Genomic DNA, 119409 nt, shown 5'->3' on the forward strand with positions numbered 1-119409 from the left:
TCATTAAAATGTCATCCAAAATACAACAGCATATAGGGGCATTTCTGCACAGTCTTGTAATCATTCATAATCATTTCTCTCAAACACTGCCAATTGAATAGGTGGAAAATGTCATTGTCACATTTATTTGGTAATGACGGCAATCTGTAGAATTTTTAGCAAAGAAAAATATTATTATATTCATATGTAAGAAAGAAAACAAAGCTAGGGAGACAGCATAATCGTTATGCAAAAGTCTTTCATAGAAGGTAGGTGATATAATGGTTGTGCAAAGTGACTCTCAGGGCCAGGCGGAGGTGCACAAGGTTAAGCGCTCACATTACAGGGCACAAGGGCCCATGTTCAAGCCCCTGGCCCCCACCTGCAGAGGGAAAGTTTCATGAGTGGTGAAGCAGAGCTGCAGGTCTCTCTCTGTCTCTGTCTCTCTCTGTCTCTCTCTCCTTTCCTCTCCTCTCTTCTCTCCCACCCTCCCCCTGCCCTCTCAATTTCTCTCTATCCAGTAATAAATAAATAAATTTTTAAAAATAATAAAGTGGTTACCATGCCTAAGGCTCCAAAGTCCCAGGTTCAATCCCTGCACACCAACATAAGCTAAAACTGAGTAGTGCTCCAGTACAAAAGAAAGAAGAAGGAGAAGAAGAAAATAATATCCTCAAGATATCAAATAAATTTTGGGGGCCAGGTTGAGTGTACATGTTACAATGCACAAGCGACTGGGTTCTATTCCCCTGGACCCCACCTGCAAGGGGAAAGCTTTGCAAGTGGTGATGTATTCTGCAGATGTCTGTCTCTCTCCCTCTCTTATCACCCCTTCCCTCTCATTTCAGGCTTTTTCTATCCAATAAATAAAGATAATAATAAAAATGAATATCCTTAATTTTAAAAAAAAAGACTTTAATGTCAAAGCTCTGGAGTCCCACATTAAATCCCCAGCACCACTGTAAGCCAGAGATGAGCATACTCTGGTCTGTCTCTGTCTCTTTCTGCATCTCTATGATTTAAATAAACAAATATTTTTTGGAGTAGGGCACCAAAGTAAAAATCTCTGAGTTGAGGGGATGAGACACAGTCTTTTGGTGGTGGGAATGGTGTTTATGTACACTCCTATTAATTTGTAGTCATACAAATCACTATTTAATTAATATGAGAGGTGAAAATTGATTGTCTCAAACTTTTTAATGCACAAACCATAGGCTGAGTCTTTGATATGTTGACTCTCTTAAAAGCTTAGACCAGGGAGAACAGAAGCAACTGGTGGCACAGCTATATACAAATAATGTCAAAGGACATAAATTATGGTGATGTTGTATATGATACAGCAAATCCTAACAAAGGGATTTTTCAAAGTTAACCCAATTGCCAACTAATCTGATAATAGCAATAATTATCTATTACCTTCTTAAACCCTAAGATAGCAGGAACCTCCCGCTTCCTCTATAGAGCCTATTATTCCCCCCAGTCCTGGAACCTATAGGGTGGGGCTCACTTTCCTGCATGCCTCTCTCAATTCATACCAAATAATATTGCATCTACTGATCCCAACCTAGGCAATGCAACAAGTACCACCTCAGCATGCTTCACTTCAAACTGTGTCCAGAGACGTCAGGTGTGGAATGTTAACCCTTCAGTCTCATTATTCGGGTGAGACTTGTCCTTTCATAGGATTCTCTAATTCTATTCCAGATGGTTCATTTCCAAACAAAGTCCCCAAACCTAGATATAGACCAGGTCTTGTGAGATAGAGCATATGTTCACATGTATCCATAAATTAGAGAAAAATATATACCTGAAAGCAAAAGTACACAGTAGTCTGTAGTGAGTGAGTATAAAGTTCATCATGAAATAGTGTCTACTTAGACTACTTAGATACCCTTCTCACCTACTTCCTATTACACTCCCTCACTCACTCCAAAGCTAACCTTATCAAAGCAGGGACTGCAAAAGCTGAATAAGGGCAAGAGACTGGCAGCTAGCTACAAAATGGAGACCCCCCCCCAACTCTTCATCTGCACTATTCCAACCTTTAGGTTCATGATTAGTTAACAACTTGTTTGGTTTTTATATGTTAATTCTCTTTTCAGCCACCAGGTTCCAGATGCTACCATGATTCCAACCAGACTTCCCTGGACAGACAACCCCAACAATGTGTCCTGGAGCCCCACTTCCCCAGAACCCTGCCCCACTAGGGAAAGAGAGACACAGTATGGATCGACCTGTCAATACCCATGTTCAACGGAGAAGCAATTACAGAAGCCAGACCTTCCACTTTCTGCACCCCGTAATGACCCTGGGTCCATACTTCCAGAGGGATAAAGATTAGGAAAGCTATCAGGGGAGGGGATGGGATACGGAGTTCTAATAGTGGGAACTGTGTGGAGTTTTATCTCTCTTATCCTATGGTTTTGTGTTTCCTTTTTATAAATAAAAAATAAAAAACTTAGCACACTTAAAAAATAAAATATTTTAAAATAAAAAGTGTGGAGTAGGAACTGATTAAAGGAATGGAAAGCAGATTACTGAGACAGTCTGTTGGAGAAGTGAGGAATCTGTGGAACTGCAAAGGAAAAGAAAGCTATGCATTCAATGAGATATAGGAAACAGAATCTATAGAATCTATGGGCAAAATCTCTTTATGTAGAAAATAACAGAGGTCCATCAGTCTGGCATGACTTATGTTCCTACTTTGGGTGACTGTCAGGGCAGAGAACACAGGAGGAAAAGTTTTGGGGAAGTAGATGAAGAGTTCAGACATTGGGACACATTAAGGGTAAGGAACCTTGAGAAATTCAAGTGACCATATAATGTTAGCATTAAAAGAAGAGGTTTAAGCAGAACATTTAGTTTTAGAATTGCATCCACATTCTCTCATATTTCAAAATCTTTAGGAATATTACACTCGATTGTATCTCATTTAGCAATGGCTACCTTAGAACTAAGAATTAAGTTAACAACATCTTATAACTTGTGCTGTTCTTTTTTTAAAACTTACTATCTTTATTTATTTATTTATTTATTTATTTATTTATTTATTTATTGGATAGAGATAGTCAGAAATGGAGAGGGGAGAGAGATAGACACCTGCAGTCCTGCTTCCCCCATTTGGGAAGCTTTCCCCCTGCAGGTGGGGACTGGGGGCTCGAATCAGGGTCCTTGGGCACTATAACGTGCGCTCAACCAGGTGCACCACCACCCGGCCCTGTGCTGTTCTTTATTTAATGAAAAACAGTGTAAATTGTAGGCTTAACATGACAAGTTTTAGTTGGAGTTTATTAGTAGTGCCAACTACAAAGGAAGATTCCCAGATAGGAGTGTTGAAGGAAAGAAAGAGAAATTTTACAGTCTTCCTTCTTGGTTTGAAGCAATTTATACTTATCAGGGGCTGGACAATGGAGCAACGGGTTGAGGGTTGAGCACACAAGTTATCATGAGGAAGAATCCAGATTCAGGCCCCCGGCTTCCATCTGCAGGGGGGAAGTTTCATTAGCAGTGAAGCAGCACTTGAGGTGTCTCTCTTTCACTCTCCCCTTTTAACTCCCCCCTCCTTGTCCCCACCTGTGGGAGTAAATAGCATAATGGTTATGCAAAGAAACTCTCATGACTGAGGCTCAAAAGTCCCAGGTTCAATTCACCACACCACCATAAACCAGAGCTGAGCAGTGCTCTGGTAAAAATAAGTAAATAGGGAGTCGGTTGGTAGCGCAGCGGGTTAAGCACATGTGGCGCAAAGCGCAAGGACCTGTGTAAGGATCCTGGTTCAAGCCCCCGGCTCCCCACCTGCAGGGGAGTTGCTTCACAAGCAGTGAAGCAGGTCTGCAGGTGTCTTATCTTTCTCTCCTCCTCTCTGTCTTCCCCTCCTCTCTCCATTTCTCTCTGTCCTATCCAACAACGACAACAACAATAAAATAACAAGGGCAACAAAAGGGAATAAATATTTTTTTTAAATCTTTAAAAAAAAAAGTAAATAAACATTCAGGATTTATGTGAGAAAGTAAAACTTGTTTCTCAACTAGGCTATACTTCCATCTTATGTTAAGCCAGTTGTTATTTACCTTTCAAGTAAAAATCATCCCAGTCAGCCTGGATAGATTCTGGTACTTAGATAAATCATAAAGGCAATGGTGGGGGTAGAAGATTGCTGTAATATTTCAAGGACTTATTTAGTGGTATAATGTTGGATGAGCACTGAAATTTGTGGGATGCTTCAAAATAAATACAGGTACTTCTGTTATGGGTAACAGAAGTTCTGCATTAATCATAGCTTCTACCTAGAACATTCTTAAGTATATGTACAGGTGGTCTGGGAGATAGTGCAGTAGATAAAGCACTGGACTCTTAAGCATGAGGTCTTGAGTTCAATCCTTGGCAGTACATGTACCAGAGTGATATCTGGCTCTTTCTCCTATCCTTCTCATCAATAAATAAAATCTTTAAAAAGATTTAAATATGCATATATATATATATGGTTCAATAGTATATATAAAGTTTCCTAGGTTCTAATATTTAGGCAAGATTGAGAACCAATTATAGTACAAGACTGGGAGTGTCCCCTTAATTATTTTGTTTATTTATTAATGAGGAAGATAGGAGGAGAAAGAGAAAGAACCAGGCATGGTAAAATGAGTGGGACGAAGTTTGAGGAGCAATCGAATTTGTATAGCTTCCTTCTTCCCTATAGGGAAAAGAAAGTAGTTTTACAGTGAGGAAGCCTGGAAGAACCATCTAATCAAGGCAGAGGGGAACCTCGCCAGCATGCTGCATCAGTGACACAATGCACCACTACCTGTGATCTTCAACCCAATTATGAGAAGACTTAGGTGGACTAACCTAAAGGGTATTTAACAGAATAGCTGATCAATACTCTTTCAGGCTATCAAAGTTATAAAAAGTAAGAAAAGACAGGGCTGGTGAGACTGTGTAGTGGTTATGCAAATTACTTTTATGCTTGAAGCTCTGAGCTCCCAGGTACAATGCCCTGAACTACCCTAAACCAGCGCTGAGCAGTGCTCTGATTAAAAGAAAAGACTGAATAGACCTAGGGTTTAAGTGGGATCTAAGTTAATCTTAAGTTTTACTGCATTTTACTTGTTTGATGATTATAATAGTTGTCACAGGAAACAATCATTGTCTTTTAGTGGATATGTATACTTTTGCCAATATATATCTTGGCCAAGTGTATACAGTATTTCTATAAAGATTATCAAAGTATCTTCTTTAGTTCTTTCTACTTGCATGCTGAGCTTATTAAGTCTCCATAACTTGAGTCCAGATCCCATAAGCCTAATACCAGTTTGATTCATTCTTTTTTTTAATATTTATTTATTCCCTTTTGTTGCCCTTGTTGTTTTATTGTTGTAGTTATTATTGATGCCATGGAGGGGAAAACAGAGACGGGGAGAGAAGGATAGACACCTGCAGACCTGCTTCATGGCCTGTGAAGCAACTCCCTTGCAAGTGGGGAGCCAGGGGCTCAAACTGGGATCCTTACACTGGCCCTTGCGCTTTGCACCACATTCACTTAACCCACTGTGCCCAACTCCCCTAATAGCAGTTTGAATACAACAAGTGACACTCCATCATTTAACAACTGGGAGAAAGTTTAACCTCATCAGATAAAGAAAGGACTTACATAAGCTGGATATAGGCAAGAGATTGGCTCACTTTATGGTGGCCTCTGTGGTCAATACCAAGCCACCCAAATACCAGACAAAAATTACTAAAGTCATGGAACATACCTAAAATAGACTTCCTAGCTTCTTCCCACCTGAATATCCCTAATTTCATCTGCTCTATTCCTAATTTATGGTTCCTGTTTATTAAGCATTTTGTCATAATTCTTACTGCCTTTCAGCCACCAAGTTGCAGATACTACTAAGATGCCTTCCTGACTTCCCTGAGCAGATGACCTTACCAATGTGTCTTCAAGTCTCACCTCTCCAGAGTCCTACCCCATTAGGGAAAGATAGAAACAGACTAGGGATATGGATGAACCTACCAATGTCCATGTCCAGTGGAGAAGCAATTACAGGAGCCAGACCTCCTCCCTTCCCCACCACCCCCACCCAAAAAAGAATTTTGGTCCACATTCCCAGGACGACAAATAGGAAAGTTTGTAATGGAGGGAATGGGACATGGAACTCTGATGGTGGGAACTGTATGGAATTATACCTATGTTATCTTACAATCTTGTTCATCATTATGAAATCACTAATAATTTAAAAAGAGATAAGACTGCAAGAAACTAAGGATAAATAACTTAACACAATGTGGGATCCTGGACAAGATCTTGGAATAAGCAAAAGACATTAGAGAGAAAACTGGTGAGATTCAAAATGTCTTTAAGTTAATGCTATTCTACCAATGGTAATTTTTTTGTTCTGATAATTATACTATGGTTATATAAGCTGGTAACATTAGGGGGATAGAGAAAGATATATGGAAATGCTAGAGACTATTTTTGTGACTTTTCTGTACACCTAAAATTAATTCAAGATGAAAAGTTTTTAAAAAGGATATTAACTTTTCCTTCACCACTTCTTGTCATTAAGATGACTCACTCAAATTAGATGTACATTTTGAGCAACACTCCAGATCAGTGCCTAATAATAGAAAGGGACAATAGAGCTTTTGTCCATGTAAGTCACATTCTAGCACTTTCTCCTAACGGTTACTGGGGCCACGGAGGAGATAAAAAAGTGGAAATAGGGTGAAGGGCAGATAGCATAATGGTTATGCAAGCAGACTCTCATACCTGAGGCTCCAGAGTCCCAGGTTCAATCTGCCACACCATCATAAGCCAGAGCTGAACAGTGCTCTGGTTAAAAAATAATAAATAAATAAATAAATAAATGAATAAAAAGTGGAAATGGATCTACTTTTTTTTTTTTTCCTCCTCCAGGGTTATTGCTGGGCTCGGTGCCTGCACCATGAATCCACCGCTCCTGGAGGCCATTTTTTCCCCCTTTTGTTGCCCTTGTAGCTTCGTTGTGGTTATTATTATTGCCCTTGTTGACACAATTCGTTGTTGGATAGGACAGAGAGAAATGGAGAGAGGAGGGGAAGACAGAAAAGGGGAGAGAAAGATAGACACCTGCAGACCTGCTTCACTGCCTGTGAAGCGACTCCCCTGCAGGTGGGGAGCCGGGGACTCGAACCGGGATCCTTACGCCGGTCCCTGTGTTTTGCGCTACATGCGCTTAACCCACTGTGCCACCGCCTGACCCCCATGGATATACTTTCTTGCTGTACTTTTTTTTTTTCCTCCAGGGTTATTGCTGGGGTTTATTGGGGGCCACCGGGGGCTCAACCAGGATCCTCAACGCCAGTCCTTGTGCTTTGCGCCACCTGCACTTAACCCACTGCACTACCACCCGACCCCCAACTTGCTGTACTTTTTGAGTCACTGCTTATTATTGTGCCCTTTTACTTTAAGGTATGTATTTTCCCCTAACTTATTAATACATGTTCACATGTCCCCTATCAGATGGGCCTTGGTCTATATCTAGGTTCTGTATCTTAGTTAGAAAGTGAGCCACCCTGGTCATCTCCATTAGGAACAATATAATGGATTCCTCTGTGGGCCCATGTAGGACCTTGCCCTTAATGTGGATCAACAATGGTAGGGAATGTTCCATTCTTCGAAGGGAGGTTGAACAACATACTCTACCTACTATCCGAGGAAGATGGGTCCTGAAATCAGTGCAGCCTGGAATGTTCCTAGCCATGACCACAGAATGTGAGCTCAGACCTACAGGAATGAAGAGCTTACATAGGCTCCTGTGCTGAATATGGGCCCCAGATCAAATCGATGGGGTTTATAATTAACAATATTTATATACTTTCCCCATATTTGGGGGCTACTCTCTACCCTGATGCAGCTTTCTAGTCCTTTTTCCAACTATGACACCATCTCCCCAGACAATAACTTGAGTCCACCTGCATATTAGATGTCAAGTGAAGGCAAAAACTAGTAAAGTCATGGGCCCCTTGGAATATACCTAAAATAGATCTCCTAGCTTTTTCCAAAATGGAGACCCTAAATCTTCATCTGCAATATTCTTGCCTTTAGGTTCAGGATTAATCAACAGTTTGTTCTGCTTTATACCTTAACTCTTTTTCAGCCACCAGGTTCCAGATGACACCATGATGCCAACCAGACTTCCCTGGGCAGAAGACCCCATCATGTGCCCTGGAGCCCCACCTCCCCAGATCTCTGCCCCACTAGGGAAAGACAGAGATAGGTTGGGAGTATGGATCGACCTGCCAATGCCCACGTTTAGTGGGGAAGCAGTTACAGAAGAAAGACCTTCCACCTTCTGTACTCCACAATGACCCTGGGTCTATATTCCCGGAGGGATAAAGAGTACAGAAACCATCAAGGGAAGGTATTGGATACAGAGTTCTGGGGGTGGGAATTATGTGGAAATATACCCCTCTTATCCTATGGTCTTGTCAATATTTCTATTTTATAAATTAAAACTAAAAGAAAGAAAAGAAAGTGTGTCACCCAAAATGGAACTAAGGAGCCCTATGAACTAGGAAAGGTCTCATCAAAGTACTGGAGCTGAAAGGTTGACATCTCAGGCCTGGAGTCTCTAGACACAGTCGAAAGTGAAACATGTCGAGGTGGCAGTGGTTACGTTGATTTGGTTGAGATCAGCAGATGCAGTATCAGACACCATAAAGTACTTAATCAAATATTTTATACTTAGATCTAGATACTCTTCTCATCTACTGCCTATTTCACTTTCTTCAATCACTCTAAGTCTAACCCTGTCAAATAAAAGACTACAAAAACTGGATAAAGGCAAGAGACTGGCACACTCTAATAATGGCCCTTTTGGTCACTACCAGGCCACCCCATCATCTGGAGCCACAGTCAGGGAATCCTGGGATTCCCACATAGCTATGATGGGCCTAGACCTCTAACAGATCCCTCTCTCCACCATCACTGGTCATGTCCATCAGAAACAACATCATAAACTCTCTTGTGGGCCGCTACAGGACCTTGCCCTCAATGCAGAACAACAATGGCAGGGACTGCTCCAGTCTCTGAAGGGAGGCTGGGTCAACATACTCTGTCGTTCAAGGAAGACAGGTCCTGAAATGAGTGCATCCTAGAATGTTTCTAGCTATAACCATGGAATGAGAGCTCTGACTGACAGAGATGCAGAGGTTACAGGGGCTCCTGTGCTAAATATGAATAGACATGGGTCCTAGGTCAGATAGAGAGGCTTTACAGTTAATGGTGTTTATATACTCTTCCCATATTTGGAAGCTACTGTTTGCCCTGATCCAGCATTCTAGTCCTATTCCCAACTCTTGACACCACCTTCCCAGACAATACTTTTAGCTCACCTGCATATTAGATGTGGGGCTCAGGCAAAAACTAGTAAAGTCATGGGCCCCTTGGAATATACCTAAAATAGATTTCCTAGCTTCTTCCAACATGAAGATCCCAACTCTCATCTGCTATATTCTTACATTTTGGCTCCTGATTATTAAGTAATTTGTCCGGCTTTGTACTTAATGCTTTTCAGCTACCAAGTTGCAGATGCTACCAAGAGATGACCTCACCAATGTGTCTTGGAACCTCACCTCTCCAGAGCCTTACCCCACTAGGGAAAGAGAGAAATGGGCTGGGGGTATGGACTGACTTGTCATCAACCATGTCCAGCGGAGATGCAATTACAGAAACCTGACCTTCCACCTTCTGCACCCTATAAAGATCTTTGGTCTGGGAGTTGGACGGTAGCGCAGCGGGTTAAGCACACATGATGCAAAGCACAAGGATTGGCATAAGGATACCAGTTTGGGCCCCCAGTTCCCCATCTGCAGGGGAGTTGCTTCACAGGCGGTGAAGCAGGTCTGCAGGTGTCTTTCTCTCCCCCTCTCTGTCTTCCCCTCCTCTCTCCATTTCTCTCTGTCCTAACAATGACAACATCAACAACAACAATAACTACAACAACAATAAAAAAAAACAAGGGCAACAAAAGGGAAATATATATATATATATATATATATATAAAATCTTTGTCCATACTTCAGAGCTATAAAGAATAGCGAACCTTCCAATGAAGGGAATGGGATATGGAATTCTGGTGGTGGAAATTATGTGGATTTGTACCCCTCTTATCTCACAATTTTGCTGATCATTTTAAATCACTAATAAAAAATAAATTTTAAAAAAGAAGTGGAAACAAAGCAGTGGGAAGTGGAAGAGCTAGTCTTAATCTGGATTTTGTAAACAAGAATTACCAGTTCTGGGCTCAACATATAGAATCTAGAAACTTTTTGGAGACTTTTCCTATAGCTCAGGAGCTTGGTGTAAGTAGTTTCTTTCTTTTTTTTTTTTTTAAGTAATAAACATATTTATTGCAGAAATACTCATTCAAATAGCACACATCCAAATCAATAAACCTAGTTATAGGAAATCAATGCTTATATGTATAAAAACTTATAAGTGACAGCAAAAATTCACAAAATTCCAAACATTTATTTTTGAATCAACTATACTCAATGACTATAAAGTTAGAATTTAATTTATGATTAAAAATAAGTGATGCATTCCTTATAAATACTGAAAAAGAAATTAAGGAACAATTCTATTAACAATATGCTAAAAATTAAATTAAGAGTAAATTTAACAGAGAAAGCATACTATTGTTAATATTTTCATTCATTATTAATAGCTCATTAGAAGATTCTAAGATTACAATGTATGCTTCCACACCACGCTCACCAACAAAGTTCCAGGTCCACACTCCCACACCTTCCAAAGATAATCACTATCGTTCTCACAAGTCTTACAGGTTTCTTGCTTATGATTTGTTTGGATTTTTTTTTCTTTTTTGCCAAGTTCATGTAAATCGTATGTCTAGATTCCACATATGAGTGAAACCATCTGGTAGTTGTATTTCCTCTCTTTGCTTATTTTGATATGCATAATCATCTCTAGTTCAATCCATTTTGTCCCAAAGGACACAGTGTCATCTTTTTTGGTTGAAGAGTAGTATTTTATAATATGTATCACATAAATTATTTAGCCAGTCATCTGCTGGTGGGTATTTAGGTTGATTCCACTATTTGGTAATTGTGAATAATGCTGCTATAAGCATAGGGCTGTATATGTCCCTTAGAATTAGTGTTTTCCCACTGGATAAATGTCCAAGAGTGGTGTTACTGGATCATAAGGTAATTTCATTGTTATTTAAGGACTTCCCATACAGTCTTCCAAAGTGGTTGCACCAGGCGGAGTAAGTAGTTTCATGGCATGAGGTCTGTACTGTCAGAAGACCACGCTAGGACTTACCATCTGCTAGTCCCATCTTAAAGTTCTTAATAATTTTTAAACTTTTTTCCCCACCTGCTGGCCTGGAAATCTCACTTACGCCTTTTCAGAACTCTGCTTATGGTGGTACTGAGAACTGAGCCTAAGAACTCAGGGCCTCAGGCATGAAAGTCATTTTATAATCAGTATGCTATCTCCTCAACATCTTAAAATAAATTGTAAATCCGCAGTCTCAAGCATGATGTCCCAGGTTCCATCCCCAGCAGTACATCTACCAGAGTGATGTCTTGTTTTCTCTCTCTCTCTCCTCCTCCTCTCATATTAATAAACAGAATTCTTGGGAGTTGGGCAGTTAATAGCAGGTTAAGCACACATGGCGTGAAGCAACAATTGGTGCAAGTGATCCCAGTTCGAGCCCCCGGCTCCTCACCTGCTGGAGAGTCACTTCACAAGCGGTGAAGCAGGTCTGCAGGTGTCTTTCTTTCTCTCCCCGTTTTCCCCCTTTCTCTCCATTTCTCTCTGTCCTATCCAACAACCACAACAATAATAACTACAACAATAAAACAACAAGGGCAACAAAAGGGAATAAATCAATAAATATTTTTAAAAATTAAAAAAAAACCTTAAAAAATAAATAGAACCTTTTAAAATATATTTTTTTCAAACCAGAGCACTGCTCAGCTTTGATTTATGGTGGTGCAGGGGATTTTTGAACCTGGGAATTCTGAGTCCTAGGCATGACATTTTTTTGCATAGCCACTTTGTTATCACCCCACTCTTTAGAATTTTTTAACAAGAGCCCTGCATTTCCATATTGCACAAAGCCATGCAGAATTCAGAGTTCCTTCAATCTGCTTCCACTCATCCATCACAAGAAATAGAAGTCCCATTCCCTCAGTGCACCCTATCCTCTGGCTGTGCTGAACTGCTGTGTGTTAGGTCCAAGGTTCACTAGGCCCCTTTCCAGGAACCTGGGAAAGTGGCCTCCATAGTGTGGCAGCCACTGGAAAGAACAGATAGGAAGCTATTGAATCCTAATGTCTAGAATCCATTCTAATCAACATCAGGTTAAATGATACTGTAGAACTTCAGAAACTAGTCAAAAAACAACTCTTTCTGCATTTGTTTTGTTCTGGAGAATATGTTCTTTCTGGCAAATATCCCCGAGCTTTTATAAACCTTGTCAAACTTTCCAGGAGACAACTGCCCCAGTAGAGTACACATCTTACTATGTATGAGGACCTGGGTGCAGGAGGTCTCTTAACCAGACCACTTTCAGCCCTGGGTTATGGTGTTGCAGGGGTGGGGGTTGGGGGTGAGACTGAACCTCGGACTTGTGGAGCCTCAAGCATGAGAGTCTCTTTAAATAACCATTATACTATCTATCCCTGTCACAGATTTCTTTTTCTTTCCTTGTCTCTTTTTTTTTTTCCTTGGTGGGTTGTTTGTTCATTTGTTTTTGCCTCCAGGTTATCACTGAGGCTCAATGCTGCACCACCAATCCACTGCTTTTGGAGGCCATTTTTCCCTCATTTTTTTGTTGTTATTGCTGTTGGATAGGACAGAGAGAAATTGAGAGAGGAGGGGAAGACAGAGATGGGGAGAGAAGGATAGACACCTGCGGACCTGCTTCGCTGCTTGCGGAGCGACCCTCCTATAGGTGGGGAGCAGAGGGCTGCGGGATCCTTATTACCAGTGCCTGTACTTCCTGCCATTTGTGCTTAACCCTGTGCACTACCACTCAGACCACTCTCTGTCTTAAAAGGAGAAAAAGGGTCCACCAAGAGCGGTGAACTGTGTTGGTACAAAAGCTCCCTGATTTTGTTTCTGTTGTTGTTGGTGGTGGTGGTGGTTACGAGAGAAAACTCAGGCAAAATTTTTTTAAATAAAGTTTTGGTTTATTTAGTGTATATGAGAGAGTTTCATATGAGATAAAGTGAAAAACAAGCCAAAGTACACATCTGGTTCAGGGGCCAGGAACCTAACAAGGAACCTGAGGCCTACTTTCTTTTTCTATAATTGGATTCATCTAGGTATAGTTTCTGGTTATTTAGGAGCTGAGGTGTCATTCGTCTTATTGGGACTCCCCAAGATTCCTGGATCTGTGGTTTGATGTTTGACATTTATTTTGAGGAAATTCCCAGTCATTATGACTTCAAGTGTTTCTCTTGTTCTTTTTCCTTTCCGTTCTGGTCTTCCCATTACCCATGTTACACTTTTGTAGCTACCTCCCAGGCCTTTGGATATTCTGTTTGTGCACTGCCCTCTCCTGGCAGAATGTGTATTGCATGCAAACAACAAGCACTTACAGAACAGTCAAGTAAAACAAAACAAAGGCCCCTTCTGACAGACATTGGTGACTACAATGCATGGGGCTCTGCTGGCCGAGGGCTGCCATGGTGCCAGTGCCTGTGAAACACTGCTAAGCAAGAAAACTGGAACAGCAGGACGAATGGAAGTAAAAATTCATGTCTTCCATTTGCAGAGAGGCGTGTAGATCACACCCAGGCTTGTGTGTACTTTTGCTATGCTGCACATTTATGCTGAGAAACTGAAGGAAAGGGTGTGAAATCAGAAAAGCCTCTAAAACACAAAAACTGCTAAAACAAACAAACACCCTACTCTGTTCGCCCTTTCTCTGCTGGTTTATGCAATTCTTTTGCCTCACCCTCTAGCTGGGGATGTAAAGCATCCAAAGCCCAAGAGCCGCCTTCCTCACTGTGGAAGACACTATGAACAAGAAGCAGTTTTATCAACTGCTTTTAAGACAAACTGAAGGTCATCAGCAGAGGTCCCAGTGGACAGAGGAAAGAACAGAGAGGCAAGGGAAAAGAGGGCCACACAAATGCCACCTACAATATTAATGTGATCTTTATTACACAGCACACATGGCATCTCTGCATCCCAACATGTACACAGAATACTCTATAAAACCAAACTGACCGTCCACAATTACACTGAAGACTTAGCCCATATTGTGTTGCTTTAAAATATACACACAGGTAACAAAGGATCTGTGGTGACAATCTTATAGAAAAAAAGCCAGGAAGCACAAAGAGGGAGAGTGTAAGGATGTTAAGTTTGGGCCAAAGTATTTTTTTCTTGTTATTGCACTTTTATTCTACACATTCAGTACATTAGATTTTTAACACGGTAATAAAGATAAATTTTTTTTAACAAACAATATTACATAAAGACAAAAGACTTAAAAAGCTGTCCAGACCAGTTTTCTTCTCAATCCGAGGGTGAGGTGAGTTCCCTAATGCCAGGTGTTCAGTCTCTGCAAACACAAATGGACTGGATGCTAAGAAAGCAGATACAGTTTAACAATAAAGCCTTTTTAACAACAGTAGTGCTGCCTTAAACCTGAGGGAGTTTGCCATACAGCAAGTTCTCCGTGTCATGAGCAGGTTCTTAGAAACTGCAACTATAAGCAAAAGCAAGTCCTCAGATAATACTGTTTCATTCTACATCAACTGGATTTGTTTCTTCTCTGCAGCGGAAGACCTTACCTACTGCCAAAATTTCTCATGGTTACTCTCTCCTCACCCTCTTTCACTTCACACTGGTCTGAATCAAATCCACCTCTACATTTAGAACAATAATTCTGTTTTAAAGGTGAGTTGTTTGACCTAGCAAGCAAGTACTCTCTTGGCAGCAGACCCTTGAGGGCTGTTTGTCCTGCTCTGCAGGACAGACTTGGAGTTCTCTGACGAGCTAGCTGGGATGGCAAAGGTGCCACTTCTCCAAAGCAAGACCACTGGGGCCTCTTCTCCCAAAAGTGCTACTGTCATCACCAGGCCCCTTGGTGTCTCCGTGCTAAACAGTAAGCCAAGAAATAAAGTGTCATTCTGTGCAGTCACCACTCTGCAGCCCTGCTCCCTTAGACTATGCTTTCCAGCAGGAAGACAGCTTTTCCAGCCTCTCTTTGGCAGGTCAAGGAAAGAAACCAGAAAACGCATTCAAGAGCTGACAGCCACCAGCTGAAAGTTCCGTCCATCCCCTATTTGTCCCGCAATAGTGATGCATCCTTTCCTCCACTGCTTCCTTGAATTTAGTGTTAAAAACTAGGGGAGATGCTACTGCTTAGGCTCTGTCAACTTCAAGTTGATGGAGTCACACATGACTCTCTTTGGTCTGGGAAAAGCCAGTGTAGGTCTCCTTACTACAGAAGTGAAAGACCTACTTAATCAATGAGCCCGTCTTTGCAAAGGACTATGGGAACTAGATGTGTTGTGGAAACCACACCAGAGTACTGTATTCAGCACTGTATAAGCATTCCTTAGCCCACGCCTGACTGGGCACAGGTCACAGCTGCAGGACCCCACACTCCACTGAGGTCCCCTGATTGCTCTGCAGGAGGGTCCATCACCATCAGTGCTGAAGCAAAATCAACTTCAAGTACATTAAAAATGACCAGGTCATTATTTTCCAGTTGGGGTGGGTTGTCCTAGCGGACTATCTGGATGACTACAGTAAGTAAGGGTAATTCTTTCAGTTCATCCTTCTTTCCCCAGACACTATTTGACCTCACCATTTGGAAGCACATATTACCAAAGCTCAAAGGTAAACTCTTCGGGACTTTGGTGACATTAGCCCTCTGTGGCCCAAGTGCTATCAAACAGCTGTGGCTGCCTAGTGTCTTCACAAATACTATACAATACAGTACATTGTTGTGGCATTCCATCACTTTAATAATGGGTGCCGAGGAACAAAGAATTCAACATTAGCTAATAATGTTACAAAAAGCAAAGTATACACACTTTATACACACATATTCCTGCACTCAGCCTGCTGAGTGTTTAAATAATACCTCCAAATATCTTCATGTGGACTTTGGCTGGCCTATAAACTTTCAGGAATATTTTGCACCTTTTCTCAGAATACTTTTTTTGTAAAAAATAAACTGTAATACAACTACTCGATTTAGGATTAGCCTCACAACTTCCACCCTAGTCACAAAGGCAAAAATTGTGGGGAATCTGCTAGAAAACTGGTATCTGAAAGTAGTCACTGGAAATAAATTGAAAAAGAGGTCTGAAAGCATCACAGGTGTGGATGGGTGTCTAACCTAAGGCTTCCCAAAAATGTTAGGAATGTCGTCTCCACCATAGGAGCAGAGACCTTCTTACAATGAAAGTTAAAAGAAGACAATCTGGAAAAGACACTTAGATGTAACCTTTTTTGAAGTTTCATAAAGAATAAACTTATTCTTTTACTGTTGAATGTAAAAATTAATTCCCCAATAAAGAAATAAAAAAAAGAATAAACTTATTCTGGTTGGCCTCTCTTTCCTCTTCCTATCTGTCTGTCTGTCTCTCCTTCCCACTCCCACCCCTCTCTTTTTTCTCTAAACTTATAGCCTGGCCCTTGGGAAGCACCATCACAGCCCCCAGAAGGTCAAGGAATCAATCAATGCTATTATTACTAGAGTGGTTTGAAGTATATAGATAAGTTTTAGACGTTTTAAGAGATATACTAAACCTTCCACCAAAATAAGGCTGGAGCTTATAGAACTGACACTGGGTTTGTCATTTTATCATTTCTAAGTAAAAAGGACTGTAGCATTATATGGAGCTTCAGCACTACGAGTCACAAGTCTTAGGGGCCTACTACATTCAAATTTATCATAAACAGACCCCAGGACAGCGAAAGTATTAAGGACAATTTGAAAAATTTTATCTAATAAATCCCATCTATACCCTGACAAAATTTTCTTCACGTCATATATATATATATATATATATATATATATATATATATATATATACTTTTATATATTATCATAATTACCAGTGCACTGTTCAGCTCTGACTTAGTGTGGTGTAGGGCTTGAATGTGGACTTGTGGACTTTTGGAGCCTCAGGCAAGAGAGTCTGTCTGTATAACCATTACGCTATCTATCCTCTACCTACTTCTCTTTTTAAAAAAATTTTAATTTATAAAAAGGAAACACTGACAAACACCATAGTATAAGAGGGGTACAACTCCACACACTACCCACCACCAGAACTCTCTATCCCATGCCCTCCCGATAGCTTTCCTATTCTTTATCCTCCTTCTCTCTGCTTTTAACCTGAGCACTGCTCAGCTTTGGTTTATTTATTGCTCTGGTGCTGGGAATGGGAGCCTCAGACATAAAAGTCTTTTTGCGTAACCATTATGCTGATTCTCCCACCCAATGTCCTGTCAGTATACCCATAATCTTAACTAGTTACTCAAGGAGCTACCTCACATACTTGGGGGAGGCACAAGCACAGATGACAGGGCTTAAGGATTAAGAGGGATGGAGACTACTCACACTTCTAGAAACTAGTCTTTCACCTGACTGTTTTTCTCAAACAGGACCACCTGGCTTGAAGGAGGTCTGAAGTCAAGATCGAAGACATACCCCTGTGCAACCTGTTCCCTTTCTTTGCCTGAAAGAAGAATTCCTCTCAAGTACAATTCATTACACACACACACACACACACACACACACACACACACTCTCTCTCTCTCTCTCTCTCTCTCTTCTCCCTCTCTCATAAAAATACCATCACTCCACTTCCCAGTTGCATGAAAGAGAAACTTTTCCAGATACTAACACACAGAGGTGAGGTACACACTCAATCTAGATTGTTTCACTTGGCTGGCTCTACCCCCACTTTTCTTTTCCCTCTTCAGAAAGTATATTTAAAATAAAGTAAAAAAAAAAAAAAAAAAAAAAAGACAAATCACAGAAGAAACCTTGATTTAAAAAGCTTACCAATCAAGCTTTTAAATGTCAGTGTGTTAGATTTAAACATAAAGAGTTTCTAGTTTTTTAGAAAAAGACAAAAACAAAAAAAGAGCTGATACCCATCTGGTGGGTTTGCCTAGGTGCCCATAATCTCAATAGTCTCCATTTCTCTTGTCTCGCTGACTAAGTTCACACTGGGTCAATTTTACTCAGACACATACTCCAAAGTACCAGCACTTCCACATCTTGAGACCAAAAACAAACAAGCAAGCAACAGATATAAGACCCAAGGATAAAAGAACAGATTCTCGTCTGAGTTAGCAGTAACTCAAAACCCAACAGCACAAGTTTGTACACATACACCTTTTCTTTTTGTGGCTTCTTTTTGGACATAATGGTGAAACCTTCCTTAGAAATCAGGGATATTCACCCTTTAAGTGCAAGGAAAAGATAAATACCTTTGTTTCTAGCCCTTCCTTGGGTGGGTCTCTGGCTATTGCAACCTGCAATCTCTGGTTGTGGAGAGCCAGGACCAGGCAGCCACTAGTGAATATTTTGTTCTTATGTTTTAACAATCCCAGAACTAAGTTTAATTTTCCCAAGGTTTCTGATGATTGAATAGAACCAAACTACTCCTATCTAGAGTCAAAATTATAGCTTTTAATACTACTGTCACTGTAGTGTCCCTGCCTGTCTCAGAAACATACAGTTAACAGACTGTGATAACATTTGCCTCCTCCTCAGCTCTGAGGCCAGAGCACTACATACTCTAGTCCTAGACAAGCTTTTGCTAAAGGGATAGCTTGGGGCATCAGTGAGCTGCTGGACATGCTCAAGCAGCCATCCATGAGCCATCTCTGCAGGGGGGTAGGGGGGGGGAGGTGTCTCAAGTTGCCCAGCAAGCATGGAGTCCCTTGGAAGCACTCTGTAATGAATAAATGCCAAATTATCCTCATGGCCAAAACATCATGGGGAAGAAAGAAAAAAGAGAATGGAAGAAAAAGGACTTCAGTTTCAGGTAGAATCACCGAGTCCTCTGTTTGGCCGCTCAGAATTTGACTTGCATAACCGGTCCATGATGCCCTGGAGCATGGGCTGGACAATGCCCAAGAGAGGTCTCTGAGAGGGGTCACCATCCCAGCAGGCTTCCATCAACTGCCAGCACTCCTCATCAAACACAGGAAGGCGTTCTGGGCGAGCCCCTGGAGATAGAGACCAGGCAATCAGATCAGAGTCAGTGAGAGAGGAACCAATATGAGGAAGAGGTATGTCAACTGCACACAGGCTGAGTCCCAGTTGGGAATCAAGATACTCTAATTTTTTACTTTGACTGCAAACATCAAGATTAGAGCCTAACAATAATGATAAAAAAAATCAGAAAACAAGTTGAAGGGACTTGAAAAACGAATCTGGGAGGGGTGGGGGGACTTTATTCCATTGCTCCCAAACTAACTTTCTCATTCTATTTACTTCAGGTAGAGAAGGGGACATAGAGAGGAGAGACACTACATATCACTCCACCATCTATGAAGTGTTCCCATGTAACATCTTTTGTGCTCCAATGTGGCTCCAGGGCTCAACCCCAGACCCTCAAACTCAGTAAGATATGCATTCTACTGGGTGAGCTGTTTCTTGGTCCATGAAATATAAATTCTAAAGAAAAAATAAATACAGACACAGTTTTTTAAGTATCCTCTCCTTTTTTTCTTTTTAGATTTTTTTTTAACTTTACTTGTTTATAATTTGATAGGCTAGGATAGAAAGAAACTGAGAGGGAAGGGGGATAGAGAGGGAGAACGAGTCAGAGAGATACCTGCAGCACTGTTTAACTGCTTGTGAAGCTTTCTTCCTGCAGGTGGGGACCAGGAGCTTGAACCTGGGTCTTTGCACATGGTAATATGTACACTTAATAAGGTGTGCCACTACCTTGTCCCCAGTGAAAAATAAACTTTTTGAGATAGTTGTGTACAATTTTTTTCCTAGGAAAGGTTTGTCTTAAGTATCTTTTTGGGGTTGGGGAGACAGCATAATGGTTATGAAAAAGACTTTCATGCCTGAGGCTCCAAGGTCCCAGGTTCAATCCCCAGCACCATCATAAACCAGAGCTCAACAGTGAGTGCTCTGGTATTTCTGTGTCATTCTCTCTGTATCTCTCTATCTCTCTTATTGAAAGAAATATTTATAATAAATGAATAAATAAATAGCTTTTTTGTTCCATAATATTTAAATGGATATGGGGTTCAGCTGTGAGCTGGCTGGAGAGGAAGCTGGAGGCCCCTGCAGTGGCTGGTCATATCTACTCTCACAGGGACAAAGTAGGGCTTGTGGCTCTTACCTTTCCTCACATTGTTCCAGAGATGGTCTTTGCTGGCACATCTCTCAAATGCCTCGGGGAGCTTGACAGAGCCTGAGCAGATGTACCAGAAAAGAATGCCGAAAGCATAGACATCCACGGAGTTATCATACTTCCCTACAGTGAAAAGAGATAACAAATAGTGATCCAAGGAGAGAGATGAGCAGCATCACCACCAATGCCATGGCACTCTGCAGTGCATCTACAGAGGTCCTCACATACTGTTTTTTATTCTACAGCTTTTAGCATCCATCCCCTTCCATAACAACCTGTCAGGCAAGACACATTTATAATACATTCTAAATCCCATTTACAGAACAATAAATGACGTGAGGGAGGTCAAACTGACATTAAAAGAGGCAAGACTAGAACGTGACAAAGGAGAAAGGAAAGGCTTTTCATTTTAATGGGACCGGCAAACGAGATTAACACCAGAAAATCATGCCAGGAAAATATAAGTAGGTAGTCGGAAGTTATAAAGACTTTTAAAGTCACACAGAAGAGTCTGGATTCAGCAGGCAGCAGGAGGTCAGCTATATTTGAAAACAAGAAATGACCTGGGGGAAAAAAAAATTTTAAAAAGATGAATCTGACAGCAGTAATATGTACTGTATAAGAATCACCAAAGAATTTGAAATATAAAGTAGTCAACATAAATAATAGCAGTGGAAATAGAATTTTTTTTTAATTTAGAGAGCAAAAATGATGACAGTCTACTTTGTTCCAATGTGGTAGGAGGGATAACAGCTCTCCAGTTAACTCCTACCCCTCACGCCTATCACCTGGTGAAGAGCCAAGAAAAGGCTTGTGTATGAGACTAATTAGAAAAATCCAAATTTACTGTTAATTTTAACTCATACCAATACTAGTAAGTCTTCTCATTTTCCCTAGCAATGATACAACCATTTCTCATCCACTAAGGCTCAAAACCTTAGAATCATCTTTCAGCCCTACCCATATGATGTTAATAACAAAGTATTTTAAAAATATTTTTCAACTATTTAATTTTGACAAGACACAGAAAGAAACTGAGAGGGAAAAAGAATAGAGAAGGAAAGAGAGACAGAGAGATACCTATAGCCCTGCTCCACTGCTAATAACAAAGTCTCACCCACTTTTTCTCTGAATTGATCTCAAATCTACCTTGTTGGTATGTTTTAGCACCTAGTCCTGGAGATAGCCACCACTGGTCTGCCTGCTTTAGATCTTGCCACTTACACCTCCTCTGTTCCTAGATTAATCTTCCGTAAACAGGTTCTTCTCATCCTTCACCTGCTCAAAGGCTGAATAGCTTCTTAACTTCTTCCACATCAGCCTTGCCTCTTATGCATGCATTTTAAGTTCATGGTGCTTATGTCTGACCTTGCTTGCTACTATTCCCTGAGTAGAGTTCTTTCCTTCCAAGCTTACATATTCTGTGGAAGTTCTCATATCCTCTCTTCCCCAGTCTCCAGAGTTTCCTATCTTTCACAACACATGATTACCTCTAAAACAGAAAGACCAAGATTGCAATCCAGCTCAGTTTTGGAGTAGAATCCTTGTTTGGCCTTGACATAACTTTATCCATGATAATGGGCATAAAAATATGTCAGCATCACCATGGAATTGTTGTGAGGCCTAAAAGTAACAAAGTCTATGAAAAAAATACCCATGCTACCTATTTAATAATATTTGTGGTGGTTCTGGAGGTGGTGCAGTGGATAAAGTGTTGGACTCTCAAGCATAAGGTCCTGAGTCTGATCCCCAGCAGCACATGTACCACAGTGATGTCTGTTTTTTCTGTCTCCCCTCCTATCCTTGTTATCAATAAATAAAATAATAAAATGTTTGTAAAGGCCAAGTGGTGGTACACTGGTTAAGCGCATATATTACCATTAGCAAGGACCAGGGTTTGAGCTCTGGCTCCTCACCTGCAGGGGGATACTTCATGAGTGGTGGATCAGGTCTGCAGGTCTGTTTTTCTCTCTCCCAATCTCTCTCTCCCTTCTCAATTTGTCTCTGTCCTATTCAATAGAAGGAAGGGAGGGAAGGAGGGAAGAAGGAAATGATTGTTTCCTCCCCAACTACCATTTTTTTTTCAAGATCTGATTCTACCTGAAATCACAGCTCCACCTCAAAAATCTTGAACACTTCAACCTTCACTTATCCCTTCTCTGAACACTAATATACACCATGCAGCATTTAATTGAGCACTTAATCACATGCTGTCTTATACTGCTTCTTAATTATTTACCACTGCTATTGACAGAGGGTAAGTCCTACTACATAGGAGTTATTCAGTCAATACTTTATGACTAAACAATTGGCTAGTTATGGCAGTTAAAGGACTAATAGCCCAAAAAGACATCCAAAAGAATAGCTATTTGTACTTTTCTTTCTTTCCATCTACCTCCCCAGTCTGTCTTGGGTTTCCCCTGCCAGTGCTAGGTCTATCAGAACTTGTGGATATTAATTGGTTTGTGGGTTCCCTATACTCAGGGTTAAAGTACAGAGCCCTTCCCAAGCCCACTGCTCGCCACTCAGCTCACCTGTGAAAAGTTCAGGGGCCATATGGATTGGTGTTCCCACAATGCTGCCTGACATCATGGCCTCTGGCTTGCAGAATCCTAAGTCAGTGATCTTGGCACGGTTCTGCTTGTCCAGCTGCCATCAAAGCAGGGTTAGAGTTATCCTGGGTCTGTTCTTGCATACAGTACTCAAAAGTAGGTGTCTATCTCAAAGCAGTATTGAATTAACCTCCTCCAACCTCCCCATCTCCAGATTCATTCCCATTACTGTCTCCTCAGACAGCTGGCAGTCTGAAGGTAGTGTTTATCCATTTTGTATCCCCAGCACTTAGAAAGTTAGGAGCTTAACAAAGCTTGAAAAAAAATGAATAAGTGAAGGATACCACAGGAAGTATTTCAGTTCTTCATACTTTTTCTCTGAATTTTAGACCACAGAGCAGAAAAGTTGGTAAGTAGAGGGGAGGGGAGATAGCTCAGCTGATAGGCTGCATAAGTAAGGCCAATGTCATATAAGAAAAAAAGACGTGAGTACTAATCTATATTACAGGAGGCTAAAGAAGCATGACCACAGAATGCATTATATAAATCCTTTGTTTGGAGCCTAGATCAAAGAAATCAACCAGATTTAGGAAAATTGGACATACTTAGAACAACCAGGAAATATTAATACAGATTCTATATTAATTAATAGCAATGTATCAATATTAACATTTTTACATGTGATGTTACTATATTAATTACCTAGAAGAATGCCCTTTTTAAGAAAAGTATGTATTTATGTGGAGATATAAAAAGTGGGGGCAGGGGTAAATAGCATAATGGTTATACAAAGAGACTTTCATGCCTGAGGCTCACAGTCCCAAATTCAATTCCACCATAAGACAGAGTTGAGCAGTGCTCTGTTAAAATAATAATAATAATAATTATTATTATTAATAGTAAAAAATATATATTTTAAATAATTTCTTTTTTAAAATATTTTATTTTATTTATTCCCTTTTGTTGCCCTTGTTGTTTTATTGTTGTAGTTATTATTGTTGTTGTCGTTGTTGTTGGATAGGACAGAGAGAAATGGAGAGAGGAGGGGAAGACAGAGAGGAGGAGAGAAAGACAGACACCTGCAGACCTGCTTCACCGCCTGTGAAGTGACTCCCCTGCAGGTGGGGAGCCAGAGTTCGAACCGGGATCCTTATGCCGGTCCTTGTGCTTTGTGCCACCTGCGCTTAACCCGCTGCGCTACAGCCCGACTCCCTAAAACATATATTTTAAAAAGGGGGGAGACACACTAGAACATCAACTGGATGGCTTCACCATATAGATGACTAAAGCAAATGAGCTTGGACAAAGAGTATAAACCAGAAGGGTATATGGAATTCTACTGTACCACTCTTCTAACATTTTGTAATTTCAAACTTTTCAATAGTGATGGGAGAAAAAAACCTCGAGCAATGTAAGATAACTCTACTATGCAACCCTCACTCCCCAAGAGTTATATCCAGGATATCATCCATCTTCTCTGCTTAATTAGTTAATTCTACTCCTTTCCCATCACGCTTTTCCTGTGACTAAACTTACATATAACACCACCGAGACAGGGTGTTATCTTGGGAAAACAGCTCTTACTTACCAGCACATTTTTTAGTTTGATATCACGGTGGACAAGTCCCTGGCTGTGCAGGAAACGGATTCCTTCCACCACATCTAGTGCTATCTGCAAACGTTTCTCCAGGGTCAGCCCAGCCTTGGGGAGACAAAGAATTTACTTGTTACTGACAAGGCAACTCTTCAATTGAACTTGCTTAAACCAACTAAAGAGTTCCTTCAGGAGCCAGGCAGTAGCGCAACGGGTTAAGCGCTGGTGGTACAAAGCACAAGGACTGGCATAAGTATCCTAGTTCGAGACCCTAGTTCCCCACCTGCAGGGGAGTTGCTTCATAAGCAATGAAGCAAGTCTGTGTCTTTCTCTCTCCCCCTCTGTTTTCTCCTCCTCTCTCCATTCCTCGCAGGTAGAAAAGGAGGAGAAGAAAGAGGAGGAGGAGGAAGGGTAGGGGTAAATATCATAATGGTTATGCAAAGAGACTCTCATGCCTGAGGCTCCAAAGTCCCAGGTTCAATTCCCCTGCATGGTCACCATAAGCCAGATCTGAGCAGTGCTCTGGTAAAAATAAATAAATAAACAAACAAACAAGAAGAAGTAGAGGAAAGCAATTAAGAGAGGGAGGCAGAGGAAGCCAAGCTATGAAGGTCTCATAAAAAATCCTGTGGAGGCTCTTCATAAGCCACTTAGACAATCCCCAAATGTGATTGGAGGTATAAATTCATTTCTGCCCCTGAAGAAATTGTGGAACAGCCCTTGAGACAGTTTCTTAGTCCTTTAGAAAGGTTTACCTTGGGGCTTGTGCAGTGGTATACCTGGTTGAGCGCACATTACAGTGCCCAAGGATCCAGGCTCAAGCCCCCAGTCCTCCACCTGCAGGGGGAAAGCTTTGCAAGTGGTAAAGCAGTGTTGCAGATGTCTCTCTCTTTCTCTCTATCTCCCTACCCTCTCAGTTTCTGACTATCTATATACAAATAAATAAATAAAGATAATAAAAAATATATTTAAAAAGGAAAGGTTAGGAGTCAGGTGGTAGCACAGCGGGTTAAGCGCACGTGGCGCAAAGCGCAAGGACCAGCTTAAGGATCCTGGTTCGAGTCCCCGGCTCCCCACCTGCAAGGGAGTCACTTCACAGGTGGTGAAGCAGGTCTGCAGGTGTCTCTCTCTCTCCCCCCGTCTTCCCCTCCTCTCTCCATTTCTCTCTGTCCTATCCAACAATGACAGCAATAAAAAACAATAATAATAACTACAACAATGATAAAACAACCAGGGCAACAAAAGGGGAAAAAAATAGCCTCCAGGAGCAGTGGATTCATGGTGCAGGCACTGAGCCCCAGCAATAACCCTGGAGGCAAAAAAAAAAAAAAAAAAAAAAGGAAACGTTTACCTCTATTGCTCTTCGGTCTGGTTAGCCCAGTTTGGTTACATGGATTAAACACCAAAGTTACTAATCTTACTTCTATCCAATTTCCCATTTAGGGTCTTGAATTCTGAAGTATATTATATTATTCAAAAGCTGAAGTATGGCTTTCCAGTTAACTTGTGGGAAAAAATCAGAAAGCACTGAGCTTCACTCTTCTGGAATGAGAAGGGAAAGCTACTTGGAGAATCATTTTCCTTACCATGTTTCCTTATCATGACTCCTATAAGCATTCCTAAGATTTCCCGTTTTACTTCTGAAAGTTTCCATTTAAACTAGTACAAGAGGAGTCCGTGAGAAGGAATCCGTCCAGATACTTTGAGATTAGTTTCCCACACTCCCTTTTACTAAGTTCCAACTCAACAGACAAAAGAAATCTCTTCACTTTCCTTTTAGTGGTTGTTTTAGATGTAAGAAATATAATACCAACTGAGGGTACTTTATCTTTATTCACATAAAACATTTTTAGCTCTATAATGGAATTTGAATCCTATGTACGTTCTTAGCATTTTTGGCCTTTCATAATTTTTCCCCTAACATTTCCTCATACAGTAACTTCCTCCATTCTTAGAATGATCCAACTGATCTAATGTGTTGGTATCTTATTAGCCTTCAGATATCTGGGTGTTGCCTTTGTCATTCTTCTTGTTACAGTCTCTCTCCCCCTCTCTCTCCCTCTCTTACCCAACTCTCTCTTAACCTTTTATTTATCTAATTATTAAACAGAGAAAGAGAGGAAAGGTAGAGAGACAGAGAGAGACCTCCAGCGCTGCTTCATCACTTATTAAGTTTCCCCCACTGAAGAAGGGGACTGGGGGCTTGAACCTAGGTCCTTGTGCACTGTCATGTATGTTCAACCAAGTGTGCCACCACCTAGTCCTCCAGTCTTTTAATTCTAACTGCCCAAATTTTAACTATCAAGTATTTTATCAAATATCAAATTTGGGGAAATATTTACTTACAATAATTTTCTTAAAAGCTTCTGGAAATTGTACATTTTTATATATTCTTATGACCCCTTATACAAGGTATTATACCAAATAGTCACTAATAAATGTTTCTTGACTGAATGACAAAAATTGGCTTTATCCACTGAGAACAGAGAAGAGAAAAATACATGAAGTAAAACTTTCTGCTCTTATGAGTAGTTTGGAATTTTACAGTCACCATCAGAAGTAAAAGTAATGAATCAATATTCTGGATAGAAAGAGAAATAAAGGCAAGAGACAGGCACACTTTAATGATGACTCTTTAGTCCCTATCAGGCCAACCCATTACCTGGGGCCCCAGTCAGGGAGTCCTGGGATTCCCACACAGATATGATGAGACTACACCTCTAACAGATCCCTCTCTCCAGTCACTGGTCATCTCTATCAGAAACAACATGGTGGACCCCTCTGGGGTCCCCTATAGGACCTTGCCCTCAATGTGGATCAACAACTGTAGGAGGGAGGTTGAACAACATACTCTACCTACTATCCGAGGAAGATGGGTCCTGAAACTAGTACAGCCTGTAATGTTCCTAGCCATGACCACAGAATGTGAGCTCAGACCTACAGGAATGAAGAGCTTACATAGGCTCCTGTGCTGAATATGGGCCCCAGATCAAATCGATGGGGTTTATAATTAACAATATTTATATACTTTCCCCATATTTGGGGGCTACTCTCTACCCTGATGCAGCTTTCTAGTCCTTTTTCCAACTATGACACCATCTCCCCAGACAATAACTTGAGTCCACCTGCATATTAGATGTCAAGTGAAGGCAAAAACTAGTAAAGTCATGGGCCCCTTGGAATATACCTAAAATAGATCTCCTAGCTTTTTCCAAAATGGAGACCCTAAATCTTCATCTGCAATATTCTTGCCTTTAGGTTCAGGATTAATCAACAGTTTGTTCTGCTTTATATCTTAACTCTTTTTCAGCCACCAGGTTCCACATGATACCATGATGCCAACATGACTTTCCTGGGCAGAGAACTCATGTGCCCTGGAGCCCCACTTTCCCAGATCACTGCCCCACTAGGGAAAGAGAGAGACAGGCTGGAAGTATGGATCGACCTGACAATGCCCATGTTCAGTGGGGAAGCAATTACAGAAGTTAGACCTTCCACCTTTTGCACCCCACAATGATCCCAGGTCCATATTCCCAGAGGGATAAAGAATAAGGAAGTGTGGTCCAGGAGATGGTGCAGTGGATGAAGCATTGGATTCTCAAGCATGAGGTCCTGAGTTCAGTCTGGTACATGGCAGCACATGTACCAGAGTGATGTCTGTTTCTTTCTCTCTCCCCCTATCTTTTTCATTAATAAAATTCTTTAAAAAAAAATAGAGAAGCTATCAAGGGAGGGAATTGGATACAGAGTTCTGGGGGTGGGAATTGTGTGGAAATGTACCCCTCTTATCCTATGGTCTTGTCAAAATTTTCATTTTCTGATTAAATAATAACAAATAATAAAATAAAATAAAATAAAACAAAGTGAAATAAATACAGGTGGTGGCACAACTGCTTGAGCATACATGTTACCATGTACAAGGACCCAGGTTCAAGCTCCTGGTCCCTGCCTGCAGGGACCAGGAGCTTCATGAGTGGTGAAGTAGTGCTGCAGGTGTTCCTCTCTATCTTCCCTTTCCCACTCAATTTCTTTGTCCCTATCCAATAAAACAAAATAGAAATTAAATATTAAAAAATATATATTCTGAGGAATTTTGAAAGCTTTCAGTAAAGGCAGTAAAAATTGATTTCCCAGAATGACTTCTGAAGTAAAGAAGAGTTCTGGATAAACAACAGATGAGAGGCCTGAAAGGAGCCTTGAGTCTGGTGGCCAGCTGGGTCTCCTGCCTTTTGCCTCACCTTCAGCCCCGTGTAGAGGTCCCGGTGCAGCCGCTCCATAATGAGCAGCACAGCAATGCTGGAGCCACCGCCATAGTTGTAGTCAATGACTGAACCATGGAGATCCACTAACCGTTCATGCTTCGGCAGAGACCTGTGAGAAGCAGAGAGGGTTGGGCTACATTGCTCTACCTCTGATCTGCAGGGCATGTGCAAAGAAATAGCCTGGAGATCACACTTGTTCCAGATCCAGAAGTAACAGCCCTCAGTGCAGAGAGAGGTTTCTCTTACAAGAACAAAGAATCATGCGATCTCAAAAGTGATAGATCTCAAAGACCAAGGTAGAAAGTTAACTGAAAGGAATGGTTTTAAGAAGTAAGATGGTGGGGAAAGAAAAGTAAGGGCTTTGAACAAAGCACATTTCTGGGTCAGAAACAGAAATGCTAGTCTATAACACTAAGACCTAGGTTAGGAGAGGAGACATGTTATAACTCTCGATTAAAACATTTTGATCAGTATTTTGACTTCTCTGGATCTTTTCCCATAGAGATAAATAGAAAACAACCTACCTCATGTAGTGAAACTCCAAAGCCAGGTCATTCCAGTGCTTCTCATCTGGAGGGACAACCGATTTGAGGGCACAAGGGAAGCGTCCCCCCCAGTTGTCACACAGGTACACCACACCATATTGGCCCCGGCCCAGTTCCTGTCCCAGTTTAGGTTTGTCTACAAAATACAGAAAGAGAACAAGAGGGATAAAAATTTTGTGGGCAACGTTCCCAAGATTCCTTTAAAAACTGATACTTATTTTATGAGAGAGAGAGAGAAACAGAGCTCTACTGTGACATATATGGTGTTGGAGCTTGAAGCTGAAGCCTCATACATACAGGTCCTGAACACTAACCACTAAGCCACTTCCCAGCCACTGTAAGATTCTTAGGTGTGGACCTGCCTAAAAGCAGGAAACTGTAAATTACACTAGAGGAAGAAATGTTGGCATTGTTCTAAACAGCTGAAAGTAACCTAACTAGTTTGATTTAAATAAACTTTAGTCATGCTATTTGAACTATAGCAGGACCAGAAAGACTTCAGGAGATAAGAAACATACCAGTGGGTACCCAGGCAGCTTCCTATGGAAGCAGCTTTAGGCACTGGGATTCTCCAGGGCTGGGCATGGGGGTGTGAGATATCCAGAACCCTCCTCCAGATGACTAGGAAAAAAACAACTCACGATGCAGCAAGACATCCTGTAAAGAGCGGCTTTCCAGAGAAAGGCGGGCCAGGCGTGGAGCATGGTCCTTCCGAACTCTCAGCCACAGATCTTCAGTTTTCTCCAGTCGGCCTGAGTGGCCAGCTTCCAACTGGGTGGGACACAAAGAAAAGAGATATGGCCTACCAATTCCCGTCTGTTGCTTTCCTCACCTGCTATATAGGGAGAATTCTACCTACCTCTTGAAGATAATTATACAAGAGGTAGGTAGAATTATCAAATAGATAATAGGTAGATAATTATACAAATAAACTGTCCAAACATATTCAACAGAAAGTCTAAAAACAACAATGGCAACAAAAGGGAATAAATAAATATCTATAAAAAAAAAAAAAGTCTGCCACACAGTGGGCTCTGAGTAAGTACTCATTTTGGCTCCTAGATACATAATACCACAGACACAGGCACACCCAAAGAGGTAAGTTGAGGCCATATACTTGCCAACTTGCAAGGAAGTTACAAAATCATACCTTTCTATAACTCATTCCTAAAAAGCTACATCAAATCTTTTAAAGAAATCTACCTACCTCTCAATTCCATTCCTACTTAGTAAAATGAGGAGAAATTAACCAAGTTCCTTCCACTCTCCCCACAATTAGAAAAACAGACATGTAAGGCTGGGCAATAGCTCACTTGGTAGAACACACACCTTACTATGTACAAGGGCCTGGGTTCAAGCCCCGGACCATCACAGGTGGCAAAGTAGTGCTGTGGCATCTCTCTGTTTCTCTCTCTCCCCCCCCTTCTCTCACCTTTTTTTTTTTTCTACCAGGGATATTCTGGGGTCCCATGCCCTGCTTTCTGGACTCTTAGAGGATGAGAAACAGAGACAGAGAAGAGAGATACCATAGCACTAAGGACTGCTCCACCATTCGTGAAGCTCTCCCTGACTCCATGTGGTAGCTGGTGGTTTGAGCCTGGATTCTTGTACATGGTAAAGTGTGTATTTTACTGGGTAAGGTCCCTTTTCACCCCCTAGCTTAAAAAAAGGAAGAAAAGAGAGAGAGTGAGAGAGTGAGAGAAAAAGGTCACTGGAAGTAGTGGAATCATATAGGTAAGTTCTACTGAAAATTCTGGTAGCAAAAATGAATAAATAAAAAGAGCCATGTAAAACTTACAAAGCTTCCTATAACGTTATATTATTGTTTAAGAGAAGAGAAAGAAACACAATGATCTCCACATGATATGGAACAGAGAGCAAAACATTTTCCAGTGGGTGAGTCTGTCTGTGTGGTCCAGCTGTGACTCTGTCCCTACGTACCCACCTGCCGCAAAGAGGCTGCAAAAGCCTCATGAGAACTATTGAGCCGAGTCCGGAACTGGCTGCAAATGCTCTTGGCCAGCTTGGAGGCACTGAGGCTCTCAATGGCTTCCTGGGCTACCTTCCTCTTCCATTCTCTGGTGATGGCAGGTGGGCTCACCCATGTGATGCGCTGTATGATCTGTCAGGATAAGACAGTGAGAATGTTGAGGGATTACAGACAGGAATCACCAGAAAGACCCACACCCTTTTACCTCTCGGTTACCCACTCATTAGGAACAGACAGAAGTCATTTCAAGATTCTTCTCCAATGCCATTACCTCAAAACCAGGAGTCACCTTAAAGGAAAGCATTGTTCCTTAAAGAACAACATGCCTAGATTATATGTTTAAAAACTTGGGGCCTGGCTATGGTACACCTGGTTAAATGCACACATAATAGTGTGCAAAGACTCAGGTTCAAGTCCCTGGTCCACATCTGCAGGGGGAAAGCTTCGTTAAGTGGTAAGCAGTACCGCAGGTATCTCTGTCTCTCTCTCCCCTCCCCTCTCAATTTCTGTCTCTATCCAATAATAAAATAAATATATTTAAAAAATTAAAATCCTAAGAACATGATATTCAGTGCCAGGGTGTGTCAGATAAAGTCAGCAAACAGGGTTAATAGATAGCATAATGGTTATGTGAAAGACTCATATCTGAAACTCTAAGGCTCTAGGTTCAATCCATAGCACAACCACAAGCCAGAGCTGAGCAGTGCTCTGATCTCTCTTTTTCTTTCTCTCATTAAAATAAAATAAAATGAGAGTCAGGCAGTAGCGCAGCGGGTTAAGTGCACGTGGCGCAAAGCGCAAGGACCGGCTAAGGATCCCGGTTCAAGCCCCTGGCTCCCCACCTACAGGGGCATCGCTTCACAGGCGGTGAAGCAGGTCTGTAGGTGTCTATCTTTATCTCCCTCTCTCTGTCTTCCCCTCCTCTCTGAATTTCTCTCTGTCCTATCCAACAATGACGACAACAATAATAACTACAACAATAAAAAAACAACTAGGGCAACAAAAGGGAATAAATATTAAATAAATAAATATTTAAAATAAAATAAAGGCCAGTAAGTATCCTGACTTCCCTGGGCAGACGACCTCACCACTGTGTTCCGGAACCTCACCTCTCCAGAGCCATACCCCACTAGGGAAAGACAGAAACAGACTGGGGTATGGATCAACCTGCCAATGTCCATGTGCAATAGAGAAACAATTACAGAAACCAGACCTTCTAACTTCTGCACTCCAAAAAGAATTTGGGTCCACACTCCCAGAGGGATAAAGAACAGGGAAGCTTCCAATGGAGGGGATGGGACATGGAACTCTGGTGGTAGGAACTATGTGAAATTGTACCCGCCTGTTATCTTACAATCTTGTTAATCATTATTAAATTATTATTAAAATTTTTTTAAATGTTATTTATTAATTTTACCAGAGAACTGCTCAGCTATGGTTTATGGTGGTGCTGGGGATTGAACCTGGGACTTTGGAGCCTCAGGCATGACAGTCTCTTTGTATAACCATTATGCTATTTACCTCCGCCCTTAAAAGTATAATAAAATAAAATAGGGGTCAGGTGGTGGCACAACTGGTTGAGTGCACATGTTACAATGCTCAAGGACCTGGGTTCAAACCCCCAGTCCCCACCTGCAGGAGGAAGGCTTCACACGAGTGGTGAGGCAGGGCTGCAGGTGTCTCTCTCCCTCTCTATATGCCTTTCCCTCTCAATTTCTGGCTGTCTCTTATCAAATTCTTAAATACATAAAATAAAAATAAATATTAAAAAATAAAGTTAGTAAATAACTCTACCTAAGCACCAGACTGAATTCCAGAAAAGAAACCACATTCGGGAGTTGGGTGGTAGCGCAGCGGGTTAAGTGCATGTGGCGCAAAGCACAAGGACTGGTGTAAGGATCCCAGTTAGAGACCCAGCTCCCCACCTGCAGAGGAGTTGCTTCACAAGCGGTGAAGCAGGTTGTAGATTTCTATCTTTCTCTCCCCCTCTGTCTTCCCCTCCTCTCTCCAGTTCTCTCTGTTCTATCCAACAACAACAATATCAATAACAACAAAAATAATAACTACAACAATAAAACAAGGGCAACAAAAGGGAATAAATAAATAAATATTTTAAAAAGAGAGAGAGAAAGAAACCACATTCATGGCCTATGGCAACAAAGGATAATTCTGTAAAAAAGAATATAGATTGAGGGAAATAAATATGAAGAAGCCAGAGAAACTGATATTTTTTTAAAGCTTTTCTTTTTTTAAAAAAAATATTTATTTATTTATTCCCTTTTGTTGCCCTTGTTGTTTTATTGTTGTAATTATTATTGTTGTCGTTGTTGGATAGGACAGAGAGAAATGGAGAGAGGAGGGGAAGACAGAGAGGAGGAGAGAAAGATAGACACCTGCAGACCTGCTTCACCGCCTGTGAAGCGACTCCCCTGCAGGTGGGGAGCCGGGGTTCGAACCGGGATCCTTATGCCGGTCCTTGTGCTTTGCGCCACCTGCGCTTAACCCGCTGCGCTACAGCCTGACTCCCAGAAATTGATTTTTTTAAAGATTTTATTTATTAGTGAAAAAGATAGGAAGAGAGAGAAAAAGAAAGAATCAGACATCACTTTGGTACATGTGCTGTCAGGGATTGAACTTGGTACCTCATGCTTGAGAGTCTAATGCTTTGTCCACTGTGCCACCTCCCAGACCATGAGAAGTGAAGTTTTATAAGTGTATAAAATCATTTAAACACATATCAATTACGGGGGAAGTTAGAGAGCTAGTTCGCCAGCTAGGGTGCATGGTCCAGGTTGGAGCTTGAACCCACGTAGCCATGCCCATAGATAGCATCAGGGGAAGTTCTATAATGTTTCTATTTCTCTATCTAAATGACAGAGATAGTTTGGAAGTTTGGGAATAATAAAATTGTCAAGTGCAAGGCTACAACTTCTTTTTTTTTTTTAGAAAAAAAAAGAGCTAAAGGGGCAGGAGCTGAGAAGGTGACTACTAGTATAGCACAAGCCTTGCTGGTGAGGTCCCCAGAAATGCCATTAAAAGGGAAAAAAATAGGGTGGTCCCAGAGGTGGTGCAGTGGACGTTGGAGGAATATTCACAAGACTATGGTCTTGGTCTCTTTCTCTCCTCCCCCATTCCATGAAAGTAAAAACGAATAAAAAAGTTGACCAAGGAGTAGTGGAATCATAAAGTACAAAATCCAAGGACCAGTGCTAACCCACTGTATCACCTCCCAGACCACAGGACTATAATTTTTCTTTAAGCAATCTTTACCTGTTTGATTTGCTCCCACAGCATCCTAGTAACCGAGGACCCTGAGTGAAATGTGACTTCAACATGATAGGCAGCATTTAAAATCTGAAAGAAAAAACAGAAATCAGTAAGCTCTGAGAAGAGTGGTTATTATTTTTCTTTTTTTTTTAATTGTGGAATTAATGATTTATAGTCAGTGGTGAATACTGCAGTTGATACATGTGTAATATTTCTCAGCTTTCTGCATTTCACTCTAACCCTCTCACCTAGTCCTCCTCCACTACCATGTTCCAGTACCCAAGCCCTTCCCAACACTCTATCACAGCTTTCCCTCTTGATTTCTGGTTCTCTCTATCTAATAAATAAAGATAATTATAAAAAAATTTTAAGAGGGAAACAGAAGCAGAGAGAAAGACCATAGCCCTAGCATCAAAGCTTTCTCCAGTATGGTGAGGGCGAGGTTACAACCTGTGTTGTATGCACATAACAAAACAAGCACACTACCCAGGTGAACTATCTTGCTGTACATGGCCCTCTGTTTCATCTTCATCCTCTTGTTCATTTACTTACCTATAATTTCATAGTGAATCCCACTGGTAGTGGTCATGTTCTAGAAAAATAAAATTCAAACTGGACTAGCCTAAAGCTGAAAGGGAAATTCTTGGCTAGCCTTAAGTTCAGTGTGTGTGTGGAATCTGTCTCACGTTATACGAGTGACATGGTGCCTTAACAACTATGTGCTGGTGGCTGGGGAAATAGCTCAACTGACAGAGTGCAGGACTTGTATACCAGAGACTCCTGGTTTGATCTCCAGTATTGCTTACATTGGTATGGTACTCATGTCAAGTTTAAGAACTCATAGGACAAAAATAAAAATATTTGTTTAAAAACCCAGTAATTCTTTGTACCTGCTTGAGATAATTACTGGTGATGTGAACTGAGACATCTTGGGACTTCTCCAGGCTCTGCAGACAACGCTCCAGGGTTCCAACAAAGCTCTCACGCAGGTAATCCACTGAACTGATGAGCTTGTTAGCCACTGCCTGGTTTAGCTGGGAGATGATAAGCTCCTGGATCTGTCTGATGCAGCATTTGATCTCTCTAGTGCCCACTGATTCTCCATTCTCAGGGACAATGACATCTAAGGAGACAACAAAATTAGCTGTGAGGGGTGGGGGCAGGCACACTAAACAAAATTATCTCCAAGGTCAGAAGCCAGGAAAATTACAATTACTACAAAAACACAGGGCTGCCTGATGATCTCTGACCCTTAGCAAAATGACAGGCAATGTAACCCTCAACTCTGTAAGACAGCTACGAATCCCAAGAAGCAGCAATTGTGTCTAGAATGGGTCTGTGGATTAGTAGCTTTGTCACATTTATAAGAGGAAAGAACACTTGAAAGGCGCTATAATAAATATTTTACTTAAGTAACCTAATCTGATCCCCACATTGTCAAGTGGGCATATTGGTTATATTTTATAGGTCTGGAAAGAGCCTCAAAGAGAAGACACAGTGAACACAGGAGAAAGGATAGTACAGTTAGGAAGTAATATCACCAGCACTGAATGCAGAGCTCTTGAATTACAATGCCTTCAGCATGTATAGTATTTCACACTGCTGAGCATATTGATGACAAAAAATCCAAGAGTCAGGAACTCAAATCTAATCCATTATGAGACCAATAAAAAACAAAATCTGATTGTTGTCCCCACCATGCCACTACCTTTCAGGGTTAGGAACTTTGTTTTGCAATCAGAGAACACAATGAGGAAACAAGTGACCTGGAAAATGGTCTGCTTTTTTTCCCCTAAAAAGCCATTTCTCATATCTACTGATAGAAATGTAAGTTGGTGCCATGTCCTTGGAGGAAATCTGGCAATATCTATATTAAAAAGTCTAAACCAACCAACAAAAGGAAAAAAAAAACCCTGCATATCCTGTGACCTATTCTTCCAGACATTCATTTTTACAAATATACCCTTACAAGTCGATGATGTATGCAGCACAGTTTTAATAGAAAAAAAAGGGGGGGAGGAGGAGAAGGAGGTAGGTCACATTAGAAATTCTGATCACCCGGAATCATTTTTTATTTTTATTGCCACCAGGGTTATTGCTGGGGCTCAGTGTCAACACTACAAATCCACTGATTCTGGCAGCCATTTTTTTTTTCCTTTTTATTTTATTTGACAGGACAGATGAGGGGGGAGGTGAGACAGAGAGGGAGAGAGGAAGACAGACACCTGCAGACATGCTTCACTGTTGGTGAAGTGTTCCCCATGCAGGTGGGGCGCACTTGGTGATATGTGTGCCACTGCTGGCCCCCCAGAATAGTCTTTATTGGTATTGAGTACTTATGTTTTCAAAAAGTCTCCAATGTGAGCTGGATATAGAGACATGATTGAGAATCTAAAGAGTAACCTGTAAACCATATCACTTTACTGAGTGGAGCTAATATTCACACAAGGAGGTTTATATAGTAGTCAATGTGTGATGTCAGCAGTGACCAAAGATTGACTGATTCATTCATGCATTCATTCATTCATTCATTGAGAGAAAGATCAGAGTGTCCCAGGAAACAAAACTAGGTCCCCACTCATGTAAGGAATGTGTTCTATCTGCTGAGCTACCTCAATATCATATGTTCTAGAGGGATGCTCAGGTGCTCTCACTCTCCTTTCTCTGTGTATCATAAATAAATAAATAAGCACTACTTGGGAAAACCTTCCTGAGTTAAATAAAACATGAGCTGGAAAAGAAGAACCAGTGAAGAATCAAGGGTCATGCTGACAGACCAAAGTTAAAGCATGACTTAGAAACACTTCTTTTTTTTAAAATTTTTTAAAAACGTTTTTATTTATTTTCCTTTTTTTGTTGCCCTTGTTGTTTTTATCATTGTTGTGGTTATTATTATTGTTATTATTGATGTTGCTGTTGCAGATAGTACAGAGAGAAATGGAGAAAGGAGGGGAAGACAGAGATGGGGAGAAAAAGATAGACACCTGCAGACCTGCTTCACCGCTTGTGAAGTGACACCCCTTCCCCCCCGCAGGTGGGTTAGAAACACTTCTTTCCACCAGAGCACCACTCAGTTCTGGCTACTGGTGGTGCCAGGAAGTAAGCCTGGGACCTTCTGCATTCAAGTCTTGTGCATTACTCCCGCACTCTCTCCCAAGCATTTGTAATATTCTTCAAATAGCTCTTCTCCAGTTCCTTCAGATTCAAGAACCAGACACTAACTATATGACCAGGCAGTGGCACACCTGTTGGGTGAAGGAGGACCCGGGTTCAAGCCCCTGGTCCCCACCTGAAGGAGGAAGCTTTATGAGTGGTAAAGCAGTGCTGCAGGTGTCTCTCTTTCTCTCTCCCTATTTCCCCTTTCCTTCTCAGTTTCTCTCTGTGTGCCTCTATATAGCAAACAGATACATAAAATATTTTAAAAACCAGACACTACAAGTGAAAGAGTGCTATTTGGATGCATTTGCCAAAAGTTAAGCTACCAGTCCTGGGAAGAAATTATAATGGGAATATTCCAGTAAGATCTCTTAGATGTATCACCTTGGCTAAATGATGGAGGGCAGACTCCTGCTACTGACAGTGGGGTTGATGAGGTTAGCTTGAGGTTCCTATGGCCTTAAGAATTAATGTATTCAGGGCTGGGAAGATAGTTCAGTGGGAGAATACAACCCCAGTATGTGTGAAGCCCTGGGTGCAATCCCCATGATCTTCTATTTATTGATAATTTAAAGAGGAATTTTTTTTTGCCTCCAGGGTTATTGCTGGGCTCAGTGCCTGCACCACAAATCAACTGCTCCTGGAGGCCCCCCCCCTTTTGTTGCCCTTTGTTTTTTTATCATTTGTTATGGTTATTATTATTGCCGTCATTGATGTCATTATTGTTAGATAGGACAGAGAGAAATGGAAAGAGGAGGGGAAGATAGAGAGGGGGAGAGAAAGATAGACACCTGCGGGGGTGGGGGGATCATGAATCAGGATCCTTAATGCTGGTCCTTGAGCTTTGTACGCCATGTGCGCTTAACCCACTGCACTACCGTCTAACCTCCCTAAAGAGGAGATTTTAACAGAGAAGAATCAAGGCATCCAATTTTCAGCTGAACAAAGGATCGGGTGCTCCTTGCACAACACTCAGCTCTCCAAGGCCTACCTTTAAACTCCATGTTGGCAGCGTCATCTAGAAGTTCCTCCTTCATAGTGTTAAGAGTCTCAACAATCATGTCCTTCATTTCTTCCTGCTTTCGGTTGGCAATGTTCATCAGTGATTCATACAGCTCATTCTCCTTTTTCCTCGTGTATTCCAGGCGTTTGGGAGTGATCTGCAAGTCCCGTTGCATGTCAAAGGCCTGGTTAATAAAGATGTCCAGGCAGCGGCAGTGCACCAGATTCAGTGCCCTGGCTGCCTCTACCAGGCGAGTCTGTAGCACCTGGTGAGAGAAAGTACTCAAGTGCCTCAGCTTCTCACTCTGCTCCACCAGCATGCTCTGAGCCTTGGAGTCTTGGCCTAGGGTCCCACAGTTACAATGGCTGCTGCTCAGATAGCCCAGGCCAGTCAACTGATGATGCAGTGGTGATCTTTCATTCTCTAGTCTTCTGGGGGAGGAATCAATGATATCCGAGCCTCTCTTTGGCACTTTGAAAAAGAATATGGGCAAGGAGAAATACTTTCGGATTTCCCGCAGCTCTTGTTCATCCCTCTTAGAGAGTTCGTCTTTGTGGAGTGCATAGGTTATCACAGGTAAGAATTCACTCACCAAGTCACCCAGAACCTCCACCGTGGGCCGGAGACTTTGGCATGGTGCTACCACAATGTCCACTTCCTGGAAGGAGAAGAGGGTCATGTCAATACTAGAAGGTCAGAACTAATTCTTGCCTCCCCAAATCCTCTCACTGAGACTAAAATTCAGGTCCAGGCTGAGGTAACTGGACCACGGTCTGCCCCAAGCATTGGCCTGCTTCCATGTTTGGCTACCAGCACGCCTTGGGGTGACCTATGCAGGCAGACATTCATCTAGAGAGTGAAAGGACACTTAAGTAGAAAGGATGATAGTTCCTTTTTGATTTCTCAGATACAAAAGAATATTTAGTTCCTATCTTCCCTTGTTGCTTGCAGAAGCCCGATGATTCCTTCTCATGCAGAAATAAAACACATGGAAGAAGATAGAACTATTATGGAAAATATCAGACTAGGAGTGAGTCTGCCTAGAAATAGTCCTTCCACTCTTGTGTTTGTCTCACACCTAATCCCCATTCCCCACACTCGCCTTCTTTTCTTAATTTTAATTGTATTTATTTGGATAGAGACAGACATTGAGAGGAGAGGGGATGATAAAGAGGGAGAGAGAGAGAGACGTATTTGCAGCACCGCTCTACCACTTGTGAAGCTTCCCTTTTGCAGGTGGAGACTAGGGGATTGAACCCAGCTCCTTATGTATGATAATGTGTGTTCAGCTAGATGTACCACTGCCCACCCACCCCCATACACACCTTTGATCCTGGGTAACTTCTAAACACCCTTTAATCTCATGCTGTCTTACACCCTTATGGGATTTTTTTCCTATTTCCACAAGCACTGGTATCTTTTTCTTAATATTCAACATATTTATAGTATGTCTATTTAAAATCTATTTAATTTTTGTTTTTTATTATTTACCAGAGTACTGAGCAGCTCTGGCTTATGGTAGAGCAGGGGACTGAATCTGGGACTTCAGAGCCTCAGGTATGAGTGTTTTTTCATAACCATTATGCTATCTACCCCTGCCCAAATCTATTTTTGTTATTAACCTGTAAACTCTTTGAGGGCAGGGAAAATGTCCATCTTCTTCACTATTCTAGTGACTAGTACATAGTAGGTTTGTCAAACATTATGAGTGTCCTATTCTAACACTTTGCAGGTATTTCAAAATGTTAGTTACATGTGCCTTAGTGATACTTTTACTTTTTTACTTTATTTTTTATATTCATTTTAATTTTTTTATATTTATTTACTTATTTTCTTTTGTTGCCCTCATTTTTCATTGTTGTTTTTATTGATGTCATCGTTGTTAGATAGGACAGAGAGAAATGGAGAGAGGAGGGGAAGACAGAGAGGGAGAGAAAGATAGACACCTGCAGACCTGCTTCACCACCTGTGAAGCGACTCCCCTGCAGGTGGGGAGCTGGGGCTCAAACCAGGATCCTTATGTCAGTCCTTGCGCTTCGCGCCATGAGTGCTTAACCCACTGTGCTACCGCCCAACTCCCCTTTTTTATATTTATTTTCCCTTTTGTTGCCCTTTTTTTTTTGTTGTTGTTGTTGTTATTGATGTCATTGTTGTTAGATAGGACAGAGAGAAATGGAGAAAGGAGGGGAAGACAGAGAGGGGAAGAGAAAGACAGACACCTGCAGACCTGCTTCACTGCCTGTGAAGTGACTCCCCTGCAGGTGGGGAGCCGGGGGCTCGAACCAGGATCCTTACTCCGGTCCTTGAGCTTCATGCCACATGCACTTAACCCGCTGTGCTACCACCTGACTCCCTTAGTGCTACTTTTATTCTTAGGATCATTTGGTCTGGCAGAGACTAAGATATACCTAGCCAATTTTATTGGGGAAACAAGGTTCTTTTCAGATAGGGCCTGCTGATTCTGATTCTGCACCCCATAATGATCCTGGGTCCATACTCCCAGTTGGACAAAGAATAGGAAATATTTCAAGGGGAAGGATTGAATGCAGAGTTCTGGTGGTAGTAATTATATGAAATTGTACCCCTCTTATCCTATGGTTTTGTCAATACTTCTATTTTATAAATAAATATTTTTTTTAAAAAAAGGTAGAGTTTCTAGGAACACTCATTTTAGGGACTTAGTTTCTATTGGGAAATAAATCCTTTTGTCTCCTTCCTAATTTTTTTTTAAAGTGGAGTAGGGGAATGAACTCAGGGATGTGGAATATGCATTCCCCCACCCCAGACCAGACCTCTCCTTTTTTTTTTTTTTTTTTAATTTCTTTATTGGGGAATTAATGTTTTACATTCAACAGTGAATACAATAGTTTGTACATGCATAACATTTCTCAGTTTTCCATATAACACTACAACCCCCACTGGGTCTTTTGTCATCCTTCATGGACCTGTATTCTCCCTCCCCCACCCACCCCAGAGTCTTTTACTTTGGTGCAATACGCCTCTCCTTTCTTGACTGGAACACAGAGAGACAGCTAGATTAGAAGTGGCCCTAAAGCAAATCTCAGTGTAGAAGCCTACACTAAGGATGATGAAGAAAAGATAACACGATTTGTAAACCAATGAATTTTTGTCTTAAATAAAAGTAGAAAGCATAGGTTCCTGATGGCCATCTAGCTTCATAACCAGCTCTCTATTACATAGCTTCAGACTTCTTTTATTTGAATGGGAAAATTTAACCTCCGTTTTATTAGGTAGGCCTCTTGTTTTTCGTTTTTCAGATTATCTGTTACAAATGAGTGAACCCAATCCTATCAGATAAACCCAAGTTGCTAGCAAGTTTCAAGAATGATCTCTGGTTTAGAAACAAGCCTTCTGTAAGTCCTTTCTTAGCTAGCAGTTTCCTTGTTCTACTTCCTTCCTGAGGGTCACCAAGTACTTAATAAGAGCATATATTTCTACCAACTATGTAGGTTGTTCCTCTGTGCCTCTGAACTGTCACTTCTGGCAGTCAGAAGTAAAATACTCCTCTGGGGACTCACGTCTATATCATCATAGAAATATCAATCCCAAATGTCTTCAGGAGTTGAAAAACCAAAAAACATTCCTTTGAAGGATTGTAACACATTTTACAGTTCTAGAAAAAACTCAACAGGCTCTATGAGATGGTGCACCCAGTAGAGAGCACACTTGACCATTTACAAGGACCTGAATTCAAGCCCCTGGCCACCACACTGGGGTAGTTTCACAAGCAATCATGTTGTAGTGTCTCTTCTCTTTCTTTTCCTTCTCTGTCTTTCACCCTCTATCTGAAAAAAAAAAAAAGGAAAAGGAAAAAGAAAGTCTTCCTGGCACAAGAAATCTTGTAGGCATGCAGCCCTGGTGAAGCCCTAGTGGCAAAAAATAAAATAAAATAAAATAAATAATGGAACTCAAAACAAATCTGCTCAACTTCTTACCTGTTGAAGGTTTTCAGATACTGAAACTTTATTTAACCAGAGCACTGCTCAACCCTGGCTTATGGTGGTATAGGGAATTGAACCTGAGACTCTGGAGCCTCAGACAAGAGAGTCTGCTTACACAACCATTATGCTATCTACTCCCGCCCCAGATAATGAAACTTTACTTGAAGCTAAAATATGTGCAGTATGTTTTTATTCTTTCAGACTAATATTCCATTTTAATTCTTTTCCTTATCTAACAGTTGTTTAAAAGATGTTTTTAAAAGCAAAATCTGGAAATTTTCCCTATCAGATCTTGTTTAGATAAGGACTAGAAAATACCTGCCTCGGGCATATGCATGCACGTATACATGTGTACACTTTACTACTGGCGACACAACACAGAGGTCTCATTTCCTCCCACAAAGAGCTAAGCTTTATTCTCAGGTGAGCCACATAACTTTCATTTGACTGAGCACCTTGAGCTCCCTAAAGCTAACAAGTGCTTTTAAGCATCTCTCCACTTTCATTTGAGCCCACCTATTCCCCACCCGAGCCTAGTTCAAGAAGAAATTCTCTGCTTCCTGTGGGTCTCAAATTGCATGAAATGTCTTTTGGTTGGAAGACCAATCTGACACCGACACTCATACTGCTGGCAAAAAGTGAGCCCTTGACTTTCTCGACCCTGAGTCAGCTAGCTGGAGTGTGAATCACTTCAGTAAGGCATATTTGAAAGTTTGGTAGCTAAGAATTTTTTTTAAGCTTTGAAGCAGAATATACAATTGCATAAATGTTGTCTTTATAATGCGTATAACAATTGAAAAAGGTCAGAAGAAAACCCCATGAAATGAGAAATTATTGGACTGGCAAAATAGTTCACTTGGAGAGTGTATTTACTTTGTCATGGGCATGATTCAGGTTTGAGCCTGGCTACCTACCACTGCACTGAAGAAAGCTTTAATGCTATAGCATCTTCCTGTCTCTATCTTGCTATTTGAAAAAGTCAGCCTAGAAGAGTGAAGCCCCAGTGATGCCCCAAATTAAATATAAATTTTAAAAAAAGAAAGGAAAATATTATAGCCAAGTAGAGAATTAAATGCAAAAATATGTTTTTAGTGTTCATTTTAGTCTAAGGGTATAGTGTTCATGTGTAGTTTGATGGCTCTAGAACATGTGCTCTGCATTTGTGAGACGCTGGAGTCAATCCCTGGCAAGGTCCAAATTTTCATTTTAAAGATGCAAAAGCATCTCCCAATCCAAACCAAATAATATTGCATCCGCCGATCACAACCTAACCAAAGCAACGATTGCCATCTCAACATGCTTCACCTCAGACTGTATCCAGAGACTTCACGTGTGGAATGACAACCCTTCAGCTTCATTACTCGGGTGAGACCTTTCCTTTAATAGTACACTCTAATTTCATCTCAGGTAGTTCACTTTCTAACAAAGTCCCATAACCTAGATATACACCAGTTTCTGTGAGAGAGAGCTTATGTGCACACGTATCCATAAACTACTGCAAAATATATACCTAAAAGCAGGATTACACTAGAGTTTGCAGTGAGTACCTCCCTAACACTTCCTCTCCACTATTCCAAGCTTGGGATCCATGATTGCTCAACAAATTGTTTGGCTTCATATGTTAACTCTCTTTTCAATCACCAGGTTCCAGATGCCACCAGGATGCTGGCTAGGCTTCCCTGGATTGAAGACCCCACCAATGTGTCCTGGAGCTCAGCTTCCCCAGAGACACACCCTACTAGGGAAAGAGAGAGGCAGACTGGGGGTATGGACCGACCAGTCAACGCCCATGTTCAGCGGGGAAGCAAATACAGAAGCCAAACCTTCTACCTTCTGCAACCCTCAACGACCCTGGGTCCATGCTCCCAGAGGGATAGAGAATGGGAAAGCTACCATGGAAGGGGGTGGGTTATGGGGATTGGGTGGTGGGAATTGTGTGGAGTTGTACCCCTCCTACCTTATGCTTTTGTTCACTAATCCTTTCTTAAATAAAAAATTTAAAAATAAAAAAAAATACACAAAAAAAAAAAATAAAAAAATAAAGATGCAAAAATGTCCTATATTTTACATTTTTAGAAGATGGAACTCAATTTTATTATTGAAATTTCATGGGAAGGAATTCTAAGGATTCAAAACAAAAGTAAATTGTTTAGAAAATTTTAGGGAAGAATTCTACTTATTTGATGAATTTTCTCAAATTCTAAAATTTCCAGGTATTTCATTTTGTGTATGCAATGGAACCACCAGCCACAGCTACTAAACTCACTTATAAGATCAGAGACAGTTGACTTGGGGTTTGCTAGTGGCTTACCCAGTAGAGCCCACACATTAACCACACGAGGACCAGGACCTGAACTCGGGCAGCCAGAGGAATGCTTGCTGTGGGGAAGCTTCACGTGCAGTGGAGTGGTACTAGCTACAGTGTCTCTCTTTCTCTCTCTCCCTATCTCTTGCTCATTCTCTCTCTCTTTTTTTTTCTTTAGTGATGCCGAGATTTTTGTTTTCATTTTTTTAATTTGTGATTAATTGTAGCTTACAAGAGAGAACAGTAGAGTTGGGCAGATACAGATACATATTCCTGATGGCAATTGACATGATTTACTTTTAGGTGCAAATTCTTTTTTTTTTTTAAGTTAGTTCCAGGTTTTCAAGTGGCAGGTATGACCCAATATGCATTGGCCCTCCAGAAGTTATCCACTCTACATACATCCTGAACAAAATGAAAATAGAGAACAAACAAGTACCAGGCTTTCTTTTTTTTCACTCCCCAGTTAATTTACTGTGTGGCTGGTGTCACTGTTCTGACTCTCACAACAGAGCACATGCAAGAAGAGCTGCTAGCTGAGACCCTGGCAGAAGTACAATAGACTGCAGTGTGATTCTGCAACTCTTACTGTGCCTAAGGCTGACTCACGTCTGACAGTTACAAACAAAAGGGGAAGTTAGCACAGTCTCTTGGAGACAGGGTGTGAAAAAATAATAAAAATCAGTATAGAGAAGATGACCCAGAGCAGTTCTGGACCCTATTGTGGCCAAAGGAGAGAGAAGTCTAACCCTAGACTGTCACAGAGGCCTGTACGAGCCTCCACCACTTCTAGCCATCTACAATACCTGGCACTGGTTAGCATTCAATACACCTGGAAGGAACAAATGACTAAATGATGTCTTACTACTTGCTTCAAACTACTTTCAACCAGCATACATAAAATGTTTCCTTTCAACCCCATGCATTCACCTAGAACTGCTGTTTACCTCTACTCCAAGAACGAAGTAGCAAGCAAGCATTTTGTGTCTATCTCATTCAAAGAAAAAGAATCTCAGGGAATCATGATAGTATCTTACAACTCCCATTTTGAATGACAGTGAATTCCTGAAGAGACTTCTCTTATAAAATACATTCTGCAGAAATCTATGGAATCTAGAGAAGTTAGGTTTGTTTTTTTTTTTTTTAAACAAGAATACTGATCAGCTCTGGTTTACGGTGGTGTAAGAGATTGAACCTGGGACTTCAAGCCTCAGGCATGACTGTCTGTTTGCATAACCATTATGCTACCTACTCCTGCCCAAGAACCTGGTGTTTCCATCAGTTTTCCTGGCAGGATTAAGATAACACAATAGAAAGATTATTATTCTGCGAACATTGAATTCACATTATTTGTTTTGTTTTTGATATATGAAGGCACTATTTTAAATGCCAAGAAGCAATCATTCAATCACTGAAGAGACCTCAATCTCCTCTTATTATTTATTTTTTAAGATTTATTTATTTATTTTTGAGAAAGGAGGAGAGAAAGAACCAGGCATCACTCTGGTACATGTGCTGCTGGGGATTGAACTTGGGACCTCATGCTGGAGAGTCCAATGCCACCTCCCAGACCACTTATTTTTCCTTTATTATTTGACAGGACAGAGAGAATTTAAGAGGAAAGGGGGCTATAGAGAGGGAAAGTTTTCCCCCAGCAAGTGGGGACCAGGGGCTTGAACATGGGCCTTTGCACATGGTAACATGTGTTCTCTCCCAGGTGTGCCACTACCTGGCTCTCTCTTTTCTTTTCCTTTTCTCTTCTTTTTTAACAGAACACAGCTTTATGGTGGTGCCGGGGATTGAATATGGGAACTAAGAGCCTCAGGCATTAAAGTATTTTTGCATAGCCATTATACTGTCTTCCCAGTATCTGATCTGCCTAAGAATACTCATATAGGTGAAGACTCTTTATTATGGATTAATGATACATTACTAAAACTCAGTAATAACTAATGGTTAAAACAGAGGACATAGGTTCAAGGCCCTGGCCACCACATGGGAGCACTCACTTGTACAGGGGAAGTTTCATGAGCAATAGAGCAGTGCTATCGTGTCTCTACATCTCTTTCCCCTTTGACATTCACCCTTTATGGTAACACTACGTTAGAGGAAAGATGAGAAAGGTTTGTTTTATTTATTTATTTATTTATTCATTCATTCATTCCAGAGTACTGTGCTCAGCTCTGGCTTATAGTGGTGTGAGGGACTGACCTTGGGACTTTGGAGCCCCAGACATGAGAAAAAGAGAAAAAATTTAAAATCAAAGGATGTAGAGCTATTACCTAGAAGGAATTTATAACTTAGCATTTGCCTGAATTTCCCATATTCTTTTATGTTTAAGTAAGGAAGACCAAAACACTGCTCCGCCATTTATGATACTCTACTTGGTTTTGTCTTCAGTTTTTGTTTTTCCCCAGTATTGTTAATTATAAGAGAGAACAGAGCATCACCCCAGAATATGTAGTACTAGGGATCAAACTCAGCACACTATCTGTATATGCAAGACCTGTGTTCCACATTCTAAACCACCTTGCTAGCCATGTGTTTTTTGTTTTTATGATGCCAGAGATTAACCCAGGCCCTCAAGCATGCAATGTACAAGCCACCTCTCCAGTCACTTTGTCCTATATCCATTTTCTTTTTTATAGATACACAGTGACAGAAAGGCAGAGAGACCACCATACCAAACCCTTTTCAGTATGATGAGGGACAGGTTTGAACCCAGTCCGTACACATGGCAAAGAAGTACACTGTCCATGTAAACTATTTACCTCCTGCCCTCATTTGAGTCTTATAAATAGGGCTGGGGAACCAGCATAATGATTATGCAAAAGACTTTCATGCCTGAGGCTCCAAAGTCCCTGGTTCAATTCCCTTTACCACTAATAACAAGAGCTGAGCATTGCTTTGGTCTTTCTCTCTGTATTTCTGTATTTCTATATCTCTCTTTTTAAAATAAAGATCAATCAATCAATCAATCATGGGACATATATTCAATGGAGAGTTGCTACTCAGCAGTTAAGTGATGGAGTGAAGGACAACTATGGGGTGATTTCACTAATACGTGGAATATAGAGAATTAAAACACATGAGCTTGAAAAAAGAAGAACATATATATAGTCAGCCATAGCTATGACCATGGGAGAACTATGGTGGTTACCACTGGAGGAGGTAATTATACCTCTACAATCTTATAATTTTTTAAATTATTATTAAATCAATAATATAAATATAATAAATAAAATTTTGGTTAAAGCTTCCCCTCCTTCTGATAGAGAGTGAGACAGAGAAAGATAGAAAAGGGGACAGAGAGAGTGAGAGATACCTGTGGCACTGCCCCACCTCCCAGGAAGCTTCCCCCCATAGGTGGGGACTAGAAACTTGAACCAAGGTCCTTGCACATGAGAATTTATACACTCTAGCAGGTGTACCACCATCTGGACCCTGAAAGTGGATAATTTTCATCAAAAGCTATAAATTAAGGATTATAAACAGAAAACTTTACGACTGAAAATAGAGTTAAGAAATAGTTAAAAACAATTAATTTGCAAGTAATTAGACCTTGCTTGGAAACATCAATCCACTTCAGTTCCCTGAAATATACCCTATCAGACATCACCAGGAGCCATCACCCATGTCAGTGAGAGGCATTCTAGTGGCCAGACAACAAATACATTGTCCAAGACTTCCAAAGGCAGGGCTACAGAGTAGCAGCAGCTGCATTTCTCTCCTTTCCTCTCCTCTCTCTCTGGTCAACTCCTAATAGCAAAGAAGATCACCTGAGACTGCAACAAGATAGGACTAGAACTACTTTGGGAACCCACCAAATCACTGGTGAGTGCAAACACGTGTGGCTCATGGACAGAGAGGAGCCTAAGGAGAGATTCCCGAGCAGCTGGTAAGAGTCTGGCAGTTTGCCAGTGAGGTGCCAACTTCAGTCTGTTTTACCAACAAAAAGACTGCTGAAGGAAGGAGAGGACTTGTCTAAGGATCACCAAATGCAACTGTGAGACTCCACTGCTACTGCCCCTCAGAGGCTGGAACAGCAGGGGGGAGGCTCCGTGCTGACATGGTGGGGGTACAGAACTGGCTGGGAAACTCAGGAGATCTACACCTCAGTGGACTAGTGGTGGAGCTGTATAGTGGAAGACTTTCTACACTGTTCTCCTGAAGAATTAGGAGACACAGTGAATAACTGTCACAGAACCCATAGAGTATAGATGGGATTTGTTTGGAAACTCACAGAGCCAGGTAGTGATGCCCACACTGGCTCTGGCTACTGGCAGAGCAGCTTAATTGAGCTTGGGGCTTTGGATCCTCAGGGGGTGGGATTCTCTTTGCATAACCACTGTGCTATCTTTCCCTCACCCTGATTTATCTCTTGGTCAGGAGTGAGTGAATAAGTTAAAAAGCCTACTTATAATTAACAAGACCTTATGCTTCCATAGCCTAGAGGGAAGAAAAAGAATAAAACAGGCTTTAACAGCCACTGTGCTTCAACTCAGGGATTAAGATAACACTGAAACAACTGTTCATTTCCACAATTGTGAACTCTTTAAGGACCTTACTTAGATACAAGTCAATCCAGGCAAAAGTGATGAGTAGATTGAAAAGTGCTGAGAGAGGGACCTCATAACACACTATAGTAATAGTTAAACCAAGAAGAAATATTGAATAAATGAACCAAAACAAAATCCTAGATAAAAGCCCCCCAAAGGTAGAAGCACATAAGAATGAGGTCAACATCCAAACACTAATTTAGACATTCATTACAGGAGTGAGGAAAGAGTTTGAAAGAAATGTTATCAAAATGGGGAAACAAAAAATGAGACTCTGAAAGAAAACACTATCTCAAGGTAATTAGAGAGCTGAAAGCTGAAATAGCTGAGCTAAAAGCACAACTAGCTGAACAAGCTAATACAGCATCAGAACAGGATAACGAAAGAGCTGAGCTACAGAAAACAACAGAGGGGAGAGAGAATAAAATAAATGAAGCAGAAAATAGAATAAGCAAGATCAAGCATGAATTAGACAAAACTAAGAAAGAAGAGATTTCAAAAAGAGATTACAATATATTGAAAACAACAACAGAGACATGTAGAATGACTTTCAAAAGAAATAATATACACATTATTGGCTTACCAGAGGAATAAACAGAGGGAGAGGAAGAAAGCATTCTAGAGGACCTAATAGATGAGAACTTTGCTAGTCTATCTAGACAACATAAAAGATATAAAAGTTCAAGAAGCCCAGAGGATCCCAAACAGAATTAACTCATATTTAAAGACACCAAGACACATCATATTTAGAATGCAAAGGAATAAGGGTAAAGAAGGCAAACGCTAGAAGAAGAAGAAGGGTAAAGAAAGGATCATAAAGGCTGCAAGAGAAAAACAAAGAGTCACCTAAAGAGGAAAACCCATAAGATTAACAGCAGACTTTTCCACACAAACACTATAGGCCAGAAGAGAATGGCAAGATATCTATCAAGTGCTCAATGAGAAAGGCTTTCAACCAAGACTACTGTATCCTCCTAGACTGTCATTCAGACTAGATAGAGGCATAAAATCCTTCCAAGACAAACAACAGTTGATGGAATCAACTATCACCAAGCCTGCCCTGAAAGAAGTTCTGAAAGGCCGCTTATAAAACATCAGATCACCATAAATCTGCCATATATCAGAATAAAATATAAAAATCTAAAATAATGACATTAAAATATCTTCAATCTATACTATCAATAAATGTCACTGGCCTGAATTCACCTATTAAAGGACACAGAGTAGGAAGATGGATCAGAAAACACAACACAACCATATGCTATCTGCAGGAATCATACCTAACTCAACAAGAGAAACACAGATTTCAACAAGGGCAACAAAATGGGAAAAAACTATCATACGAGCCAATGGGCCACAAAAAAAGGGCAAGAACAGCTATTCTCTTATCTGACATGATAGGCCTTAAAATAAATAAAATTTTAAATGATAGGGATGGACATTACTTAATGCTCAGATGATTAGTCAGTCAGGAGGATTTATCAATTATTAATGAGAGGCCATCTAAATACACCGAACATCTACTTGAAAAACTACAGCAATATGTTAACAGCAACATAGTAATAGTAGGGGACTTCAACACCCCACTCTCTCAACTTGACAGATCATCTAGGCATAAAAATCAATAAAGAAATGAGGGAGCTAAATGAAGAGATAAACTAGAACTATTGGACATTTTCAGAGTCATTCACTCCAAGAAACTAGAATACACATTCTATTCAAGTCCACATGGGTCAGTCTCAAGGACAGACCATATTTTAGACCACAAAACCATCAGTAAATTCAAGAGCATTGAAATCATCCCAAGCATCTTCTCAGACCACAGTGGAATTAAATTAACACAATAAACAAAAAATTAGTAAAAGTCCCAAAATATAGAAACTCAACAACTACTGGGTCAAAGAGGAAATTAGGGAAGAAATAAAAATGTTTTGAGAGTTCAATGAAAATGAAGACACAAGCTATCAAAATATTTGGGACACAGCTAAGGCAGTACTGAGAGGGAAATTCACAGCCATACAAGCACATATTAGGAAACAAAAAAAAGCTCAAATAAGCAACCTGATTGCATACCTTAAATACTTAGAAAAAGAAGAACAAAAGAACCCTAAAGCAACCAGAAGAAATAAAATAACTAAAGTTAGGACAGAAATAACACTAAAACTAAGAAAACCATACAAAAAAAATCAACCCAACTGAATGTTGGTACTTCAAAACAGTAAACAAAATCGACAAACCTTTAGCCAGATCACAAAACAAAGAAGGGAGAAGACCAAAATAAATCAGATTGTAAATGAAAGAGCAGATATCACAACAGACACCACAGAAATTCAACATATCATGCAAGGCTTCTATGAACAACTATGTGCCACCAAGCTAAAGAACCTGGAAGAAAGGGACAAGTTCCTAGATACCTATAAACTTCCAAAATTAAATAAAGAGAAACTAGAAAATATGAACAGGCCAGTAACAGCCAACAAAATTGAAACAGTTATTAAACACCTTCCCAAGAATAAAAGTCCTGGACCAGATGGTTTTACAAGTGAATTCTATAAAACCTTGAAGGAACCTCTACTTTTAAAACTTTTCCAAAAGATTGAAGACATAGGAATACTCCTGTCCAGCTTCTATGAAGCCAACATCACTCTGATACTAAAAGCAGACAGGGACAAAACAATAAAAAAAAAAAAAAAAGAAAACTACAGACCAATATCTATGATGAACATAAATGCTAAAATAGTGAACAAAATTCTAGCCAACTGGATACAACAGTATATGAAAAAGACTGTTCATCATGACTAAATGGGGTTTATCCAAAGGAAGCAAAGGCAGTTTAGTATATGTAAATTAATCAACATGATCCACTACATCAATAAAAGAAATACCAAACACCACATGGTTATATCAACAGATGCAGAGAAAGCCTTTGACAAAATTCAACACCCCTTTATGATCAAAATGCTACAAAAAATGGGAATAGATGGAAAATTCCTCAAGATAATGCAGTCCATATATGGCAAACCTACAGCCAACATCATACTCACTGGTGAAAAACTGGAAGCATTTTCCCTCAGATCAGGTACTTGACAGGGCTGCCCTCTATCACCATTACTATTCAACATAGTGTGAGAAGTTCTTGCCAAAGCAATCAGGCAGGAGCAAGGAATTAAAGGGATATAGACTGGATGAGAAGAAGTCAAACTCTCCCTATTTGCAGATAATGGAAGTATACATAGAAAAACCTAAAGAATCCAGCAGGAAGCTTTAGGATGACAGAGGACCTAGGGGGGATTGTACTGTTATGTGGAAAACTGAGAAATGTTACGCATGTACAAACTATTATATTTACTGTTGACTATAAAACATTAATCCCCCAATAAAGAAACTTAAATAAATAAATAAAGTTGTGAATTCACTGTTTTCATCCCATCTTGGATGGAGCTTGAAGAAATCAAGTTAAATAAGTCAAAAACAAAAGGATGGATATGGGATAATCTCACTCACAGACAGAAGTTGAAAAACAAGATCAGAAGAGAAAACACTAAGCAGAACTTGGACTGGAGCTGGTGTATTGCCCCAGAATAAAAGGCTCTGGGGTGAAGGATGGGGAGGGTTCAGGTCCTGGAACATGATGGCAGAGGACCTAGTGGGGGTTGAATTGTTATGTGGGAAACTGGGAAATGTTGTGCATATACAAACTATTGTATTTATTGTCGACTGTAAAACATTAATCCCCCTAATAAAAAATAAACTAAAAAAAGAGAAAAATTAAAAAGTACATTGTCCAAGGGCTACTGATAAAAGCACAACAGCTGGGAGTATGGACCTGTCACACTCAATGGCACATCACTGCTAGGGTGCAGGAATCCTCTCTCCTCCAGCTGAGGAAGTTTAAGCCTGCCTCATTTGACTCCTTTTCCTACAAGTACTCATAAGGAAAACATCACATGCACACATCTAAGATAACTTGGAGGGAACCAACTGTGTTTACTGGACTTGAAAGAAGCAGCAGCAGCAGCAAAAGAAGAAAGGTGGTATAGGTGGGTGGTAGTGCACTTTGTTGAGTGCACATGTTACAATGCACAAGGACCTGGGTTCAAGCCCCCATTCTCTACTTGTGGAGGGGAGGGAGTTTCACAAGTGGTGAAGCAGACTACAGTGTCTTTCTCTCTCTCTCTCTCTTTCTCTCTCTCTCTCTCTCTATCTCCCCCTTCCTCTCAATTTCTGGCTGTCTATATTGAATAAGTAAATAAAGATAACAACAACAACAAAACACTGGGGCCAGGAGGTGGCGCACCTGGTTGAGTGCATGTGTTACAATGCACAAGGACCCAGGTTTGAGCCCCCATCCCCACTTGCAGAGTGAAAGCTTTACAAGTGGTGAAACAGTGCTGTGTGTAACTCTCTTTCCCTTTCTATCTCTCCTTCCCTCTCAATTTCTGGCTGTCTCCATCCAATAACTAAATAAAGATAATAATAAAAAGAAAATAACTACTATGTTGTCACCCCAGCCCCTTTTCAAATAAAAGCTAAAGAAAGAAAGAAAGAAAGGAGTTGGTGCCAGAAAGAGGAGCAAGGGTAGAGATGAGAAAGTACATATGTATATGACAGAACTAGTAAATATGGTGAATGGTGACATGCATTATCAGTTGGGAAATAGCTTCAGAAACTAACAGGCTTAACAGTGCTCCTCCATTGTTGAACATCTCAGGGGACCCAGAGCTAATAATTTAGTTTGGACCCATACTAATTACTATGGGTCCAAACTAAAAATGGAAAATTTATGAGGACTTTACAGTCACATATTAAAAGAATGCCCATTGTATAGAATGGGGCAGGGGGTTGGACTCTGCTTTGATAATCTGACAGTTGAAAATGAACCTCTCATTTCCCCTAATTCAATCCTGGTTTCCTTCAGCTGAATGCTTCCTTTCTTCACCACTCCCTTTATAAGCCAAATTGAAGAGCTATCTAGTGCTAACTCACTGCTCCTAAATATAGCCAGAGCTAAACAAAAAGATCATTCTCACAAGCACGGAAAATCTTCAAGGTAGCTGTGAAATGTTTCCAGCAGTGAGCTGGGCATCAGTGATGTATTTAATGGAGACATGAGTTTGACTACAGTGACAAAGCAGTAGCTGAGCTTCACAAAGGTTGCTAAGGCCTTTAGAGGCTTGGCTTCAAGAGGTTCTAAACTTAGAACTACTGCGGTTTGCTACTATTTCTACATCAAAACCAATCAAGAATAAAAACAGATCCGGGTAAACACTGGCTGAGGAAGACTTAGAAACCACATGAATCAGAACTCAAGAGGCTAGAAAATTCCTCAAAAAAAAGAGAATATTTTTCCAGAAGGAAAATATCTATTTCAACCATGCTGAGAGAAAGCTTACTTGGTACCTCAATTTTGTCAATAGTTACCTCCATTTGAGGGCTTAGCACATGTGAAAAGCAGGCACCAAAATCTCACTAGTAATGGGATTCACAAGATGGAAGTAAATAAGCATTCGAAATTTTAAAATGACATGAAGGGATACAGAAAAAAAAATCTATTTAATAGTTTACCTCACTGGCAGATGGCTTTGTTCACATTGGTTTTTAAAAATATTTTATCTATTTATTTACTGGGTAGAAAAAGAAAAATTAAGAGGGAAGGTGAAGATAGCTGAGGTTCAGAGCCCACAGTATGTACGTACTGCCAACTCACTTTCTGAGAAAGACCAAACATAAGAAAAGCTGGGAGGAGTAAGTGAATTAATCAGTGTGCGTGTGTGTGTGTGTGTGTGTGTGAGAGAGAGAGAGAGAGAGAGAGAGGGAGAGAAAGAGAGGGAGAGAGAGAGACACTACTGAGACTGAGACCGAAACAGACTGAGACTGGTACCTGTAAGAGAGTGTGGTGCATCGTCACCTCCAGTTCAGCTAAAACATGAGCAGCATCCTCACTGTCCTCCTGGACTTCCAGGTCCTCCTCAGGGATGGTCTCCCAGTTGCCCTGGTGAGCAACCAGTGTGTGAACTAGTTCATACTGGCCGGGGAGCGCCAGACTGAGCCGGGTCTCGGGTCCATAGGTGAAGCGGAGGCGCCGGAGCTTACAGCTCTCCTCGCTGCCCAGCTTGGTGGTGGGAAGCACCTGCACCCCCAGAATCAGGTTCAACAGCTGGCACTTGACATTACAGTTCTGGCCGAGGATGATGAGGCAGGGAGGGCAGTCCACAATCTGCTGGAGGTACTTCTCTTCCTTAGGTGGGAAAGAAATGCAGCTCAGCTGGCCTAGTTGGGGAAGGGTAGGGTAGAGAAGGAGACAAGAGTAGAGAGAGAAGAGTGAGGTGCAGTAAGAAAAGATGCACAAAGATCTTATTAGGGTATCAAAGTCCTAGAGAAGATATTTCTTGGAAGCTTTTGGTTGATGGAGATATCAGGAAAGTATCCCAGTTAAAAAAAAAAAAAGTTCCTCAGCTAGCTACAGAATTCCCTTCCCTGGCTCACCCACAGATCAGATCAGCTGGTTTTTCCTATGCAGGGGACGGTGACCTCATCTACTACCTTCTCTGCTCCTTTTTCATGCAGTGGATGGTTAGCATGGGAAACTGACAAGGATCCCATCACACATACTCACACACGATCAAAGCCAAAAGACTGCATTAACTAACAATGATACATTTTTTTAGATTTATTTATAAAAAGAAAACACTGACAAAACCATAGGATAAGAGGGGTACAACTCCACATGTGGAGCTGTACCCCTCTTATCCAATAATGATACATTTTTAAAAAGCTATACTGAGATGTGAGTCCAAGGAGAAATGCCCAGATATGCAAAAACAAATCTTCCTTGATTTAATGGAAGACCTACGACTTCAACATCTAAGGCTCTTTTAAATATCTCTGCCATATGTAGCTTTAACAGATTATTTGAATTTATGACATATTTTGTAACTGAATATATGAGCTAACCTTAAAATATACACATAGTGAAATATGTTAGTTTTCATAAACTTCAGAATCTATTTTGGATCCTCTCTCTGATAGGTGGCAACAGCATTCCAGCTGCCAAGTCATTTGTTTTCTCAAAACACTGCATGCTCAGTTATGATCAACATTTCCTAAGCAAATCACACTCCTTCAATTTATGGATGACAAGACTCTGAGTAATACAAAGGGAGAAAACAGCCCACTGGGATAAAAACCCAGGCAAATTCAGGAAAAGATGTAATCTATTTCAAGAATGTTCTTTTTTACCACTCATCTAAGTAGCTAACCTCCACGAACAGAACAAATGTTATTTAAGAGAGAACAAATGGGGCTACTAAATTATGAGAGCCTCTGTTTGAGAAAAGGAGCCAGAAATTATTGACCAGAACTCTGAGATTCTGAGCCTGATCATCCCTCCCCATCCCCCCCCCCACCCAATACCAGTGCTTATGCTTGCCCATGATTCAGACCTTTGTGTTTGTGCAGAAAAACACAAGCACACAGTCCCCAAGCTATACAAAGGCCGACATGAAGGGCCAGATACATACATCTTTACTAAAAAGTCTAAGTGCCAACAACTGTTGAACAGTATTTGTTAGTCACCAAGGGTTACATTAAGCCGTTCATAGACTGTTTATTTTGTGTAACTGAAGCGAGAAAGGTCCAATATATTATCAAAGGTTGTTCTACTTAGACAGTATCTACCTTGCTACAAATCTATTTCAGATACTCAAGACTTTCCCCAGATGGCACAGCCCCCCCCCAAAAAAAAAGGCGACTACTATTATTTGTTAATAATTATCAAAAGCAGGAAGAACAACCATATTTCTCTGCACAACTGACTCATGACAATGACTAGTTACATGCCTGTTAGCTCTTTGTTAAGAATCTAATTACGAGGAGTCCTGTGGTAGTGCAGCGAGTTAAACACACGTGGTGCAAAGCACAAGGACCGGCATTAAGGATCCCAGTTCAAGCCCCCCGCTCCCCACCTGCAGGGGAGTTGCTTCACAGATGGTGAAGCAGGTCTTCAGGTGTCTGTCTTTCTCTCCCCCTCTGTCTCCCCTCCTCTCTCGATTTCTCTCTGTCCTATCCAATGACAGCAACAGCAACAACAATAATAATAACCATAACAATGATAAAACAACAAGGGCAACAAAAGGGGAAAAAATGGTCTCCAAGAGCAGTGGATTCGTGGTGCAAGCACCGAGCCCTGGCAGTAACCCTGCAGGCAAAAAAAAAAAAAAAAAAAAAAAAGAAAGAAAGAAAGAAAGAAAGAAAGAAAGAAAGAAAGAAAAAGAAAAATACTAATTACTATAGAGGATTGTCTACAGAAAGCCATAAGAGATTCCACTAAGTACTTAGGGAAGCCTGGTGCTATGATCAATAGCAGAAACAACTGTCATTCCAAAAAGAAGTCTCCTCCTCAGTTTGGAAAGCAGGTGTAGCCAACAGAATAGAACCTCCTCACTTGCTTTTCAGAATGCAAACACCAGGGCTTGGGCAGTAGTGCACCAGCTTAAATGCATAGGTTGCAATTCACAAGGACCTGAGTTTGAGCCTTCATTCCCCACCAGCAAGCTGGACGCTTCACAAGCAGTTTCTATCTCTTCCCCCCTCTGTTTTCCTCCTCAACCTCTCAATTTCTTCTGTCCTATCAAATAAAGAAAAAAATAAAAATTATAATAAGGAAAAAAAATGGTTGGTGAGAGCTACGAAGTCATCGTATTGGCAGAGTCCCAGACATAATCCTGGTGGCAATAAAAAAAAAAAATCACCACCACAGTCCCTATCTAAGAAAGGAGAAGTCCAGTTGGGCTTTCTTCACTTTCATCCATATTTTCCTTCCACTGTTCATAGTTTGATTCTCAGAGAAGAATCTTAAATTCACAGCACAACATTCCTAACTTTTATATCCAAAGTTGTTACATAATGAAAACCAACTTAAATGAGCTTGCTGCTATTAGGAAAGTAGAACCAAGCCCAACTAATCATTTTTCAGGACCAAAGGGAGACCCCACATATCTGAGAAAGAGTGTCACCTACAGGAAAGTCAACAAAGTGTGCTGAGTAGCCCAAATCACTACAGAAACACCCCATCACTTTTATCTGACCCAAATTATCATAACCCTTCAGCTCTTCTACAAAACCAGTAAGTGTAAGTAAACCTACAGGGGCAAAACAACCTTAGGCCAGTGCAACAGGTAAGGGGACTGTAGTTTCAGTCTGTACTTAAAATGAAATTTTAAGTCAATTAATCTGGTTTTTCTAGTCAGCCACAGTGAGGTAAACTGCATGATACAACAAGGGCGTATGCCTGAAATAAATTTTCCCATATACTTTCTGACTATGAAAATGTTCACTTGTATAACTTCCGCACCTTCCTATTTGCTAGATGGAATAGATATCAAATCATGATTCACTAAAAAAAAAAAAAAGTCAAGTGCATCTTCAAATTTCTTCTGATAAACCATATATATATATATATACTGGAAACACTGACAAGACCATAGGATAAGACGGGTACGCACAATTCCACACAATTCCCACCACCAGAACTCTGTATACCATCCCCTCCCCTGATAGTTTTTCTATTCTTTAACCCTCTGGGAATATGGACCCAGGGTCATTATATATTTTCCCCAGTCCTGGAACCTCTAGGGTGGGGTTCACTTTCCTGCATGCTTCTCTCAATTCATACCAACTGATACCGCATCTGTAGGTCCCAACCTAATCAATGCAATGAGTATCACCTCGGCATGCTTCACTTCAGACTGTGTCCAGAGACATCAGGCATGGTCAACCCTTCAGCCTCATTATTTGGGTGAGACCCTTCCTTTCTCATAGGACTCCTTAATTCCATTTTGGGTGGTTCACCTCCTAACAAAGTCCCAAAACCTAGATACAGACCAGGTCCCATGAGATAGGGCATATGTACACATGTATCCATAAATTAGGGATAAATATATACCTGAAAGCAAGAGTGCACAATAGTTTTCAGTCAATCAATAAATGAAGCAAGCAAGTAGAAAGACATAAAAAGAGACCATAAAGTACCTAATAAAATAATTTCTACTTAGATATAGATACCCTCCTCACCTACTTCCTATTACACTTCCCTCAGTCACTCCAAAGCTAACCTTATCAAAGTAAGGACTACAAAAGCTGAATAAGAGCAAAAGACTGGCATACTTTAACGATGACTCTTTAGTCACTATCAGGCCACCCCATCTGCTGGGGCCCTAGCCGGGGAGTCCTGAGATTCCCACACAGACAAAGATGGGCCTAGACCTCTCAATTATTACTGGTCATCTCTATCGGGAACATCTCCATCAGGAACAACCCCTTGGTGGGCCCCCATAGGATAGGACCTTGCCCTCAATGTGGATCAATAATGGTAGAGAATGTTCCATCTTCTGAAGGGAGGTTGGATAACATAAATCTTTTTTTTTTTAATGTTTATTTTATTTATTTATTCCCTTTTGTTGCCCTTGTTGTTTTATTGCTGTCGTTGTGGTTGGATAGGACAGAAAGAAATGGAGAGAGGAGGGGAAAACAGAGAGGGGGATAGAAAGATAGACACCTGCAGACCTGCTTCACCGCCTGTAAAGTGACTCTCCTGCAGGTGGGGAGCCAGGGCTCGAACCAGGATCCTTGCGCCAGTCCTTGCACTTTGCGCCACTTAACCCACTGCGCTACAGCCCAACTCCCAAATCTTTTTTTTAAAACAGAGTTTCTTGATGTTTCCATTCACTTTTGAATGTCATTACCTGAATCTTTAATTCTCTCACTAATGTTTTATTTATAAGAGTTAACTTTTTTTTATCAAATAGAACAGAGAGAAATTGAGAGGGAGGGAGGAGATACAGAGGGAAAGACAGAGAGACACTTACAGTCCTGCTTCACCATTTGTGAAGTCCCCCCCTGCAGGTGGGGACCAGGGCTTTGAAACTGGGTTCATGCACACTATAATGTGTACACTTAACCAGGTGCACCACCACATGGCCATTCTCACTAATCTCCATTAGTTTTTATCCATCTCCAACAGTGTCTAGAAGATTTGAAACAAAAGTTTTGAAATAGTGGTGCCAAAGGGACAGAGCTCTCTAACTTGCCTCTAGAAGACCTGAAATTGATACACTGAGTAAGACAAAAATAATAGGTCCCAGGCACTGGGTGGGCCTAGCACACATGTTACATGGGACCTAGTTACAATTCCCTGGACATCACCTACAGGGAGGAAGCTTCACTTTACAAGCAGTGGAGCAGTGCTGCAGGTGTCTTTTCTTCCCTATCTCTCACCTTCTCTTTCTCTATCACCCTTTATCAAAGAAAACGGAGGGGAGAAAGGCTATCAGGAGTAATTGTGTCATCTTAAAGTCATCAGACCCCAGTGACAACCCTGGTGACAAATAATAATAATAACAATAATGCCAATCCCCAATGGTCTGCTTACAGGATCTGTATTGCAAGTTAACAGTTAATATGTTAAAAATGAATTTGGAAACAAAGGAACATGACCAGAGACTCACTTTCCCCACCCATTCCTGGTCACCTCACCCCTTCAAAAGTATCCCAAAGAATATTCAATACCTATTGTGAGCTTTGTTTTAGAAGAACATTCACAGAAGATCCATCATGATCAAGAAACAGTGATCCAGCAGATGTTAAGACCTGATAGTCTCAGACCCCATCCTGTGTGCTCCAGGCCTACCTCCTGATTTTCTAAATACCCCTCCCCCATGTATGTTTCCTAAAAGAAAGGAATGGGGAGGTTGGTTTGAGCATCACTTCTCACTCTACTGTGTGTTCAAATGGCTATAAGCAAGTATTTCTCTTTCATGCAAAAGCTGGTGTGATGCTTAACACTTTGAGGCCACATTGGGCTCCAGTCTGGAGAGAAACAAAGCTGGAAATAGCTGGTTTCACTGCTTGCTCCTCTCAGCAAACTGCTGAGGAGTACAGCTTCAAAATGGGAAGGATCCTATTTAGAAAGAAGGGAAGATTCAGGCTTCACTACTGACTAGCTATGAGACTGCCTTCTTTTTCTCAGTCTTGGATTTCTCATTTGTAAACTGAGGAACTGGATCCTTATCATGCTTTCTGGTTCTAAAATTTCAGACAGGTAGTAATGATTGAAAGAGAACCTGTGTCCCTGTGTGTTGGCGGGGGGAGGGGTTTGTTTTATTTTAAATTATATTTAAATTTAATTATGCAAGGTCTCTCTAGACTACTATAACTACAGATCAAAAAGCTGACTGAACTAGCCAGGGACTCTGAGGATCTACTCAATAGTTTCATCAGTTCTATAAAGAAGAGATTAAAAACTGTGAACTGACAGCAGGAGGGGAGAAGGCCTGCTTTGGAGCTGGAGCAGCTGCCTCACTGACAGTTAAAGGACTTTGGAGTTAATCAGGTTTTCTTTTGTAATTAATATAACAGCATCTGCATATGGAGCTGCCAGAAGGGAACAGCTTGGCTTCTCAGCTGGTGCACATTAACCCTGCCAACGTTGGCTGCAGGCAAATGCAAATCCAACAGTCTTAAGTGTAAACCATGACTTTTTTTTTTCTCTTGATGGTTAGTTAGCCTTAAAAGCAGGTTATCTTGGTTAGGGTTACTTCTAAGGAGCAATTTCAAACTAGAAGATTGACTAAAGCAGCAACCAATTTTGTATATGCTTTAGTTAACATTTCCTGCATCCTTTCTAAGTAGATCACTTTATTTACCTCCTCTCAATTAATGCTCCCAATTCTACCAACAATGACTATTATTATCTCCATTTACAGATAAGCAAACAGTAGTTTATAAAAAACAAAACAAGTGTTTGATGTATTTAGATGGGCCCAACAACTTGTTTGGCTTTATATGTTAACTCTCTTTTCAGCCACCAGGTTCCAGATGCTACCATGATGCCAACCAGACTTCCCTAGACAGACAACCCCAACAAAGTGTCCTGGAGCCCTGCTTTCCAGAGCCCTTCTCCACTAGGGAAAGAGAGAGACAGGATGAGAGTATGGATCAACCTATCAACGCCTATGTTCAGCGGGAAAGCAATTACAGAAGCCAGACTTTCCATCTTCTGCATCCCACAATGACCTTGGGTCCATGCTCCCAGAGGGATAAAGAATAGGAGAGCTATCAGGGGAGGGGATGGGATACAGAGTTCTGATGGTGGGAACTGTGTGGAGTTTTATCTCTTTTATCCTACGGTTTTGTCAATGTTTCCTTTTTATAAATAAAAAAAAACTTGAGTCCAGCTTTCTGCATTCATCTAATCAGATAAACAGTGAAACACAGAACTTGCAGGAGCTGTATCTAGGTCTCAGGATCAATACCCCGTGATACACACACCCCTACAGGGCTGTAGGATATGCCATTCCTAGAGGCACCACTTTGACATAAGGATTATTTTAGGTCAAAGGCACTTGAAAGACAGCAGCTACAAGAAGGGCACTCCCATTTCCCACTATTTCTTTCTAAAAGCAGGAGACAGTGGCTGGGAAAATAAAACAGTTCAACTGGGGGAGAAGAGAACTTTCATGTCCAAGGTTCCCTATCCTCAGCACCAGACGCAACAGAGAGGTGCTCTGGCTTCTCTCCCCCTCTTGCACTTTCTCTGCCTATGTGAAAATCTCTTTCGTATATAATAAATAAATCTTTTTTAAAAAAACAGAAGTATTCCTCTATGCAAACACTAAGTTAAAAGGAATTGAAATCTGGAAATCAATTCCTTTTACTGTAGCAACAAATCTAATAAAATATCTAGGAATAAACCTAACCAAAGAAGTGAAAGACTTGTATACTGAAAATTATGAGTCACTACTCAATTGAAAAAGACACAAAGAAGTGGAAAGATATTCCATGTTCATGGGTTGGTAGAATTAACATCATCAAAATGAATATATTACCCAGAGCCATATACAAATTTAATGCTATCCCCATCAAGATCTCAAGCACATTTTTTAGGAGAATAGAACAAATGCTACAAATGTTTATCTGGAACCAGAAAAGACCTAGAATTGCCAAAACAACCTTGAGAAAAAGGAACAGAACCGGAAGCATCACACTCCCAGATCTCAAATTGTACTATAAGGCCACTGTCATCAAAACTGCTTGATAATGGAACATGAATAGACATACTGACCAGTGGAATAGAACTGAGAGCCCAGAAGTAAGCCCCCACACCTATGGACATCTAATCTTTGAAAAAGGTGCCCAGACTATTAAAAAGCAGAGTCTCTTCAACAAATGGTGTTGGAAACAATGGGTTGAAACATGCAGAAGAATGAAACTGAACCACTACCTTTCACCAAATACAAAACTAAATTCCAAGGACTTGGATGTTAGAACACAAACTATCAGATACTTAGAGGAAAATATTGGCAGAACTCTTTTCTGCATCAATTTTAAAGACATCTTCAATGAAATGAATCCAATTACAAAGAAGACTAAGACAAGCATAAACCTACGGGACTACATCAAATTAGAAAGCTTCTTCACAGCTAAAGAAACTACTACCCAAACCAAGAGACCCCTCACAGAATAGAAGATCTTTACATGCCATACATCAGACAAGAGGCTAATAACCAGAATATATAAAGAGCTTGCCAAACTCAACAACAAGAAAACAAATAACCCCATCCAAAAATGGGGGGAGGACATGGACAGAATAGTCACTACAGAAGAGATCCAAAAGACCAAGAAACAAATGAAAAAATGGTCCAAGACTCTGACTGTCAGAGAAATGCAAATAAGGGTAACAGCAGCAAATACCGGAGAGGTTGTGGGGTCAAAGGAAGCCTCCTGCACTGCTGGTGGGAATCAAAATTAGTTCAATCCCTTGGAAGAGCAGTCTGGAGAACTCTCAGAAGGCTAGAAATGGACCTACCCTATGATCCTGCAATTCCCCTCCTGGGGATATATCCTAAGGAACCCAACACACCCATCCAAAAAGATCTGTGTACACATATGTTCTTGGCAGCACAATTTGTAATAGCCAAAACCTGGAAGAAACCCAGGTGTCTGTTGTTACAGATGAGTGGCTGAGCAAGTTGTGGTATATATACACAATGAAATACTACTCAGCTATAAAAAAAAAATGGTGACTTCACCGTTTTCAGCCAATCTTGGATGGACCTTGAAAAATTCATGTTGAGTGAAATACGTCAGAAAAAGAAGGATGAATATGGGATGATCTCACTCTCAGGCAGAAGTTGAAAAATAAGATCAGGAGAGAAAACACAAGTAGAACCTGAACTGGAATTGGCATATTGCACCAAAGTAAAAGACTCTGGGTGGGTGGGTGAGGACAATACAGATCCAAGAAGGATGACAGAGAACCTAGTGGGGGTTGTATTGTTATATGGAAAACTGGGAAATGTTATGCATGTACAAACTATTATATTTACTGTTGAACGTAAAACATTAATTCCCCAATAAAGAAATTAAAAAAAAGAAACAGAAGTAAAGAGTTGGGTGGTAGCGCGGCAGGTTAAGCGCACGTGGCACAAAGCTCAAGGACCGGCATAAGGATCCCGATTCGAGCCCCTGGCTCCCCACCTGCAGGAGGGTCGCTTCACAGGCGGTGAAGCAGGTCTGCAGGTGTCTATCTTTCTCTCCCCCTCTGTCTTCTGCTCCTCTCTCCATTTGTCTCTGTCCTATCCAACTACAACAAGGGCAACAAAAGGGAATAAATAAATAAATAAATAAATATTAAAAAACAGAAGTAAAAAGAATAACATGAAAAAAAAGAATAACATGAAGTAAAACCCTGATCTGGAATATATCCTCCCAATACCAGTACAGCAACATTCTTATCATCTGAGACTGAAAATTTGTGCAAATAAATCTTGTTAAACTATTCCTAGTTACTTTGCACCAGTAACTACCCTAATTCAAGCTCTTTCGTCTTACCACATTATCATAATTTACTATTTGTCCAATTTAGTGTTAATACCCCTTCTTTGGGTCTTCTTTCTATATCACCAAACCAAACCAAAATGGAGTCACTTATGTCAAAGACGATATGGAGATGATCAACACAGGTGCACAAAGGAAACCTAATCTAACTTTACAGGAACTTAAAAATTCTTTTCAGAAATCAGCAAAAAAATAACAGCGAACCCTAAAACCCACTGGCAGTGTTCATGACACTTCTGTAGCGCCTTATTCATTTGACTCAACCTGATTCAAAGAAAGAAAGAGGGTCAACAGGCAACCAATCTGCTGAAAATATCAAATAACTTCCTTATTTGTGCCATAAAAATCCATTTGTCTGGGCGCTGGGTGCAGCGGGTTAAGCACATATGGCACTAAGCACAAGGACCAGTGTAAAGATCCTGGTTTGAGCCCCTGGATCCCCACCTACAGAGGGGTTGCTTCATAAGCAGTGAAGCAGGTCTTCAGGTGTCTACCTTTCTCCCTCTCTGTCTTCCCCCTCCTCTCTCCATTTCTCTCTGAACTATACAACAATAACAATAGCAATAACAACAAGGGCAACAAAATGGGAAAAAATGGCCTCCAGGAACAGTGGGTTTATAGTGTAGGTGCCAAGCCCTAATGATAACCCTGGAGGCAAAAAAAAAAAGAAAGAAAGAATCCATTAGTCTATGAACAACTCAGAATTCATTGCTCCCATGACCTTGAATTTTCCCACTTGCAAGTCAAAAGCATTACTATAAACTCGCCTTTCTGTCTTGTATTCAGTATGCAAAATCTGATTTTTTTTTTTCCCCAATGTCTTCATGTCAGAAGTGGGATCCAAAGCAGCCTCCACAGTAACTTCCCTATGGATGCTGAACATGAGTACTGCAAGCCCTTTCGTCTCCTCTGTTCCTAGGTGGACCAGGAGTGGCCAGAGACAAGTCCTCTCAGATTCCGGGCTGTTTCTTTGCCTTGATGCTCCTCCAAATATCACTGCAAGTTTGTTTATGCCCAGTACATTCTATCATCATGGGGTCTAGCTAATCCAAACGGACTGAAGTTCTCTCCAGAGCTCTTCTTCATGCTTCTTTTTTTTGTTTAGAGAAGTTATCTAGGAAAAGATAGTTTAGAAAAATATCAACTACTTTTGGGATCTTTTAATCTTAGTAAATTAGTTTTTCTGTGAAGTACATTTGAATTATCAGGACCCAAAATTACATAACTGCACTGAGAACTGCTTGGTGCTATACACACCAGCCTTCTTTCAGCCCACCTGCAGTGTTATCTCTGAGTAATGGCTGGTGTCTACAGTTCCATTTCCTTCATTACTGATGGAATCTGTTAATGTGCACATGAGGTAAATGCTACTGCTAACTGGAACCCCAGAAGCCTAAGCTGCAAAATTGGTAGGAATGGGCTGTTTTTAAAAAAGTTAGAGCATTTGACACCTTACTCTAAGGTTCTCCTACTAGAAACTGGCCACAAGATGGGTTAGATGAACATTAGATCACCCACCAATCACAAGAGTATTTCCATGCAACACGGTTCAATGTCAAGCACCACACAACCCAAACCCAGGAGGACTTTCCTCATTGTTATTAATTTGGTTCCAGGCAACCCAAGATTTTGCTAAAGAAACAAGACCCTTAACTTTCAATGAACTGGGCACACACCATCTTCCTGCACAACTGCTTATTTTATGCCCCAAAGCTGGGGTCCCAGGAGTTATAGAGTACATATAAAACATTACTTTGATAATTTAGCATTACAATGTCTTTACTACAAGCATTCCAATTAGACAAGATCATTCAAGACATGCACTTAATAGCTAGAGTTGCCAAGTCAAAAGAACAGAATACCTAATTTCATTAGCAAGCAGAGACCTCTGAAAAACTAGAAAATATCAAAACAGTTTCATTGAAATATACATTGCAGTACTCTCTGTGGCCATAACAATCCTGTAAATAAACATTTCCTCAATAAGATGATATAAGTAAATGATGAATAAGTAAATGCAATCATACTCATTGCCAAAGGTTAGTGAAAAATCAAATGCACAAGTGGTACCTAAAACAACACAACACATTGGTGAGGTTGTCTGCCCAAGGAAGTCAGGTTGGCGTCATAGTAGCATCTGCAACTTGGTGGCTGAAAAGGCATTAAGATATAAAACAGAACAAATTGTTTAATAATCAGGAACCTAAAAGTAAGAATATAGCAGATGAGATTTGGGGGTCTCCATTTTGGAAGAAGCTAGGAAGTCTATTTTAGGTATATTCCAAGGGGCCCATGACTTTATTCATTTTTACCTAAGTCTGACACCTAACATGTAGGTGGGCTAAAGGTATTGTCTGAGGAGATGGTGTCTGAGTTGGAAATAGGATTAGAAAGGTAGATCAGGGCAGAGATGGGAAAAGTATATAAATATCGTTAACTGTAAACCCTATCGACCTGATCTGGAGCCCTTCCCAGGGCTCATGGTACTGAGAGGATTTCTGGTGAACCAGTTATCTCCTTAAACAGCCAACAGGAAGCTAAAATTAATGCAAAACCTTGCCAAATTCTGGCAGATAATGAAGCAATACTTTCTACTTTAAGCTCCACTCTGGCAGCCCTGGAGGTGGTACAGTGGATAAAGCATTAGCTTCTCAGACAGGAGGCCCTAAGTTCAATGTCTTGAATTACAGGTACCAGAGCAATGTTCTGGTTTTCTCATTAATAAATAAGTAAATCTAAAATCCAAAATAAAACTCCACTTAAGAGATCCTGGAAAAATAGGCAAAAACGATCTATGAATGAGAACTCTCACCAGAGTTTTTTCCAAGATTTATCTGTAATGTCAGCTGAGAGAGAAAAATAAAATTTCTTTGTTGTCCCTTCCTTTCTGTATCTAGGCCCATTGGTCACTAATCCTTTTTCTCCCAAGGTTAACTGCTGCCTTTTTGTCTCTTCCTTGTGTCCTGAAAACCTGGCTTGGCATCTATCATCTTGGAGCCTCAAAATATGGTTGGATATAAATGTGGGTTAAATTCCTTTTGTGATGCAGTTCTATCAACTACTGCCAGGCATCAGGGAAGCTGTCTAAGTTTGTCTTTTGCAGTAACTCTGAATCTTGGAAGGATGTTATCTTTTGTACCCTCTTTGGTGATGCAACTTGCAAAAGGGGGTTGTTCAAAACTGCCAGTAATATTTACTGTTTGTCCTATCTCAAACTTATAAATATTGCTATAAAAATAGTTCTGTTCAGAGCCTAGAGTTTTCTAGTTTTCTCCCCCCCAAAAAAGTTTTTTGTTGTTGTTGTTGTTGTTGTTTTTGTTTTTAACCAGAGCACTGCTAAACTCTGGCTTGTGTTGACAGGATTAAACCAGAAACCTCGGACCCTAAGGCATCAGAGTCTTTTTGCATAACCATTATGCCACCTCCACCACCCTGAAAGAAACTATTCTTATCTTACACAAATCTTTGAAAACCATGACCAGAAGGGGAGATGGTTCAGTAGCAGGGCCAGGTCTCCAATTTGATCCCTGGCACCACACATGGTAGAATGATGCCCTAACCCTCTCTCAGTCTCTAATTAAAGTAAACAAATACATATTTTTTAAAATACTGATTTATTTTCCCTTTTGTTGCCCTTGTTATTTTTTATTGTTGTTGTTATAATTATTATTGTTGTTCTTATTGATGTTTACATTGTTGGATAGAACAGAGAGAAATGGAGAGAGGAGGGGAAGACAGAGAGGGGGAGAGAAAGATAAGACACCTGCAGACCTGGGAAGCGACTCCCCTGCAGGTGGGGAGCTGGGGGCTTGAAACAGGATCCTTACTCCAGTCCTTGCACTTTGCACCACCTGTGTTTAACCCACTGCATTACCACCCAACTCCCTACAAATACATATTTTAAAACATCTTTGAAAACCAGAAAGGAAGCTCCAGACATAATTCAAAGTCCACTTGTCCTTTTGCCAGTCTTCAAATCTATTCATCTCAAAAAGCTTATATGAAACAAATTCTTCCTGGAGGAAATCATACAAACACTCCAATGTTGAGATAAAAAGGTCTTCTCCAAGAACTCTTATCTAAGCCATCTCAGAAATGCAGATCTCTGGAAAAATAATGCTTATCCAAAGGAAAAGTGGGTGGGTGGTGGTGGATGGATGATTTGGAATACAGGTGAATGAAAAATCCTGCATCTTCTCCACAGATATTAGTAAGATATTCAGTCATCTGCCATGTGAACAGGTAAACTTAACATAATGTGCCACCTGTCAGAAACACAATTTGGACCCAACTTTGCATTATTATCATACCCATGCCATGGCTAAAAATTTTAAAGCAAAGTTATATGAACTTCATTTGCATATATGTAGTTTATGTATGTATGTTATAAACATGTGATTTTTTCTTATTATTTATATGGATGTTACTGCTTAAATTTATTTGTAAGGAATTCTTACAGACTTATTAACTAAACTCCCAGAAATATAGAAGCTACCCCAAATATTCTGCACTTTGTGTGATCCAGGATAATCTTTGGCGTTAAAAAAAAAAAAGTTAGTTTGTTGGAGTAACATTCTAAAATTAGACATGTCTTTACAGTTCTCAGTATTAGACACAGTGCAAACATAAAAATTTTATTCTACCTAGGCTCATTACAAATCAGATAAGCTCCAATTATAGAATGAGACAGCAAGACAGCTTAAGATGGTGGTCAGCTATTTATGTTTATCAGTAATGTAAACATAACTGTCAAGGACAAGTAACATGGATGTAAGTAATAAAAAAGTCTATAACTTAACTTCTCAACAAAAAGTTATGTCTTATCGGAAATTTGCTTTAAAATGATTTCCTTGGAGATCTGGGAGATGACTCAGCAAATACAGGGCATACTAGCACTAACAAGAGCACCATGGACAGTACCAAGAAACTCCACAGGTGATGGAATAGTACTTTGTCACTCTTTCTCTAAGTGCAAAATGAAAATTGGGCTGGGGAGGTGGCTCACAGGTATTATGCATACCTGAAGTCCTGGGTTCATTCTCTTGACAGTGCATTAAAAAAATTTTTTTCGGGGGTCAGGCAGTGGTCCAGCGGGTTAAGCGCATGTGGCGCAAAGTGCAGGGACCGGCGTAGGGATCCCCACCTGCAGGGGAGTCGCTTCACAAGCAGTGAAGCAGGTCTCCCTCCAGGTGTCTATCTTTCTCTCCCCCTCTGTCTTCCCCTCCTCTCTCGATTTCTCTCTGTCTTATCCAACAACGAATGACATCATCAACAACAACAATAACCACAACAAGGCTACAAGGCTACAACAACAAGGGCAACAAAAGAGGGGAAAAAAATGGCCTCCAGGAGCAGTGGATTCATGGTGCAGGCACTAAGCCCCAGCAATAACCCTGGAGACAAAAAAAAAAAAAAATTCCCCAAAAACTTTGTTTTAGTACTTTAAACCTTTAAAGTTATACCATGAAACTACATTAAATGGTGGATATGCATTAGATATACAGATTATTCCAGGTAAGACATGGTAATGAAATATTACTTACTAAACATAGGTTTAACTGTTTCAGGCCTATTACTAAAAACTAATAGACTATTTGGATCTATCAGTAAACAAGCTTTGTGCCACACTGAAAAGCTTACCATGAAGAATATACTTTTAAAAAATTATTAAACACATCTGTAAGTTTGTAACCCACAGAATACTAGTCTCATACTCCATGGACTACTTTACTAGAAATGAGGTATTTTAAGGGTTTAGAATTCTAATAAAATAGACAATCGAAACTATTCATGGGGGTAAAGAGGTGGCTCAGGGGTAGAGCCTGTGTTCTGCATGTATGAGGTCATTTCTGGCACTACATAAAATGGCAGAACGGTAATCTTTGTACACTCTCTGAAAACAAAAAGTGTTCAGAAATAATAAGGGTGAAAGAAAACAAGTGGGTATAAAAACTACATAAGGAAATTAAAATGATTGTTTCAAAACAAGAAAGAGGAAAATCAGAATACTGTAGAAGATTAGGAGAGATTTTCATGTGTGAATAAGATGATCATATTGGAATGTACATAAATTTAAAAATAAATAAAGATTTAACATCTAAAGTACACTGACACAAAACTGAACATGGTTATCTCTGTTAAAAGACAAAGTTTCTCTGGACTTTTGGTCCATTTCTGATAATAGATTGTGAAAGTTTATTTACCTGTTAAGTAGTCTTTGCTTGGTAAGCAAAAAGTTTGTGTTTTACCAAAAGAAACTTATGCTTTTCACTGTCTTTACCAGGTTATTAGTTATAAAAACCTACTTTACTAATTTAAAATAAATGTGGGGCTGGTGAGATAACATAAAGGCTATGCAAAAGGTTCACAAGCTTGAAGTTCCAAGATGCTAAGTTCAAGCCCCAGCACCCCCATAAGCGAGAGCTGAGCAGTGCTCTGGCCTCTGTCTCCTTCCCTCTTTTTCTTTCATTTAAATAAAATATATGCTTTTTCAAGAAGCTAAATGTGTTCACAGGGTGGGTGTAGACAGCATAATGGTTATGCAAAGAGATTCTCATACCTGAGGCTCCAAAGTCCCCGGTTCAATCCCTCGCACCATCATAAGCCAGAGCTGAGGAGTGCTCTAGCAAAAAAAAAAAAAAGAAAGAAAAAAGAATAAACAAATGTGTTAACAAATTATATAGTCTCCTGTATATTACTTCACTCTGAAGGTCTATTTCTATGTCTCTGGTTACCCTGGCCCAGGACCAGGTGGTATTACCAAAATTTCAAAAAGGAACTATTACCTATAGTCCTCGACATATTCAAGAAAGTTGAAAAGATGGAACTACTCCCTAAAATTTTCTTTTTTATTATTATTTTATTTTTTGACAGAGGAGGAGAGAAATAGAGAGGGAGAGACACCTGCACAACTGCTCCAGCACTTGTGAAGCTTCACTTCTGCAGGCAGAGACTAACGGCTTGAATTCAGTTCCTCGTGCATCTTAACATGTGTGTTCTACCAGGTGCAGCACTGCCTGGTCCCTTTTGAACACCTTCTATGAAGCCAATACCACTCTGATAACAAAAACTGGCAGAGATACAACAAAAACCCAAGCTATACACTAGTATCCCTGATGAACATTAATGTTAACATCCTGAGCAAAATCTTAGCAAACAGGATGCAACACCACATTAAAAATACTGTACATAGACTGGCAAAATAGTTTACTTGGGACAGTAAGCCTGCTCTGCTCTGAGCAAAACCCAGGTTTGAGTATGAATCCTATTGCATTAGAGGAAGCTTTGGTGCTATGGTATCTTTCTCCTGCTCTCTGTCTGTCTCTTTCTATATACCCTAGGCAGATGGCCTCACTGATGCTTCTTAGAGCCTCACCTCTTCAGATCCCTACCCCAGTAGGGAAAGATAGAAACAGGTTGGGGGTATAGATTGACCTGCCCATATCCAGCAGAGAAGCAACTAAAGAAGCCAGAACTCCCACCTATTATACCCCAAAAAGAATAGAGGTAAAGGGTAGGGGAAGAAAACCAGAGGGTTCTGTACCCCAATTCCACAGGACCCAAAGCATTGGTCACTAGGAATCTTGTTTTTACACCCAAACTCTACAAATAAACAGACATAAAGTAAGCAGAATAAAATTGCCTGTGTGAACTACAGGCCCTTACATTACATTCTAGGGTCCAAGGATTCAAATGGAATCATTCTAGGATGGCATTCATGTTTCAGAATTTGATTCTAGGAGCCAGGCAGTGGTGTACCCAGTGAAGTATACATTACCATGTGCAAGGACTCAGTTTCCACCTACAAGGAGCCCTCACAAGCAGTGATGCAGTGCTCCAACTGTCTCTTTCTCTCCCTGTTTCTCTCCTCTCTCAATTTCTGTCCCTATTGAGGGGGGAGAAAGTCACTGATTTATACTGTAGGCACTGAGCTCTAGAGCAGTTAATCAAATTAATAATCTGATTAACTTGATTCTGGAGTCAGGAAAGTGGCTTAGCAGATAGAGCAAGTGTCATACATGATGAGGTCCCAGGTTCAGTCCCTGGCAAGGCACGTGATGGCAAGGTGCTCCAGTCTATCAATCTCTCTCTCTATAAAATGTGGGTTCTGAGATATGGCCTAACAAGTAAAGTAGTGTCTCCTCCTCCTCCTCCTCCTCCTTCTTCTTCTTCTCCTTCTTCTTTTTCTTCTTCTTCCTCCTCCTCCTTCTTTAATATTTATTTTTTTAATTTATTTTCCCTTTTGTTGCCCTTGTTGTTTTATTGTTGTACTTATTATTGTTGTTGTTATTGCTATGATCATTGTTGGATAGGACAGAGAGAAATGGAGAGAGGAGGGGAAGACAAAGAGGGGGAGAGAAAGACAGACACCTGCAGACCTGCTTCACTGCCTGTGAAGCGACTCCCCTGCAGGTGGGGAGCCGGGGGCTCCAACGGGGATCCTTATGCCGGTCCTTGTGCTTTGCGCCACGTGTGCTTAACCTGCTGCGCTACCGCCCGACTCCCTCTTCTTCTCCTTCTCCTTTTTTTAAATTGTCACCAGGATTCTTGCTAGGGCTCAGGGCCAGCACTACAAATCCTCTGCTCCTGTTGGCTGTTTGTTGTTGTTTTCTTTCATTTTATTGGATACGACAGAGAGAAATTGAGAGAGGAGGGGGTGATAGGGAGAGAGAAAGAGAGAGACTTGCAGACCTGCCTTGCCACTTGTGTCTTCTCCTCCTCCCCCTTTTCTCTCACCACAGAATGAAAAGTGGGGTCAACGCAGCTCAGGAGATGGCACAGTAGATAAAATGTTAGAGTCACTGGTATGTGGTACTGAGTTTGATCTTGGGCTTTACATGTACCAGAGCAATGCTCTGATTCTCTATTTCTTATTAATAATAAATAATTTTTTTAAAATTGAATGACACCAGGTGGTGGGGCATCTTGGTGAGCATATATGTTACACTGCACAAAGACTCTGGCTCAAGTCCCTGGTCTCCACCTGCAAGGGGGAGGCTTCACAAGAGGTGAAGCAGTGCTGCAAGTGTCTATCTTTCTGCCTCCCTTTGTGCTCAATTTCTTGTTGTCTCTATTCAAAATTAATTAATTAATTAAAAAATGAGCCAGGGAAGCAGGTCTGCAGTGTCATGAATGCAGTAGGCCCTAGGTTCACTCCCAGATATGATATAAAAAGAAACTGCTAAAAATGTTTTTATTTTTTTATTTAATATGTTTTCTCTTTTAACTTGCTTCCATTTGTAGACCACTACTAGATTGGCTGGGAGTAAAGACAACAAAGGCTGTGACTGGAAATCTGTCCATTACTAACCCTTGGATAAGTCACAAGTTCACCACTAAAGTAACTGCTGCCTAACAAAAAACCCTAAACTCTAGAGTCAGGGTCGTTCTCGTTAATCAAGAAGCTGTGGTGTAAAAGGGGGTATCTGAGCCAGTGCCACCACCAATTAAAGCACCTGAATGAACTTTTCTGGGGAAGTTGAAACTCAGTTACATAAAATATGAGAACAAATCCAATCTTATCTTGGAATGTTGATCATTCAGTGGTTACCAACAGAATGGGCTCCTTGGTTAGAGCTTTCTATTCTCTTGTTATTTTGTGACTTACTCAGTCACTGTATATGGCTGCACGTCTTATTTCGTATGCAGCATTCAGGTGTTTGTTTAATTCTATTGTGGGGACTTGCATGTACATGTAAAAAGTTTATAATATGCATTGTTTCCTTCTGTCAGTCTTGTGTCAATTTTATTTCATTTTATCAGAACACTGCACAGCTCTGGCTTATGATAGTGTGGGTGTTGAACCTGGGACCTCAGGGCCACAGGTAGGAGAGTATTTTTGCATAACCACTATGCTATCTCTCCTGCCCTATCTTATGTCAATTTAACTGTTAGACCCAGCCAGAGGCCCTAAGAAAAACTGTCCCCTCTGTATATTCTCTTGCACATTTTCCCCCTCTCAATCTGGAACTAAACAAAACTTGACATTATAATTGTAAGTCTCAGATATAAAGCAGACTGACAGAATCTCTGTGAAATTACCCAAGATCATTGGGGCCTGGAGGTGACATACCTGGAGAAACAAAATTGCAGGTGTCTCTTTCTCTCTTCCCCTCTTTATCTTCTCTCCTCCTCTCAGTTCCTGCCTGTCTTAATATATATCTATATATCTATATTTCTTTATATCTCTCTCTATCTCTAGACAGAGAGAGATGTAGATGAAGAAAATTACCCAAAGTCATGAGGAATAAAACTTAGGGGAGAAATAATATTCCCACTGGCAGGTGCATGCCTTTTATTTTTAAGATTTATTGTATGTAGGAGAGAGAGAGAGAGAGAGATAAGAAATTCTGAAAATAAAAAGAAAGAAAAAAACTCTGGTATATGCAGTGCTAAGGACTGAACCCAGGTCCTCCAGCACTTATATTCTGCACTCTGCCCACGGAGTTACCTCCCCTGCTGTGATGGTGCATGCTTTAAAACAAAAAATTATTGATATTCTACCCATGATTTCTAGCTAGAGTCCCTTTTCTAAAAGAAATCGTCTTTTATTGAAATTGTGATAACATCAATTTACAATACTACATGGGTATAGTCTCACAAACTGTAAAGATCACACCATATCAACCACTAACTACTTGCCCCCTCCTCCCCAATGCCACTGCCAGAGTGTAAGTGAGGGCTTCTGTTTTATTTTGAAGAGACAAAGGGAAAGTTACCAAAGTCCATAAGGTTTGAGTTATTTTGGTCTTGGGTGCTTTCATGTGGTAGCAGGGATTAAACCCAATCCCTTACACAAGAAAGGCATGTGTTCTACCACCAAGCAACCTCCTTAATCCTTGTTTTTGTTTTGCTTCATTTCCACAAATAAGTGGAATTTTACAATATTCATCTCCATCCTTTATTTCTCTTAGTATAATCCTCTCAAGGTTCATCGTGTGTGTGTGTGTGTGTGTGTGTGTGTGTGTGTGTGTGTGTGACATTTTATCTAATCATTGTCTTCAGATGCTTGAGTTATTCCTGTATGTTGGCTATGGTGACAGTGATGAAGTCAGTAGTCAGTAATCAAGAGGGGAGGGAGAAATAAAAAGGAAGAGAGACACAGAAACACCCACAGCACTGCTTCATCACATGCATAGCTTTCCCCCTGCAAGTAGGGATGGGTACTCAAACCTAGGTCTTTGTGCACTGTAACGTGCACTCAACCAGGTGCACCATCACCTACCCCCCACCTACCCCCAACTGTTTCTTACTGCTCTGCTCCACCATCAGGCACTGTGTATTACCCTTTGGGATTGGCATTGAGACTGTTCTAAAAAGGGAGAAGTGAAAAGGAGTGGCCATTTTGTTTCTCTGGTGACTCATCAGGACAGATATGTTGTTTTTTAGAATAATGGTTATGGATTTGTATCAACACCTCCTCTTTCTTGTCTGTTTTTTACCCCAAACCAATAATCTAGACTAAAGGGGTGAGTGAAGGCCAGGATGCGGCAGTCTGTGGCACTATACAGAGTAAGTGAAGTGGAACTCTACAACTTCCTCCACTATCCTACTACAACTCAAAAGGTTGACAGGAGCTTTCGAATAATTCATGTCTTAATAGTTACTATTGCGTACCTTGTTCTCTGTGTCCAAGTGACTCGCTCTTCCTTCCTTCCTTCCTTCCTCCTTTCTTTCTTTCTTTCCTTCCTTCCTTCTTGCCACCAGGGTTATTGATATACAAGAAATACACTGCTCCCAATGGCCATTTTTTCTTTTTTTCTTTCTTTCTTTCCTTTTTTTTTATTTTCCTTTTATTTGATAAGACAGTAAGAAATTGAAAGAGGAGGCTAAAATAGAGGAGAGATATAGATACATGTAGTACTTGCTTTACTACTAGTGAAGCTTCCCCTCTTTAGATGGGGAGGTGGAGCTCGAACCCAAGTCCATGTACACTGTAATGTGTGAACTCAGTTGGGTGAGCCAATATCCAGCCCTCAGTACCCAAGGGTTTCTATCATTGGGTTTTTACTTCACTCTTAACACTTAACTCTACAAGTGAATATTTTCTTCAAATACATGGTAATGTTTTAGTTCTTTTATTTATACATATACATGTATTTGTTCATAAATATGTTTGTATTACGAGAGAGACAAGAGTACCACTCCATCATATGCAGTGTTAGGGGTCAAACCTAAGGTCTCATACTTGCAAGGACTGTGCTTTACCCACTGAGCCACTTATTTTTATATGTGGAAGGAGCAGAGAAAAGGACAAATCCTGAACTGAGAAGTGAATATTACGCAGCATTTCCACTACAGTCTGTTCTATTAAAAGAGTCTAAAATTGAACTACAAAAATCCCAGGAACTAAGAGAGAAATAATTCTGGCCAAGATGCATTAACCTTTCCCAAGCAGGCTCTCTGACCTTCAAGGACTCAGAATTATAGCAGAGGCATTCCCATGTAAGGAAAAACATATGCTTAGGGAGTCTGGGTTTCAAAATCTTTCAGGAACAAGTAGTATAAGGTATTTTTGTTGATGGTGATTAACATTTAAGATTAGAGATTAAAATGTTCTCAAGTAGCCAAAGCTTTTGTTCACAGCTGAAAAGTTAGGCTGCCAGACATGTCACTAAAAGTATTCTACCTGGTGGCCATGTTAAGATTCCTATCAATTCTTAAAAAGTGAATTACACCAGCATCTGGGAAGAGGGAGATAACCACCACCACCCCCCCAAACCTTATACTTCCTGGAGTCATAGAAAAAGAAAAAAAAAAAGTATTCAGCCTGCTAACAAGTTCTCAGGGGGGGGGGGGCAACCTGCTCCTTAGCCTGACTGCTGATCGCACTGCAGATGGAACACAAAAGCAGCTGGCAGGTGAGGGTGTAATTTATGGGGTGCAAAGATGGTGACAGTTCCTTGAAGGAAGCCGACCCACTGCTTCACAGAAGACTAAGTGTCATTCAAAAGGCAACAACACTTCATAGCTAAGAATCATTAAGAATAACCCAATGACAAGAATGTTTCAAAAATACATAGCAACCAGCTCCAAGGGAGGTTCAATGATAAAATAAGGATGATTTAAGGATGATTTTTTAAAAACAACAGTAAAAGATTATAAACCATGAAAAACTCACAAGTTCACAGTACTATACATAAACAAAAGGAAAGGAAGTTCTTCTAGAATATGAAAACTACTCCTGAGGCAAGTGGGAGAGGTCAGAGTAGGTCCAGTACAAAAGCAGCACACTGCCTCCATTTCTCTCCATGGGAAAGAGCTGAGAAGGTCAACTGTTTAATCAAGAAAAATCAAAACAGGTTTTGTTATTCCCTTCTTGAATATAAGTAAGACTGACTTCTCTCCAGCTAGCCACCCCCTCCCACCTCCTTGTACCTAGATAGCTCCATAGATAAAGCCAAGTCTTGAGTATGTTGCGAAGAGGATTGTTATAAACTATTCCAGGTTGGGGAGACAGCATACTGCCTACGGAAAAAGACATTCATGCCTGAAGGTCAAAGTCCCAGGTTTCAGTCTCCAGTACCAACATAAGCCAGAGCTGAGCAGTGCTGTGGTTGGAGTCTGTATCAGATCTATCTTTGTTTCTGTCTGTCTATATATCTTTCTCTATGTATCTCATTCTTTAGTAGTAAGATTTAAAAAAAAAAATCCTGAGAAGTTTAATTCTTGTGGTCTGGGAGGTGGTGCAGTGGATAAAGCATTGGATTCTCAACCATGAGGTCCTGAGTTCGATCCCCAGCAGCACTTGTACCAGAGTGATGGCTGGTTCTTTCTCTCCTCTTATCTTTCTCATGAATTAATTAATTAATTTTAAAAAAAGAAGTTTAATTCTTTCCCCTATTATGTAGATTAGAAAAAAAGTTAAAAACACTAACCTCGTGGTCCAGGAGGTGGCGCAGTAGATAAAACTCTCAAGCATGAGGTTCTGAGTTCAATCCCCGGCAGCACACGTACCAGAGTGATATATGGTTCTTTCTCTCTGTCTCTCCTCCTATCTTTCTCACTAATAAATAAATATTTTAAAAAAAACACTGACCTCAAGTCTGACATAAACAAGGCACTATATCTCTTAATCTCATTAAGCTAAAGCTAGACTTTTTTTTTTTTTACAGCTGAGTAGAAGAAAAAGGAGTAGAAGTATTTTTTTAAAAGAAGGGCAAGTTTTTTTTTAAATCAAAGGCTTTTATGAATACATAACTTATCATTCTTTGGGGTAGCTTTGATACATTATTAGACAAGTGAAAAGCAAAACAATCCTCAAGTCCTATTTCACATCTTCCTGCCCAAAGAATACCACCCCAGGGGAACGGAAGCACATAATAAAGTCCAACTCCAAAGAGAGTTGTGGTTAAAAGGTTCCCACAGCCACATGGCACAAGGCTGAGGAACATATCTAAACCATTCACACTGTCCACTAAAGGCAGAAAATGCAAAGCACATGACAAGCATTTCAACAGGGCCCTCTGGGAATACAGATGAGTCCCCACGCTCCAACCAACTTTCCTTCAGTGAACTTTGGTTTAGACTTTGGAGGAACATTCCATATAGAAAGGGGCTTTCTCAGAAAAGCTGACATGCATGTAGCTCTAACAAGCAGATGTATCTATCACAACCACCCACCATTACTTCTATTCTCCTCTGTTGAGTCAAATTCTAGGACCCCCAAATGGCAAAGAATTGAATCAGCCTTCAAGCATGGGGATGGCCTAAACTTAGACTGGAAACCTACAGGGACTTCAGTCAGGTCTTTGAGAAGACAGAAAAATAGCCTCTTCCTCAAGGGAGGTGTTCAGAGGTTGAGCAGAGGCCTTACACACCTGAGGCCCCAGTCTTCCACTTGGGTTCACCCTCTAAACTCTTATTATAAATGACACCATTGTGATTCCCTGGACCCTGTAAGAAAGTCAAGAGTGTCATCCCTGGACATGAGCAATTTTCCTACAAAAAAAAAAAAAAAAAAGTAAGAAGCAACCATCAAGTCTTAAAACAACCAGGGGAGAAACCACACAGATGCACACACTTGATACTCTTCATACCAGCTTCTCTGTGAGTAACCTCTGAGGAAGACATGGAGATGAAAGGCTTTCTGGCAATAATCTTCATGAACCATACAAACAAAATGTTTCTAACTACTTCATCAAAGACAGAACAGAGCTCCTTTTCTGTAATCTGTCAGAAAACTAGTAAAGCACCTCAGTTCCTTTTTATCAATGCCATTTATTTAATTATTCATTTATTTTGCAGAGTCAAGACCTCTTATATGCACGATTTCACACTCAATGCTGTTTTCCATTCAGACAGAGAAACAGAGACAGAGAGAGTGAAGAGACACTTGAGCTTCTCCCATCCAAGTACTATCCAGGCCTGACTCTTTTTAGCTTCCAAGATAAGATGAGATTGGGCGTGTTCAGGGTGAACACTTGAGCTTCTTTTTTTTTTTTCCCTTTTGTTGCCCTTGTTGCTTAACATTGATGTGGTTATTGAGTTCGTCGTTGTTGGATAGGACAGAGAGAAATGGAGAGAGAAGGGGAAGACACAGAGGGAGTAGAGAAAGACAGACACCTGCAGACCTGCTTCACCATTTGTGAAGCGACTCCCCTACAGGTGGGGCGCCAGGGGCTCGAACCGGGATCCTTATGCTGGTCCTTGCGCTTTGTGCCATGTGTGCTTAACCCACTGCACCACCGCCTGACTCCCAGAACACTTGAGCTTCTAACATCATAGCGCAGGGCTCCAAGTTGATCATGTGCATGGCATGGCAGGTACCCTACCTAGTGAGCGAGCTCTCTGGTCTGATTCCATTTAATCTTCTAGCTTTCTATATGATCCTCAAAGACAGCTAGTGTTTAAGTAGGTAACCAATTTGTAGAAAATTCTCTGGTGAAAACATGATGAGATATAATCCTTCTTTCTTTCATTACATCAACCTGGGATTAATCTCGCTAAATTGGACAGTAGTTCATCACTGTGATGTGCCCAGCACAGTCATACTTAATAAAGATCTGTGGAGAGGGTGAATCTTCAGGATTTATTTTCCGTATTATTATGGTGAAACTATGGTATACTGGCACTCACTGTATGCAACTCATTCTTTGGGGATGAAAATAATCCTTTGGGATACTGGCACAGTATGTCACTCCAACCTAAATAGTGATCTGTCAAATGTATATTATTGTACTTTTGGAAAGGGTCAGAGAGTAAAATGTACACAAATCTGCAAAATCTATGCCTTCTAATGGTTTTTTAAAAAAATAACACTTCTGAAGTGGAAGTTGAACTGAATTTAATTTCAAAATACCATCAGGCTGTCTACCAGTTTAGAAATCACTCAATAGCTACTTAGTTGTCTGTCGGGTACCTAGCACTATGGCAGGCACTGCAGAGGGTATAGGGAGAGTGAGCAAGTCTCTACGATTAGGGGCTCAGAATCAGGAAAAAAGACAGACAGATCTACACCTATCCTGTCGAGCCTACAAGAAGTGAGCAATAGCTACTAGGTGAAATCTGTATATTTTTTTATTTTTCCTTTCAAAACACTGTTTCTGAGAAGTCATTTATTGTAGGAAGATTCTTTGTTTCCTTAACCTAGTAAAACAGAGGACAGAATATGAAGGAAGGGAAAAAGGAAATTCGGGGAAAGTGGACAAGAGGAAAACAAAGAAAAACAAACAAAAAAAAAATCAAGATCAGATTTTATTTCTTCAAACACTACTTGCAAGGCTGAAGACTATATTGAAATCTGTGAGGATTGAAGCTGGGTGGGGGCACACCTGGTTGAGAGTACAAGTTACAATATGCAATGTCCTGGGTTCAAGCCCCACCCCCCACTCCCAGGGAGAAAGCTTGTGAGCCCTGCAGCAACACTGCAGGTGTCTCTCTGTCTCTCTCCCTTTCTATCTTCCCCTTCAGTCTCGATTTCTATTTGTCCAGTTAATTAATTAAAAAGAAATCAGTGAAGACTTTGAAAGCTCAACTAAATAATTTGCTGCAAACAATAAGGTTAATGATCATGCTTTCTGTTTTAAGAGCAGGCAGAAGTAACCAAACGCTCTTAATAATGGCCTGACCTGTGCCAGGGGAAAGAGATAATACAAAGGAATTATATAAAAGGAAAACTAGGAAGTGCGAAGAAAGTTGCAGAGAAAAAAAGTGCAAAGAGCCCTTGTACTTGAGGAGGCTGTTTTGTCCCAGAGTTCCTCCCTCAAAGATAGAGGGAGCAAGATTAGCAGAGAGGAAGCTGCCTGGTGTCCCAAATGTTGACACTGGAAATTGGAATACATGGCCGAGTAGGTAGGAACCCATTACACCTGGCCCCCTACAAGTCCTCTGCAACAAACTCTCTCTACCATCAGAGAGCATTTTACATTCCCAGGGCCTCCTGAGAAAAGAGCAAGGTAGGAATCATAATTGCAGAGCGGCACTGGCTCAGCTCAGAATGAATGTCCCATATCCCAACTTGCTGTTTCTCTAGTGCCTCAGGCATGCATGAAAGTAAAGTCTTTTTGCATAACCATTATCTCCACTACCTTGCTGTTTCTTTTCCTTTTTTTTTTTTTTTTTTTTTTACCTCCAGGGTTATTGCTGGGGCTTGGTGCCTGCACTATGAATCCACTGCTTCTGGAGGCTATTTTCCCCTCTTTTGTTTATCATTGTTATTATTGTTGTTAGATAGGGCAGAGAGAAATAAGAGGAGGGGAAGACAGAGGGGGAGAGAAAGACAGACACCTGCAGACTTGCTTCAGGGCTTGTGAAGCGACTCCCCTGCAGGTGGGGAGACGGGGCTCAAACCGAAATCCTTATGCCAGTCCTTTAGCTTTGCGCCATGCACGCTTAACCCGCTGCGCTACCGCCCGACTCCCTACCTTGCTGTTTCTTATTCATGTCCTAACACACAACGCTTCTGTTCCTAAGTTCATGTTTATGAACCATGCACATACCTGCATTTATTTAGCACTAGCTATATTTCCGTCCTAAGTACTTTACATCTCTAAATGTCACAACTTTGAGAGGTAGATATTTCACTCCCATTTCATTTACTGGTAGACTGAGAGAGGTCACAAGCATAAAGTTCACTTTTTACAACACACAATTCAGTGGATTTTAGTATATTCACAAAAACATGCAATGGGGAGTTGGGCAGTAGCGCAGCAGGTTAAGCACAGGTGGTGCAAAGTGCAAGGACTGGCATAAGGATCCCGGTTCAAGCCCCCGTATCCCCACCTGCAGGGGAGTCTCTTCACAAGCGGTGAAGCAGCTCTACAAATGTCTATCTTTTTCTCCCCCTCTCTGTCTTCCCCTCCTCTCTCCATTTCTCTCTATCCTATCCAACAACAATAACTACAACAATAAAACAAAAACATGCAATATTATCTAGTTCCAAAATATTTTCTTTTTTCTTTAATTTCAGAATATTTTCTCTCTCCTGTTCTCTGTCTCTCTCTCTCTCTCTCTCTCACACACACACACCTTCTACCTCAAAGATAAATCCTATAACTGTTAGCAATCATTCCTCTTTTCTCTCTTTCTATCTCCTAGCAACCACAATTCTGCTTCTATCTTAAAAACAGCCTATTCTGATTCATACAGATGGAGTCATGTGGCATTTTGTATCACTCCCATCTTATACAAGAAACCAAGACTCTAAGAGGTTAAGTCAGTTGTCCCAAGTCACGCATGCTTATGAAGAGGCTGAACTAGAGACCAGGAACCAGTGTCTACCTCAAGTACCTGTGGCTTCCACATAAGAGGAAAAGTGACCATGTGAAAGTTTTAGATATATGGGAAAAAACAGCATTTTGCTTTTTTTTTTTTTTCTAAAGCCATAAACTATGATTCACTACTACAGCACTACCTCTTGTAAACTTCTGTTGAAATACACAAGCAAACTACCAGAAAGGACATGCATCCCAGCCCTGGTGCCACTGTGTTCCACCCCCCCACCCCCCAATGCAACGAGTGAGGATGGCAGTTATATGAAACCAGCTGTAAAGTATCGTCTCTTGGGGCCAGGTGGTGGCATACCTGGTTGTGCCCACATGTTACAATGTGCAAGGACCTGGGTTCAAGCCCCCTGTCCCCACCCGCAGGGGGAAAGCTTCATGAATGGTAAAACAGGGCTGCAGGTGTCTCTCTGTTTCCTCTCCCACTCTACCTCCCCCTTCCCGCTTGATTTTTTAAATTTTTTAAATTTTCCCTCTTGTTGCCCTTGTTTTTTATTGTTTTTGTAGTTATTATTATTGTTGTTATTGATGTCATCCTTGTTGGATAGGACAGAGAGAAATGGAGAGAAGAGAGGAAGACAGAGAAGGGGAGAGAAAGACACCTGTAGATGTGCTTCACCGCCTGTGAAGCGATGCCCCTGAAGGTGGGGAGCCAGGGGCTCCAACCAGGATCACATACACTTAACCCGCTGTGCTATCACCCAACCCTCCCCCTTTTTTTTTTGGCTCTATCCAACAGTAAATAAAGATAATGAGGTGGTAGACAGCATAATGGTTATACAAAGAGGATCTAGTGCCTGAGGCTCCAAAGTCTCAGGTTCAATCCCTCGCACCACCATAAGCCAGAGCTGAGCAGTGCTTTGGTTAAAAATAATAATAGGTGATCTGGGAGGTGGCACAGTGGTAAAGCTTTGGACTTTCAAGCATGAGGTCCTGAGTTCGATCCCCAGCAGTACATGTATCAGAGTGATGTCTGGTTCTTTCTCTCTCCTTCTATCTTTATCATAAATAAATAAAATCTTTAAAAAAATTAAAATAATAATAATAAATATAATTTAAAAAAATTTTTTTTAAAGAATCGCCTTTCTCCCCACTTTCTGTCTCTTCCCCAAATGTAACTCAACTACCTTAATTTTAAAACTCATGGGTGAAGGGTAGATAGTATAATGGTTATGCAAACAGACTCTCATGCCTGAGGCTCCAGAGTCCCAGGTTCAATCCTCCATACCACCATAAGCCAGAGCTGAACAGTGCTCTGGTAAAAAAAAAGAAAAGAAAAAAAAAAACTCATACAAATGTCAGTCTAAAAATAAACAAAAAGATGACAAACACTAGAGTTAACAATGTGAGATAATCAAAGGCAAAGAGTTATAAAAACCTAAGCAGTACAGCATACATAAAATTGCTGTGTTCTGGGGGCCGGACGGTAGTGCAGCAGGTTAAGTGCAGGTGGCGCGAAGCACAAAGACCAGCACAAGGATGCTGGTTCATGCCCCCGCCTCCCACTTGTAGGGTCTCTTCATGAGTGGTGAAGCAGGTCTGCAGGTGTCTATCTTTCTCTACCCCCTCTGTCTTCTCCTCCTCTCTCCATTTCTCTCTGTTCTAGCCAACAACAAGGACATCAATAACAACAATAACAACCACAACAACGATAAAACAACAAGGGCGACAAAATGGAGGGAAAAAAAAGAAAAACAAAATTGCTGTGTTCTAGTCGTGCTTTAATTTTCTGTCGTCTTTTCTGCTTTCTGCATACATAAATGGGGGGACAGTGGAGATTAAATCATCTTTCAGATCTTCCTTGTCCCTTTTCTCCCACAGACAGTGATGTTTTTCCCTTAGGAGAAAAATTGAGAAGAGAAAGACTGATGTCAGCTAGCCTAAGGCCAATGCTTTTACATGACTCTTTCTCCCCCATATCAAGCACGCAAATGCTTACTGAGTAAGTTAGTATACATACATATACTAACTTTCACAACGTTGGAGTAGGAAATACTATTATTATTTCCCACTCCAGATAAGGGAACTGTGCCACAGACTATAACATTCCAACTAGACAAACTTGAGTTCTTCCCATTTCTTCTTAAAATATATGAGGATTATGGTACGAGTTGATAAAATAAGAAACATACTTTTCCTTCTACTATTCTATAATACACTACATGCATCCCTTTAACCAGTGCACTGCTCAGCTTTGGCTGATGTTGATAGTACAAGGGATTGAACCTGGTATCTTAGAGCTTCAGGCATTTGAGTCGGTGCATAATCATTATGCTATTTCCCTGACCCTCCCTGTAATTATTCAAAGCCTTTAACTCATTACTTTGAAACCCTCTGACAGGAAACCAGTAGATAGAGGGAGTTCTCTATAAATAGACAGTGATTTTAGTAGCAGAGAAGAAATTGAATCAAGGGTTCACTTCTAATTCAACTTTCTTTGTACAGGCCAAGCTACTCTCACTTCACATTTATCCCACCTACATTTTAACTTCTAAACATCGTAACATTCTATGCTTTGCCCCAGTAAATACTATCAGTATTAAGAGGTATTATTTAAAGATGGCCTTTCCCATTTTCTCTGTGGTTATAGGTGAGCTGATACAAAATCAGAGTAAGCCCTTGATATTTGAGTGCTCAAATACCATACTACAACCAATCTATCACATTTCCATCCTGAAATGATTAAAAACTCCTAGAAGCATATCAGGTTAATCACTGTCCCCAGTCCTATCATCTGCATTCCCTCTCCCTGGCAGCTTTTATTTCAACTAAACAGATTCTAGATGGTTAAAAAAAACCCAACAAGATTAGCGCCTGATGCACTCAACTTGAAAAGCCAAGGAGATAAAATACAAAGGTGTATTTGTCTTTAACTTGGTTTTTAAAGAATAAAAACAAGAGCCAATAAACCGAGGTGAAATCTATTCTTTTTTTTCCCCCTGGAACTTTTGTTTTCTCAGAAGTCATTCTAAAATAAGCAGTTTTTAAAATAACAGTAATGGAGAAGTTGTTTTTTTTTTTGTTTTTCTTTTGTTGTTTTTTTTAAAGAAAAAATTCTGAGCAGGGAAAGTATGGCGAAGTGAGAGGGTGAAAGTCCACATTCTGGAGATCTCTGAAAACATCAACCTTCTCAGTTGTTTTTGTTGTTGTTGTTTTTTGACAGCCTCACAGAAATCTGTTCCCTCAGTAGGTCCATTTCCAGAGCTGCAAATCTCTGAAGATGTCAAGGTGACAATTTCAGAAAAGCTAGCCATCCCCCCTCCCATTTAGCCCATGAAATTAAATAGATATAAATATAATTTATATCCAGGTCAACTGAATGAAATTAAACTTGGGATATGAAAACATGCCACTTGGGGGATGCAGGGCCCAAACTCAGAAGAGTTAAAGAATTCTTTAGGTTGGACCCAATTGTTAAAGTTCACCATCAAAAGAATTAACAGAAAAAAAAAAAAAAAAAAAAAAAGGCCAGGTGGTGGTGCACCTGGTTCGAGCCACACTGGAGGAGGAAAGCTCCACCTGGAGGAGGAAAGCTCCACAAGTGGTGAAGTGCTGAGTGGTGCTGCAGTTGTCTGTCTCTGTCCTCCTCTATCACCCCTTTCCCTCTCCGTTCTGGCTGTGTCTAGCCAATAAATACATAAAGATAATTTAAAAAATATTTAAAATTAGGGATAGAACTGTTATGTGGTTAAACAGAAATGTTACGCATGTACAAACGATTGTATTTTACTGGTGACTGTAAACCATTAATTCCCCAATAAAGAAATTTTAAAAAAAAAGTTCACCATCCGTTCTTACATGTTTAGTTTCTGCGTCTGTTCGCATCAGCATCCTCAGGGGCTGCGGAGAGACCCCCGCCCCCACCCCACTCCATCCATGGCGCGGAATCTGGAGATGTTACTTTGGTTTAGGTGCGCTCCTGAATCTGAGGATCCTAAGTCAAGTGAAACCCACTGACTTCTTCGCCTCTGTCCCTGGTGTCGCTTATTTGCGTGGGACTCCAGTCCTCCTCCCTCACCAGCTAAGGGATTTGTTTCCTCTGAGACCCAGCAGTAGGCAAACCCTCTAGCAAGACTCAGAAAAGATTCACGGCCCTGCCGTCCCGCGCTCGGTCTTGTCCCAGCGCCTAGCTCCCTGGCCGCCGCGCCCCGCAGCTGTCACGGCCCGGGACCCCGCGCCCCTCCGAGTCGCCAGGGCCAGGCGGGGACTCCACTCGGGCTCCGAGCGTCTTCGCCCAGCATCCCGAGCCGCCGGGGGCTCGGACCCCACTGTCCGTCTCGCACTGGCAGGTTACCCCGCCGCAGCCGCCCCTCCACCCCCGCAACCTGCTCGGGAGTTGCAGCCTCCGGGCCCTCGCGCAGGTCGGCCGCCCCGGCCGCGAACCCGCGCCCCCTCCCCGGCGCTCCGGGGCGAAGCCTCCCACGACATTCCGGGTCCCTCCGGCCCAGGCCCGGCCAGGCCCGCGCCCGCTCTCCGCCCCGCGCGGCTCCCCGGCTCCCCCGCAGGGCCCGGAGCGTCCAGCTCCGCCGGCCGCCGTCCTTACCCGCCCGCAGTCCGATCTCCGCGACGTCGCCGGCAGGCCCGCGCTCGGCCCCACAGCCGTCCGCGGGGAAGGAGGGACCGCCGGGGCCGTGTGAGCTCTGCAGGTCGCGGAAGAACTTTTGGGTTTCGCGCAGGTTCTGCCGCAGCCGGCTTAGGTAGCGACGGTAGCGGCCGAAGCCCCGGCAAAGCTCGCGGCTCATGCCGCCGCCCCCGGGGCCGGGGCCGGGGCCCGAAAGGGGCTCGCCCCCCCACGGCACCCCGTCGCCTTCCATCGCCTCAGCCGGCTCGGTCTTCTCCGCTGCGTCCCTCACCCCGCCGGCCCAGCTTCCCTCCTCCCCGCCCCCCCCCCCCCCGAGTTTAGGGAGGAAGAATCCGAATTCGCCTCCAGACGCCCCCGCCAGCAGTCGGGGACTCCCAACCTCCCTCACCGCCTTTGAAAACAAACCAGCCCTCAAAGTTCTGCAAACGGAACCCTTTTCTCCACTCTCCAAAAGAATGAGGGAAGGGTGACTGGGTGCGCCTTCGCCGCGGGGGTTTCTGGGACTTGTAGTCTGGACTGGAGCTGAGCGCCAAAGCCCTCAGGTTGTTCTTGGGACTGACTCCACTTCGGTAAATGCTGCACACTCTCCTTATTTAAAAATATGTTTCTTGGGAGTCAGGCGGTAGCGCAGGGGGTTAAGCGCACGAGGCACAAAGCGCAGGGACCGGCATAAGGATCCCAGTTCGAGCCCCTGGCTCCCCCACCTGCAGGGGAGTCGCTTCACAGGCGGTGAAGCAGGTCTGCAGGTGTGTCTTTCTCTCCCCCTCTCTGTCTTCCCCTCCCCTCTCCATTTATTTCTCTCTGTCCTATCCAACAACAACGACATCAATAATAACTACAACAATAAAACAAGGGCAACAAATGGAAATAAATAACATACATACATATTTATATGTTTCTTGGGGGCCTAATGGTGGCTCACCCAGTTGAATGCACATGTTATAATGAGCATGGACCTAGGTTCAAGCTCCCGGCCCCCACCTGCATAGGAGAAGCTTCACAAGCAGTGAAGCAGTACTGCAGGTGTCTCTCTCAGTCTCTAGTCCCTCCCCCCTCCGCCCTTGATTTCTCTCTGTATGAAATTAATTAATTAAAAATAAAAATGTGTTTCCCCTCCCATTCTGTAGGTCGGAATACAAACTGGTGTAACCACCATGAAAAACAACATGTAATGCAAACTGGTGCAATCACCATAGAAAACATCTTGGAGATCCTTCAAGAAACTAGGTCCAGAAACTAGGACCCGGCGGTGGCACACATGGTTGAGCACATGTTACAATGTTCAAGGACCAGATTCAAGTCCCATTCCCCACCTGTGGTGAGGAATCTTCTCAAGAGGTGAAGCAGTGCTTCAGGTGTCACTTCCCCTTTCGATTCCTCTCTATCAAATAAAAAATGAAATTTAGGGAGTAGGGCGGTAGCGCAGCGGGTTAAGCGCAAGTGGCGCAAAACACCAGGACCGGGTAAGGATCACGGTTCCAGCCCCCCGGGTCCCCACCTTCAGGGGAGTCGCTTCACAAGCAGTGAAGCAGGTCTGGAGGTGTCTTTCTCTCCCCCTCTCTGACTTCCCCTCCTCTTTCCATTTCTCTCTGTCCTATCCAACAACAATGACATCAATAACTACAACAATGAAACAACAAGGGCAACAAAAGGGAATAAATAAAAAATATTTTTTAAAAATGAAATTAAAAAAATTAAAAACGATTAGCTATGCAAAGAGATGCTCATACTTGAAGCTCTGAGCTCGTGTTTTCCCACCCCCAACTCCGCCCCAGTGCTCTGGTTAAAAAAAAAAGAAATTGTATTAACATTTTCAAAAAAAGGCGGGGGGGGGGGGGGGGAGGGGAGGGTTAGGTACGGAAGTGCCAAGTGAACCAGTGATTCCACCTTTATATATTTACCATTAATTCTAAAAGTTGTGGGCCATAAGAAATGGCATAGCAATTTAAGAAGCAGACTTTTAAGCCTGAAGTACTGGAGATCCCAGGTTCAATCCCCAGTACCAACATAAGCCAGAGTAGAGCAGTGCTCTGGTGAAAACATTAAGAATAATGGCAGGGAATCAGGCGGTAGCACAGGGGTTTAACTCAAGTGGCTCAAAGCGCAGGACCAGTGTAAGGATCTCAGTTAGAGCCCCCTGCTCCCCACCTGCAGGGGAGTCGCTTCACAGGTGGTGAAGCAGGTCTGCAGGTGCTTGTCTTTCTCTCCCCCTCTTTGTCTTCCCCTCCTCTCTCCATTTCTCTCTGTCCTATCCAACAATGATGACAACAATAACTACAACAATAAACAACAAGGACAACAAAAGGGAATACACAATTGAATAAATATAAAAAAGGATAATGATGACAATGATAAGCATTAGGTATCCTTATGTTCATTATAGTATTATTCAATAGCCAAGGTTTGGAACAAAGTAAATACTAATCAATATATGAATGGATGAAGTCAGGGTGTATCTTTGAGTTTGGATACAATGGAATTCTCATTTATTTTTTAAAAAGATGAAGTCTTTTCTTGACAATAAGAATGAACCTGGACAGTATCATACCAATTGAAATAAAACATATAGAAAAGTACCATGTTATTCCATTCATGTGTGTGATGATCACACAAATAAAACACTCTTAGATTACAAGAACAAAATATGATTGTCAAAAAATGGTGGGCAGTGGACAAAACTAGTAAAGGTTGTCAATTACATGATGATGGGTGCAAACTAGACTTCTGGTGGTGAGCATGATGGTGCATAGATGGAGAAAGAGAATGCTGCACACCTAAAAATTACATAATATTATAAACCAGTTATGCCCAGTAAAATATTATCTATTTAATTCAAATTAAGCAAGCAAAAATGTGCTCCTGCTCCCTAGATAAATGTTGCTTAGAAGAGAAGCTGCAGAATCCTAAAGCCAGGAGAAAAGAGGTGCCTTACTGAAATCAGAGCAAAAGATTTTAATAGCAATGAGAAGGAAGGAAACAAGTTGGAGGCCAGTGTTATCTCCATGGTTACTTTAAATGGCTCTTTCTTTTGGCGGGAGCCATGGCTGGAAATACCCTGAAAAAAGAGAACTCGCTCAGGTTTGTATTGTTTTTCCAGTCCCGCTTTCTTTCTCCAAGTGTAGAAGACGTGGGTGTGAAAGGGCTGCTGAAGAGCTTTACACTGGAGTACAGCTGGTTTCTTAAAGTAGAGGGATAAGCTTGGTAAGCGGAAGTTGAGGTTTGCAGTCTTCCAAATCAATTCTGGTCATCTCAACTGGGCTTCTGCTAATAGGAAGGGTTTATTTTATTTTATCTTATTTTTAATTTTTTTTTTTTTAATCAGAGCACTGCTCAGCCCTAGTTTATGGTGGTGTGGGGGTATTGAAACTGGGACTTTGGAGCCTCAGGCATGAGAGTCTCTTTGCACTGTTCATAAAGCTTCCCCTTTGCAGGTGGGAAGTGGTGGTCCTGAGCCTGGGTTCTCAGCATGTTAATGATGTGCTTAACTGATTGGACCACCTCCCAGTCCCCACCTCCTGCTTTCTTTGCCCTCTTATCTAGATACAGAGCCATTCTGTCTTTAATACCATGGAAATATCTCATCTTCTAGACCCCTACTCCCACAGCTAAAAGTTGCATTTGAATCTGAACTCTCTCAGTACTTTGCCTTGGAACCTGTGAATTAATGGTTTGAACTGCTTGATCTTTCTATAATTTAGTGACTCTTACTTCAAAAATGGTTGCTTCAGGGTCAGAGTGATAGTTCAAGGGCAGGGCATTTGCCTTGCATGTGTATGGCCCAGGTTTAACTGCTGGCACCGCATCAGATGTGCTATGGCACTGAGAAAGTTTTGGTTCTGTAATGCCCCTCGCTCTCTCTGAATGTCTAATTGAAAAGAAAAAGTCGTGAGGTCTAATTCCTCCTCCACCCCCTCCACCCCAAAATTGGTTGATTCAGTCTCCCTAAGTGTGAGTACTCTTAGCTAAGTGATACCATGGTAATTGGATTAATTTACTGTAAATGTGAAGATTTCCTTTGCAAGAGTTTCTGGTAGTCTAACTAACTCAAATTTCTATCTCCTTGGGAAATATGTGTGAAGGTTGTCCATTGGGATAGGGGAATAGAGCTTCCCAATGAACAACCTTCACTTGGCTCAGTAAGTATCTCAAGGAGCTAGAACAATACTAACAGATTCCAAAGATCAAAGTAGTAATAAATGGTAGAGAGTTTAATAGACAATAAGAAAATACTAATGAAATAAGAGCTGTGCTTTAAAAAGATAAACACTGACAAAGCTTTAGCTAGTCTCACAAATGAGAGAGAGGGAGGGGTGGAGGGTGGGAAGGGGACTCAAAAAAAATCAAAAGTGAAGATGTTATAGCTAATGATACAGAATACAAAAAGTCAAAAGATAATAATATTATGAATAAGTATATACCAACAAATGAGACAACCTATAAGAGGTAAATTGCTAGAAGCATATAATCCTTAGGACTGAATTATAATAATTAAGATTTATTTATATATTTATTTATTTTTACCAGAGTACTGTTCAACTCTGGCTTATGGTGGTGCTGGGGATTGAACCTGGGACCTTTGGTACCTCAAGCAGGAAAGCCTTTTTGCATAACCATTGTGCTATGCAAGAACTAAAATTTATTTATTTTGCCACTAGGGTTATTGCTGGGGTTCAGCATCTGCATGGCTTCACCATCCCTGACAGTTAATTAATCTCTGTTTCTTTCCTTCTTCCTTCCTTCCTTTCTTTCTTTCTTTCTTTCTTTCTTTCTTTCTTTCTTTCTTTCTTTCTGTCTAATAGAGGTGAGAGACAGCAGGAAAGAGAAACATTTGCAGCACTATTTCACCATTCATGAAGCTTCCCCCCACAGGTGGGGACCAGGGGTTTGAACCCAGGTCCTTATACATAGTAATGTATGTACTCTACTAGATAAGTCACCATCTAGCCTCCCAAAAATTAAATAAATAAATAACAGATTGGTTGGTAGCAAGGATATTGAATCAGCAATGAAAAATCTTCCAACAAATAAATGTCCAGATAGCTTCACTGGTAAATTCTATCAAACATTTAAAGAATTAATACTGGGAGTCGTGCAGTAGCAATGGGTTAAGCGCATGTGGCATAAAGCGCAAGGACCTGCTTAAGGATCCCGGTTTGAGCACCCAGCTCCCCACCTGCAGGGGAGTCGCTTCACAGGCAGTAAAGCAGGTCTGTAGGTGTCTATCTTTCTCTTCCCCTCTCTGTCTTCCCCTCCTCTCTCCATTTCTCTCTGTCCTATCTAACAACGATGACATCAATAACAACAACAACAATAACTACTACAACAATAAAAAACAGCAAGGGCAGCAAAAGGAAAAAAAATATTTAAAAATTTTTAAATTTTTTATTTATAAAAAGGAAACATTGACATGACTACAAATTAATAGGAGTTTATATAAACACCATTAATTTTTTATATTTATTTATTTATTTTCCCTTTTGTTGCCCTTGTTGTTTTTTATTGGTGTTGTAGTTATTGTTGTTGTTATTGATGTCATCGTTATTAAATAGGATAGTGAGAAATAGAGAGAGGAGGGGAAGACAGAGAGGGGAAGAGAAAGACAGATACCTGCAGACCTGCAGACCTGCTTCACTGACTGTGAAGTGACTCCCCTGCAGGTGGGGAGCCGGGGGCTCGAACCGGGATCCTTATGCCAGTTCTTGTGCTTTGCGCCACTGTGCGCTTAACCTGCTGCACTACTGCCTGACTCCCATAAAAAAAATTTTTTTTAAGAATTAATACTAAGTCCTCTTTTATTCTTCTAAATGATAAGAGGAGGGGCATTTCCATGTTTATTTTATGAAACCAGTATCATCTCAATGCCAAAATTGAACAAGGATCCCACAAGGAGAGAGGATATGAGTCTAAGTGATAACTCAAACATTACAGCTCATGTTTTGATATGCATGAGACACTGAGTTTGAGCCCTGGTAACTCATGGGAGCATCTCCATGGCAGTGGGGGAGCTCCATGGGTGGTGGAACAGTGCTTTGGTGTCTCTTCTTTCCATTCCCCCCTCCTTCCCTCCTTCCCTCTCTGTCTCTTAAGAAGAAGTAAAATAATTGAAAAGTCAATTCAGGAAGGTTAAGCAATAGCATCATGCATGCATGAGGCCCTGGGTTTATTCCCTGACACCATTTTAAAACAAAAAAAGAAAATTAAATTACAGGCTAATATACCTGGTAAACATAGACACAAAAATCTCCAGTAAAATATTAGCAATTAGAACAAGTAATGATTTACTAAAAAGATCATAGACCATGATCAAGTGGGATTTATTTCAGGGATACATGAATTGGTTCAACATTCACAAGTCAATCTAATACATCATATTGAGAAATTGAAGCATCTGGGCATGGCTCACCAGGTAGAGTATACAATTTACTATACACAAGCACCTGGGCTTGAGACCCTAGAGACCACATGAAAGTACCTGCACCAGAGAAGCTTCAAAAGTGGTAGAGTAGTGCTGTGATGTCTATCCTCCCCTCTGCATTTCTACCTCCCTTTCTGTCTCTCCTTCTCTATCTAAAAAAGAAAAAAGTCTGCTGGAAGTAGAGGAGTGGTGCAGGCATGGAGCCCCAGCAATAATCCTGATGATAAGAAGGAGGAGGAGGAGGAGGAGGAGGAGGAGGAGGAGGAGGAGGAGGAGAAATGAACAAAGATCATATGATCATGTTAGTGGTGCAGTTAAGGCATTTGCCAAAAGTCAAATCCATTTATGATAAAAATTCTCCACAAAGTGAATATTAAGAGAGTGTCCTTAAACATAATGAATCCCACATATGATAAATCCATACCTAATGTCACACTTAGTGGTGAAAACCTGAAAGCTTTTCCTCTAAGATCAGGAACAAGATAAGGATGTCCACTCTCACTAGTTTCATTAAACATGGCATTGAAAGTCTTCATCAGAACAATTAAGCAAGAAAAAGAAGTCAAATTTACCCAAATCAAAAAGAACTAAAACTGTTAGAGGACAATAGTCAACATATATATATATATATATATATATATATATATATATATATATATATATATAACCTAAGAACTCCACAGAAGTTTGTTAAAATCTTGATTATTAAATCAAGGAAGGGGGTATATATAATAATGGTTATGCAAAGAGATTTTCATGCCTGAGGCTCCAAAGTCTCATGTTCAATCCCTAAAATTCAGTAAAAATGTAGTGTGCAAATCAACATTAAATTATGTTTCATTGGGGGCGGGTGGTAGCACAGTGGGTTAAGTGCATATGGTGCGAAGTGTTAAGGACCAGCCTAAGGTTCTGGGTTGGAACCCCCGGCTCCCCACCTGCAGGGGGATCACTTCACAAGCGGGGAAGCAGGTCTGCTGGTGTCTCTGTCTTTCTCTGTACCCTCTCTGTCTTCCCCTCCTCTCTCTCTTTCTGTCCTATCCAACAACAACAGCTATAACAGCAATAACAATAACAAGAGCAACAAAAGTGGGAAAAATGACCTCCAGGAGCAGTGGATTCATAGTGCAGGCACTGAGCCCCACTGATAATTCTGGAGGCAAAAAAAAAAAAAAAGAAAGAAAGAAAGAAAGAAAATTATGTTTCATCTATATAAACTGATAAGGAAGTATCAAGAAAACATTTTCATCAAAACTAATAAAATGCCACTAGTGATAAATTAATTTTCTTTATTGTAAATCCTTTGTATTTATTTTTTAATTTTAGTGAAAGAGACTCAGAGAGAAGGGCACACAGAGAAAGACCAAAGCATTGCTCATCTCAGATTTATACTGGTTCAAGGGATTGAACCTGGAACTTTGGCTCCTTAGGCATGAAAGTCTTTTTGCATAACCATTATGCTATCTCCTCCACCTGGATAAATTAATTTTCTTTGGGTGAAAACCTTATGTATATGTGATTTCACCCACTCCAGGTCACTGTTTTTATTCAAGTAGAGGCAGACAGACACAGAGACATGGAAAGAAAGAAGCATTACAGCACCAAAACTTCCTCCATAGCACCTACTACATGGTCCCAGAGCTTGGCCTGGGTCTCAAATGTGACAATACAGACATTCTACTCTGTGAGCTATTACTGCCTGCCCCATAAAATAAAGCAGTTGAATTAGATTCAAATAAATGCAAAGATTCTCCATGTTCAGGTTTAGAAGAATTCCCATTATTAAAATGGCTAAACTACCCAAATAAATCTATAGGTTATATGCAATCCTCAAAATCCTAATACTTGTCATGTAAATAGAATAAACAGTCCCAAAATATATAAGAATCCATAAAAATAACTTACAGTGATCTTGCAAAACAAAAATGAAATTGGAGTCATCAACCTCCATGGTTTTAAACTATATTACAATGCTATAGTACTTGAAACAGTTTGATGTTGGAATGAAAAGCAGACATACAGATAAATGAAATGGAATAGAAATCCGGCGACACACTCAATTGCACAAAAATGTTAAAATGATGAAAGACCCAGCCAGTTTCATGCCCTCAGTCCCCACCTGAGAGGTGGAGCTTTTATAAGCAAGCAGTGAAGCAGGTCTGCAGGTGTCGCTCTTCCTTTTTCCCTCTCTATCTCTCCCCTTCTCAATTTCTCTTTGTCATATATAATAAAAAAGAAAGAGCGAAAGGAAGGAAGGAAGGAAGGAAGGAAGGAAGGAAGGAAGGAAGGAAGGAAGGAAGAAAAAGAGAGAGAGAGGAAGATGGCGACTTGGAGACAACACCTAGTATGAGCCTGCGAAGAAGCTGATTTCAACCTGACATTCTCAGAGAGGCCACCAGTTTCCAGATGCTACCATGATGCCAAACAGACTTCCCTGGACAGACAACCCTACCAATGTGTCCTGGGGCCCCACTTCCCCAGAGCCCTGCCCCACTAGGGCAAGAGAGAGACAGTCTGGGAGTATAGATCGACCTGCCAACACCCATGTTCAGTGGGGAAGCAATTACAGAAGCGAAACCTCCCACCTTCTGCACCCCATAATGACTCTGGATCCATACTCCCAGAGGGATAAAGAATAGGAAAGCTATCAGGGGAGGGGATGGGATACAGAGTTCTGGTGGTGGGAATTGTGTGGAGCTGTACCCCTCTTATCCTATGGTTTTGTCAATGTTTCCTTTTTATAAATAAAAATTAAAGAGAGAGAGAGAATGGCTGTCAGGAGCAGTGGGTTCATCCTTCAGGCACTAAATCCCAACAACAACCCTAGTGACAATAATTAAAAAAAAAAAAAAAGAACAGAAAGGGCTGGGTAGTGGTGCACTTGGTTGAGGGCACATATTACAGTGCACAAGAACCCAGGTTCGAGCCCCCATTCCCACCTGCAGGGGGAAGCTTTGCGGGTAGTGAAGCAGTGCTGCAGGTGTCTCTCTGTCTCTCTCCCTATCACTCTCTCCCCTCTGAAAGCCCAAGGGGAAAATAACAAGAAACACATATACATGATCAATTTACAGCAAAGAACTCATAATGAGGCAAGAACAGCTACTTTGGTAAGTGGTGTTGGTTTGGGGGAAATGTGAAATTATACCCCTGAGACAACACACTCTTATTTTTAATTTTATTTATTGATACATGAGAAATGATAGGAGAAAGAAAGAACCAGACATTATTCTGGTGCATGTGCTCCTGGGGATTGAACTCAGGACCTCATGCTTGAGAGTCCAATGCGTTTTTTTTTTTGTTTTGTTTTGTTTTGTTTTTTACCAGAGCACTGCTAAGCTCTGGCTTATGATGGTGCAGAGGACTGAACATGGGACCTTGGAGCTTCAGGCATGAGAGTCCCTTTGCATAACCATTATGCTATCCATTCATTATGCTGTTCATGCAGGCATGAGAGTCCCTTTGCATAACCATTATGCTAGGTTTTCTAAAAATATTTATTTATATATTCCCTTTTGTAGCACAGCGAGTTAAGCACAGGTGGTGCAAAGCGCAAGGACTGGCATAAGGATCCCGGTCCGAGGCCCGGGCTCCCCACCTGAAGGGGGATCGCCACACAAGTGGTGAAGCAGGTCTGCAGGTGTCTATCTTTCTCTCCCCCTCTCTGTCTTCCCCTCCTCTCTCCATTTCTCTCTGTCCTATCCAACAACAACAACATAAATAATAACTACAACAGGGGCAACAAAAGGGAATAAATAAATAAATATTAGAAAGAAAGAAAGAAAAAAAGAAAGGAAGGAAGGAAGGAAGGAAGAAAGAAAGAAAGAAAGAAAGAAAGAAAGAAAGAAAGAAAGAAGAGAGAGAGAGAGAATAGAGAAAGAAAGAAATTCATAGAAGGGGCAGGGTGGTGATGCACCTGGCTCAGTGGACACACTACATTGTGTCCCGGGTTCAAACCTCCAGTCCCCATCTGCAAGGAGGGGTCTTCAGGAGCAGTGAAGCAATGTTGCAGGTAGCTCTCTCTCTCTCTCTCTCTCTCTCTCTCTCTCTCTCTCACCCCTCTCTCCTCATCTGTCTTTATTTTCCCCTTCCCTCTCAATTTCTCTGTCTCTATCAAATTAATAAATTTTATATATTTCACAAAAACTTTTAATATATTTTTTAAAATCATAGAAAAGCATGGGGAGAAGAGAGAAAATGACCCTGAGTTCTCTTCCTCGCGGCACTGCTGCTTACTCTGGGGTCTAAAGCAAATAACTTCTTGCAACCTCAAGTAATTACAAGTCACTTCATTGGTGTATTGGAGCTAATAACACCTACTTCTTAGGATTATGAAGATTAAGTGACATTATGTATAAAGCAGTTGTTACCTTGCTTGACACATAGAAATGTTTAATAAATGGTTTTGTTCCTACCTATCATTCATCTGCAGGTTTATGTGTTTTTCCAAGGAGAATAGTATTTCAAAGAATATTTATTTGTTCTTCTGTGGTTCTCTACATTGAGGTTTATTAACTTGAATATTAAAGGTCTATAAATCCCAATCGCCAAATCCATTCTATTTAATTATACATCAAATATCATCCCAATGCTGAATATTTCATCAATGGCATCCTTGGCTGTTAAGATGCAGAGCATGCAGAGGAAAAATAGTCAATTAAAAGGAATTCAGTTTATCTCCAAACAGAGATAATCTTTGCTTTGATGCCAAGTCAAAGAATCAGATTTCCAGAATGTTTCAAAGTAATTGCCCCAGAACTTTCCAGAACAAATCATGAAGAATAGTCTTGCTACAATTCACTTCTCATTCGTAAGAGTAGAAGGCTGCTAATACTTCCCCAAGATGAAACGACTTTGATTCTTTCTCCATTATGTTGCCTGTCACCTTAGTGAAACTCATTTTTTTTTTTATTTGTTCTACTTAAAACCTTGCAACAGGTTATATTTTTATTTCTCTGGGGTGAGGAAGAAAGGTAGTAAAGACTTAATAATTTGGGGGGTCGGGAGGTAGTGCAGCAGGTTAAGCGCACGTGGCACAAAGCGCAAGGACGGACTTAGGGTCCCAGTTTAAGCCCCCGGCTCCCCACCTGCGGGGAGTTGCTTCACAGGTGGTGAAGCAGGTACACAGGTGTCCGTCTTTCTCTCCCCCTCTCTGTTTTCCCCTCCTGTCTCCATTTCTCTCTGTCCTATCCAACAATGAACGACATCAACAACAACAATAATAACACAACAAGGGGAAAAAAAAAAAGGCCTCCAGGAGCAGTGGATTCGTGGTGCAGGCACTGAGCCCCAGCAATAACCCTGGAGGCAAAAAAAAAAAAAAAAGACTTAATTTCTTTTCTATGTCACCATTATCTTTTTTTAAAGGATTTATTTAGTTAGTTATTAATATTTGTGTGTGGGGGGGAGAGAACCACAGAGCGTCTGCATCACACTATCATATGTGATGCCAGAAATTGAACTTGGAACCTCATGCTTGAAAGTTCAGTGCTTTATCCTCCATGCCTCTTTCTGGGCCACGTGTCAGTATTATCTTGGTAGAGGTTTTCTAGAAGATGCTTAAGCTTGAGTTCTAAAATACATTCCAACTGGCTCAGTCTGTTTCTATCCATATGCACCAAACACCATGCTTGACACAAAGAGTGTGACCAATATATGTTATCTGAAAAAAATGATTTCTTTCATATGACCCTCCTGCCTACCTCCTTTTTCTTTTTTTTAATTTATTTTTTATTTAAGAAAGGATAAATGAACAAATCCATAAGGTAGGAGGGGTACAACTCCACACAATTCCCACCACCCAATCTCCATATCCCACCCCCTCCCCTGATAGCTTTCCCATTCTCTATCCCTCTGGGAGCATGGACCCAGGGTCTTTGTGGGTTGCAGAAGGTGGAAGGTCTGGCTTCTGTAATTGCTTCCCCGCTGAACATGGACGTTGACTGGTTGGTCCATACTCCCAGTCTGCCTCTCTCTTTCCCTGTTAGGGTGGGTCTCTGGGGAAGTGGAGCTCCAGGGCACATTGGTGGGGTCTTCAGTCCAGGGAAGCCTGGCCGGCATCCTGATGGCATCTGGAACCTGGTGACCGAGTAATGAAGCTGAAGGGTTGTCATTCCACACGTGAAGTCTCTGGACACAGTCTGAGCTGAAGCATGTTGAGGTGGCAATCGTTGTGTTGATTAGGTTGCGATTGGCAGATGCAATATTATTTGATATGGATTGGGAGAGGCATATGGAAAAGTGGGCCCTATCCAAAGGTTCAAGGACTGGGGGAAGTAGAGGCTCTATAGTAGAGATGTGAGATTCCTGCTGTCTTAGGGTTCAAAAAGACAATGGATAGTTAATGTTATCATCACATTATTTGGTAATTGGGTTAACTTTGAAAAGTCCTTTTGTTAGGGTTTGCTGTCCAGTACCCAGTATCTTGTATATAGCTGTGTTATTGGTTGGTTCTGATCTACTTGGTCTAGGCTTTTGAGAGGGTCTGCACATCAAATACACATCCTATATATTAAAAAGATTCAGTCTGTGTTTTAAAAAACTTCGAGACATACAATTAATTTCCCCCTTCTCATATTAATTATCTAGTGATTTATATGACTACACTTTACTAGGGGTGTACATAAACACCATTCCCACCACCAAAAGACAGTGACCCATCCCTCCCACCCACTCCCACCCCCCACTGGCCCAGGAAGCTGCATGTCTACCCCTCACCACAGGGTTTTTACTTTGGTGCCCTACTTACAATTTGGTCAGGTCCTGCTTTTAGTTTCCCTTTCAGATCTTCTTACTCAACTTCTGTTGATGAGTGGGATCATCCCATACTCATCTTTATCTTTCTGACTTAGCTCACTTAACATAATTCCTTCTAGCTCTGTCCAAGGTGGGTCAGAGAAGGTGGGTTCATTGTTCTTGATAGCTGCATAGCCTACCTCCTTTTTCATGGTTCTAACTCTGCAAGGAGGCAATTTAATGGCAATGAAGGCTAAGATTATGAAACAAATGTAGAGGAAAGTGTATTATAGAGAAGTATATTGTAGAAGAGAATGTATTATAGATGAGGTGATGTCTACTTAGCAAGTGTCACAAAAGCCTCTAAGTGCTTGGAAAACAGTCTTGAACCCTAGATGAGTCACCTTTCTGTATGTCAATATTGGGGGGGGTTGGCATCCTCCTTTGAAGCAATGATCTAGGACTCTTCTCAAATTTGGGCTTTGTGATATATTTAGTCAAATTTCCAAATCATATATGCACATGTTTTCTACATAGGGAATATTAACTTTTTGAAGGTATGGAAGAAAGAGAGTACCATAAAATAAATTCATTACAAATTATTTTTTTTTCATCATGACCAAAGCTATACCACACTAGGCTGATTTTTTCAGACAGGAGGAAAATGGCAGAGACAAAGAGAGACGAGGGAGAGAGGGAAAGACACTTGAGCACCAAAGCTTCCTTCAGTGAAGCAGGGCCTGGGATAGAACTTGAGTTGTGTGCATGGCAAAGCAGGTGCACGACTCAAGTGAAATTTATTTTTCCAACCCTCAAATGATATCAGTAGGGCCCTACCCTACTATCAAATAATAATATTAACTGATCCCTCCCTCCCCATTAATTTTTAAAATGTTTTTTGTTTATTTTAGTTAGAGAGATGAAGAGAGAAAGATACACTGAAAGAGACCGGAGCACTGCTCAGCCCTGGCTTATGGTGGTGCTGGGGATTGAACCTGGGACCTCAGAGTCTCAGGCATGAAAGTCTTTTGCATAACCGTTATGCTGTCTTCCCAGCCCTCTATTTTCATAATTTATCTAGATTGTATCCATATAGGTTAATCATCTTTCTTTTTATCAATAATCCTAAAAATGGTATATTTTACAATGAAGACTTCTAAGGCTGAGGAGATAGCATAGCAGTTGTGCAAAAGTCTTTCATGCCTGATGCTCCAAGGTCCCAAGTTCAATCCCCAGGACCAACATAAGTCAGAGCTGAGTAGTACTCTAGTATCACTCTCATTAAAATAAAAATAAAGAACCCTAAAAACAACAAATAATGTATATTTTAATGCCATTTTACAGATAAGAAATTGAGACTCAGGGAGTCGGGCTGTAGCGCAGCGGGTTAAGCGCAGGTGGCGCAAAGCACAAGGACCGGCATAAGGATCCCGGTTCGAACCTCGGCTCCCCACCTGCAGGGGAGTCGCTTCACAGGCGGTGAAGCAGGTCTGCAGGTGTCTATCTTTCTCTCCTCCTCTCTGTCTTCCCCTCCTCTCTCCATTTCTCTCTGTCCTATCCAACAACGACAACAACAATAATAACTACAACAATAAAAAAACAACAAGGGCAACAAAAGGGAATAAATAAATAAAATAAATATTTTTTTAAAAAAAAGAAATTGAGACTCAGTCTAAGTGATTTGTCTGAGTGTAAAGTTAGTAACAGAACACAATTTTGCATTCTAATGGTTTTTAAATTTTTTATATTTATTTATTTATTTCCCCTTTCGTTGCCCTTGTTTTTTAATTGTTGTTGAAGTTATTATTGTTGTTATTTATGTCGTTGGTTAGATAGGACAGAGAGAAATGGAGAGAGGAGGGGAAGACAGAGACTGCAAGAGAAAGATAGACACCTGCAGACCTGCTTCACCGCCTGTGAAGCGACTCCTCTGCAGGAGGGGAGCCAGGGGCTCGAACCGGGATCACTGAGCCAGTCCTTGTGCTTTGCACCACTTGCGCTTTGTGCCACGTGCGCTTAACCCACTACGCTACTGCCCGACTCCCGCATTCTAATGTTTTCATTGCAAATTACTTAATGGAGATTATAGTATGTATCCCTTTAATAGAAGCACAACACTTTATTGTATTGCTGTGATTTTGGTACTTACCTGCTCTCTATTTTTTTCATTTCTTTTTTCTTTTTGCAGCATGAGGGACCTTGCACATGCAAGATTCCACTGCTTGTGGGTCAACATTTTCATTCCTTTTACCTCAGATAGGGAGAGGAAGAGACACCATAGCATTAGAGCTTTCTCCAGTGTCATAATACTTCCATGTAGTGCCAGGGCATGCTCCCCACTGGATGAGATATTTATCCCCATCCAACCCAATCCCCATTCTGGTGTGTGTGTGTGTGCGTGTGCGTGTGCGTGTGTGTGCGCGTGTGTGCGTGTGAGTGTGTGTTCCTTGTTTTTCTTCTTTGGAATAATTTCCAAGTAGGGGATTACTGGGTGAAATGGTTCTTGCTATATATTACTGAATTTCATACTTTGTCATTGCATCTTGAAAAAGAATACTATCTCCTTTCATTTGCATCCTAGGAGAGGTATAAGACGAGCATGTGGGTGGATTCCCTAATGAAAACAGTCCTTTGTCCTTATTGTGCTTGGATATTCCCCAGGGCCATATGACATGCCCTGAAAATGATTATGACATCAGTATGCACAATCCAGGGTAAGATCTCACATGGGAGAGTGTGATTCTTCCCACCCAGGAGCAGCATTCTTGATTAAGTTGTCATTTTCTCTTCACAGTCACAAGAGCAGCAGCAGGTTCTTCAAGCAACTGCCATTTCCCTCTTTTTCTTTTTAAAGTTTTTTTTTTTTACTATCTTTATTTATTTGATAGAGACAGCCATAAATTGAGAGCGAAGGAGGTGATAGAGAGGGATAGAGATAGAGAGACACCTGTAGCCCTGTATCACCACTTGTGAAGCTTTCCCTCTGCAGGTCGGGACCAGGGGCTTGAACCTGGGTCCTTGCTTACTGTAGTGTGTATGCTCAACCAGGTGTGCCACCACCCGGCCCCATGACATTTCCCTCTTGATGCACATCTGAGCTTTCCATTTCTGTAGCAGGAAAAGGTGTGGCAGTTGTAACAGATGAAGCCTAAACTTCAATTCTTAGATTGCCATCCCACACTAGGTGCAAAAGTCATCAAGATAAACCACACCAAGGGGAAGAAGTCCTCATAGGGTCAAAAAGGATTTTAGGAACTGTCCCAAGGAAGTGAAAATAAAGAAAAGGTACTCATGAATTAGAAGTGCAGTTCCAACAGGTGGGAGATAACCCTGAGATATCTCTTACAAGATGAGAGTGCCCTTTGTGATTATTGAAAGGCTTAGATAGAAACAAGGCACTTAACAAGCACTCAGAAGACAGCTGTTATTACTATTACTATGTGTGCTTGCCATGGTGTACCCTGGCAGCAGTGGGGAAAGCAGGCATTGAAAGCAAACAGAACTTGTTTGGCTGGCTCTAGCCAGGTGATCTCAAACAAGTTTTAAAGCCTCTTTGAACCTTGGTTTCTTCATCTGCAAAAATCACTAGTAGGTGGGAGTGTATGCCAGGCATATATTATTAACTAGGAGCTCTTACACACTCAAGTCCAACAGTGTGACCTACCAGTCTCCCCCTACATCAGTGATTTTTTAAACTTCACTGGGCATAAACATCATCTAAGATACTTATCTAAAGAGCAGATCTGAGAGCTGGATGATGGTGCAATTGATTAAGCACACATGTTACCATGTGAAGGGACCTGGGTTAAAGTCCAAGATCTCCACCTGCAGGAGAGAATCTTCTCAAGTGGTGAAGCAGTATTGCAAGTGTCTCTGTTTCCCACTCTCTCTACCTCCCCTTCCCATCTCAGTGTCTGTCTCTATCCAATAGATGAATAATAAAATAAAATAAAGATCAGATATACAGTTCACATCCCCAGAACTTCTGCTTCTAAAAATTTGGGATGGGTACCTGAGAATTTGCATGTATCTCTAAGTGCCAAGGTGATTTACGTTGCTGCCAACCTATGAACCACACTGTGAGAAACACTACCTCTGGTCTAAGGAGAGAAAGGGGGGGGAGGCAAAACAACAAGTGTTTAAAGAGCCAACAAACAGCTCACCTGGACAGCATCTGCTTTTCTATACAGATGACTCACCTTCAAGTCCAGCCCCTGCTGCATTGGAGGAAACTTCAGTGCTTTGGCTACCCTCTCTCTCTCTGTCTCTGAAGAAGTTAGCATGGAGTGGTGTAGCCTGGGTGATGACAAAAACAAAACCAAACCAGAACAAGAACATCCTGTTTTCCCCCATCAGTAATATGCTGCAAAGACTATTTGCTATAAGGATGTAAAGTTAAGGAGCAGTGCATCCAAATATTGAATGACTGTATTTTTGAGATGATTTTTTACCTACTTGAAGGCTTCTGAACCATCCTAAAGCAACATTTTATCCTTTGAACACTGACAGTATAAACAAACATGTGCAGACATTTCTTTCTTGGAGTCAGAGAGATTGGTGTGGCCTGTGCTACTTGACTTCCTCAGTATTAAAGTGTCGGCAGGCTTTGCCATTTCAGCCTTGTGGTGGTGGTGGTTTACTTTTCATTTGCAATTCATTTTCTTTTTCTAGTTATTTTATTTTAAAATCTTATTTATTTTTAATTTGATAGGATAGAAGAATTGAGGGGGAGAAGGAGACTGAGAGGGAGAAAGAAAGACACCTGCAGTACTACTTCTCAGCTCGTGAAGTTTCCCCTTGTGGATGGGGACTGGGGGCTTAAACCCAGGCGCACCACCACTCTGCTCCTTTGTGACTCGTTTTCTCAACTGGGCTTTTAAGTTTAGTGGAAGGTACCTATGTCTTACTATTCTTTATCTTACAAGCAGCTTGTAAAACCCTCTCTCTTCCCAATTTATTTATCTGTGAATGAAAGAGAGGGAGAGCAAATGAGATTGCTCTGGTTCTCTCTCATATTGCATATGCAATAGGGGGAGCTAACTCAGGACCTTCTGCTTACAAGTCAAGTGCTTTAGCCACTGTACTCCCTCCAGGCCATGTGCCTGATATAGTACATAAGTGTACGTGGATGTAGACTCACCAACACTTACACTTGTGAAAGGGAGAATTGTCAGGCGTTTTGATTTGGAGTCAGCTGGAGGACAGATGTAAGTAAGGCCTACAAAAATGCTATCATCTCTCTGACACTGATTTCTCTCTCTCTTTCGCCTACAGTATTATCGCTGGGCTCAGGGCCTGCACTATGAATAAATCCACTTCGCCTGGCAGCCATTTTCCCCTCTTTTTTAGTTGTTGGATAAGACAGAGAGAAATTGAGAGAGGAGGGGGAGAAAGAGAAGAAGAGAGAAAGACAGACACCTGCAGACCTGCTTCACCGCTTGTGAAGTGACCCCCACCCCCAACCCCCATGCCCACCACATGTGAGGAGCCAGGGGCTCAAATAAAGATCCTTGTGTGGGTCCCTGCACATTGTAATATGTGCGCTTAGCCAGGTACACTACCGCCCAGCCCCCCAAGCCTGATTTTAAGTAAGGGAATATTAACAAAGTTCCTGGTAAAATGGCTAACACCTGTGGTTCTGTTTAAATGATGTCAACTTTATCTTATTATTACATCTGAAACTACCACATAGAATAATAGATGGAACTGTTCTATTATCTTCAGAAGTAAATAAACAGTCTATTCCCTTAGAACAAAGTTGACTTCTCCTTTCTCTCTCTTTTTTTCTTTTGTCCAGCAGTCAGCATTTTCAGCTTTAAGTCACAGCTTGTTCAGAGCTTGTATGGCTTCCCTATAGAGATGGGAAAGGACACAAAGCAGCCATTTCCCCAGTCCTAGCTGTTCAGACAGAGCAGCACAATCCAGGCTTAAGTTTATGCCTCAGAAACCTCTTCTGTTCACAGTCATGATCATTGCAACTTTGTGCCATTACTGGAGAGCAACACATACCCTAGTGGAGAACATTCACCCTACCTGAAATGGGAAGCAGGAACTTTCAGCTTTACTGGATCCTCCTCGACCAGTTTTAGGGATGCTGTGAGCAAGATGGTGACAAGAGAGGCAGTGGGGCTTGTTTACTCCTCAAGGCATTGCCAGGGGGCTGAGCACACACATTAACTATGTGCAAGGACCCAGATTCCAGCCTGCTCTCCACCTGTGGGAGGACAGTTCACTAGTGCTGAAACAAGTTTGTAGGTGTCTTTTTCTCTCCCTCTCTATTTTCCCCTCCCTTTCAACTTCTTTCTGCTCTACCAAATAGAGTAGAGGGAAAAATTTTAAAAAGGAAAAATTGTTCTCCAGGAGCAGTGGATGTGTACTATTGGCATTGAGCCCCAGTGATAACCTTGATGGCAAAATAAATAAACAAACAGATAAACAAATGATAAATGTAAAGACATTGCCATAGGGCTGTGGAGATAGCAGAGTGGTTATGAAAAAAGACATCATGTCTGTGACTCCAAGATCCCAAGTTCAATCTTTGTACCACTATATGCCCTAGCTGAGCATTGCTCTTATAAAACAGCATCATCATCAATGTATATATAAAATAAAATAAAATAAAATTGAAAACATAAGGTATTGCCTATTAGCTAAACAGATTCTACACTATGAAGCAATGAGACGTATGATTTCTGAATAAACATAATAATATCTGGGGGCAAAAAATTGAAGCAACTAATTAAAAATAGGGTAGATTGACTTCTAGGGATAGTGGTTCTGCAAAAGACTTTCATGCTTGAAACTCTGAAGTCCCAAATTCAATCCCTGGCATCACCATAAATCAGAGTTTAGCAGTTAAGCTCTTATAAACAACAACAACAAAAAAAAACAAACCAAACAAACAAAAAAAGAGAAGTGAATTGTAGTTAAATAAAATATGATAGATCCACTTGATAGAATGGCAGGCAATGTGGCCCAGGAGGTGATGCAGTAGATAAGGATTGAATTTAAAAGCACTAAGTCCTGAATTTCACCCCTGGCATTGCATATACAAGAGTAATGCTCGTGTTCTCTCTCTCTCTCTCTCTCTGTCTCTATCTTTCACACACACATAAATAAGTAAACAAATCTTTAAAAACTTATTTATTAATTTTGGTTACTGACAGAAATTAAGAGGGAAGAAGGAGACAGAGAAAGAGAGACATGCAGCACTGCTTTACCATTCATGAAGTTTCTCTTCTTGCATTTGGGGGTCAGGGTCTTGAACCCAGGTCCTTATGCATTGTAACATGTGCACTCTACTGAGTGTACCACCACCTGACTATATAAACAGATTTTTTTTTTAAGAGTGGCAAACAGGGAGTCAGGCGGTAGTACAGCAGGTTAAGTGCATGTGGCACAAAATGCAAGGATCCCGGTTGGAGCCCCCAGTTCCCCACCTGCAGGGGAGTCACTTCACAAGTGGTGAAGCAGGTCTGCAGGTGTCTATCTTTCTCTCCCCCTCTGCTTTCCCCCTCCCTTGATTTCTCTCTGTCCTATCCAACAACGACATCAATAACAACAACAATAATATCTACAACAATAAAAGAACAAGGGCAACAAAAGGGAATAAATAAATAAATAAATAATTTTTTTAAGTGGCAAACTAAGATTTCAAGTACTTACTTAAATATGTCTATGAAATAACATAGGAAAAAATTTAATAATTACATATGGAAAATGCTTCTCAGTACATTTTTGCATGACAAACAGGATAAAATTTAGTTTAGGCAGAAGTTTTCCCAACTTATGGCTGAACAGAGCCTTCCTGTTCCTGCCTGTCACTTATAAGAGCCAATAGAAAATCAAAATTTAGGTGGTAGGATTGTGACATCATCAATAATCTGACCTGATGATTATTTTCATAGTTTACCCCTACTCCAACTGAAGAAAAAAACTTTCTTTTTAAATTTTTTTATATTTATTTTCCCTCTTGTTGCCCTTGTTTTTTATTTTTGTTGTAGTTATTATTATTGTTGTTATTGATGATGTCGTTGTTGTTAGATAGGACAGAGAGAAACGGAGAGAAGAGGGGAAGATAGAGGGAGAGAGAAAGACACCTGCAGACCTGCTTCACTGCCTGTGAAGCAACTCCCCTACAGGTGGAGAGCCGGTCCTTGTGCTTTGTGCCAAGTGCGCTTAACCCGCTGCACTACCGCCCAACTCCCCCCCCCCAATTTTTATATTTTTTATTCCCTTTTGTTGTCCTTGTTGTTTTATTGTTGTAGTTATTACTGTCGTTGTTATTAATGTCATCGTTGTTGGATAGGACAGAGAGAAATGGAGACAGGAGGGGAAGACAGAGGGGGGAGAGAAAGACACCTGCAGACCTGCTTCACTGCCTGTAAAGGGATTTCCCTGTAGGTGCGGAGCCAAAGCTCTAACCGGGATCCTTATGCCAGTCCTTGCACTTTGCACCACCTGTGCTTAACCTGCTGTGCTACTGCCTTACTCCCTAAATTTTTTTTTTAAAGAGCCTTGAATGGAAGTGGAAGTCTCAAAAAAAGAGAAGAAAATTACATTAATATGTAAATATTTGTAATGATGCTGGTATCAAAATACAATTATCACATTTAATACATCCCACTTTCTTGAGTATCTTTTTATCTTTTTAAAAAAATATTTATTTATTCCCTTTTGTTTCCCTTGTCGTTTTATTGTTGTAGTTATTATTGTTGTCATTGTTGGATAGGACAGAGAAATAGAGAGAGAAGGGGAAGACAGAGAGGGAGAGAGAAAGGTAGACACCTGCAGACCTGTTTCACCACCTGTGAAGCGACTCCCCTGCAGGTGGAGAGCCGGGGGCTCAAACCGGGTTCCTTATGCCAGTCCCTGCGCTTTGCGCCACCTGAGCTTAACCTGCTGCGCTACCGCCTGACTCCCTCTTTTTATTTTCTTTTTCTTTTTTTTTAAACTTTTTTAAAAAACTTTTTATTTTTTTAAATTTATTTAGTTTATTCCCTTTTGTTGCCCTTGTTGTTTTATTGTTGTAGTTATTATTGTTGTTGTCGTTGTTGGATAGGACAGAGAGAAATGGAGAGAGGAGGGGAAGACAGAGAGGAGGAGAGAAAGATAGACACCTGCAGACCTGCTTCACCGCCTGTGAAGCGACTCCCCTGCAGGTGGGGAGCCGGAGTTCGAACCGGGATCCTTATGCCGGTCCTTGTGCTTTGTGCCACCTGCGCTTAACCCGCTGCGCTACAGCCCGAATCCCCTCTTTTTCTTTTCTTTTTTTTTTTTTAATTTTTTATTTAAGAAAGGATTAGTGAATAAAAGCATAAGGTAGGAGGGGTACAACTCCACACAATTCCCAACACCCAATCCCCATAACCCACCCCCTCCCATGGTAGCTTTCCCATTCTCTATCCCTCTGGGAGCATGGACCCAGGGTCGTTGAGGGTTGCAGAAGGTAGAAGGTCTGGCTTCTGTAATTGCTTCCCCGCTGAACATGGGCGTTGACTGGTCGGTTCATACCCCCAGTCTGCCTCTCTCTTTCCCTAGTAGGGTGTGACTCTGGGGAAGCTGAGCTCCAGGACACATTGGTGGGGTCTTCAATCCAGGGAAGCCTAGCCAGCATCCTGGTGGCATCTGGAACCCGAGTAATGAAGCTGAAGGGTTGTCATTCCACACGTGAAGTCTCTGGATACATTCTGAGGTGAAGCATGTTGAGGTAGCAATCGTTGCTTTGGTTAGGTTGTGATCGGCAGATGCAATGTTATTTGGTTTGGACTGGGAGATGCATACGGGAAAGTGGGCCCTATCCAAGGGTTCCAGGACTGGGGGAAGTAGGGGCTCTATAGTGAAGATGTGAGGTTCCTGCTGTCTTAGGGTTCAAAAAGACAATCAATAGTTAATATTATCATCACATTATTTGTTAATTGGGTTAACTTTGAAAAGTCCCTTTGTTATGGTTTGCTGGACAGTATCCAGTATCTTGTATATAGCTGTGCTATTGGAAGCTTCTAATCTACTTGGTCTAGGCTTTTGAGAAGAGCATTGTTCTTAGTCTATTAAATTTTAAAATCGCCATTAGGGCCTGAGTGGTGGCACACTCAGTAAGGTACACACATTACTATGCACAAGGACCTAGTTCAAGCCCCCCATAACCATCTGAAGGGAGGAAGCTTCACAAGCAGTGAAGCAGTGCTGTAGGTCTCTCTCTCTCTCTCTCTCTCTTATCTTTATTTATTGGATAGTGACAGTCAGAAATTGAGAGGGAGGGGGGAGATAGAGAGGAAGAGAGACACCTGTAGCACTGCTTCACCACTTGTGAAGCTTTCCCTCGGCAGGTGGGGACCCAGGGCTCAAACTCAGGTCCTTGTGCATTGTAACGTGTGCTCAACCAGGTGCACCAGGTGGCTCCCTTTCTGTCCCTCTTTATCTCCCTGTTTCCCTCTCAGTTTTTCTTTGTTTCTATCAAAGAGAAAAAAAAAAATCTATACAGTGGATGTTTAAAATGTTTATTTTGAGAAATTCAACAGAGTAAGAAACAGAATTTTCTGGGTAGTCTACAAGCCTCTTGTTATTAGAAAAAGGAGAAGACTTTCATTTTTTATATTCAGTTGCTTTTTGTTTTATTTAAATTTTTTTTAATATTTATTTTATTTATTTATTCCCTTTTGTTGCCCTTGTTGTTTTATTGTTATAGTTATTATTGTTGTTGTCATCATTGTTGGATAGGACAGAGAGAAATGGAGAGAGGAGGGGAAGACAGAGAGGAGGAGAGAAAGATAGACACCTGCAGACCTGCTTCACCGCTTGTGAAGCGACTCCCCTGCAGGTGGGGAGCCAGGGTTCGAACCGGGATCCTTATGCCGGTCCTTGTGCTTTGTGCCACCTGCGCTTAACCCACTGCGCTACAGCCCGACTCCCTCAGTTGCTTTTATGAAAAGAAAAGGCCCTGCCCTGTGCTTATCTATTCATCTTGGCACCTTATACTCCATGATCAAGGCTTCATCAGTTCATTGAGATAGATGAGCTGGCCCTTGCAAGGAAACAAGACATAACCCTGAACTTTATCTCCCTTGTTCAGACACCAGCAACTTTGATACTATCAGGGACTCCCCCTTTCACAAACCTAACTGGAATTTCCTTACACTCAGACTGACAGGGACTCAGAGGTTACACAGGCTCCTGTGCTAAATATGAATATATATGGGCCCTAGGTCAGATTAATTGGGTCAATAGTTAATGGTATTTATATACTTTCCACATGTTTGGGAGCTACTCTCTGCTTTAATCCAGCTTTCATCTTTTATTTCTCTCTTTTTCTTTCTTTCTTTCTGTTTTTAATTAATTTAATTATGAATTACAAGTCTGTTGGATAAGAAAGGTACAATTCTATACAGCAAATCCTAACAAAGGGATTTTTCAAAGTTAACCCAATTACCAAACAATGTGATTATAACAATAACTATCTATTGTCTTCTTAAACCCTAAGAATGCAGGAATCTCACATTTCCACTATAGAGCCTTTATTACCCCCAGTCCTGGAACCTTAGGGTGGGGCACACTTTCCTGCATGCTTCTCTTAATTCATACCAAATAATATTGCATCTGCTGATCCCAACCTAATCAACGCAACGAGTACCACCTCAGCATGCTTCACTTTAGACTGTGTCCAGAGAACTCAGGTGTGGAATGACAACCCTTCAGCTTCATTACTTGGGTGAGACCTTTCCTTTCATAGTATTCTCTAATTCCATTCCAGGCGGTTCACTTCCTAACAAAGTCCCAAAACCTAGATAGAATGGTCCTGTGAGATAGAGCATATGTTCACACGTATCCATAAACTAGGGCAAAATATATACCTGAAAGCAAAAGTACACAATAGTCTGCAGTGAGTACCCCCCCCCAATACTTCATCTGCACTATTCCAGCCTTCAGGTCCATGACTGTTCAACAGTTTGTTTGGCTTTGTATGTTAACTCTCTTTTCAGCCACCAGGTTCCAGATGCCAGCATGATGCCAACCAGACTTCCCTGGACATACGACCTCACCAATGTGTCCTGGAGCTCCACTACCCCAGAGACCCACCCTACTAGGGAAAGAGAATCTATCTTGGCGTTACTCTCGATCGCACTCTGTCATTTCACGAACATCTCATGAAAACTGCAGCAAAGGTGGGCGCGAGGAATCACATCATTGCAAGACTGGCCAGCTCCTCATGGGGCGCGAGCGCTTCCACACTACGATCATCATCTCTGGCATTACGCTATTCCACTGCAGAATACTGTGCCCCAGTATGGTTCCGTAGCCCCCATGTCCACTTGGTCGATTCCAAATTATATTCCTCCATGAGGATAATTTCTGGAACCATCCGTTCCACCCCGGTTCCATGGCTGCCAGTTCTTAGCAACATCGCCCCGCCAGATATTCGTCGGGATGCGGCATCATCTAAGTTCATTTCCCACGTCTACGCTCGACCGGACCTGCCAATATACGCGGATATCTTCGCCCACCCTGTCCAACGCTTGACGTCTCGTCACCCAATCTGGTCCCCTACGCCTACACTGAACTTCTCTGTTCCAGACTCTTGGAAACAGAGTTGGCAGTCAGCTGAGGTAAAGAACAAACACCTCATCACAGACCCCTGCAAGCGTCAACCCGGCTTTGACCTAGCACGTTATGATTGGGCCCTCCTCAATCGCTATCGAACAGGCCATGGCCGGTGCGTCGCTATGTTCCATCGCTGGGGAGCCAGAGACGACCCGAACTGCCCCTGCGGCTACAGACAGACTATGACCCACATAGTCAACGACTGCCACCTCTCCAGATTCAAAGGAGGTCTCGAAACTTTACATCAGGCTCAACCTGACGCTGTTGACTGGCTACGGAAGAAGGGCAAACGCTAGAAGAAGAAGGGAAAGAGAGAGGCAGGCTGGGAGTATGGATCGACCAGTCAACACCCATGTTCAGTGGAGAAGCAATTACAGAAGCCAGACCTTCCACCTTCTGCATCCCACAATGACATTGGGTCCATACTCCCAGAGGGATAAAGAATAGGAAAGCTGCCAGGGGAGGGGATGGGATATGGAGATCTGGTGGTGGGAATTGTGTGGAGTTGTACCCCTCTTGTACTATGGTTTTGTTAATGTCTCCTTTAAAAAAAAAAAAAAAAAAAAGAATGGTACAATTCCCACAATTCCCACTACCATCCCCTCTATTGGAAGCTTTCCTATTCTTTATCTCTCTGGGAGTGTGAACCCACAATCTTTATGGGGTGCAGAAGGTAGAAGGTCTGGCTTCTGTAATTGCTTCTCTGCTAGATGTGGGCATTGGCAAGTCGATCCATACTCTCAGCCTGTTTCTGTCTTTCCTTAGTGAGGCAGGGCTCTGGAGAGGTGGGGTTCCAGGACACATTGGTGAGGTCATCTGCCCAAGGAAGTCACATTGATGTCATGGTAGCATCTGTAGCTTAGTGGCTGAAAAGCATTAAGATATAAAGCAGAACACATAGTTTAATAATCAGGAACCTAAAGGTAAGAATATAGCAGTTGAGATTTGTGTTCTCCATTCTAGGAAAAGATAGGAGGTCTATTTAAGGTATATTCCAAGGCGCCCATGACTTCACTAATTCTTGCTTGAGCTCGACAGCTAATATACAGGTGGACTAAAGGTATTTTCTGGGGAGATGGTGTCAGAGTTGGGAATATGACTAGAAAGCTGGATCAAGGAAAAGAGAAACTCCCAAGTATGGGAAAAGGATATGAAGAACATTAACTGTAATACCCATTGATCTGATCCAGGGCCCATATTTAGCACAGGAGCCTGTGTAACTTCTGTACCCCTGTAGATCTGAGCTTGTGTTCTGTGGTCCAAGTTAAGAACATTCTAAGATGCTCTCATTAAAGGACCAGTCTTCCTCGAGTGGCAGAGTATTTTGACCCAGTCTTCCTTTGGAGAGTGGAGCAGTCCCTACCATTGTTGTTCCACATTGAGGGCAAGGTCCTGGAGAAGATTATAAGTGGGTCCACTATGTTGTTCCTGATGGAGATGACCAGTGACAGTGGAGAAAGGGACCTATTAGATGTTTAGGTCCATCATATATCTATGTGTGAATCCCAGGATGCCCTGAGTAGGACCCTGATGATGGGGTGGCCTGGTAATGACCAAGAGAGCCATCACTGAAGTATGCTGGTCTCTTGCCCTTATCCAGCGTTTGTAGTCCTTCCTTTGTCTGACAAGGTTAGCCTTTGAGTGATTGAGGGAAGTGAAATAGGAAGTAGGTGAGGAAGGTATCTAGGTCTAAGTAGAAACTATTTTATTAAGTACTTTATGGTGCCTTTTTAAGGTCTTTCTACTTGCTTGCTGCACTTATTGAGTCACTGTAGATTATAGTGCAATTTTACTTTAAGGTGTATATTCTCCCATAATGTATGGATACCCTAATCCAGCCCTATTGTCAACTCTGACACCATCTTCCCAAACAATATTTTCATTCCACCTGCATATTAGCTAACAGGTTCAGACAAAAATTACTAAAATTATGGGCCCCTTGCAACATACCTAAAATAGACTTCCTAGCTTCTTCCCACACAAAGACCTCTAATTCCATATACTTCATTCCTACCTATGGCTATCAGATTATTAAGCAAACTGTTGTGCTTTGGGAGGCCTGTGGTAGCGCAACGGGCTAAGCGCATGTGGCACAAAGCGCTAGGATCTGCGTAAGGATCTGGGTTCGAGCCCCGGCTCCCCACCTGCAGGGGGGTGGCTTCACAAGTGGTGAAGCAGGTTTGCAGGTGTCTATCTTTCTCTCCCCCTCCCTGTCTTCTTTCTCCATTTCTTTCTGTCCTATCCAACAACAACAGTATCAGTAACAACAACAACAACAACAAAGCAACAAAAGGGAAAATAAAATGAATAAATATTTTAAAAAATTGTTCTGCTTTATATTTTACTGCCATTCAGCCACCAAGTTGCAGGTTCCATCTTGACTTCCCTGGGCAGATGACCTCATCAGTGTGTCCTCTCCAGAGCTCTACCCCTCCACAGAAAAATAGAAATAGACTGGGGGGGGGGGGGGGAGTCCGGCTGTAGCCCAGCAGGTTAAGCGCATGTGGTGCAAAGCGCAGGGACCAATGCAAGAATCCTGGTTTGAGCCCTGGCTCCCCACCTGCAGGGGAGTCACTTCACAAGTGGTGAAGTAGGTCTGCAGGTGTCCATGTTTCTCTCCCCCTCCTCTCTCCATTTCTCTCTATCCTATCTGACGAGGGCAACAAAACGGAATAAATAAATAAATAAATAAATATTAAAAAAAAAGACTGGCGGTGGGGGTGGGGGTGGGGGTGGAGGTGGGAGCCGGGCGGTAGCTCAGCGGGTTAAGCACACTTGGCGCAAAGCGCAAGGACCTGCGGAAGGATCTCTTTTGAGCCCCGGCTCCGCACCTGCAGGGGAGTCTCTTCACAGGCTGTGAGGCAGGTCTGCAGGTGTCTATCTTTCTCTCCCCCTCTCTGTCTTCCCTTCCTCTCTCGGTTTCTCTCTGTCCTATCCAACAACAAAAGTAATAGACTAGTGGTATGAATCAACCTGTCCATGTCCAGTGGAGAAGGAATTACAGAAGCCAGACCTTCCACCTTTACACCCCAAAAAGAATTTTGGTTCATACTCCTGGAGAGATAAATAAGGAAGTTTACAATGTAGGGGATGGACACGGAATTCTGGTGGTGGGAACTGTATGGAATTATACTCTTGTGGAAGAGAGGATTGAATCAGGAAAAAAAAAAGGGCAACTATGTATAAATGTGTACAGATAGTTGTAGAGATGATGGTTTGCCTATATCTACAACCTTAGGGAAACTGTGGTGGATTGCTGTGCGGAGACTGAATATTCAGAACTCTGGTGGTGGGAATAATGTGGATTCAAACCACTGTTGACATGTAATTCTGTAATAGAAAATAAATAAATAAATAAACAATATCCCTGTTATCTTACAATCTTGATAATCATTACTAAATCACTAATAAAAATTTAAAAAATTAATCTAAGTGGAATAATTCTCCATGTCTTGGAGCAGACTCATTTTTTAAAAACTTTTTTTCTTTAATATTTATATTTTCCCCTTTTGTTGCCCTTGTTGTTTTATTGTTGTTGTTATTGATGTCATTGTTGTTGGATAGGACAGAGAGAAATGGAGAGAGGAGGGAAGACAGAGAGGAGGAGAAAAAGACACCTGCAGACCTGCTTCACCGCCTGTGAAGCGACTCCCCTGCAGGTGGGGAGCCGGGGGCTCGAACCCAGATCCTTATGCTGGTCCCTGCTCTATCGCTCGGCTCCCCAGACTCATTTTTCTAAAAAAAATTTTTTTTATTTCCTCTTGTTGCCCTTGTTGTTTTATTGTTGTAATCATTTTTAATGTTGTTGGATAGGGCAGAGAGAAAATGAAAGAGGAGGGGAAGATAGAGAGGGGGAAGGAAAGAGAGACACGTGCAGACTTGCTTCACCGCCTGTGAAGGGACGCCCCTGCAGGTGGGGAGCTGGGATTCTTCAGCAGGTCCTTGTGCTTAACTCACTGCACTACCCTCAGACTCATTTTTTTAAACAAAAAATTTAAAAATATTTTTGCTTCGTTCAGGTTTACTAAGCACATACTATATGTCAGCATTATAACTTCAGCATCCAGTTTAATCCTTAGGACCGCGTTAAAGATCGTCATTTTTAGCAATTGTTTATAGGCGAGAAAAGAGAATGAACAAGGTTAAGTGATTGGGTTGCCTAAGACCACATAGGATATGAAAGAACTGGGTACTTCCATGGATTTTCTAACCCCAAGATCAGTTTTCATTCCCCTGCACCATGTTATTTATTCATAATTTACTAGTTGTGTCAGAAGTAAGGGAAATACTACTGCATACCAAATACAGTCTCTTGCGTTGTAAATATGCAACATCTTAAACATTAAGGACTACTCTGCTCCACATCTCGGTGACCCCAGTGGATGCTCTCTTCCTCTTCCATTTTACTCAGCAGTTTGGCTGAGATTTATGAAAGAGATTGCATTCTTTTTGCCTCCTTTCCCAAGCTATCAACTTGCGGTCTTTAAAGCCCCGTTTTATTTAAAACTGCTTCTCACTTTGCAAGGAGAGGTCACTCACATTAGTACAAAAACACTTCCTAATTTCTAAACAGAAAGCTAAAACTCACAGCCATAACCACTTGAGGTCGGGACGGTGCGGCGGGGCAGAACAACCCCTTCCCAGTTGTCAATTTGAGTTTTCAGATCAAAGGGTTTGGGTTTCAGATCAAGCGTCCTGGAAGAGGTCGGTGTCTTCTCTTAAGCTAATGTGCAAAGTTAAAGAAAAAAAAAAAACAGGGTTGATAAACACTCCCACCGTGCTCCCTCTGCGCCAAAAAAAAACCAGTGGCTGGGTGGGGAATCTCGAGCAGTCCTTTCGTGGGCCGGACCCCCAGCCCCCAAGGCCGCCCGGCGCCTGCGGCCCGGCCCGCCGCCGATTCTCCGCAGTCCCCCAAAGCCG

At 41.3% G+C, this 119409-nt stretch overlaps 1 protein-coding gene across 1 annotated transcript; it reads right to left on the minus strand.

Moving 5' to 3' along the window:
• Positions 1 to 18655: 18655 nt before the first annotated feature.
• On the minus strand, positions 18656 to 89110 carry DSTYK (dual serine/threonine and tyrosine protein kinase). Its single transcript, XM_060178721.1, has 13 exons — positions 88710 to 89110; positions 55432 to 55820; positions 38713 to 39382; positions 35456 to 35688; positions 34569 to 34652; positions 31254 to 31430; positions 29950 to 30079; positions 29288 to 29444; positions 28740 to 28872; positions 24496 to 24609; positions 22890 to 23004; positions 20344 to 20478; positions 18656 to 19210 (listed from the first exon to the last, which is right to left on the minus strand). Exons 1-13 carry the CDS (start codon positions 88978 to 88980, stop codon positions 19023 to 19025), a joined length of 2796 nt encoding a protein of 931 aa, XP_060034704.1. The 5' UTR covers positions 88981 to 89110; the 3' UTR covers positions 18656 to 19022.
• Between the last annotated feature and the right edge of the window lie 30299 nt (positions 89111 to 119409).

This window comes from Erinaceus europaeus, chromosome 19 (genome assembly GCF_950295315.1).
Source record: "Erinaceus europaeus chromosome 19, mEriEur2.1, whole genome shotgun sequence".
Lineage (NCBI taxonomy): Eukaryota > Metazoa > Chordata > Mammalia > Eulipotyphla > Erinaceidae > Erinaceus > Erinaceus europaeus.

What these genes read in the sequence shown, in the direction of transcription:
- DSTYK (XM_060178721.1), bottom strand. Translation starts at nt 88,980, where the DNA reads ATGGAAGGCGACGGGGTGCCGTGGGGGGGCGAGCCCCTTTCGGGCCCC. An exon ending in TGTGGGAGCAAATCAAACAG is followed by an intron (nt 31,431 to 34,568) that starts GTAAAGATTGCT and finishes TTATCCTGACAG; the next exon opens with ATCATACAGCGCATCACATG. An exon ending in TTGGAGTTTCACTACATGAG is followed by an intron (nt 28,873 to 29,287) that starts GTAGGTTGTTTT and finishes TGCTTCTCACAG; the next exon opens with GTCTCTGCCGAAGCATGAAC.